The following is a 133,023-nucleotide window of genomic DNA, read 5'->3' as shown; positions in this document are numbered from 1 at the left end:
TAACTCTTCTAAAATGTTCGCTATCACCTATTAAAAATTTTAAATATATATATACATCCCATGATAAACCAAAAAAATTAGCTGATGCTGTGATGAAGATGTTAGCTAACCCTATAATCATTTTGCAGTATAAAGTCAAATCAACGTGCTGTACACCTTAAACTTATACAATGTTTTATGTCGATTATATATTGATAAAGCTGGGGGGGAAGCTCTGGAGATGTATGGTGGGGATGGTTACACAACTATACTGAATGCTATTGAACTGTACACTTAAAAATGGTTCAAACGGCCAATTTTATGTTACGGCTATTTCACCACAATAAAAACAATAAAAACAAAGCAAAACTAGTTGATGGAAGTTAGAATACATAGTCTCGAAGTTTCTCCTTAAGGATTCTTTATTAATTACAAAAGAATAAAGGCTTCCCTAGTGGTGCAGTGTTTGGGAATCTGCCTGCCAATGCAGGGGACACGGGTTCGAGCCCTGGTCCGGGAAGATCCCACATGCCGCGAAGCAACTAAGTCCGTGCGCCACAACTACTGAGCTTTCACTCTAGAGCCCGCGAGCCACAACTACTGAACCCGCGTGCCACAACTACTGAAGCTGCACGCCTACAGCCCGTGCTCCACAACAAGAAGCCTGCGCACCGCAACGAGGAGTAGCCCCCACTCGCCGCAACTAGAGAAAGCCCACACGCTGCAACGAAGACCCAACGCAGCCAAAAATAAAGAAAGAAAGAAAATAAATTTTTAAAAAAATTACAGGGCTTCCCTGGTGGCGCAGTGGTTGAGAGTCCGCCTGCCGATGCAGGGGACACGGGTTTGTGCCCTGATCCGGGAGGATCCCACACGCCGCGGAGCGGCTGGTCCTGTGAGCCATGGCCGCTGAGCCTGCGCGTCCGGAGCCTGTGCTCCGCAACGGGAGAGGCCACAACAGTGAGAGGCCCGCGTACCGCAAAAAAAAAAAAAAAAAAATTACAAAGGAATAAGTGGCTACTTTACAGTGGATAAATCTGGCAAATAGCACTTTAGCCACATTGTCAAACTATTAGTTGAATAAACATTATTATTTATTTGGTGGGATAAAAGGACATCACATGCCTCCTGATGTGAGGAGATGATACCCAGGGTTTAGAAAAAAGTTATGTATGTGTAAATATGTGTGTGTGTAACACACATGTATGTGTATACATATGTGTGTATATGTGTATGGGTATATATGTACATACACACAAATTACTTGTGTATACATATTACATACAGAGACAGAAAAAGCATATGTAGCAAAATGTTCATATTTGCTATATCTGGGTAAAGGGTAAAGAGGATTTCAAAATAAAAGGTTAAAAATAAACCCTTTCTAGGTCAGATTCAAGTGAGAGGACAAAGGGATTCGTTCTCAGAAGAAGGCTGTTAACCAGTTTCCAAAAGCAGTGGCTGAAACAAAGTATGAGGTTATAGGTAGGAAACAAAAAGATGTGTAAGATCTTTGAGAAATAATTTATGAAACTTTACTGAAGGTCATCAGAGAATACCTAAACAGAGAGAGATTCCATATTCATGGATGGGAAATGCAACCTCAAAGATATCAATTCTCCCAAAATTAATTTATAAGTTCTATCAAAATCTCAAGAGGTTGTGTGTGTGTGTGGAACTTGACAAAATGATCCTAAAATTTATATGGAAGGGCTAAGGGCCAAGGAAACCAAGACTTTTGAAGAAAAAGAACAATGTGAGAGACACACCCTAACAGATACTAAGACATATTATAGAGCCATGGTAGTGAAAGCAGGGTGCTGGTAGGACAAGAAAAAAATACAGTGGAATAGACGAGAGAGCCCCAAAACAGCCACTTGCATAAGTGGAAATATGATACATGACAGAAGGAACAGATGGACAACTCAGTAAGAGAAGCTGTGACAAGTATTATCCATATGGGAAAAAAACCTGGATTTCTACTTCATACATAAAAATGAATTCTAGAGAGATTAAAGAGCTGAATGTGAAAGAACAAAACTTTAAAACTTTTAGAAGGAAATACAACCTCCCAGGGCAGAGTGAGGTGAAGGGTATTTGCTAAATATGACCCCCATGCCCTCCCCCAACAAAAAAACACAAATCGTAAAAGAAAGGTGACTTTTTAGGGCACTTTCATAAATAATGATAAAATAGTTATAATAATAATAATTACCATTCATCATTTACTCACAATACACAGGGACTAGGTTGAGTACCCTAATCCTGATACCCACCTAGGGAAGTGTCACTGACCGCATTTTACAGATGTGCAAACTAGGACTCAAGAGAAGTTGTACCCAAGGTCACGATGTACCAGTGAACACCCAAGCCAAGTTCAATCCCAGATCTATCAGACTCTAGCTCCTGGTCTTTTGTCTCTAACCCTTACTGTCTCTCTGACACTTTATAGTAAAGTTAATTATACCAGTTGGGTGTGTTGGCGGCGAGGTCTACCCATCTCAATAACTCTAATACAATCAAGTGTTAAGATTTACGTGCCTCTCCCCCAGCTATTCATATCAGATATGCAATAGGTGCTTTAAAAATAGGACTTTCTTCCTATCACCCTGGGAAGACAAAATAGCTGGTGTGTGATTAAGAATAAGAAACCAAAATTGTGGGACAGATGGAATTTGCCAGACGCACCCACAAACAGGCCACTGACACTACAGCTATGGCATTAATTCTGTAGCCAGACTTTAGCTGGAGGGACCATGATGGGGCGAGATTTGGCACGTTTTTTGCGCAGTGAAAGAGATGAAAAGAGATTTAGGGGTATAAAAGGAAAGCAGCTCTGGGAAACTTTTCACTATTTCATTATTAAACGTCAAATGGCATACAAAATTTACAGCCCTCTTGACTTAGTACGTGACTTTGATTACAGCTAAGGAAAATGAATATTTTGTACAATGTTTCTGGCTTTTACTTACAGAGTGTTAAAAATTACCTTAAAAAATCAATTGTTGGGAATTCCCTGGCAGTCCAGTGGTTAGAACTCCACGCTGTCACTGCCAGGGCCCAGCCTCGATCCCTGGTCGGGGAACTAAGACCCCACAAGCTGCGTGGCACAGCCAAAAAAAAAAAAAAAAAGTGTCTAAAGGGATAATGAAATCCACTCCCTCCCACCCCCACCTATTGTTAACAGTTTGTGGTGAATCCCTTCCAGACAATTTTTATATGCATATAAAATCACTTAAAAATACACTTACTAAATGCAATGTGGTATCCTGGATTGGATCCTGGAACAGAAAAAGAGACATTAGTGGGAAAACTGGTAGTATCCAGATAAAGTCTGGAGTTTGGTTAATGTTAAGGTATCAACGTTAATTTCTCAGTTTTGACAAATGTATTGCGGTTGTATAAGATTCTTGTTAATATTAGGAGAGGGGCTTCCCCGGTGGCGCAGTGGTTGAGAGTCCGCCTGCCGATGCAGGGGACGCGGGTTCGTGCCCCGGTCCGGGAAGATCCCCCATGCCGCGGAGCGGCTGGGCCCGTGAGCCATGGCCGCTGAGCCTGCGCGTCTGGAGCCTGTGCTCCACAACGGGAGAAGCCACAACAGTGAGAGGCCCGTGTACCGCAAAAAACATATATATATATATTAGGGGAAAACTAGGTGAAGAATTTATAGGAACTCTGTGTACTATTGGGGCAATTTTTCTGTAAACCTAAAATTATTCCAAAAGAAAAAGGTTATTTTAAAAATGCACTTAAAATGGGGGTCATATTCTACATTGTTCTGCAACCTGCTTTTTCTCGTAAGAAGCAGAGGACATCTTTAATGCTGAAAATCACTTCATTCTTTCTGGTGGCTGAATAGAACCATATATGGAGGTACCACAGTTTATCCAACTAAAGTCCTCATGCTGAACATGTAGATGATTGCAATTTTTTTTTTTCACTGCTACAAACTAGAACTTCCTTGTCCATCTATCTTTCCATTCCTGCTTCGATATTTCTGTAGGATCAATTCTTAGAAGTGGATTTGTGGATCAAAAAGTATCTGTGTTGGGAATTCCCTGGCAGTCCAGTCGTTAAGACTCCTTGTTTCCAATGCAGGGGGTGCAGGTTCGATCCCTCGTCAGGGAACTAAGATCCCATATGCCACGCGGTGTGGCCAAAAAAAAAAAAAAAAAAGGTATGTGTGTTGACACTTTTCATAGCTACCGCTATCGAACCCAGCAAACTTCTGTGGATATGCCTGTCTCCTCCACACCTGGCCTTTAGACTTTTTACCCCTGATGTCCACACTAAACCAGCAAGGAGCGGGGGGACTATAATCCACGTTCTATTCCTTATCCAGCAGGTCCTGTGTGGGGCACATTCTCTACCAGCTCTGGGTATGGCTGCGTGGCCGACACTGAGATCTTAGGTCGAAGGCTTTATACTGTCTTCCTTTCTCAGTGGTCATGTTACCCAGACTATGTTCCTTGAACCAGAGGAAAAAGACTGAACACTTTCCAAGAGGCTGTGTGTGCTTGACTGACTGGTGTTTAGACCACCTACTCACCTTCTGCAATCAGGGGGGTGGTACTGGAGTTACAGGACCATCAGACTTTTCAAACAGGATCATGAGGGTGGAGAGTGATGGGAGGACTTCTGATTTGGAGAGGGTGAGCAGGAAAGGACATTCCCAAGGGAGGTACCTTTGAGCAGAGGCTTGAATGAGGTGAGGGAGTGAGTCGTGCAGATATCTGGGGGGAGACAGCTCCAGGCCAAGGGCAAGTGCAAAGGCCCTGAGGCAAGAGCAGGTTTGGTATGTTCCAGGAATGGCAAGGAGACTGGAGGGGCTGAAGCCTAGTGAATGAAGAAGGAAGTGGTAGGAGGTGAGCTCAGAAAGACCAATTCATGAAGGACCTTGTGAGATTTTAGATCATATTCTAATGGGAAGTCATTCAAGCAGGAGAACACTGGATGTGATTTACTGTCAAAAGGATACCTAGTCACTATGTGGATAATACATTTAGAGGGGCAAGCATGGAAGCAGTTAGGCTACTGCAGTGGTCCAGGCAAGATATGATGGTGGCATGTATCAGAGCAGAGTTACCCAACCCCAGAATTATTGACATTTTAGGCCAAATAATTCTTCGTTGTGGAGGCCTGTCCTCTGCCTTATAGGATGTTTAGCAGCATCTACACAGTTGAGACAACCAAAAACATGTCTAGAAGTTGCCACATGCCCCCTAGGGGGCGAAATCATTCTGGTTGAGACTTGTATTCGTATTGTATTAGAGTGACTTGGAGAAGGTAAGAACAGGTTGAGCTCCAGATATATTTTGAAGGTAGGGCTGGAAAGATTTGCTGATGGAATGGATGCTGATGGTACGATGCAAGAAAAAGAAGAATCAAGGATGACTTCAATGAATAAATAAAATGTGGCCCATCCATACAATGGAATGATTCAGCTTTAAAAGGATGGAAATTCTGGACTTCCCTGGTGGTCCAGTGGCTAAGAATCCGTGCTTCCACTGCAGGGGACACGGGTTCGATCCCTGGTCAGGGAACTAAGATCCCGCATGCCTCATGGTGCGGCCAAAAAAAAAAAAAAGCATGAAAAAGGAAGGCAGTTCTGGCACAAGCTACAACATGCGTGAACCTTGAGGACATTATGCTGAGTGAAATAATCCAGTCACAAAAAGACAAATACTGTATGATTCCACTTATACGAGGTACCTAGAGTAGTCACATTCACAGGCCCTCAAAAAGTAAAATGGTGGGTACCAGGGGCTGGGGGAGGGGGAATGGGGAGTTATAATTTAATGGGGACAGAGTGTTACTTTGGGGAGATAAAAAGTTCTGGAGATCTGTTTCACAATAATGTTAATATAATTAACACTGCTGAACAGTAGACTTAAGAACTAGTTAAGATGGTCAATTTTCCGTTAAATGTATTTTGCCACTTAAAAATAAAATAAGATAACTCTTAAAAATATTTATTTATGTATTTGGCTGTGCCAGGTCTTAGTTGTGGCATGTGGGATCTCTAGTTGTGGCATGTGGGATCTCTAGTTGTGGCATGTGGGATCTAGTTCCCTGACCAGGGATCAAAACCGGGCCCCCTGAATTGGGAACACGCTACTGGACCACCAGGGAAGTCACAATAAAATAATTTTAAATATTGCATTAAAAAAAGAATGCAGTTTTTGTCCAAGAGGGTCTGCTTGATTCTCAGAATGTGGCAGCTGCTGCCAGAAGTTTCCTCTGGGCCATTGGTTTCCCAATACAAGGCACATCCCTTGGGAGGCTTCTGCCTTGGTGGCCCTTAGGCCCTAGGCTGCTTCTGAAAGAAAGTGCTGGACACACATAATGGTCCCCAGTTCTGGTCACACCAAACTCTCCCTCAACACCGGTGCTTCCCCAAACATGCTCCCTGCCGTTGTCTACAAGAAGATCAAAGAATGAAGTTTCAGTGACTCTAGGGGGAAATATTGGGCACTTCTCTTCTATGCTCTAATTTCACTTTTGCATGTTCTGTGGGAACCGCATTTTGTCGTAGCACAAATGTATCTCACAATGAGACTTTCATTTCCCAACAATGGGTTGCAATGGATTCCCACTTCAGCTGTCTTGCCTAGATAAACACACCAAAAGCAACCTAAATGTCCATCAGCAGAGGAATGGATAAAGAAGATATGGTACATATATAATGGAATATTACTCAGCCATAAAAAGAATGAAATAATGCCATTTGCGGCAACATGGATGGACCTAGAGATTGGCATACTGAGTGAAGTAAACCAGACTGAGAGAGACAAATATCATATGATATTACTTATATGTGGAATCTAAACAAAGGGTACAAATGAACCTATTTACAAAACAGAAGTAGAGTCACAGATGTAGAAAACAAATTTACGGTTACCAGGGGGTAAGAGGGGGAAGGGATAAACTGGGAGATTGGCATTGGGAGAGTGGGATATATACATTACCATATATAAAATAGATAACTAATAAGGGCCTACTGTATAGTACAGGGAACTGTACTCAATACTCTGTAATGGCCTATATGGGAAAATTCTGTAATGGCCTATATGTATAACTGATTCACTTTGTTGTACACCTGAAATGAATACAACATTGTAAAACCAACTATACTCCAAAAAAAACTTTTAAAAAAGAAAAGAAAGAAGAAAGGAAAAAACCCCAAAACGAAACACACACACCAAGAAAGAATAGTGATGTGGGCACTAGCCAGATTTAGTGTAACAGATTTCCTGTGAATAGGAGGGACTGTTAGAAATGCATTAGGGGAATTCCCTGACAGTCCAGTGGTTAAGACTCTGCTTTCACTGCAGAGGGCCTGGGTTCAATCTCTGGTCAAGAAACTAAGATCCGATCCCACAAGCTGCACAGCACAGCCAAAAAAAAAAAAAAAAGTGCATTAGGATATCTTTTCATAACTAACCTAAACGGAGTCATCAAAACTTTTGGGTGTCACCATCCTCCTAGGGGACTGAAGAGCAGAAAAGGTACTCCACTCGGGAAAGACATTCCAGAATGTGGGGACCCAGTGGGATTACACTCACACACCCCACACCAGATTTTCCTACTATCCAGACAAGCCCGGCTGCTTCCAAAGGATCCTTGAGAAGATAAAACAGTGAATCAACCCCTGGGCACCTGCAGTTTCTCACACCAGGGAAAACCACTTGTCAGAATCCATTTTCATACCCCAAGCTGATGACTTCAAGAAATACTAAAAATTTTTTGCTTTTATTTTGCAATATTAGTCTGTTTTGCTTTTGTAAGTCAGCTAAGACTTTTTTTAAAATGTTTTATTTTGAAATACTAATTATAGATTCACAGGAAGTTGCAAAGAAATGTATAAGGAGGTCCCGTGTACCCTTAGCTCAGTTTCCCCTGATGATTACATCTTACATAACTGTAGTACAATATCAAAGCTATGAATGTGACATTTATATGATGTGTGTGTATAGTTCTGTCATGTTATCATATGTGTAGACGTCTGTTACCATCATGGCCATCAAGACACAGAACAATTCTGTCATCACAAAGATCTCTCTTGAGCTATTCCTTCACACCCACTCCTCTCCCCTACACAATCCCTAAACTCTGGGCATCACTAGTCTGTTTTCCACCTCTATAACTTTGTCATTTCAAGGATATTATATAAATGGAATCATAGCATGTGTGACCTTTGGAGATCAGCTTTTTTTTCACACAGTAAAATGCCCTTGAAATTCACTGAAGTTCTTGCACGTATCAATAGTTTGTTCCTTTTTATTGCTGAGAAGTTTCCATGGAGTGACTGGACTATGGTTTGTTTAGCCCTTTACCTAATGTAGGACATTCTGATTGTCTCCAATTTCAGGCTATTACAAATAAGGCTGCTGTGAACATTCTTGTGTAGGTTTTTGTGCAGACATAGGTTTTCATTTCTCTGGAATAAATGCCCAGGAATATAATTCCTGGGTTGTATGGTAAGTGTATGTTTAGGGGTTCTTTGTGTGTTAGTTTGTTGTCTTTTTTTTTTTTTTTGCCGCACCACACGGCTTGCAGGATCTTAGCTCCGAGAGCAGGGATTGAACCCGCGCCCTCAGCGGTGGAAGTGTGGAGTCCTAACCCCTGAACCTCCAGGGAATTCCCTGTTTAGTTTTGTTTGTTTGTCTGTTTGTTTGGGCTGCATTGGGTCTTCACTGCTGCACGTGGGCTTTCTCTAGTTGCGACCAGTGGGGGCTACTCTTCGTTGTGGTCTGCGGGCTCTAGGCGTGTGGGCTTCAGTAGTTGGGGCGCGAGGGCTCAGTAGTCGTGGCGCACGGGCTTAGTGGTTTCATGGCATGTAGCATCTTCCTGGACCAGGGCTCAAACCCGTGTCCCCTGCCTTGGTAGGCGGATTCTTAACCATTGTGCCACCAGGGAAGTCCACCTGTTTAGGTTTTTTTGGGTTTTTTTGTTTTTTTGTTTTTTTGTGGTACGCGGGCCTCTCACTGTTGTGGCCTCTCCCGTTGCAGAGCACAGGCTCTGGATGCGCAGGCTCAGCGGCCATGGTTCACGGGCCCAGCCGCTCCGCGGCATGTGGGATCATCCTGGACCAGGGCACGAACCCGTGTCCCCTGCATCGACAGGCGGACTCTCAACCACTGCGCCACCAGGGAAGCCCCCCACCTGTTTAGTTTTTAAAGAAACTGTTAAACTATTTTCCAGAGTGGCTGGATCCTCTTATATTCCCACCAGCAATGTATGAGGGATCCAGTTTCTCCACATCCTTGTTAGCATTTGGTACTGTCGCTATTTTTATTTTAGCCATTCTGATAGTTGTGTGGCGACAGCTTGCCCTGGGCTTAATTTTCATCTTTCTAATGGCTAGTGATGTTGAACATTTTTTCACGTGCTCATTGCCATCCGTATATCCTCTCTGGTGAAATGTCTCTTCGTGGCTTGCCCATTGTCCAGTTGGAGTGTTTGGTTTTTTTAATGTTGAGTTTTGAGAGTTCTTTATATATTCTAGATAGGAATATATCAATATCTATTCATATAGGTGATACATCCACACAGTGGAATATTACTGAGCTATAAAAAGGAATAAAGTACAGATACATGCCACAATATGGATGAACTCTGAAAACTATTCCAAGTGAAAGGAGCAAAAGGCCACATATTGTAGGATTCCACTTATAGGAAATGTCCAGAATGGGAAAATCTATAGAGACAGAAAGTAGATTAGTGGTTGCCAAGGGCTGGAGGGAGGGGGAAAAGGAATTGACTGCTAATGGGTACAGGTTTCGTTGGGGATAGTGAATATGTTCTGGAATTACGTAATGGTGATGGATGTATAACTCTGTGAATATACTCAAAACCAACAAATTGTATACCCAGAGCTTATTCAAAGTCTCCTAGAGAGGTAGAATGGATGGAGAAAAAGGCTAGGACTGAGCCTAGGGCTCCGGTCCACTTGCCAGTCATACTTTGCAATGGGCAAGTCACTGGATCTGGCCACTGAGACTTGAGTGGATTTCTCTTCTGGTAAAGACTTCTTAGCTTTTAAAATAGGACACAAGGTGGGGGTGTTTCCTCTTTTCTGGCTCTGAACATTGTCATATGCATGAGCTACTCAGAATTGAGGCCACCACGTTGAGTCATGAGGGAAACCAGCCAAAAGAAGGAGCCAACTTGCTGAAGATAGCAGAGTAGACCTGGGTCCCTGATGATGTCACTCCACTGAATTAACCAATCCTGAAATGGCCTTACCTCTGGACTTCATTTTTTTTTTTTTAATATTTATCTATTTGGTTGCACTGGGTCTCAGTTGTGGCACGCAGGATCTTCATTGCGGTGTGCAGGATCTTTTAGTTGTGGCATGCGAACCCTTAGTTGCGACATGTGGGATATAGTTCCCTGACCAGGGATCGAACCCGGGCCTGCTGCATTGGGAAAGCGGAGTCCTAGCCACTGGACCACCAGGGAAGTCCCTGGACTCCTTATTAAGTGAGATAAAAACTCCTCTTTATGAGTGACTGAGATTTGCATTTTCCATTACTTGCAGCCAAAAACACTGTAACTGATAGAGTATCAAACACTTTTGAGGGAACTCTACTCAATATTTTGTAATAACCTATATGGGAAAAGAATCTGAAATTATATATATATATATATATATATATATATTCATATATATATCTGAATCACTTTTCTGTACACCTGAAACTAACACAACATTGTAAATCAACTATACTTCAATTTAAAAAAACCCCAACATTTCCTTCTTTTTATTTATTTTTTATTTTTGGCTGCGTTGGGTCTTCGTTGCTGCGCGCGGGATTTCTCTAGTTGCGGCGAGTGGGGGCTACTCTTTGTTGTGGTGCGCAGGCTTCTCATTGCGGTGGCTTCTCTTGTTGCAGAGCACGGGCTCCAGGCGCACAGGCTTCAGTAGTTGCGACATGTGCGCCCAGTAGCTGTGGCACGTGGGCTCAGTAGTTGTGGTTCACGGGCTCTAGAGTGCAGGCTCAGTAGTTGTGGCACCTGGGCTTAGTTGCTCCGCGGCATGTGGGATCTTCCCGGACCAGGGCTCGAACCCGTGTCCCCTGCATTGGCAGGCGGATATTAACCACTGCGCCACCAGGGAAGTCCAACCCAACATATCTGAGATATCAAGTAACACAAGGACTATGGCAGAAACTGTCATTGTTGCCTGGTACTTTCTGTCCCTTCTTACATAGTAATAGAATTCTTAGCTGGGCTATGGCTGTGAGAAGATGTTCCAGCCATAAGAGAGCAGAAGGGATGTGGTTGTGCCCCTTAAGGGAAGGAACATGCCTTCCGTGTGTCTTTTCTTTCTCTTTTCATTGGCTGTTATGGACTGAATGTGTCCCTCCAAAATTCATGTTAGAGCCCTAACCCCCAATGTGAATATATATGAATATATGGCCTTTAGGAGTTAAGATTAAATGAGGTCATAAGAGTGGGGCCCTGATCTGACAGGATTAGTGTCCTTATAAGAAGAGATACCAGAGAGCTCTCTGAGATCCATGTGAGGACACAGTGATAAGGCAGCTCTCTGCAAGCCAGAAAGAGGACTCTCACTAGGAACTAAACCTTGCCAGAACCTTGATCTTGGACTTTCCAGCCTCCAGAACTGTGAGAAAATAAATTTCTATTGTTTGAGCCACACAGTCTGTGGTATTTTGTTACGGCAACCAAGCTGACTGATACATTGGCTGAAATAAAATCATGATGGCGGAGGTTGGAGAAGCCATCTTGGACCATGAGAAGGAAGCCCTGTTGAGGGCGGCAGAGGAAGAAGAAAGAAGGAATCTGGATCCTTCACAATCGTGAGCTCTAGATCTCCTGCCAGCACTTATTGGTGAGAGATAAAAATAAATTTGGATATTGTTTAAGCCTCTGTTATTTTCTGGTAGGTTATACTACTGTTCAGCATATGTTTACTCTCTCCTCCTCCCCACTTTTGGGAGAGGCATACTTCCCCTGCCTCATTGATAGATAACAGGCTTGGCCATATGACTTGCTGTAGACAATGTAACACGCATGAGCAGATGGGATGTGTGTCGTGACCCAGCACAAGCTTTAAATGTGCTTGCTTGGTCTTTGGGGTTTCTGCCTTCATCTCCAGGAGGAGCATGCCCCAGGTAACCACTGCTCCTTTAGCTTGGGTCCTGAAATGAGGCACACACAGTGCCGACCTGAACCCAACCCACGGCCTGAAATAGAGCCTTCAGAGCCAACGTGCAGAACCATGGGAGAAAAGTAAATGTTTGTTGTAAGCCATTGCAATTAGGGGGGTTGTTTGTTATGCACTCTATCCCAGCAAAAACTGATGAATACAGTTTCAGAGCTCATATTATAACTAAAACAAGGAATGAAAAAATTGTCCCTTGAAACTCATGATGTGCAGGTCACCACTGACCTGAGGAAGGGTTGCCTCAGTGACGTGCTAAGGACCAAAAGCAGATTGGAGCCATTTGAGTAGTGAGTGAGAGGAAAGGAAATAAAGGTGGGTGAGCAGACAGCTCTTTGGGGAAGTTTGGCTGTGATAGGGAGGAGAGGGGTAGGGCAGCAGCCAGAGTGCGGCATGGAGGCCAGTGGCAGCCATGCAGATGGTCTGCTCAGATCTCCCTCCGAGAAAGGAGCTGATGAGTCGTGAGGAATGTAGTCAGCTGACAGCCTCCATTTGTAGCAGCTTTGGGATCTACTGCAGCCTTTGAGCCAAGGGCACACTATTCCCGGGCATCCCCAGCCAGTGACAAAGCATGGTAGGGAGGGACTTCCCTGATGTCCCAGCGGGTGTGGGTTCGATCCCTGGTCAGGAAACTAAGATCCCACATGCCGTGCAGCGCGGCCAAAAAAAAAAAAAGCATGGTAGGAATACTAGGGCTGGGCCATTTCTACCCTGAAGACCCAACCGACATAGGTTGAAAGGGTTTTCTGTTGTTTGCTTTAAATGACAGAAACCAGTTTGCTTAGAAGCCCCATGGGAAGAATCCAGGTGGGAAAGAGCAACTGAACACGGGAGAGAGAAGACCCACAGATGGAGAGAGGGAGGTCCCCGAGAAGGCAGAAGGAGATGGGGTCCGGACTGCAGGGGAGCAGTTCCTCAGGCCCGGGGAGGAGAGGAGGGCTGAGTGCGGACACGTGAGGGGGTGTAGGTTTGGGAGCTAGGTGATGGCGGACCTCGTATCAGAGAATTTTCTTTTTCTGAGTAGGACGCAAGATCAGGCTGCAGAGTCAGGGAACTAAGTCCTTCGAGGTTGTACAGGCTGTGTCTCCATTTTCCTCTCTTGGCCTCAGTTTTCCCATCTGCACGATAAGCAGCTTGGGTTAGACCCCTGATCCCCAAACTTGTTTGAGCCTCAGTAGATTTTCAAAAATACACTTTTGGGGGGAATCCCATCCCTCAACTGCTGGAGCGGAATCTCTGGGGCGAAAGTGGTAGGGGCAGGAATCTGTTTATATTTTTAAGTGCACCCAGGGATCATGTGAATTTGGGAACCACCCTGTGGAGGCTCTTAGGACCCCTTCAGCTCTGAGAGTTTGTGGTTCCAGCCAGAAGGTGCAGAATTCCAGCACAGCATTTGACTGAAGCTATAAACTACAGAGTAAACCACACGCCGCTACCTGTCACCTATAACTACAAAAGCGCCTAAGTCCCAAAGGTACCGGAACTTAAAAGGAACCACAATAAGGCAAAAAAATCAGCAGCAAAATCAGAGGTCCTGCCTACATGGGAAGCCTACCTCATGTACTCTGGCTCCTGTAACCAGGTTTCCAAACCCCCAGGTGGGATGGGTTTGGACATGGTCAAGGGGGAGTCCCAGGCAACGGAACTAAGGGTTGAATCAGGGCTGTCGCAGGAGAGACAGGGATGCTTTTGGCTGCCCTGCCAAGGGGTGGAGGCCTATCCAGGCCTTTCTGAAACCTGAACCCTGGGGTGGGGGAAGGGGGAGGAGGGGCTGCCTGGCCCTGAGAGTCCACGCCTGCCCCCCAACCCCAGAGCTTCTCCTCTGCCCGGTGCCCCTTCTGGGGGCTGCTCCAGACACTGCAGGCCACCTTCACTCTCCCTTTGCCTCCCTCTGCCCCTAAGGTCGGGTGGGGACAGGCTGGGACCACCAGCCAGCTCCATGGACGGGGGACTTTTCCTCTGCTCACCTCTCAGCTTTGGAAAGAAAAGAAGAAAGGTCTGTGTTGATCTGCATCTGGGGGATCCTTCCCAGTCCTAAACTTCTGGAGGCAGAAAAAGTGATTTGACCTCGGACTGACTATAGAAGAAGGAACAGAAAGAGCCTAGAACCTTCCCCCAGGTATGAATTCTTCCCTTTTGCTGGCGTGTGTGAGTGTGAGTGTGTGTGACTAGTTTTCCACGGGACAGATGTGGAGTTGTCCTTAATGATCTCCGGGGCCCCTCCTGACTGCTTCAGTGCTGTGATTCTGCAGCCTTAACCTTCATTCAGTCTCCTTAGTACCCACCCTGTGCCAGGTGCTACCGTTGGGTAAGCCCTGGTCCCCGCTCTCGAGGGTCCCCAGTCTAAACGGGGAAACAGTAATCATAATAACAGCTACCACACTTATGGTGGGCCAGGCTCTGGGCTAAACTTTTTATTAGCTCATGTATCCTAGCAAGAACTGTAAGAGGTAAGTGCATTACTAGCCCCATTTTACAGATGAGGACAGCGAGGCGCGGCAAGATGAGCTCACACAGCTAGTAAGTAGATGGTGGAGCGGATTCTTGTAACCACTGTGTATGCTGCCTGCCCTGAACAGTGAAGAAACAGTTCAGGGCAACAGGTGCACTGCTACAGGGTAGGGAGGGAGCCACAATCCATGAGGGCAGGGAATGGTTAAGCCTCATTTTGACCAAGGTTCCCAGGGTGTAAGGCGGGAGCAGTTTTGGGGACCAAGCTAGGAGCTAGAGATAAGGCAGGTTCCACAAGGCCCACTGAGAGCTCTAGGGTCAGCCAGGACTTGAGATCAGTGGCGGTCAGGATCGGGGGTCCTCCTCCCTCACGCCTGGGCCACGGTGGCAGGGGATAGAGAGGGGGTACTTCAGAATTCCCAGCCAGGTTCCCTGGGAGCTGTGTGTCCCCATACTCACAGAGCAGGGGCTTTCCTGACCTGGGGGGCCAGTGTTCCAACAGCCTGAGAGATGGGTGGCCCCAAGGCCTGGGAGGCAGGGGAAGGCCCAGATCACAGTGGATTCCCCTCAGCAAAGATGGGACCATGGTTCCCCCCTCCTCACAGCTCTCGACTCCCATCTCCCAGCTGTCCCCAAGAACACAAAAGCTGATTATTCCACTGGGGGCTGTACTGGGCCCCATGAATGGAGTATTGAAAACCCTGTGTCCACATCCAGATAGGTTTTCATCCTCTTCCCAAGCAGACTGTTTGTATGCCAGGATGGAAGCAAAGCCAGGGAAAGATGGGGGGCGGGGGGGGTGCGTTCCGGCTGAGAGGGGCACCCATGTCCCCCGGGAGCCTGGCTCTCAGTATGTCCCAAACAGAACCATCTTCTAAACCAGCCGCCAACCATCCAATCATAGTCCGCACACTGGGATGCTGGTTACATGGTGTGAATGTTTACTGAGCTCTGCACTTACGATTTATGCACTTTCTGGTTTGTAAGCCTCAATCCAAAATTTAAAAAAAATCCCAAATGGCATTTACTCTCCCAGCCCTGTACCATTTTTGCATATTTGTGACTCGTGGGAACTATATTTCCTTGATGTTTCTTCTTTTTTTAATTTTTATTTATTTTAGCTGTGTGGGGTCTTAGTTGCGGTACGCGGGATCTTCGTTGTGGCACGCGTGCGGGATCTAGTTCCCTGACCAGGGATCAGACCCGGGTCCCCTGCATTGGGAGCGCAGGGTCTTACCCACTGGACCACCAGGAAAGTCCCTGATGTTTTTTCTTTAAATTAACTTTTTTTTTTCTGATTTCAATTAACTTTAGGGAATTCCCTGGTGGTCCAGTGGTTAGGACTCAGCCCTTTCACTGCCATGGGCCTGGGTTCAATCCGTGGTCGGGGAACTAAGATCCCGTAAGCTGCAGTGCAGCCAAAAAAATAAAATTAAATAAATTAAATTAACTTTAAAGGGAAACTTTATGTTGTTCCAGATAAATGAAAAGCCAGAATCCTTTGCCATAAATAGAAGGCAGTGTAAAAGAAAAAATAAATGAAAATGAAACAGTAAATGTCATCTATCTCCCCCCAAAATGATGTGGGTTGCCCCCAGTGGCACAAACACCCTGCTTTGGGATGTGCTGCCCTGGAGGAAAAACTCTGAGCCTTTGGCACAGCCAGGCAGACCTGTCTCGGTTTGGGATCAGACAACCCTCCCACCCCTTGCTTTCATACACCCTCTGCTCCAGCCAGACCTAACTCCTCACGAGGAGTTTCCATCTGTGTTTCTGTCCTCATCCTCCAGCTGCCGCCTCCACTCAGAATACGAAACCCAAGTGGAAATGTCACGCCCCCACCCCTCACCGAAGCTCTACCTGGGCCCTTCCAGCTGGAAGAAGTGAAGGGGAACCTTTAATTCCAGAAGTTCCAGCTGTGACTTCTCCACCACCCCTTAATGGGACCCTTGGAAAGGCCATCCACTGGCTGGACGCGTAAGGACACGGAGATGCAAGTTGGTCCCCAGCCTGATGAGAAGAGCAGGGGATGGAGGCTGGGAGACAGGAACGCTGCTCCTTCCCCCCTCACCCCTGTCCTGTCCTTCCTCCTCCTCTTGCCACTGGGTGAGTGCCCCCCTCCCCTCATTTCCCCTTTCTGGCTCTGAATTTTCCCAGTTGTAAAATTACGGTGGGAGGTGGCCTGTAATTGAGGTGGTTTTCAACATTCCCTCCAGCTCTGACATTTGCCCAGGTTTGATGAAAGCTAAGGTCTGAGCTGGGGGAGTGGAAGGCTCAGTGCTAAAGGTGAGGGCTCAATGTACACAGAGTATGGGCAGTTAGGATATTGGAAACAAGCAAGGAGGGAAAGGGCATGGGCTCATCAATGGCTGTTGGAAAGCCAACTGGTGGAACAGATGCAATCAAACAGCCTAGGGACTATCCTAACTTAGGAAAGAAGAAACTGACTCTTAGTTGCTTCATCTGTAAAATGGGTACACTAGTACATGCCTCAGAGGTTGTAAGGATTCTTTCTCTGAGCTAAGGTATGTGGCTGTGTCTGAGAATTCTGTGCACAAATGAGGGGCTATTATGGGTATTCAATTTCCCATGCTAGGCCAGTTTCCCTCTCAGTCCACGTGCTCAGAATTGTATGGTGAAGGAGAGTGTGGCTGTCCGGGTTAGAATTCCAGCTCTACCTTTTATTTGCGGAATGGCCTTGAGCAAGTTACCTAATTTCACTAAACCTGAAGTTTCCCCTTCTGCAAAATCCAAGCTGCCTCATAAGTTGTCCTAATGAGTATGTGAGTCAGGCCACATAAAGCAATGAGCACAGTACCCAACATACACATATGTGAAAGCCGAACCAGAAGGACTTATACAGGTAAACCTTTGGGGGGAAGTCAGAATGAATCCCAAAGGTAATTTACACACTTAAGGCAGAGCTACTGAGCACCTGGGGAGTAACAGGCTCTGGGCAGGGGGCTCTGGGGGAGACCGAGATGAGACAGACGTGGCCACATCACCGGGCAGAAGGCCTGGAAAAGGGTATGTATACGGTGCCCAGGTATTCAGAGGAAAAGGAGAGCACTTCTAGCTGAGAGCTCCAGGAAGGCTTCCCATAGGAGGTGGCTCGATCTGCAGGGCTGTAATGAGCTGGGCTAGCAGAGGAGACTGCAGGGTTAAAGACCTGGAGACAAGACTGATGGGAGATTAAGAAGTAAGGAGAAGCGGATCAGAAGATCCTAGAAGACTTTGTAGAGAAAACTTAGGTTCTGGGACTCCTGCAGGAAAAGGGGAGTCTTTGAGGAATTCAGCAGTGGAGTGGGATAAGCTGAGCTGATATGTGTCTCAGGCAGATCTCTCTGGCGTGGCCCATGGACCGATGGGCGAGGGATGAAGCAAGGAAAACAACTGGGGCAGTCAGGGGCTTTGGAAAAGCAGGGGTAGTGAAGAGGAGGGGGATGATGGTGGGGACCATGGGCGGAGGAGAGGGGGCTCTGTTCCCAGGGCCAGGCAGCCAAGGGAGGGGGCTGAGGGGGCCAATGCTCTTCCTCACTCTGTTCCAGCCAGCGCCCTACAGCCCACCTCACTGCCCTTTCCAGGTAGGTGCCCCTGCCCCACCCCCCCGCCCTCTCCCCTGCTCCCGAGGTACTCAGATGCTCAGACAGAAGACCCAGGGAATAATGACTAACCAGCCCTCCATTATTCTAGAGGCCCCCAAAGGGATTGCTCTAGTCTCCCCATTTTACAGAAAGGGAGAAATAAGTCCCAGGAGGGCCTGATCCCAAGGACCCCACAGCTTCAGGGCAAGGCGGAGGCACCCTCTAGTTTGGGCCCACTGATTCCCCCCGTGCCAGCTTAACCCACTCCACAGAGCTGAGGCTGGTGGGGGGCCCGAGCCGCTGCCGGGGACGCCTGGAGGTCCTGCATGGCGGCTCCTGGGGCAGCGTCTGCGACGACGACTGGGACGTGGTGGACGCCAATGTGGTGTGTCGTCAGCTGGGCTGCGGCCTGGCTCTGCCCGTGCCGCGGCCCCTCGCCTTCGGCCAGGGCCGTGGCCCCATCCTGCTGGACAACGTGGAGTGCCGTGGGCAGGAAGCCGCGCTGAGCGAGTGTGGCAGCCGAGGCTGGGGCGTCCACAACTGCTTTCACTACGAGGACGTGGCTGTCCTGTGTGACGGTGAGCAGGACAGTCTGTGACCCGGAAGGGCAGACAGGCTGGCAGGCAGCAGGGCTTCCCAGCGGTAAGAATGTTCCAAAGAAGAAGACCGAGCCAGCAGCTGCAGTGTACGGCGTTGGGGAAGCGCCCCAGCCTGGCTGTCAGAGCCTGGGCCCCAGCAGTGCTCTGGCTCATTGTGTGACCTCTGCTGAAAACCAGCATTACTGCTTCCATGGAGGGCCTTGATTATCCCAGCAGAGCCCTCTTCCCATTTTTAAAACCAGACAATTGGGGTCAACACCGGCGGTGAGGCCCGCTTGGTGTAGAGCTGCAACAAATCTCTGAGAGGCTTTGACCTTGAGAGCAGTAGTTCAGGTTTTCAAGAAAATCAGCTGGAGGGCTCATTAAAACACAGATGGTGGCCCCATGCCAGAGTTTCTGATCCTGCGTCTGGGGTGGAGCCTGAGAATTTGCATTTCTAACAAGTTCTCAAGTGATGTGATGCTGCTTTAAGAACTAAAAGAACTGAGAACCAAACGAAATCCTCTAAAGCTACTGCTTTCAGGACTCAGGTGGCCCTTTCTCCTCTCACACCCCAGATTTCCTAGTTTTGACCCTTTGTGTGGCCAGAGGCCCTGAGGGCAGGTACCTTAGGGGTCCATGCCCTGCCCCTCACATACCTGTGTTTGTGAGGATGGAGAACAGAAAACTCCATATTCTCCTCCCTTCCACCCTGCTTCTTTCCCAGAATTCTTGCCCACGCAGCCCCCAACAAGGAAAGTGTTAACCAGTAGGGCACCCCCTACAACTCCCCAGAATGGAAAAGGTAAGTAAAGGCAATGTGGGGGACCACCTGGGTCTTAGGAGAGGGATCCAGGGAGGAATATCCCAAACCCTACCCTAGGCAGTGGGAAGTGAGGGATTACTGATGGGTGAGTTTGGTCATTCCTTCATCCCGCCCTGCCCCTGCACCCCCTCAGGCCACTCACCATCTGGACAGGGAAAGAAGATTCATTCTAGTGGGATGATAAAAATAGTCAGCACAAGGTTGGAGAAAATAAGAGAGGTGGGGGCTGAAGCTTAATCTAATGGGAGAGTCCGATATTCACAGAAATGCTGATAATGATGTAGAACAACAAAATGAAAAGTGCCCTTAAAGAAAGACAGATAAAAAGGCAAGAAAATCCGGAGGAGGAAGAAGATCCCATTCATCAGAAATCAGGGAGGGTTTCCTGGAGGAAGAGTTGTTGTTGCTGTACCTGGAAAGATGAGAAGGCTTTCATTGCAGTTGTGTTATAAATGAGGAATCAGCACATCCTAGATGGTTAGCAGAGCATGGATGGACAAGGGCAGGGAGGGTTGCTTTTAGGCAGGAAATGACAGAGTCATAGGGTTCTGTCCTCAGATCCCACAAAGCACCCCCAATCTAGACTCTGAGGAAGCAGTGCCTTGGGGGTAAGTGGGTCAGCAGCTCCTCCTAGGTTTTAAGTCCTGGGACACCATGCACTGTGGGTATGCGGAGGGCCTGGGGCAATAAGGAAGAACTTTGGGTTGGGATGGGCAGCAAAGCCATGTGGGAGATGCTCCTTGTCCCCCCACCCCCATTACCAGGTGAGGGCAGCGTGCGCCTGGTGGGGGGCGCGGGCCCGTGTCAGGGCCGAGTGGAGATCCTGCACGGTGGCCTGTGGGGCACCGTGTGTGACGATGACTGGGGGCTGCCGGACGCCACCGTGGTCTGCCGCCAGCTAGGCTGCGGGGCGGCCCTGGCAGCCACCACCAACGCCTTCTTCGGCTACGGCACGGGGCACATCCTGCTGGACAACGTGCACTGTGAAGGAGGCGAGCCCCGTCTGGCAGCCTGCCTGAGCCTAGGCTGGGGGGTGCACAACTGCGGCCACCACGAGGACGCCGGCGCGCTCTGCGCAGGTGCGGATTTCGGGGGCGGGGCCGGTGGGCGGGGCGGGGCGGGGCCGAGTCCTGAAGCAGGAGGAGGTGGAGTGGGGCCTGGGAGGGGACCGGGATGTTGACTGTCTTGGTGTTAACCTGAGCTCTTTCAAGAAGACCCCCGAATTAGTTTTAATTTCTCAGTACTGCTCTAGAAGTGCCTCCGAACGTCCTAGTAGACTCCACAGGTATGTAATACTGCAGTATTACCTCACCAATACTCCAGAATTGTCTAACAGTACTCCAAAAATGCCTTCGGAATTTTCCACCACTTTCTAAGTACTCTTTATGGAATACTTCAGAGTAAAGTAATAGTCCTCTAGGATCGCTCCAGAGATACTCCAGAATTCTCTCATTGACACCCAGGTATGTCCCCAGAATTCCCTAGCCATCTGTAATCCTGATTCTCTTATAATAGTAGTTCTTCTCACCTGGTCCCTCTCCCATACTGAGAGGTTTTCTGAAGTAGGAATAATAGGGCTGTTAATGGCATTTCACAAATGGACTCCATTCTACCAGATATAAAGTGCTTGCCCATGCCTCACAGCTAACCAGGGGGCATCATCCCCAATTTACAGATGGGAAAGCTGAGGCCCAATGAGGCAGAGTGAGCCCTGGCAAAGCCTCAGCTAACCTTGCTGCATGATCTTGGGTATGCCCCTTGCCCTTTCTAGTCTTATTATTTTATCTGTAAATGGGGATAGTGAGTTTTGTTCTGCAAGCCCCTCAGGACTGTGCATGGCCCTCCCTGTTGGGCAATGCCTTCTTTATCTCCCCATCTTGGACACACATTGGGCTTCTGGGAGCACTGGAGAGAAATGAAAGCACATCTGTGAATGCCTGTATAAACCGTGAAGTGTACACCTAGGCAGCACAAATAAATTACAAGAACTGGCAAAGTGGGGCAGACTTCCTTGGACCCCAGTTGGGACTAAGCCCCCAGCTCTGAAAGTAAAATATGTTGTCTTCTCCAGGGAGACCCTCCCATCCTCTCCGAGAGCCCAAGGCTGACCAGGAACCAGAACCTTGGCCTCTGACCCTACTCCCTTCTCTGACTCCTACTCTAGTCCTGGGGCACCTGGCTCTCACAGCACTGCCACCGTCGGGCACAAGAGCGGACTGGGCCTGGCACACAGAGCCAGAGGGTAAGGAGCCCAGCCCACCAGGCTGGAATGGTAGGGGCAATGGTAGGTGGGCAGGGCTGGGAATTGGGAAGACTGTTCTGGACTCAGGGGGAGGGGGCCCGGGCTAGCAGGCCAGGGCTTTTGGCCAGACGGTAAAGAGGTGGGTGAGAGAACAGATGAGCAGGTGGAGCAAGGGTGAAATCCAGAGCTCTGAACAGTTCAGCAGGGTGGGAGGAGGCACTTCCTCAAAGCTCTGAAATAAAACTTGGGTTGGGGCTGAGGTTGGAAATTGAGAGGCCTTGTGAGAAGTGAGATATAACTTGAAGGAAGGGTCGAAGTACATTTGCAGTTAGGGCTGGACCTATCATTGGGATCGAAATTAGGATAATGCATGGAAGTAGGATTTGGCTTATTCCCTTCAAGCTTCCTGAGGACCCCACCACAGCATACAACATGGTGACGCTAGGATTGAGGCTGAGTGGGGTGCAGGTGTGGTAAGAGTTGGGGCATCTCAGTAGACGCGCCCTGTGCCCTGCTGCAGGCCAGAAGCCCTCTTTGTCCCCTTCAAATGCTCTAGATACCCTGTCTCTGCAGCTACAGGAGTTGGTGCCCTGCCTTCCAGGGAGCCGGCACTGTTCACCACAGCGGCCTGGGCGGCGGGGAAGAAAAGTAAGTGGCAGGGCCGGGGTTCCGTTGTGGGTGGAAGAGGGTGGGGCCGGGGCTCTGCCCGGGAGCCGATGGCCCCAGCCCAGCCCCTCTGGCCGCGGGCCTGTGCGCCCCGCAGGCGGGCGGCTGCGGCTGGTGGGCGGCCCGAGCCCGTGCCGCGGCCGCGTGGAGGTGCTATACGCCGGGGGCTGGGGCACCGTGTGCGACGATGACTGGGACTTCGCGGACGCGCGCGTGGCCTGCCGCGAGGCGGGCTGCGGGCCGGCGCTGGGTGCCACGGGCCTCGGCCACTTCGGCTACGGCCGCGGCCCCGTGCTGCTGGACAACGTGGGTTGCGCCGGCACGGAGGCCCGCCTGAGCGACTGCTTCCACCTGGGCTGGGGCCAGCATAACTGCGGCCACCACGAGGATGCGGGCGCGCTCTGCTCAGGTAAGGCCGCTGCAGGACCACGTATGCACAGCGGCACGGGCGGAGCCGAGCGCCATCTGAGGAATGGGGGGCCGGGGGGGGGGGGGGCGGCGGGGTGCCAAGCGCAGGCGCTTACTGCGACACGGGCGGGGCCTGCTGTGAGATGGGCGGGGCCGGCGCAGGCGCGTACAGAGGCGCGGGCGGGATGAGGAGGGCTCTGGGGAACGGGCGGGGCCACGCGCAGGCACGCTCTGCGGCGCGGGAGGGGCGGGGTCTGTTGGGAAATGGGCGGGGCCGAGCGTCAGAGCTCGCCGAGGCACTACGGCGTGAGCGCCGCGGGAGAGGATTCACGCTCCGCAGACAGAGGCGGAGCCCACCATCGGCGCGCTCTGCGGCTGCGCGGCATGAGCGGGGCCGTGAAGGGAGCGCCCTCTGCTGCAGTGAGGGGCGGGGCCCGAGGTGAGAGGCCGAAGTCCAGTGGTAAAGTGTGGCAGAACCTGTGACAGACAGGCGTGGCCGGGGAGGTTTTGTTCTGCTGCGTCAAGGACCCGAAAAACTGTAGTTAGCAGGGAGAGTTGATCAGCTTTCGGGGAGCAAGCGTATGACCCTTGGTGGGAGTCAATGGAAAAGGGATGTTTGCAGAGTCTGACACATTTAAAAATGCGTCTCTTTATTGATTGCTTTGGGAATCGGTATTTTCGCCCTTGTTTGGTGTCCTGGTAGCCTTGGCCACAAAGGGTTCTGCTTTGGGCCCCAGGGTGAAAGAAGCACAACCCACGTTTCTGTACCAAGGAGCGGGGACCTACGAAGTCCTTTCTGACCCTAAATCAGTCCTCCCTTGGAGGGTAAGAGGTGACCTGGCCTCAAGGGACTTGTTCCCCAATGTGACAGCCACCTGTTTCTTTATCCTTGCGGAGCCAGGCCCAGACGAGCTAGTCCAGCAGGACGGTGCTGAGACCACCCAGGTGCCCACTCCTCGGCCCAGGGACGGTAGGTGTCCACCGTCCCTAAGAGTGAAGTGGAGGCATCAGGATACGAAGGACCAGATTTGGAAGGAGGTCACAGCCTGGGGTTACACAGCAGATTTGCACCAGGTCCTGGAGCCTTTGTCCTTCTGCGAGAGTCTCAGGCCTCATTAATAGAGGCGTGATGTCCAGAAAGAGGGAGGTGGGTTTTAAGCTAGAGTCATCTAGAGATTTCTAGAGTTGGGACCAAAATAAAGGGATGGGCTCCTGTCCTCAGGAGAGCAATGAAAGAATTCAGACTTTAGTCTGGGGAGTCCAGGGAGGAGGGGAGACGATGATGATAGAGAGGAGCCCTGGGTCTGAGGTATTGGGATTGTGAACAGAGAACTAAGGAGAGAGCAGACATGAAGCTCCCAGCATGCAAAGAGCGCCCCACAAAGGCTTGTGCACATTCTTCTATCTTGAGATGCAGTCTGGACCGATGCCTATCTTATTTCAATCTCATTTGTCTGCCTTCGTCCAGTGGTTCCCAGGGCACTGCTGTGTCCCAAACCACCACCCTTTGCCTCCTCTAACTACCCCTCACCTGGCCTAGCTTGGGAGTGGCCTGGCCTGGGCCAGCCCCTTTCAGCCCCAGACCTTGTCTCCCCACAGGGCACTTACGTCTGGCCAACGGAGCCCACCGATGCGAGGGCCGTGTAGAGCTCTTCCTAGGGCAGCAGTGGGGCACTGTGTGCGATGATGCTTGGGACATGCGGGCAGCCGGCGTCCTGTGTCACCAGCTGGGCTGTGGCCAGGCCCTGGCAGCCCCTGGTGAGGCCCACTTTGGCCCAGGCCGAGGCCCTATCCTCCTGGACAATGTCAAGTGTCGTGGGGACGAGAGTGCCCTGCTGCTCTGCTCTCACATCCGCTGGGATGCCCACAACTGTGACCACAGTGAGGATGCCAGTGTCCTGTGCCAGCCATCGTGACCCAGCCCACTCTGCAGACCACTTCTGGGAGCCTACTGTGGCCTGCCCCTCTTCCTTCAGGAAGTCCTCCTCCTGTGACAACTGCAGTTCACTCTGCCCTTCCCTCCCCTTGCCTGGGAGAGAGCCTGCCCAGATGGTGTAGTCCTGCCTGAGGGAGCCTGGCTCTATCCCATCAACTTAGTGTGTGACCTCACCTGTCATCACCTGCTGTGGGCCCATTTCAATGAAAACTCCTACTTTCTGCTCAGCTAAAACAGAAACTGGTGGGAAGGGAAGAACTCCTAACTTTCCTCTTTGGTGGGACTCCTGTTACAATACCCTTAACCCAGCCTTCCTTAACCCTGGTCCAGGAGGTTCAGGTGCTCTCTGTAAATGGGGTATCTCCTTTCCCCCCACCCATCTGGGGATCCTCAAGAAGAGGGGAAGGCAAGAGAGGCCTACAGCTCTTACCTTAGACTGGCCTGGGGCTGCAGAAGGACCTGGGTCGTTGCCCTGGCCTGCTCTGTGAGGGCCTGGACTCAGATGGTGCTTGGCTGGACAAGGGGACTGGAGGGGCCAAAGCAGGGACAGTGGCCCCTCCCTGCAGCTGGAACCAGCAACTTGATTTATGCTGCTCCCACCACAGAGCCTCCACTTTGCAGAAGCAAAGAACCCTGGGGGCCTGTAGCCACCCATTCATAGGTGCCAAGTCAATAAAGCATTGTCCCCCCTGTCTTTTAACCGAGGTCAGTGTTTGGGCATAAGTGCGTTGTTTGTGGCAGCAGGGAAGACTCTGGTTAGGACTCTCTGGAGGAAACCTGCCTGGGGTGGAGGGCAGTTCAAGAGCATCATCAGAGAGCTTTCGGCGGGCCCATTACATCCTGGAAATGCTGACTCACAGTGTCAGGCCAGGAAGGCCCCTAAAGGGTCCCCTAGCCCATCCCCATTTTCCTTTTACATACACAGAATCCTAAAGGAAGGGGTCTGCTCAAAGGCACATAGCAAGTGTCATTAGAAGAGAAAAAAATTGAGACGAGGCAGAAAGGATGATGGAGGAGAGTAAAGCAGCATTGGGGCTTCCCCAGGGGCTGCTCTTGAGGTACCTCACCTGGCGCCCCAGGGCCAGAGGGAAGTGAGGCATCCTGCCAGAGCCTCTCTCAGCCCCCCGGTGGCTGACTTGCCAGTAGCAACTGTCTGACGTCAAACCCCCGCCCTCCACATCAGCCTGCAGGCTCTGTATGAGTTTCCTATCCCTGCCGTAACAAATTACTATAAATTTAGTGGCTTAAAACAACAAATTTATTATCTTACGGTTCACAAGGTCACGAGTCTGAAATGGGTTTCCCTGGGCTCAATTCGAGGTGTTGGCAGGGCAATATTCTTTCTAGAGGATCCAGTGGGGAATCCTTTTCCTTACCTTGTCCAGCTTCTCCAGGCTGCCTGCGTTCCCTGCCTGCTCACAACCTCCTTCCAGCCAGCATTGCATCACTCTGACCCCAGCGTCCATCATCTCATCTCTTTTTCTGATTCTTCTGCCTCCCTCTTCCATCCTCGAAGGCCCTTTGTTATTATATTAGGCCCACCTGGATAATCCAGGATCATCTTCCCATCTCAAGGTCCTTAATTTAACGGTGTCTGCAAAATCTTTTTAGCTGCGTAAAGGAGCATTTTCACCAGCTCCAGGGATTAGGACTTGACCTCTTGTGGGGGGGGGGGGCGGCGGCGGCGGGAATTATTCTGCCTCCCACAGGCTCCAAACCCAAGTCCTGGCTGCCAGCCAGAGAGTGAGGCAGACACTTAAGCTCCAAACTCCATCAGCTCTTGGCAGTATTGGTTTTGTCTCCATTTGTCAGGGAGCTCTGTGACCCACTGTGTCATTGGAGGGATGAGGGCTGGAGGAGTGAAAGGAATGAAAATGCTTAAGAATTCAGGGAGTCGGGGCAGAGGGACAGGGATGCTGTAGCTGCCCTCAGCCCCTAGACCTCAGTGCAGCACACTCAGATTCTGCTTAGCCTGTGGTCATTGCCACTCCAGCCACATCCACACTCGAGTGTGCCTCTCTATTGTCTTGAGATGTGTCACGGCTTCCCACCCCTGGACTCCCCTTCCTCATCTAAACAAAGTGCTTTCATCAATGCTCAACTAAAGGGAAGTATTAGCATCCCTTTTTACAGACAGGGACCACTGAGGCTCAGAGCGGGGAAATGACTTGTACAAGTTCACAGAGGAGACCCAGGACCAGAAGTTAAGATTCTTGATGCCCATTACTGGGCACCAACATGTCCAGTTCTTCCCCTTCCTGGCATATGGTAGATTTGTACTTCCCTGTCCTCTTGAAGCGAGGCATGGCATGTTGACACGCTTTGGCTGATGAAATGTGAGTGGAAGTATCCCCCTCAGGCAGAAGCCTTCAAGGACCCAAGCACTGTCTGCCAAGTTCGTTTCCTTCAAGGTGACCAGTGACATTCCAGGTGGTGGAGGCTCCATCAGTCTGGGTCCCCCCCTGGAGAAAAGCTTCCATTGACTCAAGATGGGCAGGTAGAGTGAGTGAGAAATCTGCGTTTGGGGATGGTTTATCATAGCAGCGTAACCTAGCCCATCCTGAGTGAGACACTGAGGCTCCTAAGTTTTTCTCTGTCCTGTGGGGCCGACCTGAAACCTGTTTTCCAGACAGTTATCAAAGCTGTTCTGCTGTCTGTTTTCTGTGGCTCTGTGTACACTTTGGTGTTCTGTGGGCCAGAGCGTACTGGGTTTGGGAACACGCAGATAAATAAGGGTTTTTGCCCTTGAGAAACTCACAGAATAATCCAAATGCTGACTTGAGCGCCCTGTGCTCTCCTGAAACTCAGCCTGTGAGACTTAGAACTTCATCACCCACACCTAAACCTGGGTTTCCCTGTTTAGGAAGTAACACTACCAAGCACTAGCTTAAGCTGGAAATCTGGGTGTTATCCCCAACAGTCCCCACCCTTGAAAAACGAATTAGTCATTAAAGTCTACTGATTCTACCTCCCAAACACTGCTGGAATATGTTCGTTTCTCTTACCATTTCTTCTCTTACATTTCTTTCATGGCCTCTTCACTGCCTCACTGTCTCCAATCCATTCCCCATACCGCAAGAGCAGTGAATTGTCTAATGTTGACAAATCTGATTGTGCCACTCCGCTGCTTAAACCCCTTCCATGGCTCCCCAGTGTTTTCCTCAGCAACCTAGCTCAGTCTACAAGGTCCTGCAACAGCCTGGTTCTACTTGTGTTCGACATCATCCCTTACCACTTGCTGCCAGGCTCTTGCCAGGCTGAACTACTTTCAGTTCCTCTAGTGTCTGGGCTTTCTTCCCACCGGGCCTCTGCACATGCTGTTCTCTCTGCCTGGAATACACGTCACCCTCTCCCCTCCTTCCCTTTGGTCAACTCTTATTTAGCCTCATGTCTCAGCTTTCATTTTCTCCAGAGGCCTTCACGGATACCCCCTCCCCCACCCACGGTCTGGACTAGGAGCCCCCATCACACCCTGTACCTCCCCAGTGACAGCACTCACCCCTACATCACAGCAGACTGCTGACTTAGCTGTGTCTTCCACCAGCCCAGGGGAGCTGGGAGGGCTGGGGCTGGGTCTGTTGTGCTTGACTTTCCACGTAGGACCTTATACATGGCAGGTGCTCAAATAATATTTGTCCAGTGAACGGAGGACATGAACAAGTATTTCTGGAGCACCTGTGTGCTAGTCTGAGCACCGTGCTGGACTCTGGGGCTGCAGAACAGGAAGAGATCTAGACCAGTTACTGTTTGCATGGCCCAGAGATTACCTTTAAAAGAAGACCCATGATAAGCCATTGAACAAGTCAATAGCCCAGAGAGTTTGAGCTAGTGATTAGTGCTACAAAGAACATGAAGCAGGGTGTTATGGGGAGGGTCAGGTGGTCAGGGAAGGCCGCTGAGGTGGTGAGCCTTGAGCTGGGCCCGAGGAGTGAGGGGGAACCAGCCATGAGCCTTTTGCTGATCATGAAAATGTTTGGGATGGACCATTCCAGGTCCTTCACTGGGGATTTAGCCTGGCCTGCAGAAGGACCAGCAAGAAGGGCATTGTGATTGGAGCAAAGAGAAACATGATAATAGATGAGTCAGGAAAGCTGGTAGGCGCCAGACCACTCAGGATTTTCTAGGCCACCGGGAGGAGTTTTATTCGAAGAGCAATGAGAATCCATTGGAAAATGAAGAATGCAGGCGGCCCAGATGTCAGCCTCTTGAGCATTTCCCACCCCTTTTAACTTGCTGAGTGCACCTTGCCTCTTAAGATCTAATCAAAAGGACCCATTAAAGCAGGATACCAGGATCCCTACCAAAAGCCTCAGGAATTCTTAGGGAGCTTAGATTCTGCTAAGTACCCCTGACTTTTGCTGATTTCTAAATCTTCCATCTGCTTTTGCCTCCTTTGTGACTCTCCTTTTACCTGTTCACTGACCAAGCCCTTCACTCCCAAAGTGCCACCGATTCCAGGCTGTGCGCGGTGCACACTTGGCTGACGATCTGGAGCAAGCATTCAACAAACAGCCGGAAATGAGATACTCTGTTTTTAAAAATCCCTTGTATATTCACATACATACACACTGCCACCATTACCACCACCGCACACACAGGCACATTCCCACGTAATTGTTACTGATAGTCTCTACTCTAGCCCTAATGGCCTACCCCAAATACTGAGACCCTCCGTCTCCTACCACCTCCTTCCGCATTTGCAAGCCCTCTTGACTCCCACATTTTTGCTCATTGCTTTTTCTTAAATAACAGCTTTATTGTGATATAATTCACATACCATCAAATTCTCCCTGTACACTCAAGTGTACAATTCAGTGGTTGTTAGCTATTTGCAGGGTTGTGCAACCATCACCACTATCTAATTCCAGAACATTCCAGAACAGTTCATCACCCCACCAAAAAAACCTCATACCCATTAGCAGTTACTCTCCATTTTCCCCACCCCGGGGCCCCTGGCAACCGCTAATTTACTTTCTGTCTGTATGGGTTCTAGACATTTCCTAGACATAGAATCAGGCAACATGTAGCCATTTGTGACTGGCTTCTCTCACTTGGCATAGTGTTTTCAAGGTTCATTTGCATTGTAGCATGTATCAGTACCTCATCCTTTTTTTTTTTAATTTATTTATTTTATTTTATTTATTTACTGTTTCTGGATGCATTGGGTCTTCGTTGCTGCGCCCGGTCTTTTCTCTGGTTGCGGTGAGTGGGGGCTGCTCTTCGTTGCGGTGCGCGGGCTTCTCATCGTGGTGGCTTCTCTTGTTGCGGAGCACAGGCTCTAGGCGCGCAGGCTTCAGCAGTTGTGGCACGTGGGCTCAGTAGTTGTGGCTTGTGGCTCTAGAGCGCAGGCTCAGTAGTTGTGGCACACATGCCCAGTTGCTCCATGGCACGCAGGATCTTCCCGGACCAGGGATCGAACCCATGTCTCCTGCACTGGCAGGTGGATTCTCAACCGTTGCACCACCAGGGAAGCCCTCATCCTTTTTTAAGGTGAAATAATATCCCTTTGAATGGACTTATCAGATTGTGTTTATCCATTCATCTGTTGATGGACACGGGCTATTTTTACCTTTTGGCTTTTGTGAATAATGCTGCTATGAACAGTCCTGTACAAGTATCTGTTTGGGAACCTGTTTCCAGTTCTCTTGGGTATATACACAGGAGTGGAATTGCTAGGCCATATGGTAATTCTATGTTTAACATTTTGAGGGACCACCAAACGGTTTTCCACAGTGGTTGGGCCATTTTACATTCCCACTTTGCACTGCACAGGGGTTCCAATTCTCCACATCTTTGCTAACTCCTGTTCCCTCCTTAAAAAAAATTCTAGCCATCCTACTGGCTGTGAAGTGTTATCTCCTGGTTTTGTTTTTTATCTACTTAATGACTAATTATGTCAAGTGTCTTTTGTTGTTGTTCTCATTGGCTATATGTATATCTTCTTTGGAGAAATGTCTATCAAGTCCTTTGCCTATTTTTCACATGTGTTCTTGCTCATTTCTTATGCAGAATTATCTTGTCTACTGCCTAGCCTCCAGGACTAGCTTTCCAAAATTGCCCTTTTTGTTTTGCTAATCAAAGCTGGTTCTCCTAATTGGAATTCTGCAGCCACCTATTAAGTGGTTTTGTTCCCTCCCCCCGTCCCCGCATTTGTATACGTTGTCTCATTTCACAGTCGCAACCTGAGAGATGGAGGTAAAATCCTTCTCTGATTTGCCATTTGAGGATTTAGGGATTGGCCGGGATCTTACAGCTAGCTTATTAGGGGATGGGATTCGCACCCTGAGCTGTCAAACTCCAAAAAGCCCCATGCTCTTCCTACTAACTAGTACTATCTTGTCTCAGGACTACCCCTGGACATGTTTATCTTTATCTCTACTGTACAGAAGGGAAACTCAGGGCCGGAGAAGGATGAGGAGTTTTCCTGGGTCACGAAAAAAGATCAGAGACCAGGTCTAGGGACGCCCACCTCCGCCCCAAAATCCTCCTCCCATCCCCACCAGCTCAGTGGCGTGGACCTGGAAAGGGTGGCTCGGCTCAGCCCTTTCGGCCCAGTCCAGTCGCGCTTTCCTGCTGAGTCACTGCCGAGGGACAGGGCAGGGCGGTCGCAGCGAGCACGCGCGAGGAGAACGAGTAGGAGCCCGCCCCGCGTGGGAACCGAAGCCCCACCTCTGACTCCGCGGTAGCCTCCTGATTGGAGAGCATTGGACTGATACAGCCAATCACAGCAAGCTGCGGCGTGCGGGTGGGGCGGAGCCGAAGACAAGGGAGACACCTCCCGCCTGTCTCCTAGAATCCGCCCCTTCCGGGCGCACCCTTCTGGGCTTTGGGGAGCGTCCTGGGCTCGGACGCTGAAGGGACGGGAGTAGCCGGACCTTGCGGGATGCCGGGTGGTACCTACGCGGGGTCGGAAAGAAACGGTCCGGAAGAGTCCCCAAGAACCTGGGGTGAAGGCGACCTTTTCTAGTCTGTGCGGCCATTCTCAGTTTACAAAGAGAATTTGACACCCCACCCGCCGCCAGTCGGGCCGGGCTGGGATCTTTATTCGTGTTTGTGGGGAAGATTAACCTACAGAGGCCTGTTAAAATTATAAGGCTAGATTTCGTTAAAACTGGCATTGGAAAGGGGCGGGCCCAGGCACTTGCAGACGTGCGCACTAGGCTGGGAGTTTGCCGGCAGCTTGGAGGCGCCCCAGCAAAGGCCTGTGTGTGCAGGGTGACCCTGAGGATGTGGCCCGCGTGGTCTCCAGAGTTGGCCCTGAGGGCCTTTGAGATGTAGCCAAGGCAGGGAGGGTGGTCTCTGGAGCTCAGCAGTTTGCTGTTCAAACTCGTAGTCTAGGCCTAACTCCCTGTCTCCCCTGCCGGCCATGCACCCCTCCACCCACCTCCCTGGTATCTGCCCTTGAGGTGTCTCGATGGGCTTGAGTTTATCTTACTCTCAAAGACTGCTAGCCGTCTTCCTCTCCACCTCGCTCAACTACCCAGCAAATATTTGAGCCCTTCCTTGTGTCAGGCTAAGGCAAACAGTGCATCACAGAGCCAACCAGGTCTCTGCTCCTGTAGAGTTTACAGTCTAGGCAGGAGATAGACCAGTGGTTACACAGTGGTTACATTGTGAGAGTTGGATGGGGGAAGAACAGAGTGCCAAGTCAGGGGCAGTTTGCAGGGGGCCCTAACTTAGTATAGGGGGAAGGAGCAGGGAAAGCTTTAGGAAGAAAATAACTTTTTTTTTTTAATTTAAAAAAGAATTTTTTTTCTTTATTTTGGCTCCTACGTGGCAGATGCAGAAACTGATGCTCAGAGAAGAGACTGCTCTGCCCAAGGTCACCACCCTGAGCTAGAGGCAGACTTGGAACCTGGATATGCGGGCTCCCACTGGCTTCACTTTCCACTGCCCACATTTGGGTTGTTTTAGGTCTTCTTTGCTGCGCACGGGCTTTCTCTAGTTGTGGCCAGTGGGGGCTACTCGTCGTTGCAGTGCACAGGCTTCTCATTGCAGTGGCTTCTCTTGTTGCGGAGCACGGGCTCTAGGCATGCAGGCTTCAGTAGTTGCGGTGCGTGGGCTCTGGAGCGCAGGCTCAGTAGTTGTGGCGCACGGGCCTAGTTGCTCCGCAGCATGTGGGATCTTCCTGGACCAGGGCTTGAACCCGTGTCCCCTGCATTGGCAGGCGGATTCTTAACCACTGTGCCACCAGGGAAGTCCAGCAGGAGGATTCTTAACCACTGCGCCACCAGGGAAGCCCGAAAATAGCTTTTAACCAGAGGAAAGGGAGCCTGGCCCACTTGGAAGAATGGAAGGAGAAGCAGATGGCTGGAAGAGAGGTTTAAGAGAGAAGGTGGATTGAGATGGGAGGAGAGCCTTGTGGGCTCATTAAAGATTAGGGAGATTATCCTAAGGGTACTAGGAAGCTAACTAGAGGGTTTTAAGCAGAGGAGAGACATAATAAGATTTGAATTTTAAAAAGATCATTCTGGGCATCTTGAGGAGGGGTAGACAGTAGGGGAATAAGATGGAAGCAGGGAAACCAGCTGCATTAATGCAGGGGAGACATGATGATGATGGTGGTTCAGACTCTGGTGGAAGTGGTACAGACCATGAGCAGAGGATGAATTGTTGACCTGTAAGGGGGCCTGTAATGCTTCGGAAGACTTAGAGTGGCACTCCCTCTGAGGGGCCCCCTTTATTTATCCGTTCATTTATTCAACAAATATTTGAGCACCACTCTGGCCAGAAATTATGCCCAGTTTCCCAGGGAGCGAGGCTGCTGTCTGACCCAGTCGGGGTGGAAGGGAAGGGGTGATGTCTGCAGAGGGGTTGGTGCAGACCTCACTGAGACCCCACAGCTGTACAGTATTTGGACACTGGTGTGGGGTTCCTATGCATTTCAGCTCCCACCAGAACCTCCCTCTGCTGACAGCCAGCCAGAGATTTCAGTTCCTACTTGGCATATGGAGAAACTGATGCTCAGAGAAGGGACTGACCTGTCCAAGGTTACCACCCTGAGCTAGAGGCAGACTTGAAACCTGGGTATGCGGGCTCCCACTGGCTTCTCTTCCCACTGCAGTCTGGCTGCCCACATTTGGGCTGTTTCAGGCTCAGAGCGCCTCTCGCCACTGTCAGGCAGGAGAAGCTGCAGACAGAGGGGCGCCTGCTCCTTGTCTCTCTGCGTCCAGCTCCAGCCCTAAGATTGCTATATTATTAGCAACAACCCACGGCTGCGCAGAGCTGTACAGCCTCCTGCTTGCCAAGGGACTTACATGCAATATCTCATTTGATCCATCTGGCCTCGCCAGGAAGTGAAAATTATTATCCCCACTTAACAAGTGAAGAGACTAAGTCTTAAAGACACCAACTATTAGTGCATCTGATGAACTCCACTGAGGTTCAATAACATACAACTAATATGTATCCATTGCATTCTGATCCCCTGCAACTGTGCTGGGTTCCATAGAATGCAAAGATGAACAGGATCTGGGCTCTGCCCCCAAAGAGGAGATAATCTATAGGGATATCGTGCATATGCATTCCTGGCCTCTGTGTAAGACCCTGGTGTGTGGGGCTTTGGAGAAGTGGTGCGGGCTCAGAAGCAGAAGTCACTCCTAGCAGAAGTTCTGGGAAGCCTCTGGAAGAGGAAGCATTTAAGCTGGAGTTGGAGGCCATGGGTTTGGATAGGTGGTCCTAGGGTCTCCTCTATGTCCTCTCTCAGCATCCTGGGCTCACCGTCTCATCACAAGTCATTACTTGTCTCCCCTGCCAGGTACTATGCACCTAATAAGTACTCAACATTTGAATCAATGGAGGAGCAAGTAAACGGTGGAGAGGCAGAACGAGGCCAGTGTGCAGGTGACCTTGATGATCAGCAGGGTCTCTTCCAGTCGCGGAGGGCTGCCATCTGGGGCAGAGCTCTTTGGCGGGTGGGATAGAGCGATGAAACATGTCCTTTCTTCCCTGTTTTTGGTGGGACTTGACACCCAGCATAAGTGCTGGGGTTTGGGGGTGAGGGGAGGTGGGTAGGAGCCTTTAATTGGTGGGATCTTTATCAATGGTGCAGCCCTGGGAACTGGGGTCACAACCTACTCTCCTGACTCCCCACCTTTGGCCCAAACTGCTTGGCCAGATTTTTGGAACTCTCCCCAAAGGGTGCCAGGAACAGAAGGTATCTGTTGCCTCCAAGATCTTGTTGGACCTGAAGGACACCCTTGACACCCCAGGTTACTCAGGTCCTCTGTGGGGTAGGTGAAGATATGTCACAATCACTGAGGATTGGGTGGTTGTTTCCAGTTTACAGATGGCGATGAAGGCTGCAGAGAGCTCAGTGGCTGCCAGACCTCACAGCTAGTGAGAGGCAGAACGGGGTCCCTGCCTCCAAAGCAGCCCCCTTCTCTGACCTCCTGCTGCCCCTGAGGAAGCCCTCAGCAGGGGCACTCCTCAGTCTGCAACACAGGGTCACCTGGCTGGGCTTTCTGCAGCGGGTGGTGCAGATGGAAGGGATGATCCAGCTGCCTGGCCCGGTGGCCTCTGCCTTCCCAGAGCAGCCATCCATCTTGCACTGACTGGGTCCAGCCCAGCAGCTTCCGGGATGAGCTGTGGGCACCTGGCCAGCGAGCTCAGCACCTTCCCTCTGTCGGATCCTTTCTGTCTTTCTGTCTCTGTTTATTTCTCTTTTCTCTGCTTTTATTTTATTTATTTATTTATTTTGCCAGCCTCAGGGCCTCCTCCCTGGCCTTTCCCTGCCCCAGGAGTAACCCCAGGACATCCAGGGCCTCAGAAATCACAGCTGCCCCTACTCTGCCTGCGCCTCTCCTCAGCCACCTGCATGACCCAGTGGATAAAAAAGAACAAAGCAAGGGAATGCGGTAGTCACGCTCCGCTTTGTTCAAGCCCTTGGCTGCTTCTTCCCTGGTTGTGAAGCTCAGGAGGCCTGAATCGGCCTCATCTTTCTGAGGTAGAAGTGCTGGCCCGGAGATCAGAGTTATAGGAGCGAGGGTGGCAGGGCCCTGTGCCAGGCAGAAGGGAAAGGTGTGGAGGTTCAAGCCGCCAGCTGCCCTGTCTGCCGCACTGCTTCTTCCAAAGCCAAACCCTTTGAGCAGACCCCCTTCCCTGGGGCTCAGAGCTCGCAGCTCTGTGAACCATCCCTGCGCCCTCACAGCCTGGTCCTGGGTGGCCTTCCTGAGGCCTTTGGCCCCTGGTTGTCGTTTTCCTCCTTCCCCAGGCCCTGCCTCATCCTGGGGACTTCCAGCATCCACAGGACACAGCGTCTGCCATCAGAGCCTCTCAAGGGAACCAACTCAAAACTGAGCCTCAGCCCTAGCCCCTGTCCACTCCCCAGAATTTTCTGCTGCTCTTGGGCTGCCCACTCTCCTGATGCTCTGGCACCCCACTTCACCACTCCCCTCTACTTGTTCTTCCATGTCCCTGAGCCCTCCGGCTTCTGACCCCCTCCCGCCTTTATTTTTCCCACCTTGCCCGGTCCTCGGCCAGTCCTGGCATTCACTCCTTTGATATATTGAGCCCCCTGGCCCCCAGGCCCTCAGCCACAGCTGACCACTGCCTGCCCTGGGTGGTCTGACCTCGACCTTCTCAGCTCCTGGCCCACACTGCTGAGAGCTGCTGGAGAAAACCACAGGGCTGGGCAGATGGGGGCCCTGTGCAGGAGGCCTCCAGGCCCAGCTGATCCTTTTCCCAGCTCACTCCCCCGCCCTCCCCAGAGGCTCCCTCAAACCTTCAGCCTGTTCACCAGCCTCCTCCCCTCCTCCCATGACTCAGCAGATGACTTCAGCTTCTCCTTCTCTCCCGGGAATCTCCCAGCCCTCCGCTCAGAAGTGTAGCCCACCTGCCTTCCATCCCGGCTGACCCCTCTTCCAGGGCTCCTGACCTCCCCCACGTCAACATATCCACCTGTTCCTTCCACACCACCCCCATCCTTCCAGCCTCTCTCTCTCCGGCCTCTTTCCCTTGAGCATTTAAACAATCCCAGCCTCTTGCAAACAAAGGAAACCCTCCCTCTGCCTTGAGCCACCAGTAATACCGGTGTCTCTCTCCTTCATCTGACCATTAAATTACTGATGAAAATAGTCATTTGCCTAACACAACATTGTAAATCAACTATACTCTAATATAAAATATAAAATAAATTAAAAAAAAGAAAATACTCATTTCCAAATCCTAATTCACAACTTCTCTACCCCCTGCCATCCTGAACCACTGTAGTTCGGCTCCACTAAAATTGCACTTGCCGAGGTTGACAGAGATGCCCTGACTCATGGAAAGGCCTGCTTTTCTGTCCTTACGGTTTTCTGGAGGCACCTGGCACCTTGGAGCACCATGAGGAATGCATGGTCACATCCTGTGGATCCTTCCAGGTCTCCTTCTGAGCCCATCTTTTCTGGCCCAGCCCATTGCTCATTTATACTCCTTAAAGGCCCACGGGTCCACCTCCCACTGCAAACTCAAATTTCTGTGTCCAGACCCAACCTGGGCATCTCACCTCCCAAACTGAACCCATCAGCTTTCCCTTAACCCTGCTCTCTCTAGGAGGATGGGACTGTCCCCATCCACCCACTTTTCTAGGAGTCCTGCGGGGTATCTCCCTCCTCCCACAGCCATCACTGCTCCCTAACCCCTCCCCCCACACCTCTCACAGGGGCTATTATAGGAACCACCCCCCAAAGGGTCTCCCCACCTCTGGTCTCCCCATCCAATCCACTCCCTACTCTAGCTGCCAGAATGACCATTCTAATTTGCAAGTCTGGGAATTCCCTGGCAGTCCAGTGGTTAGGACTCCATGCTCTCACTGCCGAGGGCCCAGGTTCCATCCCTGGTTGGGAAACCAAAATCCCACAAGCCTTGTGGGTGGACCAAAAAAAAAAAAAAGACCTTAATAAATGCAAATCTGACTCCATCTCTCCCTTGCTTGGTATCTTCACTGGCTGAAGAATCCCAAGGGCAGAATCTGGTCCATTCTGAGATTCCCAGCCTCAGGGCTTTTCAGGACTGGTTTCATTTATCCTCCCCTCCCCCACTCCCAGAACCCAGGAAATCCCCAAGGTTTCATTGAGCGCTCCTGATTTGTACAGGATAACTGGAGTTCAGATCTTTTCAGCGAAGGCCGGAAAATGTGAAGATTTTAGTATTAACCTAAGTGGCTTGTTCTGAGCAAAGGAGAGTCAGAGATCCAGAGAAGAGAAGTGATTTGTTTAAGGTTATTCAGCACATCGTTGGTGCAGCCAGATCTCCAGTGTTCTGTTTGCTGCCCCAGCCCCCGAGGGCAGCCCCAGCCTTGGGGAGTACACCTGGAAACGGCTGTCCCTCCAACTTCTCCAGGAGGACCTTGACTTTGACTCATCCTCCTGGAGGACACACTCCTTCTCGCTCCCATGAATGAGCAGGTCATTCACTTCTGCTCTCAGGCCCCTCCTGCTACCCAGCTTTGTCTGCATCCTCCCACTGGAGAGGTGAGAAGTAAACCCAGGGCTTCCCTGGTGGCGCAGTGGTTAAGAAGCCGCCTGCCAATGCGGGGCACACGGGTTCGAGCCCTGGTCTGGGAAGATCCCACATGCCACGGAGCAAGTAAGCCCGTGCGCCACAACTACTGAGCCCGTGTGCCACAACTACTGAAGCCTTCGTGCCTAGAGCCTGTGCTCCACAACAGGAGAAGCCACCACAATGAGAAGCACGTGCACCCAACGAAGAGTAGCCCCGCTCTCTGCAACTAGGGGAAAGCTGGCATGCAGCAACGAAGACCCAATGCAGACAAAAATAAAATAAATTAATGAAAAAATAAAACATTCACTAAAAAAAAAAAAAAAAGAATCTGCCTGCCAACGCAGGGGACACGGGTTCAAGCCCTGGTCCTGGAACATCCCACATGCCGCAGAGCAACTAAGCCTGTGCACCACAACTACCGAGCCTGCGCTCTAGAGCCCGTGAGCCACAACTACTGAAGCCCACGTGCCTAGAGCCCGTGCTCCGCAACAAGAGAAGCCACCGCAATGAGAAACCTGCGCACCACAATGAAGGAGTAGCCCCTGCTCACTGCAACTAGAGAAAGCCCGCACGCAGCAATGAAGACCCAACGCAGCCAAAAATAAATAAATAAATAAATAAAAGAAGTAAATTCAGCTGTGTGTAGGGAGTCAGGCCTGCCTTCACTGGCTCTGAAAAGAGGCCAACAAAGAAGAGTTCCCTCCAATGAGGAAGAGGAGACACATGAACCTCCTTCATGACCCAGCCCCTCCATTTACTACCTATGTGACCTAGACAGGTTACTTAACCCCTCTGTGCCTTGGACTCCTCATCTGTAGTGTGCTTTCTCTCCTGTCTATGGGGGAATGGGGGCAAACGCATATGCTCTCCTGTTTTTTCTCATTTATTGGCCTTTCCTTGCCCCCTGAGTATTATTAAAGAAACAAGGTGAGGACTTAGGGGGAGGATCACAGAGCACTGATTATAGACCTCGAGGCAGCCTCTTATGGAGGCACCTGGCTCAGCCTAGGTTGGGGTGGCTGCCCTAGGGTTGGAAGGCCAACGTCCACTTGTCATGAAGTGCTCTTAGGCCTTGTATAACCCTCTGGGCACACGTCTCTCAAGTTGGGGGGTCAGGAGCTCAGTACCACATGTCCTGGTCATCCATCTCTTTGGCCATCTCTCCATTCCCATCATGCACCAGCCATCATAGATGGAGAAGAAAAAAGACCGTGCTAAAATGTACTCTTTGTTCCTGGGGAAGCTTGTACAATATGGAGACAAAAGGGCTTCACATGTCCTGGCCTCAAACGTAAAAGGCCTTTGGGGAGAAGAGTTCTCCTTTTTCTTGTAACACCATAAAGTAGAATGAGGAACAATGGGAAAAAGATCTGGGAACCTAAGTGCTGTCCCACAAAGGAAGGGGGACTTCAGGAAATAGTAAACTGCCTATGGCCAGAGGTGTGCTCGCAAGGGCTGACACCCAGGAGATGGGGTGCTGTATGTGGGATTTCTCTATTGGATGAACAAGGGTCCTTCTGCTGTCCATTCCGGTTTACCAACTCCAACTCCAGGAAGACAGGGAGGAAATCTGGCTGGCTCTGAAGCCTAGAAGACAGTGTAGGCCCCATGCTCCTGAGTCATCTCAATTTGCTCAAGGGTTGATGTGGAGGGAGTGCTTTTTGCCCCTGTCTGTCCCCAGGCTCAGAGCAAGGAGTTGGTGCTGGCTGTGCCTACCTCCTGTCCCCTGGTGCAGCCTGGGCTCCTGTCTGCCTGCTGTGTCAACACCAGCGTTCCTGTTACATGATCAAGTGGGATTTGCACTCTGGAAGCATTAGTGCTGGGCTGACTTGGCAGAATGGCCAACACAAGAAAATGCCAGTTCCCTACCTCTTCCAGCTCTCAGAAGGCCTCATGGCCACTCTACTTCCTCTTTGAGCAACCCAGCCTGGCCTTCTTCAGGGTTTCCAGGGTCTTTTGAGGTCACTCTGGCAGACCACTAATGGTGGAAGAATCCCCCAGAGAGCTTTAAAAACGTACGGGTTCCCAGAACCTACTGTTGGAGATTCTGATCCAGTCTGTTGGACCTAGGACTCTGGATTCTAGATAAGCTCCCCTCAGGTATTTGGGGGACCGCAATGCACAGCCCGGTTGAGAACCACTGGTCAGCATCACCTCTGAGTGGCCGGTCCTCTGGCCCTGCTTATCTGCTGGTCCCTCACCTCTGATTCCTGTCCCACCCTATCCAGACTCAGCCCATGCCATCACTGGACAGCTCTAGCTGATGGAGAAATTGCCTCCTAGAAATGAACTGAAACTGATGGGCTCTCTGCAGCTTGGAGTCTTCTAAAAACAGAAAGCACCTGCCTCATTCTCTGTGGTAGGCAGGCTGCCACCATCCCCACCACCGTGGCTCTCCCATGAGTCATTTGCCCTTTGTTGGAGTCAAGCATCAAAATTCTCACTCAGACCCTTCTACCAAGTCAAGAACGCATTCATTTCATAGTCCAATTCAGAGGTCATTGTGGACAGTTCTCTTTAAGATTCAGTGGGGAAGCTGAGGTCCAGATTGGTGAAGCACTTGGCCCAAGTTCACACAGCTGAGTTTCAGGAGAAGATTCTATCCTGGGCTCCTCTGCCCTGGAGTGTCCAACTCTTGAGAATGGGGACAGTTTACCTCTTTGTTTGGGACAATGGCCTATTTTTTATGGTGATGGACATTCCCTTGGTGTGGTAAAGTTTGAAGTGGGCTCTTTTCAGGGGAATGCAAAACTTAAAATATAAAGAAGTTTTAGACTTTTCAATCTCTCCCTCCTTCCAGGCCAGTCAGTTTTAGGGGATCTGAGAGGCCCCAGATTTAGGGAAGCTGGCTTGTTGAGGAGCGGTCAGACACTCAGAACGGAAAATTTCTGCAGGTTGTCAGACCCAGGTCAACAGGCTTCCTTTGAAATCTTCTGTCTGGCTCTTCTTCAAGACCATTCTTTCTGGCTGTGGCCCTGTTTGCTCCTGGGATTGTCTACAGTTCTGCCTTCCTGAGTTTTGGCTGCAATTTGACCATGGCCGTTTGTTTTGGGGCAAAATCTTTCAAGTCCTCCTCAAGAGGTAAGACCATCACCAGGCGATTCATTCTTGAAGCAGAGTCTTTTTCATTGAACAAAACTTCCCTGAGCACCTGCTCCATGCCGGGCTCGGAGCTCAGAGGTGACTCCGATGGACCTCTGTCTTTGAGAAATCCATTTGTAAGACCACAGGGGAAGACAAAGTCACACACATACAAGTGCAGTGATGAGGTCTAGAACCTGTGCTGGGAGCTGGTAGGAGCACCGAGGGGGAGCGGTCAGTTCAACACGCTGTGTCTGAGTCTAAAAGACGAAGAGGTAGGATTGAATGGGGGGTAGGAGTAGAAGGAGTTCCCAGCAAAAGGAACAGCTTTTGAAAAGGCCCAGAGTGGGAAGAGGGCACTGCATGGTCAGGAAATGCCAGTCTAGTGTCCTATGTGAGATGCGGGTAGAGAGGTAGGCCGGAGCCTCGGGAAAAGCCCTTGAGTTCCAGGCTAAGAAGCATGGACTTTGGCCCATATGCAATGAGAGTGGCATGCATGGCAGAGCCAAGGTGAGGGAAGGAGAAGATGGGACGCACATATAGAAAGATCTTTCAGATCTTGTACTGTAGAGGCTAGGAAGACACTATGGTAAGGCAGTTGGCAGGCTATTGCTACAGGCTGAAAGACCTTAAGAAGCATCCGTGCAATTCTGTTATATTACAGATGTACAGTCTGAGGCCCAGAGAGGTACAGCAACTTGTTCAAGGTCACCCAGCAAGATCAATAGCAAAGTCAAAGCTTCAACCTGTGGGTCCTGCCTCCCAGCACAGCCTTCCTCCACTGCTCCAGTATCCTCAGGAGGAGAGGCAACCCACTGAGATCTCCATGTTGTCCTTTGCCTCTGAATCTGTCATGTGCTCTGCCCCTACTGCAGACCAGCCTGTTAGGGCAGTGACTGGGAAGTGTTCCTAGAGGACAGGGTGGGGAGCATTACCGGTCTGTTTTGGAAGATGCTGCTGCTGCTGCCGCCTCCACACCAATCAGGGAGCTTTCTAGCTGCAGGAGGAAGCCAGGAGCCAGGGGATGGGGCTGCAGTGATTTATGACTGCACAGAAACAGCAGGACAGTAATGTCTCTGGCTGGCCTGTGTGTCCGCCAACTCAGCCCAGAGAGGATGCATCTAAAGGTCATATCCTCCAGCACTGGAGATGGGGCAAAGGGTTAGCCATACAGTGTGCCTGCCCAGAGCCTGTGTGTCAGGCCAGTCATCAAAGGGCAAGGCCCCTCCTTCCCTGAGCAGATACCAAGGGGTAGATTCTCATAGCCTGGGCAGGAGAGGGTGCCCTTGTTACTGGGAGTCCAGAAGATCTGCCTGGATTTGAATTCAGGTTCTGTTGGTCCTTGCTGTTTGAGCCTTGACTGGTTACACAGCCGAGATCTCTGTGTCTCAGCCTCCAAGTCTAAAAAACAGAGATGACTGAGCCTCTCAGCTCTGGGACTGAACCATCTCCCAGGTCTGCAGGTACAGATTCCCTGTTTCCACAGCTAAAGAATGTCAATAGCCTTCCATTTCAGAAGAGGAACAGGCTGAATCTAAACTATGACTTGTCACACCTGGGCGGAGCACTTAGCGCTCATTGAATTTAATTTCTCACTTCAAAGGTGGGGAAATTAAGACCCAGAGAGGACACAGGCCTTGCATATAGACCAGGGGGCCAGGCAGAAGCCAGAATGCTAGTTCTCCACCTCCCTGCTCCAGGTTTCTCTTAGCAGTACCACGGCATGGAGGAGGAAGCCAGAATGTTAAGCCATTTGCTCTATGTCATGTTGCCATGCCTCTGAAGCAGCCCTCTAAACAGCCAGGGGCCGCTGGGCAGCTGCAGCTTTAAGCCTAGAGTCTTAAAAAGAATCAAAAGGGAAAGGAGGGCAGGGCCAGCTCTCCCCTGCACCATCGGAGAGAGGCCTGGATGTGGAGACTACAGATGTTATTCCTGTTTGATTTTAGAACATCCTTTTCTTTGCATCTGCTTTGCTTTTTCCTCAAACAGGTTTGGCCTGGAATTCTTTTACCTTATTTTATTCTTTAATTCACATTGGACTGGTGCGGGAGGGAGAGGTCAGAGAGGCAGCCTGAAATGTGCCAGGAAGTTCCTGGGATTTAGCTTCTGGGGCCTGAATCATTGGCACATTTAATCCACATGTGGACAACCAGGGTTGGCTGTAAGGGTTCCCTTCCCATGCACCTGGGATGCCCAGGCCAGAATGGTTGAGGCCTGGCCTGCAGGGAGGAAGAGAAAGGAAGAGGAAGGACTTGGCGAACTCTCATGTAAGAGACAGAAGGAAGTGGGAGGGTTTATTCACCAGCAGGATTGCATTTTGCTGGGTGGTGTAGTAAGAGAAGAGGGACCAGATCCCATGTTGGAGGAGGGGAGAACAGAGCTATTTCTAGAGTCCTCTCCTCACTCAGGCCACCTCCTTCACTCCTGCCACAGCACTCTCCCTAAGCGCATGCATGCGTTCATTCATTTCTTCATTTCACATGCTCTGCATACGTATGGTGTGCCAGGCACTGTGCTCGGCACTGAGGAAGCAACGATGATGAAGAGCAAATGCAAATCTCATCCTTTTCTGCCCTGGTTAAAATCTCTCACAGGCTTTCTATTTATTTTGGAAGAAAGACTTCACTCCCTTGCCTGCCATTCAGGGTTCCTCATGTTCTGGCTCCTGACTCCATCCCCAGCCCCACTACCTGTCACTTCAGGCAACAAACATACTGAATTCTTTGCCTATCAATAAATATGTCAGGGAGGAACCTGCTTCTGAGACCCCTGCCTGTGCCCTCTTCTGCTCTCAAATCCTACCCATCTTATGTTTTCTTCTTTTTTTGTTTTGTTTTTCTTTCTTTCTTAAAAAATTTTTTGTTTTTCATTTTATTTTATTTATTATTATTATTAGTTTTTAATCAAATCCTACACATCTTTAAGGGCCGGGTTGGAAATGTTACCAGCTTTTCCGAACTGGTGGTTCAGTGGTTAGGACTCCCGCCTTCTCATTGCGGAGGGCCCAGGTTCAACTCCTGGTTGGGAAGTTGCCGACACCGCCCCCCCCCCCCAAAAAAAAAAGAAACTCTTCCTATCTAGCCTGAATTCCTTGAGGGCAGGGTTCCATGTCCTCTTCCTCCAGTGCCTCGCATAGAGCCTGGAATATTCCTTCACAGAAACTCCCTCATTCTCTATTCTCATAAACAACGCTTCATGTCCACTATCTTTTTTTTTTTTTTTACTAGTTATAATTTTCTAACGTACTCTACACGTTTTTTATTTTGCCCATTTTCTTGGGCGGGGGTTTTGTTTTGTTTTGTTCACTGCTGTACCCCATTACTTAGAACAGTGCTTAGAACATAGTAGGTGCTCAGTAGATAAGGGCCGAATAAATGAAATAAATAAAATGTGCAGTCAAAACTATGGGGTGTGTGAGCTACATGGAATGTCAAAAAGGGAAGCATATGAGCAAGAATTAGTCAGCCTGACCTCAGCGTGTATATCCTAGGCGGGGAGAGAAGGTTTGGTTAACCCCGAGACACAACCCAGTGGTAAGCATCCATTGGCTCTGGTAACTGAATTGAATCTTTAACGCTCCACCCCGGAGAGGAAGAAGGGGCTCCCCAGGGATCAGTCTGCAAACAGCTGCATCCTTTCTGTATATTAACCAGAGTGCCCGGCTGGTATTTGTCTTTCCATATTTCCACCTGTCAGGTCCAAGAACCTCAAGGTGGGGATGGGGGAGCTGGAACCTTGTAGGGGGTGGGGGAGGTTGACAGTCCCCCAAGGTTTGGCTCTTTAATTCAGCCATCCCTGAGGTGGGTACCACCCTGACAGTTTGGATCAACAGTGGACGCGCCCCATCTCCCCAATCCCCCCATGGCGTGCTATTTTATCTCGGAAATACGGTCCAGGGCTGAGGCCCTGGCCCCCTCCCCCAGTAATTTCCCGAAGAATATGGGGCGGGGCCGTGAATCAGCACTCGCTCGGACACAGGCAGCCTTCGTCCCCGCCAGGGGTCCCCAGCGGCCGCGGAATTAGACCCCCCCCACCCCGAATCCTCCTCCATCTGCGCGCTATGACCACTGGGAGATGTAGTCTTGACCGCTCCTTTGTCCTTGATCTCCCCAACGTAGCACCTCAGCAGAGGATGAACTACAACTCCCAGGGGCCCACGCGCCGGGGGTCTGGCAGGGCGGGGGTCTGCATGGCGAGGGGTGGGGGTCGTCTGGAAAAGCTAGGGCGCAGCAACCGGGGTGAAGGGAAAAACGGGGCTTGTTGAGGGGCAGCGGGGAAGAAGGGGACACCCAGAACGCGGCGGCGAGCTGAGTTGGGGAGGGGCAACCCGAGAAGCGGAGGGGCCGGGGCGGGGCCGGGGCGGGGTGCGCCGGGTGGTGGGCGGGGCCGTCTGCGTCACGCGGCGTGGGCGGGGCCGCAGAGGGTTGTCCGCCCGCGGCACGCACAGCAGCCGCAGCCACCTCGCGCCCGGTCCCGCGGTCGCAGCTCGAGCCGCAGCCTTCGCGCCGTCGCCTCAGCCCCTCGCTTCGTGGGTCGGTCCTTCCGGCACACGGGCTCCAGCCGCGCCCGCAGCCGCCCTCCGAGCCCTTCAGGCCGCCCTGGTCTCCTCGCCCGGCCCGACCCAGCCCGTGAAGATGGTGGACCGCGAGCAACTGGTGCAGAAAGCCCGGCTGGCGGAGCAGGCGGAGCGCTACGACGACATGGCCGCGGCCATGAAGAACGTGAGTTTCTCCTCCCCCCCCCGCCGCCTCGCCCCAGCCCCTTCGCAGACGCGGGCTTTCGCGGGGTCGACTTGGGGACTAGTCGCCCGTCGCTCCTGCAGGTTGGCCGCCCCAGAGGGGGCTGGGGAGGGTCCTGAGAGCGCTGAGGACCGGGTGTGACGCGGCCTCTCCCCGAGCATTCCCCAGGGCCGGCGGCGCTGCCGCCTCGGCCCTCCCCACGCGCCCGCCCTGGGGCGGGGTCTTGGAGGGCTGGTCTCGGGAGCAGGGTCTCTGGCCGCTGCGCCTCCGGGTCTGCTGGGGACCTGAGCAGGGGCCGTGCGCATCCTTTGTGCCCCACTTCCCCTCCTCCCAGCCTGGCCGTGTGGGGGCGGGGGACCGCATGGATGCGGTTCCTCTTTTCTCCCTGATGTCTGGGCGGCGCCTTTCCCATTCACTCAGCAGGTCTCCCGGTTTTCTGATACTCCCCCCCTCCCCAAATCTTCCCACTGCCTCTCCAGACAGATCCTTTAGGACCTCCCCGGGAAAAATGTAGGCTGTCCTGAAAACCTGGGCTCCAAGACGCAAAATCGAAACCTCCTTGCTCACGTTTTTCTTAACAAAAGGCTCCTCTTTCTGCATGCCCCAAAGCAAGTCCTCTTGCTTTTAGGAAGGGGGCACGTTTGTCTCGCTAGCGTTTTCATTGATTGTTCTCAATATGTCATCTCCTTGTTTTCCTACGGCTTTCGTATTGAAAAGTGTTGGTATTGTCTTTAAAACAAAGGTTGTGAATTTAGCTGACTAGTTCAGTTTGTGATATATGCTGTTTCTTTTTTAAATATAGGCACACATTTGTCGAAATTCCTATAAGTTGAAAAAATATTCTCTGATCTGATATTGCAAACAAAGCGCTGGTGGGAGGCAGTATCAAGTCATTCCAGAAGATTCTGCATTTGTCGTATTGCAGAGAGCCTAGACTGGGTGGAGGCTGGGAGGAGTTATTTTAAAGGGGAAAAAGTCTTCTTTTTTTTTTTTTAATTTGTTTTGTTAGATGCATCTGAAGCTTAAAAAAAAAAACTAGCGCATCCTCAATGCTGATGAAAAGAGAATACTGATCTCCAGTTGTCGCATTTTGCAGATTCCTGCTTGTATTGCACCATTTTGTCAGTAACACTATATTCACCTAATGGGTGGTCAACCAGTTTGATATTAGAGGATTGGGGAAGTATTGAGCATTATTAAATGAAACGTAAAATTATCTAATGATTTCGGTCTCCCACTATTTTCATATCTAACTTCCTGCCTTATGTAACAAAGGTTTTAAAACGCATCTCCAGTGTGCAGCGGATGGAGGAGTGTACCTTGCCTGTTAAACCTCTTTAATGAAGCAGTATAGGTATTGCAGATTAATTCTTGAATAACTTTACTGGTTCACAGAAGACGACAATGCTGATGCCTGTGTATTTAAGCCAGATACATTAACAAAGAAGATTTTTATCTCATTAAGGAAGAGAATTGATTCTGACATTTGGAGTACTGCTGTATTAATATTATTGCCACAGTTGCTGTCCTTAAAGCTCAAATGATGTAAGTTGCACTTCAGCAGATATCAGTATCTTTAGTTCACATTACTTAGACTCTTCTAATTTTTCCATATTTCTAGTTTCACAGGAAAGCGAGTGACCTCGCTCCTATATCCATAGCAACCCAGTGATGTCACACACAATGACACAGAGGCTGCAATGCACCTAATGGGTTGGTAGGGAGTATGCAGATGGCATTTGTCCAAGGTAATGCAGAAATTAGCAGATAAGCCAGGTGGAATTGAGCATTTTGTCTTCCACCGGATGAGAATTGGTCCTCCAAATAAGAATTTCATTTATCCTTAGACGTGCAAATCAGGGATGTCTGGCTATGCCTGTTCACCTGCGTATTTGTAGTTTTCTCAGAAGTTTATAAGATACAGTCGTGGTTTTAAACATTTGTTAAAATTGGGCAATGAAGGAATAAAGATAGAAGTTTTAAACAAGAATATGTTTTATGCTCATAGTGCAGGGATGAGCTGTATACATGGGTTTATTGCAAATTATTAACTCGGCAGGTTTTAATAAAAACCTTAAAAAAATTATGACTTCCTGCTGGGGCATTTTCAGTAAACGTTAGGGAATGAGAATCCCTTACAGAACAATTTACCTTGGGATTTGGAAAAGTTCTCTTTTGCTGTGTTTATGTTTCTGCTCCTTAACTGAGTGTGCAGGAAAAAACAGTTTATAAAATATAGCAGACCTTTTCCAAATCTGTTTACCATGATTTTGAGGAATTAGGCTTACCTCTGATCTGCATTTTCCTCATCTGTAAAATGGGTCAACACCTGCTTGACAAAGTTGTTAGGATTAAATAAAAAATATAGTAGGTGCTTAAGAAAAGGTAACTATTTATAAAACTTTGTTTCTTCCTTTGTTTATAAAGATCATCTCATCAGAGAATTTGGAAAATACAGGAAGATACAAAGAAAATACTCAGTTCTACCACTTGAGTTCTCTTCTAAGGCTGAAGTCATCCAGATGCTAGCGTGATTAAAGTTATTTGCATCGGATGAAGTTACCCTAGTAGTAAAGAGTTAGGACCTGTGATAGTTGTAGGTGGGTGACCAGGATAGAGGTAAAATGGTGTATTCTGGAAAGGAGGAAAGAAGGAAGTTTAGTCTTTTAAGACACATGTGTAGGCTTATATCTAAAAAGAGCAAACACCTAGATGTTTCCTACTTGTTAGACAATACTGACTTGTCCTTTGGATTTTAATAGCCTCTTGAGAAGTTAATATTCTAAGTAGGCTACTGGTACTTTCCTGGGGGGGAGGGCGGGCAGAAAAGGTTCTGGGCTAGTAACTTTGTTGAAGTTACTGGGTTAAGCAATTTAACTCGGGTGTGTTGGGGGGCATTAGTGGCAAAAGGCTATCTTAATTATATAAAAAAGTCTTCGTGGTGGAATCGATATACTTAAAAAGGTTTTACAATGTTAAATATTCTGTTTTTCCTACTAGCTCTTCCAGGAGGCTAGATCAATAGCCATTATCACTAATGGAGTAATGACACCTCTTTAGACTCTTCAGAGGTGGAGTTCTGCCAGCCATTATTATAATCAAAGTCATGTGGTTTCAGTTGTTCTCTTTGGGGTGGAAAGCATACAGATGACAGTTTGCTTTTTATGTTAACCTTCACAGTAACTGAAATGACTCTTAAGTGCCTTTTCTAATTATTTAAACAATTTCATGTGTATCTTTTGGATTATATTAAGATAAAAGATGTTGCTGAATGTGCATCCTCATTACGGTTCTTTGGATTAACTGCAGACCCTAGGGAGGATTTCACCCCCTAGTACTTGGAGGAAGCCTTATTTATTTATTAAACCAAACTCTAAATTATTAAAAAGTGGAGGAAATGATTTTGTTTTTATTGAGGTAAAAGTCACAACATAAACTGACCACTTTCAAGTGTACAATTCAGTAGCATTCAGTACATTCACAATGATGTGCAGCCATCACCTCTAGAAAAAATAGGAAAATTATATTTTTAAAAAGTGATGATGGTCTGGCTATAGCTGGCTGGATTTCAGCACATTACTGATTCAGGAATGTGTCAATAGTGCAGGGCTCACAGCCAGTGGTAATCAGTATCCCTTTCTCTTTGTTTTCTAACATCCGAACCGTTCAGCATAAATTGAAAAGGGGACTTATTTTGGCTAGATTTGTATTTCCATTTAAAAAGTTACAGAGCTTAAAAACTATACGTTGCTCACACAAATGAATAAGAACAATTTACCTGAAATCGGAGCAAACTATTAACTATTTGGAGATTATAGGAATTTTGCTGGTGTTCTTATCATCACTCATTTTCCACCCCAAGACTGACTTTGTTAGACACACTTGCCCTGCTGTGTGGCCCGGGTTCCTGCAGTGCTGAGAGTGGTGAGCTATTCAAGCATGGGCTTCTCGTAAATAAGATGTTAAATACATTGTTTTGGTGTTTCTGAGTCTGCCAGGAACAACTTCTTGTCTCCAGTATCACCAGCCCTAACAGTTTTATCTGGCAGGGCATCTGATTCTTTCGTGTTCCTACCAGATTCCATGAGATGTGGAAAAAAAGAAGCAAAGACCACTTTATATGTTTAACAGTCAAAGGGAAAAAAATCACATATAAACCATTGTCTTTTGTCTTATTTTCTAAGCTCTGTTTGTTAGAGCTTGACCAGATATTCGAGACTGTAATTATAGGGAACCTGTATTTGTTGCCTTTCTAGGCTATAAAGGCTATCAACATGAGCTGCCTTATGGCCTTTCCTGTCATGATCATTTTTCTGCTGTCTTCCCCACATTCCATTTTAGGTATTACCTATCATTTTGGTTTAGTACCAGACCATATTATCTTGCTTTAGACTGGCACTTGAAATTTTGATTTTACTAATTTATGAATTTGAGTCATAAAAAAAGTTACATGAAAAGTGATCAACAAAAATTCCCAAAAGAAAGCTTTAATTTTAAGATAAATGGTTAAATTTATTTGGTTCCATGATTTTGCAGAAACAATAAAAATTTGTAAATCTTGTAAGACTTTGCATCAGTCTTTTTTTTTCTTCCTTTTAAAAACTCGTGAAGTCTAAACCAAATGTTCATCAGCATATCACTTGTAAGAGTGTCCCACGGAGGTAGATTTTTCTTTACCTAAGTTGAATAATGTGGTGCATAGCATTAGTTGCGTTGTGAATAAGTAGATAGAAATGAGAGTGTTCTTACATATGTAGATTTTTAATATGACATTTTTTAAAAATTCCAAATAAACTCATTGGTCTTATCCTTTTAATCTTTGAAACGATACCTCATTTTTGGAGAGATGTAAAGCCAAACTTGGTGAGTAGGACCCAGGTGTAGTGTCAGCTTTTCCCTCTTAATAATTCTGTTGCTAGAACAGGGGTGTCAGAGCTGGGGATATGACAGTGACGACAGTGGGCAGCTGAACGTGTAATGACAGTAGTGCGAGAGGAATCCCTCATCCACCCTCCCCCACCGCCGAGTATGAAGAGCAGCTGTGGTGGTGTGAGAAGTGAGAGAAGGCTAAGAGGTAACAAGAGGAAGGCTTTGAAAAAGAAGGTTTGTTTTGAAGAGAGATCATTTAAAACTTCTTTAGCTTTCTGAAAGGAGTTATTAATATGGCACTTAAGCTACCGTATTCAAATAACCAAGATCTAGGAAACAAAGTTGCCTGTGGTGCCAGTACTTTAAGGATGTGGAAATAAGCTTAAAATATTTTTGACTGAATTGTTTCAATTCAGTGCTATTCAGTTCAACACAGTGCTCCTTTTGTATGGGTCTAACATGAAATAGTGAATGAGTATGTCTTTGCAGCAGAAGCCCAGGATGGATAGTCGCCATGCAAACAATCCCATATTCCTGCCAGGACATTCTTAAATGAGGGCCTGCCTGGCATGGCTAGACCCGGTGGATAGATGTTATTTTCAAATCATACTCCACTCTTCACATATGACTCACCTCTGGTCTTTCTAACTACATCTGTGTAGTAAAAATAGAGACTTAAAGTTGAGACTATATATATTTTTTTTTTTTTTTTTTTTTAACGGTACGCGGGCCTCTCACTGTTGTGGCCTCTCCCGTTGCGGAGCACAGGCTCAGCGGCCATGGCTCACGGGCCCAGCCGCTCCGTGGCATGTGGGATCTTCCCGGACTGGGGCACGAATCCGTGTCCCCTGCATCGGCAGGCAGACTCCCAACCACTGCGCCACCAGGGAAGCCCAGACACTATATTTTTTTCCTAGTAGTTTGAAAATGACCCAGTGCGTGAGGATAAGGAGAAATAACAAGATAGGGTAAGAACAGCAGAACAGCATTCCGCAGACAAGGAAAGCTGGTGGGGACAAGTGAGTAGGGAAGAAAAATTTTAGAATATCTTGATTTGGGGGTGCTCTGATCTTCTAAGGGACTCTGGTTTTTGGAAGGCTGTTATCAGTGGGACAGACCACTGATGACAAAAATGTCTGGCTTTTAGGACGCTGGAAAAATGACAAGTATCACCATAATAGTTCCCTATGCAGGGATATTTCCATCATGTCTTTCTACAGGGTTTTGCACCTTGCTTTTTCCCCTTGATATTTCAAGGATATTTTCTTCTGTTATCAGTATTTTCAGTGGCTGAACAGTCCTGTGGGTGTGTCATAATTTAATTTTTATTTAGCATTTAGGCCGTTTCCAAATTTATAAATAATATTGCCATGAATATCTTTGTGGCTAAAGCTTTCAACACAGATTGTATATTAGGACAGAGACCCCAAAGTGGAATTTTTGAAAGAATTGCTAAGAATTTTTAAGGAACTTGAAACCATCACTAGCACTGGTATGTATCTCAAAAGTTTTGGAAGATGTACTTGTTTGGATAGATAGTACATACACATGGTTCAAAGTTCAAGGATACCCTATTGCCCTTTCTGCTCCAGAAAGAGAAAATGAGGTTGAAACAGGGGAAAGTTTAACTGCAAGCTTATTTGTGGCAACCCTCTCTTCTGCTTTCTTGTGGTTGGAATGAGTACCTTTTTTAAAAATTAAAAAAAAAAAAAAACTAATATGGTAACTTTCGAGTATATGCAAAATAAAGATAATAGCATGATATAACTCCATATAACCAGTTTCACCGTTTGTCAGCATATTGGCCAATCTTCTGTCTATATACTTTACTAATGTTCTGGTCCCCTTGGTATTTACCATCTTGCAAGATGGTTTCTTTTTTTTTTTTTTTTTTTTTTGCGGTATGCGGGCCTTTCACTGTTGTGGCCTCTCCAGTTGCAGAGCACAGTCATCCAGACGCGCAGGCGCAGCGGCCATGCCTTACGGGCCCAGCCGCTCCGCGGCATGTGGGATCTTCCCGGACCAGGGCACGAACCCGCGTCCCCTGTGTCGGCAGGCGGACTCCCAACCACTGCGCCACCAGGGAAGCCCGCAAGATGGTTTTTTATTGACCTAAAATTACGCCTTTTTTCCCACAAATGTTCCAATTACCAGCAAGATCTCTTTATATTCAGATTTGGCAACCTCAAAGTGTAGTTTCTTGCTTAAGGCATATAATCCAGGTGGCAGATAATTTTTTCCTTGATTTTAAAAGGAGTGTTTCTCTCAGTTGACATCCAAGTGCTGCTTCCCATCAGCCTTTGCTCATGAGGAGGAGGAAAGGCTGGATGGGTCACGACTGGGGAGAGGAAAGGTGGTGCTGTGTCAGGTAGGTTTAGAGAAGGGCTTTATCATTACTGGACTGTTTTTTACTGCCTTTTTTGGGAAAGGGACAACAAAGGCTGATATCTTTTGTCAGTTCTGGCTTTTATCACCAATCTGATAGAAGTGCTAAAACCCAATTGATTTGTTGAGGGCGATGTGGATAAACAAGTTTTGCTTTTGTTTGGTTTTGTTCCTTGCCAAGCATTTTTAAAAAATCATTTTTGCCTTAAAGTTATCATGGTACTGGTTGTAGGTATGAGTAGGTAGGTAGGTAGGTAGATAGATACGTACATACACTAGCTGTCTGGGCCCGGACACCTTGGGCTTGAATTCCATGCTCAGAAGTATGGAGTTGACTAGTTTATTGATATCAGTAATACAGGTGAGTATACTGCCGTTTTATTTTTTTACCATTCGAAGGTCCTGCAGAAAAAGGCTAGATTTTTGGAACCATTTATTGAGGAAGAGAAAACAACATGGTAAACTTCAAACAGCTTTAGTAATGAATTGAACTTTAAAATTGCATAAAATATATTTCTATTAACATTACTTATTTAGAACTCTGTCTAGCATATAGATTCTCAAAAACACTGAATTATAGCTAGTTCTTATTTTGGATTTATGGTACTCTTGCATTTTGATCATGTTTTTCTCTTCATAATCTGGCTGGCTGTATAAATACATATATTTTTTAATGAAGGATGATTAAGACTAGCTTTTTAGCAAGTGTTTACATCTGTTGTGAAAATCACGTCAGTACTATAATCTACTAAGCTGTTACGGCATAGCATTACCCTGAAATGTTGATGAGTTCCACTACACAGTGGAAAACCTAGTGTACTTTTGGGTATGACTTTTTTCACATCTGTTCTATAGACTTCTGCACTGACTGTAATATTTTGGGGAAGACAAGATTTTTGGGGGGGGGGTTACGCGGGGCTCTCACTGTTGTGGCCCCTCCCGCCGCGGAGCGCAGGCTCAGCGGCCATGGCTCACAGGCCCAGCTGCTCCACGGCATGTGGGATCCTCCTGGACCGGGGCACGAACCCGTGTCCCCTGCATCGGCAGGCGGACTCTCAACCACTGCGCCACAAGGGAAGCCCGGAAGACAAAATTTTAAGTTACACACTCTCAGATTAAAATATTGCAATATAGTTGGACATTTACTGTCACTTGGGAAGCATCTTCCTATAGTTTTCCCATTTAATTTCACAACAGTTTTATAAAGTGATGGTCCCATTTTACAGGCAGAAATGTTTAAGTAATTTGCTTATTAAGGCTTGAGTTAAAAGTATTTTTCCTAAATCTCGGCCTCTTTTAAAAGGTTTTTTAGTTTTCAAAAAGGAGTCAAAGGTGAAGTGTATACATGGATACTGGTAATCTTTTAGCTATTGTCTCAGTGATCTGTTTTCATTAATTTTAGTCAATGTTCCATTGTTTGCAGAAGCTTTGAAATTGCTTCAAACTGCTATATATTTAATATTTTCCCATTTGGTTGTGCTTGAGAGGGTTGTTATGTAATCCAGGTTTTTAATACAGAGCAAACTTCTTTAGGACAGCCCTAAGATGAAATACTCAATATGAGTGTAATCTTTCTTCTAGAAAATATTTGGTCCCATGACTGTGGTGTGTTTTAAATACCATTTAACAAAGGAGAACTTGCAGTTTTTTAGCATAAGGAGGTAAGTACCATGCTTTTGCCATTGGAGTCTTACAGGTATGGCCAAGAAGTGAAAGGATGCTACTCAAACTGAATGGAAGAGTATACCTCACTTGAAAGAAATGGGAGGAAGCTGTGACTTTTTTGTACATCAAAGATAATATGGGCTTGTGTGGAATTCACAAACTGGAATGTGGAAACATGTTTTGAGGGGATTTAAGTGAAGATCAAAGGAAGAAAAGAATGTTAACTTGAATATTTTGTAGATGTTCTAGGCAGTGGAAGAAGTGAATGGTACTGATCCAGAATTCACACAGGGAAGGTAGAGTTGTGAGGGGATTATTGAACGTCTGTGGGAACTTCCACACACAGAAAGTGAAGGTCAGCCCAGTGCTGTGGTATCAGGACACTGAAGTCACCCTGAGCATCAGGGGAGATTTCCTAGAGAAATGATAGCAGAGCAGTGAGGGGTGGATGTTGAGGGGAGGGGAAAGGCTGGAGGAAGGAGTGTCCAGGCAGAGGGAATAGCATTGTTTAGTTGCAGAATGTACAGGGAGCAGAATCTGTTGCATGATTGATCCAGTCACTACTGGTTGCGTTGAGAGAATGTTAGGAAATGAGTCCAGAGAGGTAAATAGGGGCAGGAGCCAGTTCATGAAGGGCCTTGTGGAGTTTGGGTTTTTTTCTTAGGCTTTGGAGAGTCATTGAAGGGTTTCAGGCAAAAGAGGATCATTGTCCGGTTTTTGGTTTGGAGAGAACCTTGGCAGCAGTGTGGAAGTTGAAGAGGAGGACAGTGCGGCAGAGGGACAAGACTGATTAGTATTGCAGGGTCTGCTCTGAAGGTATGAGGAACAGGACATGGACAGTGACGGCAGATTTGAGAGAGAGAATTTGATGGCTGGAGATGGGAGGAGGAGGAAGGAGAAATGATGGGGAAGATCAAGTCAGTTGCTGACATGCTGTGTTTGAGGAAACATTTAAGTGGCGGTAAATGGAAGCATCATGGCTACAAGTTAATTCATGAAAAGCTCTTAAAACAGGGCCTGGCACAGGTTAAGCACTCAGTGTTACTTATTATTCATTAAGTAAATAAATATTTATTTAGGAACCACTAACGGCCAGGTTCTAGTCTCAGACCTGGAGGATATAATATCCCCTGCCCTCACAGAACTAGCATTCTAGTGGGAGTCTCCTACCAGGCATAATAAGGTCACCTAGGCAAAATTGAGAGCTGAAGTCAAAGTGAACCCTGGGGAATCCCACTTCAGCAGTGACTGGAACGAGGAAGAAAAGACTAAGTAGATGGTGATAGAAAACCAAGAAAGAAAGCTAACAAAGTGGACAAGAGTGTCAAGAAAGGGGGATTAGTCCGCAGTGTTATAGATCCCTTACGAATTAAGATTAAGACATAAGAGAACATGGGATATGTGAGGTAGGAAGACAGTTGATGACAGTGGTAATGGGGTGAGGAGTGAATGAAAGGTGAAGAAATGGTAACAAGTATAGGCTAGTTTTCAGAAACTTGATTTTGAAGGAAACGTGATTAAAAGGCATCATTTATTTTATTTTTTTTTCCTCTGTGGTACGCGGGCCTCCCACTGCTGTGGCCTCCCCCGGTGGCTCCGGACGCGCAGGCTTAGCGGCCATGGCTCACGGGCCCAGCCACTCCGCGGCATGTGGGATCTTCCTGGACCGGGGCACGAACCCACGTCCCCTGCATCGGCAGGCAGACTCCCAACCACTGAGCCACCAGGGAAGCCTCGGCATTGTTTATTTTAAACCTCAACTTGGACTACATGTTAATGGGAAAGTACAGGAAAGAGAGTGACTGATGGGAATATCTTGAGAGGGAAGAAGCATCTTGTTTGCATACAGGGCGGAGGCGGCAGTGGTAGGGGCAGTTGTTTGTCAAGTAAAGGCCTTTGGTCACTTTCCTTTGAAGAGGCTGTAGTAGAGCAAGGGTTGCCAGGCAGTGAGTGCTAAGGGCCCTGCTGAGGTTAAAAAGCCTTAATTTGTAGTGATTACAATCTCGTTTTTTTTGGTCTCTCCCTCTCCCCTACCCCGCACCATATTTTGGGTATAAGAGTTGAAAGCAGGCCGGGTGGCTCTATTGATGGAGAATTTGGGTGTTTAGAGATGGTGTAGCAGAAGGACAAGGCATAGGAATGTTGATATTAATGCAAAAATAATTGAATTTGATGGATCTTGATGAAGCTTACAAGGAGGAAATAAAACCTAAAGGAAAGGGGCTGAGGAAAAAGGAGAGGGCTCAAGAGCGAGTCTAGTAGGTGGAAGTGAGGACTGGTAACATTGAAGGGTAGGTAGGAGTTTGGTTTTATTATTTTTTACTTGTTTTGGCCGTGCCGCACAGCTTGCAGGACCTCAGTTCCCCAACCAGGGATTGAACCCAGGCCACGGCAGTGAAAGCTCCAAGTCCTAACCACTAGACCACAAGCGAACTCCCCTTTTTAAAAAATTTTTTATTTTTTAATTTTGTTTATGTCTTTTTGCTTTATTTATTTAAAATATTTATTTATTTATTTATCTTGGCCACACCTCTTAGTTCCCTGACCAGTGAAATCACCGTGTCCTAACCAGTGGACTGCCCAGGAACTCGCAGGAGTTTGATTTTTAAAGTGAATGGTTGGGGGTGGGGCGGGGGGATAAATTAGGAGTTTGGGATTAACGTATGCACATTACATAAAATAATCAACAAGGACCTACTCAATATCCTGTAATAACCTGTATGGGAAGAGACTGCAGAGAATGGATACATGTATATGTCTAACTGAGTCACTTTGCTGTACGCCTGGAACTAACACAGCATTGTAAATCAACTATACTCCAATATAAAATAAAAATTAAAAAAATGAATGGTTGTGAGTGAGGTTAAAGGTGTGGTTTAGTGATAAGTTGTCAGAATCGAGATAACTGAACTGTTGTTCAGAATTAATTTGAGGGAGTAGCCTTGGATAAGGAGGTAGGGCCAGAGGTCTGGATACAGGTAAACAATCGCAAAGAAAGTGAACATGACATTGATTCTAGGAGAAATTTTAGAAGCACAGAAAAGGCATGAAAGAGAAGATTGTGAGGGAGTCAGTATGGGCTTGTATAAGAACCTGCATAACTAATTTTGATTTAACTAATTTTTATTTTTTAAAAATATTTATTTATTTGGTTGCACCGGGTCTTAGTTGTGCCAGGCGGGCTCCTTAGTTGAGGCTCCAGTTAACTAATTTTTAGAATAGGGTTATTTGACTGCTAGCCAAGGGAGTGCTAGAGCATAGTATATCTATTTCCTGATTTGTGAGGTTAAATGGTGAGCTGCAGAGCTTTGGCATTTGTCCCGGTTGTTGAAAAGTGAGATCAGACTGGAGCAATGGGTGGAATCTCGGCTAATGAAGTGGCCTTGTTTTTGCTTCAGGTCCTGTACCTTGACCCTAAAATTCAACTGTTCGTTACATTTGATGCAGGTGGCACTTAACAATAGCCATCTTAATATTCGTTAAGTTTTTGTTTGTATCAAGCTACCTAAAGCAGATATTTCTTGTTTATCACAGTTCTTTATACTGACCAGGTAGTTTGGGTCTAGACTTGCTCCTGTGGGGCCGGAATAACTATGAAGAGGTAAAGGCCTCTCATCTCCAGGTTAACCCAGGCTTCTTTGCCTGGGGAAGGTTCCCAGCAGCGAGTCCTGGTTCACAAGCACTTTTCAGGCCTTTGCTTACCTCATACTTGCTAATGTTCTACTAGCCAAAGCAAGTCTCATGATCAAGTTCAGATTATAGAGTTGCGGAAATATAGTTCTTGATGGAAGTTCTTGATGGAAGGAGCTGCGAAATCATTTAAAAGGAAGGAGATACACACAGGGTTGGAGGGAGTTATTAGGACCATTTATGCAAACAGTCTGGGCTGGATACAGCCTATGTAGATTCATGTCACTTAAACATTTGGAAGTGACAGTTTAGGTACTGTGGTTGATTCACTGCTGAGTGAAGTGTGCTACCTGCCCTTAAGGACTTTAGTCCTTTTAGGAGAAAGAAAGGTATACAGTTAAACTACAAGGCATTAGATATAAGCAGTATAATAACTGCAAGGTGAAAGTTACACACAGAGTAAGCAGTAGTTAGTTCTGCCTGAGGAATTTTCAGGCTTCAGGAAGTAAGTGTAGTATTTGAATTAGGGCTTAAAAGATGACATATAGAGAATTTTTCTTCATAGTTCTGGAAGTGCGTTTTAGGTGGTTGGAAAAGCATGATAGCAGAGGAGTGTGTAATATGAGGAAGACTGCGAGACCTGGGTCTGGGTATTGATGACTTGAAGCAGGGCTCTATTGATATTTGGGCCAAATTATTCTTTGCTCTTGTATGTGGCTGACCTGTGCATTGTAGGATGTTCACCAGCATGCCTGGCCTCTGCCTGGTAGATAATATCTAAATAGAGCTGCTTTTAAAATGCACTGTACCATAGGTTATACAGCATTTTCAAATACACCAGCTTATTTACCTTCTTCCCCCTGCCCCCCTCCCCCCCCCAAAAAAGCAGATCTATGGTAAAACTAGTGTTATAAATGTTAGTTCATTTGTGCTGAATTCAGAAAATAGTCCGGCTAAAGTGTGAAGTGGTGTATTCTAAATAGCAGACTGACGAGTACTGACAAGAGTACTGGCAAATTTGGGGGGAAAGAGTCAGGATGATGAGGGGAGTTGTATCTAGATCATAGAAACAGTTAAGTAGAGAAGACCTAGGGGTATGAGGACTATCTGTTTGAAGAAGTGATTCTGGCTCCAAGAAATAAAATTCTTAAGGCTAGCGACTGGCAGTTTTAGGGGAGATAAACTTAGCTTTATCATCAAGTCAGGTACTTCTGATGTTACTCTCTAAAGGTGGATTTAGGCAGAATTCTCCCAGGTGTCCAAGTAGAGGGTTGGAAGAGCACCCAGCAGGGTCTGCAAGAGGGAGGGGAGCACAGCTTTGGGTTTGTGTGTGGATTGTCTGTAATTTGAGAAGTTGTTATTTTAGTATATTTCTCTCCTGCCTTTTCCCCCCATAGTGGCAGAATTGAATTGCTTCATAATGAAGAATACCCATGGTAGGGAATGTAAAATTCTTATCCCTTTTCAGGTTTGCTTAACTATATCTGAGCAATAGAGATAACGCTCTCGTTCACATTTTTGGCGAGGCTATTGAGAAATATTAACCTATGTCAAACTACGTAGTTTATTTGAAAGCGCAAGAGGAGGATTAAATAAGAGGTAGAGGTTCATGCTGTATTATAGTGGGTTTTCTTTGTAACAGCCCACATGTTATGAAGTATTTGGAATTCTGAACTTGTCAAATAAGCTAATTAATTATTGACATGTGTGAAAGTGCTGTAGACACTATGGCATAGTGCAGCAGTTTTATCTTTATTGAGATATAGTTCACATACCATACAATTCACCCATTTGAAGTGTACAGTTCACTGGTTTTTAGTGTGTTCAGAGTTTTGTAACCAACACTAGTATCTAAATACAGAACATTGTCACCTCCCCAGAAGAAACCCTGTACCATTAGCAAGCTGTCACTGCCCTCTGCCCTGCCTCCCCCCCCCCCCCCAACAAAAAGAGCTCTAAGCAACCACTAATCTATTTTCTGTTTTTATAGATTTGCCTGCTTGGGACATTTCATGTAACTGGAATCATAATATGTGGTCATTGGTGATAGGCTTCTTTCACTAGCCTAATATTTTTATTGTCATCCATGTGGTACCATGTATCAGAACTTCATTCCTTTTTATGCCTGAATAATATTCCATTGTATGGATAATGCTACATTTAACTTATCTTTTCATCTGTTGACATTTGGATTGTTTCCACTTTTTGGCTGTTTTAACTAATGCTGCTGGGAACATTTGTGTGCAAGTTTTTGTGTGGGTCTCATGTTTTCATTTCTTTTGTATATACCTAGGAGTGGAATTGCTGAGTCACGTGGTAACTCAACATTTTGAGGAACATTGTCCTGCAGTTCTTAACCTGGAGAAATAGACGTGTGTGGATCCCATGCAATACTGAATCTTTGAAGGTTAGGGCGCTAGGGAGAGTGTTTTACAAAAAGCTCCTCCTTGGTTAAGAACCAGTCATGTAGTGGAAAGCATATGGGATTTTGAGCCGTGAGATTTGCATTCCATTCTTTGGCTCTGAGCCTTAATTTTCTAAACTCTAAAATGGAAATAACAGTACTAAATCATAAAGGGTTATCTGGAGGACCAAGGAGGTATTATAATTTTAGTGAAGATCTCATTTTTGATACTACAAAAGTTATTTAGAAAAATACGGAATAGATGAATACTTCTTAACATGATAGAAGTATCTTTTAAACAAAGAGTTGGTATTTAAGAATGAAACACTGGACGTATTCCATTAAATTCAAAATGAAACAAAGATGCACATTATAAGCATTATTAATATTGTCCTTGTCCTTGCAGTAGATGTGATACAGTATAAGAAATCTAAGCACGGGAAAGGACAAGTGATATTTGGAAACCGTAAAATTAGGTAGGGAGTAAACTGGAAAAATGTTAGAATTAGTAATTCAATGAAACAGGGCTGAAATCTATAGTATGTATTTCATATATCAGCCCTAATCTGTATAAAGATATAATGAAAGATTTTTATGCAACTAAGTTTTGGGTTTTTTTGCTTTTTAAGGTATTCTTGGTAGAAGCGAGGTGGTGAGCACAAAGCAGCAGGTGTGGGTTTGAGTTATTTACATCAGTAAACTTGTTTACATAGAACTGCTGGCTTTGAGCTTTTTTTGAAAACTTGGTTTTCAAAATTGACTTTAAACTTTAATCGTGGGTGTGATTAACTCGGTAAGTTATGGAGAGGGTTTGTTTGAATAGGTACTACTGGTAACAGGTCAAAATTCAACCTCCTCAACCTTGACTGCCTCCCAGCCGCTCTGTTTTCAGACCCTTCTAGAAATACAGTGAGAGCATATAAATTCCTTTTTAATGTCTACCTAGAACTCTGTTGTGTGGATGTTTCATAATCTAGCCAGACTTCCATCGAGGACCATTTAGGTGGTTCCAGACTTTAGCTGCTACAGATGATGGCAGTGAATCAGTTTCTAGAAGTGGAATGGCAGAGTCAGAAGTTTCCTTAGTATTTGTAATTCTGATAGCTGTTCCCAATTGCCCTCCATAAAGTTTGTACTAATTTACGGTTTCCAACAATGGATGAGAGTGCCTGTTTATCCACAGTATCAGCCTTCACAGCGAGTCATCAAAGTTTAAGTTTTGCCAGTCTGATTGGAGAAAAATTAGCATTTATAAAATGAATGAATTTGAGTACTCTACTTATATTTTCCTTTTTCTTTTTCAATTGTCCATTCCTTTTGCTCACTTTTCTATTACTGATTGGTCTTAAATTCCTTTTAGGAAGGTGTTTTTGTTTTTGTTCTTGTTTGGCTGTGCCGCTGTGAGGCTTGTGGGATCTTAGTTCCCCAACCAGGGATTAAACCTGGACGCTTGGCAGTGAAAGCACGGAGTTCTGACCATTGGACCACCAGGGAATTCCCTGCAATAGCATGTCTTAAAGTACATATTTTTTTATTGGAGTTTAGTTAATTTACAATGTTGTGTTAGTTTCAAGTGTACAGCAAAGTGATTCAATTATACATATATATATTTTTCAGGTTATTATAAGATATTGAGTATAGTTCCCTGTGCCATACAGTACGTCCTTGTTGTAGAAAAGTACATATCTTAATTAAAAAGTACTTCATTGCTAAAAATTGCTAGCCATCAGTCTGACAACACAGGGTTGCCACAAGCCTTCAGTTTGTAAAAAACTGCAGTATCTGTGAAGCGCAGTAAAACAAGGTACAGGCTCTATTAGAGAAACTAGTCCTTTCTCTGTGACATGTTGCAAGGTTTACATCTTCAGAGACTCAAGGTGGGAGAAAGAGCACAGGATTTGAAACCAGAGGACCCGAGTTTGTGTCCCTGCCCTGCTGTGTGTTAGCAGTGTGATTTTTGGGAAAAAGTCCGTTGATTTCTCCGCATCACACCTGTAACGTATAATGTCCACCTTGTTAGGGTAGTTGTGAAAAGAACATAGGATTTGGTGGCTGTCAGAAAAGCCCAGGTTCTCAGGAAGCTCTCCTCTCATCCATGAGACCTTGAGCTTGGCCCTGAATATGCCATGGAAGTTTCATTTTTCTTCTAGGATGTTCCTCTTCCTGGAATGTTTCCCTTCAGCACAGTTTTTATCCAGGGTCATTGCTACTGGCTTTTATTTATTTATTTTAAATTGGTAAATTTTTGTGTAGGCTTTTTTTTTTTTTAATTTATTTATTTTTGGCTGCATTGGGTCTTTGTTGCTGCACGCGGGCTTTCTCTAGTTGTGGCGAGCGGGGGCTATCCTTCGTTGTAGTGCGCGGGCTTCTCATTGCCGTGGCTTCTCTTGTTGCAGAGCACGGGCTCTAGGCGCACAGGCTTCAGTAGTTGTGGCACGAGGGCTCAGTAGTTGTGGCTCGCGGGCTCTAGAGCACAGGCTCAGTAGTTGTGGCACACAGGCTTAGTTGCTCTGTGGCATGTGGGATCTTCCCGGACCAGGGCTTGAACCCGTGTCCCCTGCATTGGCAGGCGGATTCTTAACCACTGCGCCACCAGGGAAGTCCCTCTGCTGGCTTCTAAAAGGCCATCTGATGAGCTTTCCAGGCAGAGTTTGAATATGTGTTGAGGGTCCCCAAGACTTACCCCCATGTTCAGTGATCTGCCAGGACTCAGCATATAGCTGTGCTCTTGGCTATGATTTATTACAGTGAAAGGATGCAAAGCTAAATCAACAGAGGGAAAAGGTGCTTGGGGCGAAGATCAGAGTGACCAGGTGCAAATTTTCCAGAGTCTTCTCTCAGGGGACTCACACAGATTGCGTGTGTGAAATGTCTGCTGGGAATCTCATTAGAGACTCAGTACCCAAGGGTTTTTTCGTTTCGTTTTGTTTTTTTGATGTTTAAAATGTTTATTGGTATTTTTTTAATAGATCTTTATTGGAGTATAATTGCTTCACACTACTGTGTTAGTTTCTGTTGTACAACGGAGTGAGTCAGCCATATGCATACATGTATCCCCATATCCCCTCCCTCTTGAGCCTCCCTCCCACCCTCCCTGCCCCTCATCCATTGAGGGATGCTCACAAAGGCACTTTCTGCCTAGCACAAACCAAATTCAAGACTCCTAGAAGGAAAACAGGTGTTTAGCATAAACCACATTGTTTGGACAAACATTTTAGGGACAGTGAGCCATTCTTAGTCGTGGATGGTGGGAACCCTTCCAAAATCTTAGTTCTCAGATGCTAGCCAAGGGTCAACTTTGCAAGCAGACCTTTCTAAAGATAGTAGTCTCAAGGCTGTTGTGTTAACTCTTTTTTGTACAGACTGTACTTCAAGTTTGAGGCATTTTGCCCACATGTGCAAGACATGACTTCAGATTATTTTCAGAAATTTTAATTTGAGATTTAGCAGGTCGTCTCTAGAATACATGACTAATTTAGTGCAAGCAGAACAGTGTCACATTTACTTGCAGTGGGTTACTCTGCTGCCTGCACAGTATATAGATAACTGTCCATTACATGGACACTGAGACTGATTTTGCACCTTGTCACGTTTTTCTTTTTGGTGTAGGGTGTTCATATATAGCAGTCACTGCATTTACCCTTTTTATGGCCTCTTGGCTCTTTCAGGTGATATCACTCCTAGGACCAAAAATGCTTCATGGGGCCAAATGTTATACCTGGTGTCTGCTAACTCATTTTTTTAATAGACTATTTTTTAGAGCAGTTTTAGGTTCACGGAGGAAAGCACAGAGGTCCTGTATGCCCCCCTGCCCCTCCCCACTGTCAGCATCCCAGCGTAGTATGCTGGTTACCATCAATGGACCTACACTGACTCACCATTAGTATTCAAGTCCATCATTTACATTGGGGTCTTGGTATTGTACATACTGTGCATTTTTACAAGTGGGTAATGACATGTATCCACCATTAGAGTATTGTACAGAATAGTTTCACTGCCCTAAGAATCCTTTTTTCTGCCTGTTCATCCCTCCTATCTTATTTGGATGTGAACAGAATGTAAGTTCTTTGTGGAGATTTTCAGCTTTCCTTAAGTCAAGGCGTCTTACTCACCATCATAAGTTATTGTACAAGATTCGGCTTGATAGAAATACATTTTAAGTAAAGTAAGCTTAATTCAAGTTTCATTTAAGGAGTTTAAACATTTGAAGTTGCACTCATTACAATTTAAGGTTCTCCATAGGTAAGTTGAAGAATTGTGAATGACTTGGTGCTCCAAGAGCACAGGGTCAGAAAGTTATCTAAATAGCTTTCCAAGAATCTCATGGGTTGTTCATCTTAGGTAGAGAAGATTTCTCTCCTCATCAACTCTTAGGGGACAACAGTTGATAACTAATTAATATCTGATGCCTTAGCAGCTGGGATTTGGGGAGTTTTATTTGGTGAGAGTAACAGATTTTTCTAACCTTTTTGCTAACAGCTCTCTCGAACTCACTGAAAGAAATTTGAACTTGAGCTAGTATCATAGGAGTTGAGAAGAGAAACCTTAATTTTATTTATTTATTTTTATTTATTTATTTATTTTTTGCGGTACGCAGGCCTCTCACTGTTGTGGCCTCTCCCGTTGCGGAGCACAGGCTCCGGACGCGCAGGCTCAGCGGCCATGGCTCACAGGCCCAGCCGCTCCACGGCATGTGGAATCTTCCCGGACCGGGGCACGAACCCGTGTCCCCTGCATCGGCAGGCGGACTCTCAACCACTGCGCCACCAGGGAAGCCCCTTAATTTTATTTTTAACCAGAACATAAAACTGGAGAATGTACAAACTGTCCACAGTTTCCAGTAGCCATGACAGTAAATTTTGGGGACCATATATACAAGTACTGCGTTCTTAGAAACAGTTCAGTGACTGTTTTGAAAGACATTGCCTTGCTTCCCAAATGATACATATCTCACATCTTCCTACACTGAATAGGCATTCGATCTTGGTTAAACCTTTTGTGAACACTATGTGGATACTTTTTTTGACCTTTTAAAAAAAGTTATCTTGACTTTTGAAACTAGGATGGTTGGGATCTCTATTTTATTTTAATGTAAAAATCACAGATTATCTCTCATACAATCATTTTGATATTAAGGATTTTAAAACAAATTCTGATTTAAGGTTTTTAGAGAAATCTTAGTTCCTTTGAGCAGACGTTTTTATTAGAATTAAAGGTTTTCCCCTCTAACATAGTTTTTCAGTGGCAGAGAACATCTGGGTATGTCCCAAATGTGGTTGAGTTACTGTATCTAAAGGTGACGTTGGCATTTCATAATCTCCATGTTGCAGCTTGTCTGAGGCAACTGGACAAATTTTACATAAGCGCAAATGGCTACCTTTGGGCTCTTTAGCCCAACTTTTGCAGCAGGAGACCTAACGGTATAGAGTACTGGTGAGGTAATTTGAGCTTTAAATAGTTGCTGGCTCTTGAAATAAGGATAGCATGATTTAGGGGAAAGGCCAGAACCCGATCTCAGTGGCCTTAGGCATCACAGCTTCTTGCATTGGAGACAGTTATCAGGTTACTCTAGAGGTGGCTAGTCTTCAATATCTGCACATTCATTCAGTGAATATGGGCTGGTGTCCTATGGTATGCGGGCCTCGGGCCTACAGAGGCCTCTCAGCCTGTTTGAAAGCCAGTCTGGGGAGTTATTCCAGGCTATATGATATTAAAGTTTATGGAAAGGAAGTGATGTAAGGGAGCTAAGGACTAGAGAATAGCATGAAATGGAGAAGAGATACTTGATATCTCTTATACATTAGTAGCATTGAGCAGAAGATAAACGAGATGATGTGAGGAATACAGAGGCCTCCTATGGCGAGACTTAAAGTGAAGGGACGTTATTCAAGGTGTTCTCAAAAGTAATTGCTCAAGGGAATTTCCTGGCAGTCCAGTGGTTAGGACTCCGGGCTTTCACTGCCGAGGGCGCAGGTTCAGTCTACCTGGTCAGGGAACTAAGATCCCGCAGGCGCATGACTTGGCCGAATAAAAGAAGTAAATGCTCACATCTCTATAGCACTTTACTGTGTTGGGAGCACTTTATCGTTCATCTGATACACCCTTATAATCTTATGAAAGAGGTAGAAATCTGTATGCAAACTGAGGCCCAGATAGATGAAATGGCTTGTCCCCAAGGTCACTTAGTAAATGGTGGGACTGGAAAGCCCCAGTCTTCTGGGTTATTTGCATATATGTCAGAAATTGGCAGGAGTGACAGTGGCTGAGTGCTGGGAATAGTTTCTTCAAAGTCCAGAAATATATGGGAAATTGGATGTGAGATGATAAGCCTCCTATTCAGGGGAAGCAGTGTTTCCACGGTGGGGGGGTGGAGGGGCGCTCAGAGAGTAAAAAGCACCTCTGTGCTGGTTTCCTTCTGCTCTGAAGTCCAGTAGAACCAGAGCCCTGTTCCCCCACTCTGCATCTGCTTCCCCTAGGCCACCTCTGGCAGAGCTACTGTTGCTGTCTAGTGTAGAGTGGAGAATCAGTAATGCATAGTAAAAGGTTAGCATCAGAAAAACCACTCAAAAAGTTCGGAATTTGAGAGTGTGTTATTTGCTGGATGTTGTGAGAATTAGCAAGCAAAGCATATGAACTAATAAGTATGGTTTACATTCTGATTTGATTGTATCTGAGAGGAACTATTTTACAACCAGTTTCCTTAAGTATAATCCTCTCCCACCCCTACCTCTTCCATGATAAAAGAGGAATACATACCAAATGTAAACGGTCCATACACAGGTAAGTCTCTTGGAATCCCAGCCCTTCCCCCCCCCAGATACTTTAGCTTATCTTTTTGGATTACATCCCAGTACCTTTCACATCTCTGAGTAATACAGTGTTACATGGGTGCTGTGGTTGATCTACACAGGGAACAGGGAGTAGCCAGTTTAACTGGGGGTGGGAGGAGTAGAGCTGGGCAAGATTGCATAGAAGCCATGAGTATAACTTGGTTCTTGACAGTTGTCTAAGTATTTTCCAGGCAGGAGCACTGGTAGTTGTTCTAGGCAGAGGCAGAAGAACAAAGGGCAGAAGTATGAAAGGTTTTTGCAATTAACATGTTACCACTGGAGCGCAGGTACATGAGAGAATGAGGCGAGGAAAGCATCTAGTCTGTTCTAAGTCATAGGAAAGAGCTCATGATCTGGGGTTTCTGATAATGCCGTTGACTTAGTATGTACCAGTCTAGATATGATAGTTAACCAGGCAAATAAAAATGTGACCTCAGAATAGGAAAAAAAGTAAGAGCTCAGTCACTCCTCCTTGTAAAATTTTCTGTTTCATATGGTTGTTAGACACTTAGAGGTGTATGGCTCTGACATCACAGAAATCAGGTAATATAAATTAAATAGTTTTAGTCACTTGATTTAATTTCTTTATTATATGCAGTTGTTTGGTAGTCATAAAAATACACAACATCGGTGTGCCGTTGCTTTAGTGTCCTCAAGGCTCTTAGTGTTTGGGACGACGAAGACCTTCTAGCACAAGTGAAAGAAGCATTAATTCCTGTTGGCCACCTCAGCTCGGAAGTGCTTTGCTCACCTCTCCATTTTATTGCTGTTGTATTCAGACACTACAAACACATGTTCCCCAAGTTGCTAATATGTCAGTGATCAGAGTCAATCCCGTGCCCCCAATTTTGACTTCCTTTCTGGCGTTCGTAATTTATATTATTTTAACATAAGAAAAGTTTCTTTGTTTCTCAAAAGTCAACTTGACGTTGACTGACTATGTTCTCACCCGGTAGGCAAGATACTCTCACCCAAAATGGATGGGACTGACGTTTGGTAGACAGGGCAAGGTTAGGAAGCAGCTGTCATTCTTTTTTCTTAAAAAAACTGATGAGATATATAAGCCATCTAGACTTAAAATCCTTAGGATCAGTACGTACGTAATGTTGCATGAGAGACTTGTTGACCTTTTGTAATTTAGATCAAATTTCGATTTTACATCTAAGAGTTAGACTTGATAGTTCTTTCCTGGAACAGCTGTGTGATAATAAGCCTATGTGTCCTTCTCTAGGGAGAAAGCAGGGGTTCAGGCACCATTGAGCCAGTCGCAGGTTTTTCCCTTCTTTGTTGCTCCTTCCCGCTCTATCCCTCTTCCATATAACCACACAGCCCAACTTCTGTTTGCTGATTACTTTAATCAGCTGGTAGACCTCTTTGTGTTTTAGTGGCATAAAGATACGATTAACCCAACTGACATCATCTGTACCATAACAGCTCTTTATTCTTTCCTCCTTAATAGGTGACAGAGCTGAATGAGCCACTGTCCAATGAAGAAAGAAACCTTCTCTCTGTGGCCTACAAGAATGTAGTTGGGGCACGCCGTTCTTCCTGGAGGGTCATCAGTAGCATTGAGCAGAAGACATCTGCAGATGGTAATGAGAAGAAGATAGAGATGGTCCGTGCTTACCGTGAAAAAATAGAGAAGGAATTGGAGGCCGTATGTCAGGATGTGCTGAGCCTGCTGGATAACTACCTGATCAAAAATTGCAGTGAGACCCAGTATGAGAGCAAAGTGTTTTATCTGAAGATGAAAGGGGACTATTACCGCTACCTGGCTGAAGTCGCCACTGGAGAGAAGAGGGCGACCGTCGTGGAGTCATCTGAGAAGGCCTACAGCGAAGCCCATGAGATTAGCAAGGAGCACATGCAGCCCACTCACCCCATTAGATTAGGCCTGGCCCTTAACTACTCCGTTTTCTACTATGAGATCCAGAACGCCCCAGAGCAAGCCTGCCACTTGGCCAAGACCGCTTTTGATGACGCCATTGCTGAGCTCGACACTCTCAACGAGGACTCCTACAAGGACTCCACGCTCATCATGCAGCTCCTCCGAGACAACCTCACGCTCTGGACAAGCGATCAGCAAGACGACGACGGTGGAGAAGGCAACAATTAAGGCCCCCAGGTGGACTGGCAGCACACGCTGATGCTACTACTGCAGTCTTTATTTTTTTCCCATGAGTTGGGGGTCGGGTGGGGGAGGGAAAGGGAGCGATGACCTTCCTAGGGAGAAACCCACGACCTGTCCTGTCTTTGATCGCCTCTTTGACATTTTTGCCAAAATACCACTAGTGGAAAGTCAGGCTAGCTGTGCTGGTATTGGAATAGCAGCCTCACACTGGCATATGGACTGTTCTGTAGATTAATGCAAGTGGAGCTGTCCTTAATTTAACTTATTGCTAGAAAATAGGGTTTTAAGATGAAAAGAAAACTTAAACGGAATAGCCCTCATTCAATAAGTTCTGTGGTTCCAGTAAGGATTTTTATGTACATATGCTCTTGTCTTTTAAGTTCTGGGTACTTTCTAGCTCATCTGTTTTAGCTGTGCATTTTGTTTTTCAGGGTGTACTCTACCAGACATGGAATAGTTAAAATCCCAAGCTGATAGACTTAGAACATAAGGTATATTTATCCTTGTGGTTTAGGCCTTGCCAGTTTTCAGAAGTTTCTGATTAGTTGACAGTATTAACACTAAATTGCAGTTTACAGTATTTCTACATTACAGCCATATGTGACATCAAGCCATTGTGATTGTGTGTTTTTCTTATTTTGGCTTTTACATCCTTATTCAGCCTCATCCAGGTTGGTTTTGCTGTTATCTGTCTCCTAGGCCAAAAGGCTTGCCTGAGGAGAATCAAAGCTACTTTAGGTTTTGTTGAATAGGTGCTTGGCAGATGGCTGTGGGATTTTTGTCCTTCTTTCTTCTTAACTTAAATCCACCACAAAAATGATTAATCACTTTAATAGAAACGTTAAACACCACAAAAATAGAGAAAATTCAGGTCTGTATGTCATTTACTGTGCTGATGTTTCCAGAGAAATCCTGATTTTTTTCAGCCGCCATAGCTTCTTCCTCAGGGACTGCACTGCTGTCTCACTCCTCACTTGGGTCTTCCGTACTGTACCTTGTGCCCAGGGCATGCACTCGGGTGGGTTGAAAAGCTGTTGGGTTGTAGAAGTTGGCGGTCGTTTTGAGAAAGTTTGTGGTGCAGTGTGTGAAAATTCAGGTGCTAGGAGCTTACTGGTAGAAAAATCCTAAAGGAAGAGCTCTATTCGTAAACATTCTGTCCAGTTTCAGGAGCCTCGTGTGTCAGTTTTTCCTCCCTGAAAACACTCCTTCCCCAAATAATCATTGTAGGAAAATAAACTAAAATCATTATCAGATAATAAATATTTAACTCCTATTTGACCAAAACTTTTTCTATGTATTTTTTTGCTTTTTAATGAAAGCATAGAATTTGGAAATTCATTTGTGCCATCTGTACACGTTTTAGAATTGAAGGAAACCACGATGCTATTTCCACAAGTTTGTTTCAGTTAGCCTTAGGTCCTTGGTTCTCATTTTGGATAAGTCTTAACACACGACCTGTTGCATGTGCATTCAGCCTTTTTTTATAAAGTCAGTAACTGTGAACTGCTGAGATAGGTAATGACACCAGACTTGTTTGTTTGTTTTATTTAGGCAGGGAGAGGAATGAGTAGTAATTGAGGAAAACCTGACAGTTGCTTTTGCTAAAACGAAAATGGAGCTTCCAGTTGTGAAATGCACGTGTTGACCAGGATCCAGGTGACAGTGAAGATAGAAGAGTGTGACGATGCTCTGTAATGTGGCACAGTTACCCAGCATGACTTTCCTTAGAAGGCCCCCTCCATATGCTAGAGCGGAAGTCCCAACTAACCAAACCTACCAGAAGAACTAACAGAAGAGAGCTTTATAGCTTCTGTGCCCTAACAGGGGCCTAAGGTCAATGCCACGGATGGGAACAGATTTGCGGGGGTGGGGTGGGGGGTTGGTGGGGTTTTCCTTAATTTATCTTCATGTCCAGTGAGCAGTGCTGTGTCCTTCCTTGTAGCATTTGGAAATGATTTACTGGAATTACAAAACCTATTTTTCTTTTAAATTTTAGCTTTGGCTCTGGCTGCTTTTTAGAATAATGCAAGATAAAACCGTGTCTGAGGGCTAAAAATGAAGGAGGGAATGGGAGACTTGATATTTAAGCAGCTTGAATGGTTTATTTTCTTTTCTTTATTTTTAAAGAAATGCACTTGCCTATGATGCTGTCTCTCCAGTGAAATGATTACTCCTCCATTACTCTATTGATACAATATTGTGCATGCTAGTGTTGTATTTCTATACAGTAGCTTGAAATTTATTAACTTATACTGTAGGTGTTATGTATTCCTATGACAAAAAAGAATTAAGTCTTCAAATTTTTTAAAGTTTTTTTAATTTAATTTTTCCTTTTGGGGGTAAAGTTTGCTCTACCAAATAGTGATCGTAACAAATTGATCTGTTTTGGATGTTGCTCTAGTGACATGCAGTTATATATTTTGTTTTTAAGGGTGGGGGGGGGGAGCAAAAGAAACACCAGTGTTAGCTTAATCTTAATGTCTGGTGTTTGTCATGGTGAAATTATAACTATTACAGTGTAGGAGAACAACGAATATGTTCTCTGAATGAGCCTTTGTGCTTTTTGTCATGTTATGCAGTGAACTATTTTTAAGGTCTAATCAGTGATTATTTTTCCAACTCCGTGTTTCTCTAAGGAATTATTTCACACACGGACCATTCTTAGCAGTTTTCCTCAGTGATGGAATATCATGAATGTGAGTCATTATGTAGCTGTCGTACATTGAGCAAATAAACTTACAGATCTGATGTCAGTGCTAGTTTTATTTAATGAGTTGAAATTTTCCTTTGCTTTTGAAGGTTTGATTGGACATGGGTGTTCTGCCCCACTCAAAGAATGAGGTTGGACTGCGGGGGAAAGGGGCAAAATGGTGTATATTGGAAAGTGCCTACCTCTGGGAATCAGACCTGGGTTTACTGACCTTAAAAAATGATCGCACCTTTTGGGTCTCCATTGTTTCTATTATGAAACGAACCTTAAGTTTGAATCATGACTCCTTTTGATTCTCGGTCAAGTGACTAAACTTCTGAGCCCTGGGGGTGGGGGATATAGGTCTAAATGAAAACCAGGTCACGTGCCTGGTTTGGTATTTCTCAGGTGCCCATTGGAGATCTCATTGTGTTTTAAATGAGGTGGGTTTTTGCATTTTAAGATGTTCATTCATAAATATATTGTCTTGGGTTTTTAAGTCTTCTGAGGTGGTCAGCAGCCTTAGTTGACGTGGGCTGCACTCAGCAGCGTGCTGTTTCTGATGGCAGCTGTCAGGATGTGCCCACGGCTCGGATCACATCCCTGGACGTGTGGGGTGATCTGCCCTGACCAGCTGTGACGAGGGGTTTGTCTACAGGAAGGAACACCAGGGCAAAGGTGTTCTCCTCCACCGGCTTGGGTGTGCTCCAGCAAGGCAGGGAGGGGCTGGCTGCACTGGTTCATGCAGAGGAAGAGGACGGCTTTTGAGTTTTTTGAGAAATTTTAATTCACATTTTAGGAATAACACTGGGGGACTAGGCTTTTGCCATGTTAATGAATTCACGTGTTTTGGCTCTTTGTCCCTCAGAACCACCCTGAGAGCGCCGCTTCTGTGGACACAGAAGTGACCTGTGTGCCTAAGGTCCCACAGCTCACTGATGACCCATGTTGCAGCCGCATCTTCAACCCTCCTGAGCTTCGCCTCCTAACACCAGGCTGCTTCTGCTCCTCTAGGAGAGAACACTGAGCAGCAGCCAGCGCGCTCACTGAGCAAGAGCTCAGTGTGCCAGTTACTGGATAGGGGCAAGTTGTACACGTCTTGCCAGCCAGGGGGGTTGAGAGATGGGCAAGATCAGCACAGGCTCGCCAAGGCTCTTCAGAAAGAAGGGCAGCTCCTGGAAGGTGGTACCATTACACCCTTGTTCCTGTGGTGTAACGTCCCATTGTGAGTGCCTGGAATTTGACATAAGACTGGAATTTGCCCAGAGGATTTTCCACAGACAGACTTCTGGAGATAAAAATGCTGTCTGTTGCTGCATTTCCACCCAGTTTTAACAGTTCGTTGATGCAGTGTTTCTTAAACTTTTTCATCTCAGGACCTCTTTACATAACTCTTATGTAGACTGTATCAAAAACTAGAAACTGAAAGTATTTGTTTAAAAATAATGGAAACCTGTTACATGTTGCAATACCTAACAATTTCATGAAAAGTAACTGTTCTCCAAAACAAAAAATAGAGTAGCGTTATTTTACAGTTTCGCAGATCTCTTAGTAGAAGTCATCTGGACTCTCCTAGCTCCTTCTGTATTCAATCTCCTGTGACATACTTCCAGTGTGAAGTATGGGGGTGGGGGGCTTGCATTAACAGTGATAAGCAGTTGGAAAAGAATGGCCCTGAAAAGTTGAGGTTAAGAAAGCTCTCCTAATTCAGGAATTGAATGATACCCCGGGTTAGGCACTAACGATAGAGGTCCTCTTCCTCAACGCACTCTAGAACTTAAAAAATAACTGATAGTGGGAGGGAATTAAATAAAGGTGATGGGCAGGAGGGTAATTGTAAAGGAGTGAATGATCTACTTGGCTTCGGGCATCCACAGAGCGGGGTTCTGCATTCCTAGAACTTTGCAGGTGGAGTGGAGGGGATATCAAATGGGACTTAGTGGCAGGGAACCTTTCAGTGGAGCAAATAAGTTGCCTGGTGAAGCGAGTGCAGTTTCCCTCCACTCTATTTATGTGTAATGACCGCATGCACTGGCCTCTGTGCTGGTGAGCGGAACCTGCCTGTTGACTCACACTGGTTGATCTGAGTGGCTGAGAATGGCAGCTACCTCTTCCTGTGCAGTTTCCAAAGCAAACTTGGAGAATCAAGCTGGTAACACCGTTCTCCATTTCTTGGAGCTGACATTAAGTGGTCTCCAGCCTCATCAACATTAAAATGTGGTGTACCAGCTTACTAATTTAATTGGGCTGCTAGTTTGAACTTTCCAGTTCTGGTATGGGTAAATGTGGTTGGATCTGAATGGCCACAAACCCTACCTCTGATTAACCAGATACCTGTGGTCAGTGAAGAGTTGGGGCTAGAGTGGCTCGATCACACTGACGGGAGTCCTCAGTACCAGCTCATAGGATTTTTGGTATTTCATCTTCATAACTTAATCCTTACCTGGCTTTATATTTTTAAAGTGCTGTAAAGGGGAAAAAAAGTGCAGAGGCAGTATGTTGCCCTTGAAACTTAAAATATTTACTGTCTGGACAGTAGTATGGTGACATCGGGTAACAGTAAGTCTCCCATGGTTTTCCCAGCCACCCATTTCCCTTCCTAGAGGTAACGAGTGACTGTCCTCTGTGTTTCATAACCTGCCTCAGTTTGAGATGGAAGGACTTTTGCTGCTTTTGAGCATTAAGTGACCCGTGGGTCATATAAGGTTTTGCCTTGTGGTTTTTTGTGGGTTTTTTTGGCTGCACTGCGCAGCTTGCAGGATTTTGGTTCCCCCTCCAAGGATTGAACCCAGGACTTCGGCAGTGAAAGCGTGGAGTCCTAACCACTGGACTGTGGGAGAATTCCCTGGCTTATGGTTTTTAAATGTGGATATTTGAAACCGGTGGTCCCAGTAATTGCCTCTTGCTTTAGATTTAACCCTGTTTAAAGGATAGCTAGGTGGTATCGGGGGACTTGACCCCCCCAACCTTTTTATAGTTTGAAAAATTTCAAACACAGAAGTTGAAAAGATGGTACAGGGATAAACCAAATATCCATTGCTTTGTGACATTTTATATTTGTCTTGTGGAACCTTGAAAGTAATGACATTGCACTCCCTATGTTGATATTTCTAAAAACAAGGACATTGTCTTATGAAGGCCACACTGTCATCACACCTAAGGAATTCACAATAATTCTCTAATACCAGCCCATATTCAGATCTCCCCAAATTTTGCCCAGAATGCCTTTGATAGCACTTTCTAACCCCCTCTCCTCTGATCCAATGAAATCGATTAATTGGATTTCATAATAGTTTTCTTTAGCCTCTACTCCTTCCACCTCTTTTTTATAACATTGACTTTTCCAGAGACCAGGCTACTTGGTGGTCTTAACACATTCTGGGTTTTGTATATTTGTTTCCTCCTACGTCATTTGATTTGTGTCTTATTCCTGTTGGGGTGCTCTTTTTGGTCTTGCATAAAGATTTTTCTTTGTCCCTCCATCCAGCCTTTTCATTGGTTCAGGTGGAACCGAATTTGAATTGAGTGGTGGCCGGCCCAGGGCTCTTCCACCAGAATCAGGTGGCCTTAAGCAGCGGTCAGCACCAGGGCCTGTGACCTGAGCCCAGGAGGACAAAGCTGCCTGCCTGTCACCCAGAGGAACCATCTTGTTTTCTGAGTAGTCTTTTAGGTTAGGGTGTTTTGCCTCCTCAAAATCCTCTCCTGTTTCCCTTGGATGGGAAAAGAACTAGGTAGGTGTCCACTCAGCACATGCTTTGACTCAGCAAGCCATCTCATACATGTGCTCACTTGACCTGGTGAGTCCTGGTGGCCTGCCGCTGTTTGCCCCTATGCCTGGCAGAGGCGGGAAAATAGTGCAGCCCACCACTCCGAGTTTTCAGGAAGCTGCAGTCATGTCTGAGAGGCTGCCTTCATATTGGATCTACCTTGGGAGAATGAATCTAGACTTTCAACACAGTCTTGGTGTTAACTGGTTATTCCCACCACGATGGACAAGTTACCCTACTACATACTGGCTCTCAGATAAGGGGCCAACACGAGACATCAAACCTTCCATCTCTTCATTCTCTTAGCCTCCTTAAGCCAGATTTTTAGAGCCGGGGTTTTGATGGTTGGTCAGTTCTTTAAAGCCTGACTGAAAGCTCATTTTGGATTCCCTTTGGTTTGTTATGAAAGCATTTTGCATTCCAAAAGTCCTTGCTTCCCAAAATATGGAGGTGTTACGTTATTACGGTTTATAAGTGGTTTTGCCTGCTCAGTTTGGAAACTGCTGAGTTTTCAAACAGACATTCCTTTTGGGGAGTGTGGTTCCTCAATAATGAGTACTAGGTTGGAGAGGGTAGTGGATGGACTAAGTGAAAAATATTCTCTTGACCAAAATTAGGCCTTACATTCAAATACACGTGATAGATTTGGGAAGTAATGGCTGGGTAACCCGTATAAAGGAGGAGCAGCTTGTGGCTGACTGCAAGCATTTTGGGTGAGTTCCTTTCAATGTAATTTCGCTAAATGCTGTCCAGATCCCCAAGATCAAACACTTCATTACACTGCTGGGCAAAAGCAAAAGGAGCAATACTCCCCTAATATCCTAAATGTTAAGGGTTTAAAATTTATTTAGCCCAGTGGTGATAGGGCCAAAACGAACCTAGATAACAAAACAGCCTTCATCCATTCCTCAGGGCTTCAGTACCCAAGAATGCACCAGCGACTGGTCTGGCCGCCTCTGCCCCATTTATTTGGGTTTGCCAAATGATTTGCAGGGCCCCGGAATTGGGAGGATTCAGCAGCCTTCCGGGCCCCGGCCCCCCGCGCCCCCCCCCGCAAGGGCCGGCTCCAGTGGCGCCGTCCTCTGCTGCCCCCCGCTGGGCGCCGCCCGGCTCTGCAGCAGGCCCGGGCCCCCGGGTGTCGGCTGGGTTCGGCTTCCTGCAAGCCTTCGCGTTACCCGGGTTGGGCCCAGACCCTGGGACGGCAGTAGGGCCCCCGAGCTCGGCCCGCGCACAGCTCCAACCCATTCGGGAACTCCATCCTCGGCCTTCTCTCCGGTCACCTATCCGCAAACACCTGGGCCCCAGGTGCAGGATTTCGCTGTCTGCGTGTGCCCGGGACCTCAGTTCTGCGCGGGGATGCCTGCGCGTACCCGCACCTGCGATTCCGCGTGGGTGAGCCTCACCGCTCTGCGCGCCCGCCTGACATGTCTTCGGCGCTGCCCTGTAGGCCAAGGAAATCTGACAACCCGGGATCGCTAAGGTTCCAGACCAGACCAGACTCCCGGATGTGAGCTTGGCGGGGATGCGGCCGCCTTCCAATCGCGGGCAGCGGCGAGAACCAATCACAGCTAGCCTTTCCCGCTCCTCCAATGGTCGGCCTGTTGCTAGGGCTTTGCGCCGTAATCTGCCCGGCGGTGCCCCAGCCCTCCTCCCACCGCGGGCTTTCGTAATTCCCTTCTCTCCCCCCCCCCGACCCTGTTCTCCATGTTCCACTCTTTCCTTGGTTTCCGCCCTCCGTGGGGGCCTTTGTCACCCGGAGTAACCTGGCCTGCGTTCTGTAGGGCGTTACAACGCCTTATAGGGTGTTAGCGACATCTGTGGGCCTTGTCCGTTGCCGCGGTCGGTGGAAGGAGCTGGTGTGGGAGGGCGGAGCTCAGGCTCCTGCGGGGCCCTTGACGGCGTACCTGCTCCTCAGATTCCCCGTCTGAACAACGACGCAGCCTCTAAAGTCCACTGCGGGTTCGTCATGCTTTCTTCCCTACGTATCGCTTTTTCTGGAGCCAGCCCCTGTGGGTAGGTCTACGTTATTCCCACATTGCAGAGGAAGCCGGGTCTGTCTACAGCTTGCCCGGCCCACAGACCAGTTGGAGGGGCTCAAAGGGAGATGGCGAGTGGGGTCTGTCAGGTTCCATCACCTCACACGCGGGCCCCAAGCCAGAGGGACTCTGAGGCCAGCTCCTGCCCGTCTTTGGCACTCAAGGCCCTCCACGGCCAGGCCCCAGCCCCTCTCCAGCCTCGCCTGCCGCCTGCCCCCGGTATCAGCCCGGCTCCCGTCCCTGCTGAACACCCTTCTTTCCCCCACACTCGCCGGATAGACGCTCCTAACTGGGAATTGTGTGGTGGCCGGCCGGAGCTCTCCCCCAGAATCAGATTTCAGAAATGATAGGGAGCGCAGACACCCCAATCTCTGCCCTTCTCATCTCCCAACATAGAGCTGTGTAACCTGAGGCCGAGAGGGGAGATTGGTTGCCCAAGGCACACAGTCAAACCTGGATTTAGGAATTGAAGACCAACTTCAGTGTGGTTGCTGTTTAGAAAAGTGAGATTTCCGTCACTCAGCAACGTGTGTCATTTTCCAAATGAAGGGCTCAAAGTGGTAGAAAACTTAAGAGTTTAGGATTTGAATTCTCAACCCATCCTGTCCTAGTTGTGAGGCGTAACTTCTCAAGTTCCTTCGTCCTTCAGAGGTCAGTTTGCATATCTGTAAAATGAGAATATTACAGACCACCTCATAAAGATGCCTAGAATTGACTGGACGCTTCCTGGGTGCCCCAGACACTGCTCCAAGGCTTCACTTATGGGAGCTCCTTTTTATCCTAGATGCGAGGCTGCCCAATTCATGAATAATTGACCAAAGCCAGCTAGAGCTTCAAATTTACTCAGCTGAATTTTTTTTTTTTTTTTTTTTTTTTTTTTGCGGTACGCGGGCCTCTCACTGTTGTGGCCTCTCTCGTGGAGCACAGGCTCCGGACGCGCAGGCTCAGCGGCCATGGCTCACGGGCCCAGCCGCTCCGCGGCATGTGGGATCCTCCCGGACCGGGACACGACCCCGTGTCCCCTGCATTGGCAGGCGGACTCTCAACCACTGCGCCACCAGGGAAGCCCTGAATTTTGTTTTTTAACACTCCTTTTCTTCTCATTAATACTGAATGGTCACATCTACTCTAACTCCGTTTTCTTTTCTTTCTTTTTTAAAAATTTTTAAGTCTTTTTTTTTTCTGGCTGTGCTGTGTGGCATTCAGGCTCTTAGTTCCCCAACTAGGGATTGAGCCCGTGCCTCTTGCAGTGGGAGCGCAGAGTCCTAACCACTGGACCGCCAGGGAATTCCCTAACAGTCTGTTCTTTTCTGTCTTTCTCAGAACTTTATATTCCTGATTATAAATTAAATCTCCATTATCAACTTCTCCATTGCTTCTCTCCATCCATTCTCACATCATTTAAACTCATTGTCTTTAGTCTTGAAAGGAAATCTTCTCTACACTTATTTTCTGAAGCTCAAGCCCCATTTCCTTCCCTTTTGTAACAAAACTGAAAGAATGATTACCATTTCCTCATATTTCCCTCAACCTTTTTTTCTGGCCATGCCCCACAGCATGTGGGATCTTAGTTCCCCAACCCTTGCCCTCTACAGTGGAAGCGTGCAGTCCTAACCCACTGGAGCTCTAGGGAGGCCTCAACTTTGGGAAGGTCACCAGTGATTTCACTCTCTAATAGTAAGTGCCCCAGTGGGGATTTGAACCCAGGCAGTTTGACCAGTGCCCACAAGCACAACTGTAATCCTCTGCTGCCTCTCAGTGGCATGAGGTTGCTGTGAGGATTTAATAAGCGAAGGAGTGGTTGGCGGCTAGCAGGTGCCCCGTACACGCCAGTGTGATTAGGAACAGAACACCTACGCAGCAAAGGCGCAGAGGGTGAGGCAGGTCTCCCTGGGCTCCAGGCCTTGGCGCCCAGACCCTGCAAAGGCAGACTGAGAAAGTGAGCTGGGTCCTTCACGAGGGAACTTCCAGGAGGCTTGAGGGCATTCAGCGACTGAGGCCCAGAGCAGAGAATATGACCAAAGGTATGGTAGGTGCACGGCTAGGGGGCGTCAGTGTTTTCCAAGACTCGGATTTTCTGCCCCCATTTCTGCTCTGGGCCTGGCAGGACCCAGAACCTGGGCAGAGATTCCCGAAGTTTCTGGGCTGGGTGGTGTCAGGTATCTGGGTGTCTCTGGGAGAGCACCAGGGGGCACTCACTCATTGTCCTATCTGGGCCTTGGGGTGGTGGGGGGGAGAGGAGAGGGAATGGGGAGGCCCAGCAACAGGGTGTCCTACAGGGGGTGCCTCGGGCCTTACTGTGGCCCCGCTCCATCCTCCTTACAGGTGGGGTAAGACTTCCTTTCTGGAGTCGGTACAGTCTGAGGCCTGAGTTAGCATGGCCTGCTGCCTGCTTGGTGGGGATTGGTTACTCCTCCAGAACCATTCTTCCTCCCACCCAGAGCCTTGGGGCTCCATGACCCCTGCTGAGGGATTGGCCCGTGGGACCACTCCTAGGGTTCAAGGCTTTCAGGCTGGTAAGGCCTGGAGAAGGGGGTTTTCGGGATCATCAACAGGGCCACCAAGGGCATTGTGCAAGGACAGCTCAGCCACCAGGGCCCAGAGAGAGGTAGGGGAGGGGCTCCCAAAAGGGAGGGGGGCTTGGTGAAGTGAGAAGATGCAGTGATGGATTGGGGGGTTCAGAGAAGGCGGGAGAACTCCCAGAAAGGAGGGGGTTTCAGTGTGGGAGAAGGGGCTTGGTGTTGGGAGGGATGCAGTGATGTGGGGGGTGGGACGAAGTAAGGGAGATGCAAGATCAGAGAGGGACAGGGAGACCCAGCAAGGAGGATGGAAGCTCAGAAGGGGCTGCGGCGGGGGGAGGGCTCAGGGACCACTCTGGTCATCCATTCACCTAAATTCTCAATCCCCCTGTCCTGCCACTGTCCCATTGTCTCCCCAGCCTGAAAACAGCTATCCCTAAAGGTCTTTTTTTTTGGCTGCACTTTGGGACTTGTGGGATCTTAGTTCCCCGACCAGGGATCGAACCTGGGCCCCCAGCAGTGGCAGTTTGGAGTCCTAACCACCAGACCCCCCGGTCTCCCTGCTGTTTTTGTTTGTTTGTTTTGTTTTGTTTTGTTTTTGGTAAGGGACTTTCAAAAGGACTTTCATGAACCCATCTTGATGAGGGGGGAATGACGTGGGAAGAAAAAGTTCGTCCAGACCTGCCCTGGGGTCAGAGCCAAGACTGAAGGCCTTCCTCATGTCAGGCCCTTGTTGGTCCTGCAGAAAGTTGTCTTATACCCTTGGGCATCTCTGGGACTTTGGCCTTCCTATTATTTATTTATTTATTTATTTATTTGCGGTAGGCGGGCCTCTCACTGTTGTGGCCTCTCCTGCTGTGGAGCACAGGCTCCGGACGCGCAGTCTCAGCGGCCATGGCTCACGGGCCCTGCCGCTCCGCGGCATGTGGGATCTTCCCGAACAGGGGCACGAACCCGTGTCCCCTACATCGGCAGGCGGACTCTCAACCACTGCGCCACCAGGGAAGCCCCTTCCTATTATTTTTAGGGAACCCTGGGTAGCTGCCAGTCTTGGCGATTCCCCCTTGATTTCCGGTCTGCACACAGCTGACAACACTGACAATCAAGGCAGGAGGGGCCTCAGGGGCCCCCCAGACCCCTCAGAATGGAAACTGAACCCAGAGCGGGGCTGGACCCCAGGCCATGCCTCCAAAAGGGACAGAGCTGGCACAAACCTAGAGCTGGCCTTAGCCCAGTGCTTTTTCCTGAACACAGAGCTGCTCCTGCATCCCTATCTATTCTTTTTTTATATATGTATAAATTTATTTATTTATGGCTGCGTTGGGTCTTCATTGCTGCGTGCGGGCTTTTTCTAGTTGTGGCGAGCGGGGGCTACTCTTCCTCGCGGTGCACAGGCTTCTCATTGCAGTGGCTTCTCTTTGTTGCGGAGCACGGGCTCTAGGCACATGGGCTTCAGTAGTTGTGGCTCGTGGGCTTAGTTGCTCCGCAGCATGTGGGATCTTCCTGGACCAGGGCTCGAACCCGTGTCCCCTGCATTGGCAGGCGGGTTCTTAAGCACTGCGCCACCAGGGAAGTCCCAACCCCTATTTATTCTTTAAATCTTCCTGGCAGGCTCCACCCTGTTCAGCCCGAAGTGGGGGTGAGGGTAGACTTCCTTCCGCTGAGACAGCCCCTGGACCACGAGTGCTGCATCTTGACCCAACCATTGCCACTTAGGCTGGGCAGGAAGGTGTTCCAAGCTGGTAGGCATGCAAGGCTGGAAGGAAGGGTAGGAGGGGGTTATTAAACTGCAGGGACCTCTCCTAGGGCAGGTCAGTTTTCCCCAGGGTCCCCGCATATTACCTTCTCCCCCTGGGCTGCAAGCTGGGAGCCCTGTCTGGGCACTTGACTTTCCCTTGCCCTCAGTCTGCCCTTCAGAAGAGATGGAAGTGGCCAACTGGCCAGTGAGGCTCTTCCGCCCTCCACGCTCGTACCCGAGACCATCCAGAGATTTTGCTGTTGATCTGGAGCCGTCTCTTCTTAGCCAGGCCTGGGATTCCTGGTATTTTTCATGCTTCCAGCTTTCCCTGCACAACTAGCTGTTGGCAGAGCTGTCTCATAAGAGGCCCATGAGAATATGGTTCATCCTTAGGAGGCAGAATTAGATGCATATGATGAAGTCAAAGTCACCTGGGCAGGTGGAGGAGGGAGGGGAGGATCCAGAGCCCTTGACTAAGAGGATCTTTGCCAGGGATGGAGTCATTCCCGCCTCCAGGCTCCTGTGCTCTTCAGGGCTGTTCCAGCCCTGGGCCATGGTGGATGGACAGACAGTACACACCTTGGGGTGGGGGGGGCACACATTCCCAGGGTCCACTTCCCTAGGAGAACAGCATGAGGGCAGGGCTTAGCCCCCATTTCATCAGGGTCTGAGCTGCAGGGCCCAGTGGCAGACTCTGGCTAAGACCAGCCCAGGCTCGCCCAGCTGCCTTCACCCATGCTGCATCCTCCTTCCCTGCTTTGGTCCTGAGCTGCAGCTCAGTCGCTGCTGTGCACGTCTGGACGCGGCGCTGAGTCCTGGCTGCAGGGCTGTCCCAAACCCCCAGGTCCCACTGTGTGCATGTGGGGATTGGGTGTAGTGTAGAGTTGCAGGGGGTCCGGGGTAAGGCCAGCAGATAGAACCCCCTCCAGGCTGATCTCTGCCCTGCCCTGGGCTCTGCCAGGGCACGTAGGGCTTGTGTGGCTGCCAGCCGGCCAGGGGTCTGGGGTCTCTAATGGTCAACCTCCTGGTCAACCCTGGACGGGGGCTCCAGTCCAACCCTACCCTCCTCTTCTCCCTTCGCTTGGTTGCCCCTCCCCCATCACAAAGGTGCTCTGGCCGTACCCTTTGGATCCAGCACTGGGGTCCTCCGCAGCCATTCTCTGGGCGGCTTTTATTCCCCACCCCACCCTCTCCACAGAGCAGTCTCTCTGGCAAACCCTAGGTTGATTCAGTAGCAGGGAAGATGAGGGCAGCTGGAAACAATTCACTGCCCCAGCAGCCAAGGTCTGGTGGCTGCTTGACCTTACATAGACTGAAGTCAGCAAGCCCCAGGCAGAGAGCCCAGGACTTTAGAGGTCCCCTCCTTCCCCCACCCCCAGCACCCCGACATCCGGTGTGTCACCCCACACTGCAGAGCCTGCTGCTGCCACATCTGGCGTGCGAACCCCCTTTCCCCCCTCCCTGGCAGGACCCATGGCCACTACATGTCAGCAGCACACTGCCCCTGCCTCACGGCTGCCCCTCCCATCCACTCTCCTCTAAGGTCTGGAACCCTGTTTCTAAAGCAGGGATGCTTAAACCCTTCGCTTAGCCTGCACTTAGCGTGGCCTTCGATGCCCTCCAAGATGGGGCCCCCGCACCTCCTTCACTTGCCCTCCCTGCTTGCAGCCCCTCCTCCAGCCTGACCACACCAGCCTTCCAGCCCTCGCCCATGCAACTCCCCCTTGCCCGTCACACAAGGGTCACTTCTGGAAATCCCTCCTTCCCACTCCACTAAGACTCCGCAGGCTGTCCTGGGCCCTCTCTGATGGTAGAATGCTGCTCGTCACTGGGCTGTGTCCTCCGCTTGCCCCCTTGAGCTCAAGTAGGGACTTGGACCTACGGGCTGGGTGCTGGGCCCAGAGAAGGTGCCAACAGGGAGGGCAGATTCCATAACTGGGAGGGAGAGAGAAAAGGAGAGACCCAGGGATCAGCCTGGAACTGAGAGCGGCTTGTGCACTCCACGGATCCCTAGGGGAGCTGGAGCTGGTGAGAGGTGAGCAGCTGCCACAGGGATTTGAAGTCCCTGAGGGCGCCTTTGTCACTGGCCTGCAGCAGGGGGCATTGCCCCTCAGGCACCCTTCGGCTGAGCGGAGGGACCCAGATGCTAGCATTCACTGAACCAAGGCCAGTGTCTGAGTCTGCAGACCTGAATGTCATCAGAGGCGTTTAGAGAGGGACCCACTGAAAATCAGGGAAACGCTTGGCGAGGCCGGGGACAGCAGTAGGGCAGGGACTCACCAGGCATCTCAATGCCCAGAACTGGCCTCTCCCCGTGGAGACCCCGGGACCTGAGCCAGCCTGCCCCACCCACCACTCCGCCCAGAGGTGCTGCCCAGATCCCACGTCTTCGGAGATGAGCTCTGGGCGTAGGGCCAGCCCAGCCCCAGGCTCCCCTCCTGCCTCTGCCCCGCCCCCCACTTCCTCACCTCCTACTTTGGTTTCCCACGGAGACTGCGGCCTGTTTCCTTTGCAGGGATTGAATTCTTCACTTCCTACCTCCCTCGTGCCCCAGCTGTGACCCCAGTGTTGGCCTGAGCCCCCGGATCTATATTCCATTCCAATAGCACCGACAGCACCCAGGCGCTGACCCCTGCCTACCCCAGGCCATGGCCCTGGACTTTGGGCCTGAGACCTGGCAGCTCTCTCTGGGCCACTTTGCAGCCTCGCCCCTCGAGTGGCCCTGGCCCCCAGGCTCAGCTGCATCCCTGTCCTTCTCCTCCTGAGGCCCCACGGAGCCTGATGCGGCAGCACTTCCAGCTGTGGAGCCCCCACCCCCACCCCGCCAGCCTTGTGTCTGAGTTAATCTGACCTCCCGTGTCTGGGGCGATGCAGATGGCCCTCTGCTCCCTCCAGGATGAGCTGTGTGAACCTGGGCAAGTCTCTTCACTTCTTTGAGGCTCACTGCCCAGTTGTCAAGCAGCAGTAACCGCACCTCTTCTCGGGGCTGATGTGAGGATTACCTGGTCAAAAGCTCAGAAGTAGCTCTCCCACACGCCCAGGGCACCAGTGGAGGAGCTGGCAGCCCGGCAGGCTTGCAGTCACTCTCTCCGACCAGATTTGGGCACCCGGCCACCCCCGTGGAGGTCAGGGCCATCCTGTTGCCAACCACAAGGGCACTGGCCAGCAGAGCGAGGGTGAGAACTGGACAGGCTGACTGGGTCGTGGCCACGGGAGCGTGGAGGCATCCAGGAGACATCTGAGACGTGGGGGGGTGTGCGTCTCGGGGAGAGGGTGGAAGATTTAGGCAATCAGAGCTCAGGAAACCAGGTGGGAGGGCGGGTGGACTGGGCGGCATCCTGGCTGACAGGCCCACACCTGTGCTGCCAGCTGGCCCAGCACCGTCCTTGTGCCAGGTGTTTTCTTCCCTGTTGGCCTCCTTCCAGGTTCGGCGGGGCCCTCAAGGGCCGGGACCTCCTTTGGCTTTACGCCTGCTCCAGATGTGCTGTCCCAACAGGGAGCCCGCACCAGGGAGGAGAAACTGAGAAGTTGGACGGCGTGAGCAGTGGTGTGTGGACGCCCCAGGCCCCGCCCTGCGGGTTCTGCTCCTCTCAGGGACCCTGACACAGTAGGGCTGTGCACCCGCAAGCGTCTGGCCATAGCCCCCGGCTCTGGGACCTTGCTGGTGGGGAGAATGTGGGGTCTCAAAAGCCCCCATCTACCTTCTCCCTCCCCTAGGTCGCCCCGAACCCTCCTCGGGCAGGGGAGAGGGTCAGGGCAGGACAAGGACAAAGGCCGAGGTAGGTGTGGGTGTTCCTGCCGGCGACAGTCAAGGCAGGCCCTCCTGTAGCCACTGCTTCCCCTGGCAGGTCTTTGCCTCTCTTCCACCAAAACCTAGGCCACACCTGCCCTCGCTCTCTGCAGGGCACCCTCAGGCCTGAGGGCCCAGGCCCCCTGCTACCTGCACGGCCTGGCCTGGCGGGAAAGGTCCTTTGACGAGGCCGATCTCCCCTCAGAATGCCACCTGGGGTGGCCACCCCCCCCCATACCATCTACCTGGTCCTGCCCCTTTTCCCCAGGATTAATGAAGTTATGAGGAGGGCAGGAAGGAACTCTGAGCTCCCAGGAAGCTCCCCTCCCCAGACCCTGCCCTGTCCCCCCTCACCTGCCCCCTGCCCAGGTGTTCCTGAATGCCTAAGCCTGGGCCAGGTGCATCTCCTGGTTTCCCCTGATCCCACACCTGGCCCTGGGTTGGTTTGTTTTTTTCATAAATTTATTTATTTTTGGCTGCATCGGGCCTTTGATGTGCGGGCTTTTCTCTAGTTGCGGCGAGCGGGTTCTACAGCGTAGGCTCAGTAGTTGTGGTGCACGAGCTTAGTTGCTCCGCAGCATGTGGGATCTTCCCAGACCAGAGCTCGAACTCATGTCTCCTGCATTGGCAGGTGGATTCTTAACCACTGCGCCACCAGGGAAGCCCAGCCCTGCGGGTTTTATTGCCGTAAACAATGACTGTTTCTCTCTTACTAAACAAGGGACTGGAGGGCAGGGCTGTGCCCTGTGATGGATACCACTGTACCCACAGGGCCCAGCGTGGGTCTTGGCACACGCAGGCCCTCAGCAAAGGTGATGAACGTGTGAACCACCAACAACCCCTATGTCTCCACAAACACACCAGGGTCCGAGGCAGGGGCAGGCAGTTGTTTCAAACTTTATTTGAGAAAAACAGAAGGTAAAGATATCAAAAGAGTTCAGAGGTTTGGTGGGTGGGGACGGTCAGTGATGGCTACTGTGGGGTGGGCAACTAGGCTAGGGCCTTTACTTGTTTCCAGGCTGTTCAGACTTCCCAGCTTCTGGGCCCCCAAGCTGGGCACGCGCCTCGAAGGTGACAGGGATGGTGATCTCTGCCGACTGGGTGGCTGGCTTGGGCAACGGGGCCTCCACTGTGAGCGTGCCCTCGGGGGACAGGGAGGAGGAGACCTGGGTGGGGTCCACACCGGGGGGCAGCCTGGACACGCAGAAAGGGAGGAGAAGCATTACACACCTGTGTGTCCCTGCGCCCTCCTCCCGTCCCCCCAGCTCTGGAGCCAGGACTCACGTGTATTTTCGAGTGAAGCACCGGGAAATGTAGCCGTGCTCGTCCTGTCGCTCTTCGTGCTTGCCTGAGGAAGAGGGGAGTGGGGGGGGGGGCGGGTAGGAGGTCAGAGGAGGCAGGGAGGGGCGGCTTCTCCAGCTGGCGCACATCCAAACGCGTCCCACCTGGCGGCCAGGACTCAGGGCAGGCAAGACTGACTAAGGGATTTGTGTGCCCCAGGCCGTCCCGGAATCTCAGAAGCTTCTGGAAAGTTCGGTTCAGGGGCTTTGGGAGCGGTGAGGGGGGCCGCAGCGCCGGGCACGCGCACACACCCCTCCGCGGACACGGGCTAGGGGCGGAGACGGCGTGGGGCGGGCGGCGACGCCCTCTTCATACCAACCGCCGGCCGAGGTGGGTAGGCGCGCGCGGGTGGGGGCGGGGCGACCTGGTCCCTTGGGGGTGGGGCTGGGGCCGTGGGGGGGTCTCCGCTGGAAGGGGGCGTTTCTTCCCTTAGCGTAGACTTTTTAGGGCTAAAAGATCCATTAGGAGCTATCAGCACCCCCCAACTCCAGAGGAGTGTATAGAGGCCAGGGGCAGGGCAAGGAGGCCCGCCCCGCGCCCCGGGCTCTGCCCCCGGGTCCTCGGCTAAGCTTTCACTTTCCAGCCCCCGCCCCGCCGCCCCCCGCCCCGCATTTCAACCCAGGTCCCTGACCAGGGCTCCTCCCCAGGACCGGCGAGAGGCCGGAGGCCGGCGCCCCAGTCCCGGGGGGGGCTCACCAGTGATCTCCACCACGCCGTCCTTGGTCTTGACCGTCAGCTCCTCGGGGGCGAAGTGGTTGACGTCCAAGGACACGCGCCAGCGGTCGGCAGTCTGCTGGATCTCCGAGAAGCCGCTGCTGAGCTGCCGGCTGAGCGCGCGGCTGTAGGCGGGACCCTCGATCGCGGCGGCGGACAGAGGGCGCACGTAGCCCGGCCATCCGCTGTGGCTCAGCCACTGCGACCACTCCTCGGGCAGCCGGGGCATCCCGAAGGCCTGGTCGAAGAGGCGGCTGTGGGCCGGGTACCAATCGCGGAAAGGGTCCCAGCTGGGGCCCCGCAGGAGCGAGAAGGGCACTCGGCGCTCGGTCATGCTGGCTGGTCTGGGCGCGTCTGGCTGAGGTTCGGAGTAGTGCGAGAAGTGTCGGGCGCCAGCCCCAGCAGCGCTTTTATGGGCCTCCAGCTGGGTATTTTTAGCAGGCGTGTTTCAGGTCGCTATTAATGGCAGTGACGGGCCGGAGCAGCCCCTCCCCCTGCATTCCCCCCACTGCATACCGGGGCGCGGGGCGGGGCGAGGAAGGCCCTACCCACATCTGGAACCTTCTCTTGCTTGAGTAAACAAATGACTGGAGCCCCGATGCTGGTGCAGTACTCACTGCCGGCGCAGGCCTGGGTGCTAAAGCGCTAGGCCGCGATCTGTGGACAGTCTAGGAGGATAAAGCCGAGAGAGAGGTCAGGCTGCTTGTCCCAGGCCACACAGCTAGGAATTGGCAGAGCCGGGATTTGGACCCCAGGGTGTCTGAAATAATGTCTTAAGAAGCAGCATGGTTAGGAGTGTGGGCTCGGGAGCCAGACCACCTGAGTTCACATCCAGGTCCTGCCACTCACTGGATGAACTTGTGCAAATGAGAGTCTTTGTGACTCAGTTTACCCATCGGGAGAATGGGGATGATGATGATGATGATGAAAATGCTTCCATCACTGGGTTGGTGTGAGGATTCAGCCACTTAATGCAAGTAAACATTTTAGTCCAGGACCTGGTACATGATAATGAATTATTGTTATTATTAGCTCCTTGGAGTTGAAAGAGGGGGGAGGAGAGAGAGCGTGTATGTCTCCCTGTCGCAGAGGCTGTGGCGTGTGTAGGTTTGGTCGTTTTCCCCTTGACTTCCCAGTGGGGCAGACCCAGATCACGAACCCTGAGGCCCCGTGCTGAGGGGGGTCAGGAGAAAGGTTACTGTCAAAACTCCCCATTATATCTGTTTTTCTCGAGGAGCTCTGGACAGGGAACTTGAAATGCAGCAACCTTGAATCTCATAGGGGTTTTGCCACTGATTTTTTGTGTGCTTTGGGCCAAGGCCCCTCCTTTTCCTCTTTGCAGATTATGATCTCAAAGCTCCTTTTGTTTAATATTCCCACAGCACAAAGGGAGAGGGGGCTCCAGGTAGTACAGCTCCTTCAAACTTGCTTGAAGCCTGAAGCCTGCCCCACCTCCTATCTGACCACCTATGGGATCCACGCCCTCACTCCCACCTCTGGGAGAGGATGCTGCCCCTACGGTCCTGCCTTAATCCTAACGTTCCCTCTCTCTCCTGCCTTCATTGGCAGGACCCCAGTCCAGCCTTCCTTCTCCTGACTTCTGTCTTTTTATCCCTCCTTTTTAGATGGGGAAACTGAGGTTCAGAGAGAATAGGTGACTGGCCTACGGCCTCCTTTAAGACACTAGCAGAGTAAGGCTCTTGCCTCTCTAGTGCTCAGGGCTCTTACCCTCATGGGGCTCCCACCTTGGAGTCCCTTACTTCCTCTGCTTCCGAGACCCACTCTGTTTGCTGCCCCTCTCCTGGGGCTGGGCTGAGGCTGTACTCCTGCCAGTTCCACGCAGGACTTGCCCTGCCCCGCCCAGGACACCTGAGGGGCTGAAAGCCAGACTCCAGTCCACTCACCTCATTGAGCTGCGGTAGGGCTTCCCTGGTGGCGCAGTGGTTAAGAATCCACCTGCCGATGCAGGGGACATGGGTTTGATCCCTGGTCCTGGAAGATCCCACGTGCCGTGGAACAACTAAGCCCACGCGCTGCAACTACTGAGCCTGCGCTCTAGAGCCCGTGAGCCACAGCCACTGAGCCCACGTGCTGCAACTACTGCAGACCGCGTGCCTAGAGCCCGTGTTCCGCAGCAAGAGAAGCCGCCGCAGTGAGAAGCCCGCGCACTGCAAGGAAGAGTAGCCTCCGCTCGCCTCAACTAGAGAAAGCCTGCGCACAGCAACAAAGGCCTAACGCAGCCAAAAATAAATAAATTAATTAATTTAGAAAAATGAGCTGGGGTAGCAACAAGTCTCATGCCCTCTCTGAGCCTCAATTTCCTCTTCAAGAGAGCACTCCTAGATGTCTTTCTTTCTTACCCACCTGCTCCCCATCGGGAAAGAGCTGGGGTTGGGCCACAGCCAGAGGTCGCCTCTGGAAAGGCCTCTAAGCACCTGGGGCTCTCATGGGCCAAGGAGAGGAGGCAGACAGGGTGCCTGCCCTCTGCCCCGCCCCTCTTGCTGGATCACGTCAGGAGCCCAGTCTCCATGGGGAGCTACTCGCTGCCCCCAAAGGGTCTCAGCTTCAGGAAGCCCCAGGCCTTCACGCCCTGGCACTCCCAACCCCACCTATCCCCAGCTCTTAAAGTCAGGGTGAGGTCAGGAGCCGGGGAGGGCCCTCATCCGTCCCTGCCTGCCCACCTTGGCCCAGACTGGAGCCCAGGTGCCCCACCCTAGCGGGAGCTGTCAAATATAATCATGGGTGCCTTCAAGTGTGGCCCAGCCATGCTCTGGGTGGGGGCTGCCTGCCTGGCCGCCAGCACCTTGTAGACAGAAGCTGCCTTCAGAGCTCCCTTCATTTTGCCTGAAACCAAGGTGGGGAGGATCCATCCCTGTTGCCCCGGCTTGGGGAAGTTGTGCAACCCAGGGCTCCACCCCCAGCACCCAGCCCATGGAGGTGGAGGCAGCAGAACTGAGAATTCACATCCATCTTTTTTTTTTTTTTTTTTATCACGCCTTGGGGGGCTCGTGGGATCTTAGTTCCCCAACCAGGGATTGAACCCTGGGCCTTCTGCAGTGAAAGTACTGCCAAATCTGGCTCCCTCGGCACCGATGCTGGATAAAAATATGGAGACAGAGAATTGGAAGATAAGAAATAGAGAGGCTTTTTATTTTCTTTGCCAGGCAAAGGGAAGACACAGTAGGCTAACGCCTCAAGAACTGTCCCTCCTTCTTGGGGAATCGGAGAAGATTTTATACGTGGGGCTCGCAGTCCGGGGTATATGGTAAGGATCAAAAGTAGTGGAGGTCTTGCATTTCTTTTCTTCTGCAAATTCATGGCCAAAGTTGGCATCAGGTAGCTCAGCAACTGGGTCTGATGTCCCTGAAGTTATGGGCCCATGACCTTCTTTCTGAAATGAAGAGTGCTACAGGGGAGTGTAGGGGGAGAAGAAATGCCAGGTGCAAAGGGTCATTTGTACGGAGTCAGAGAGTAATCAACTTTGTGAAGGACAAGTCTAGCTACAAGTGTTTGTTAGTAGTAACAGCTAAAGAATAACCAAGATTGCTTAACTCTTTCAGGCCTGTTTATGTTGTTTCCCCAGCCTGTTCATTGTTTCCTTATTTTCCAGTTTATCAGAAAAGTCTAATTTCTATTTTTGCTACAACAAAAGTGTGGAGTTCTAACCACTGGACTGCCAGGGAATTCCCCACATCCAGCTTCAATGGGTCACTTCTCAAGGGACTCTCAGATCAGAGCTGCCAATCATAAGGGAGGGGAACTGGGTAGCTCTGGGTGGTAGTAAGCGCGGGTAGGGGTGGAGGAGAAACTGGGTTTTGGAGTCAGACAAGGCTGGGCTTGAACCTGCTGCTGGCCTGGTGACCTCTCTGAGCTGGCACGTCCCCATCTGCAAGACGTAGCTAATAACACACCCATCTTTTTTTTTTTAACACACCCATCTTGCAGGGCTGCGGTGAATCTGTAACACGGTAACTCCTGCGAAGCGCCTGGTGCTCAGAAGTGTTCATTGTTATTAAGGAAAGAGGGCCTTTAATTTTGGATATTGAGGCTTAGATGAATGAGAATTACCTGGTTGTATGTGCTTTATAGCATGTTCAGGTATCTTATCAGAGTCCCATCCTGGAGATGAGAAAACTGAGAGTCACAACTGCCCCAAGGTCACAAAGCTGGTGAAGGATGGAGGGATTGGAACCCAGGCCTCCTGCCTCTCTATCCGGCAGGGGGGAGACTTCCCAGGCAGTCCAGGGAGGGCCGTGGGCTGCGGCTTGCAGGCCCAGGGTGAGGTGTGCAGCCCAGGGTTACCTGTGGGATGGGGAGGGTTGGGCTAGCCTCTCTGGGTTCACTTCCAGCCCTGACCAAGCACCCTTCCTCTAGGGTACTGAGCTCCCAGGGGTAGTTTTTCTGGGATTAAGAGGACAACTCCACCTGCAGGGATTTCCCAGAAGCCAAGGGGGTGGGGAGCAGGGGGACACTGCAGGGATTCCTTAATCAGAGGGGCCCGTCCCCTATCCCTAGCCCCAGCGTCTGGGTTACTCTGCCGCAGCTCCGAGAACAGCCTCCCAGCTTCCTGGTCTGGCCCTCGCCTGAGCACTTGGCCACACGAGCCACTCCCTTGGCAGGCTTTCGCCAACTCCAGCTGCCGCAGCCCTTCCCTTCCTGGCCCAGCCTCAGAAAGTGCGAGAGCGTTCAGGCAGCTGCCCGAGCTCCCGGGAGAGGCCCGACAGCTGATGAAGCGCCAGCCGCTGGGCCTGCTGGGAACTAAGAATGTGGGCAGCCGTAACGAGGGCGCATGGGGGCGGGGGGGCTCTGGGTCTTTCTGGAAGTGTCTAGACACTGCCCCTCCGGGAGTCCATTTCCCAAAACCCATCTCCTAGGCGTTCGGCTTCTGGCGGGCCTTGGGGTCACCTTGCCTCCATCACTGCTGGAGGGGTGCCAAGGAGGGGCCGGGCGGGAGGGCTGGGGATCCATCCTCCTACCCCTCCCACCCTGCTGTCCAGTAGAAAGAATCTGTCCAGCTTGGGAGTCTGGGGACGCCTACGTCTCTAACTCTGTGACCTTGGCTAACAGCCGGCCTCCATGACTCATTTTCTTCATCTGTACGATGAGACCATCGGACTGGATGTTCTCGAAGGCTCCTTCCAGCGCTGGCGAATCAACAGTTTCTCCTCCACTCTCTACTCTCCCCCATCCCCCACGACCCCCCATCCCACCCAGGGATGTGTATACGGTGAGTGGACGCAGAGGATGAGGGAGGGTGTGGGGATGGGGCAACCCCTGCGGTGGCCGTGGAGGCGGGAGGCCCTGTGGCTGGAGCACCCTCCTGTGCTGGGTGTCCCGAGAGCCTTTCTCAGGTGGAGGGGGGCTTGGCAAAGGAAGGGTAGGCGCCTGGTGATAAGGCCGGTTTGCTGAATATGCCCTCGGCTGAGAGAGGCGGAGGTGGGAGGGTTGGGGGAGTAGGCCAGGGGGCTTGAAGAGCACCTCAGAGGGGCAGGGGAGGGGGGTAGTCAGCTGGGACGCCCAAATTGGGCATGTGCATTTGTGACTTGCTACCCTGGGTCTGGGGCTGTAGGAAACAGATTAAGAAAAGGGGGCGAATTTGCCAGGACCCAGGCAAGCCTTGTCCAGCCTCCTGGCTGCTGTGTGTGCAGGGAGGGGAAGGATGGAGGGGCCCCCGAGGCCCCAAGTGCAGAGAGAGAGGTGAGGAGAGGACGTCCTACACCCCAAATGCCACATCTTGCTAAGGTTCCCCCACCCCTGCCCCCGTCTCCCCCTCTTGTTACCCGACATAGAATTGGAATTTCCTGTTTTCCTGCCTGCCTTCCAGTGTTTTTCCCTTTTCCCAAGGTAAGAGCAGAAGAGTTCAGTCTGAACCCTCCGTCTGCGGGAGGGACAGGGGCCTGGTACCCTCCCTGTCCTTCTCAGCGGAACGGGCACCAAGTAGCCAGGGAGGTGCTGAAGACAAGAGCTTTCGGGCTTCCAGGCTGCCACGGATCCTCCCCCGGGGAGCTCTCCTCTCTGTCCAGGCCTGTTTTGTATCCCTTCTGGCGCGCCGCCAGCCAGCAGTTTTTTTTCCTCTCTCTCTGTCGCCCTCTAGGGTCTTCCTGCTGCCACCATGCCTTTGGTCTCCACCCTCCCCCACGGTTGCTGGAACCCCTCACGCCATAGTTGCCTCGTTCACTCCTTCACTCATTCAACAAACATCTCAAGGGTGCCTGTTCGGGGAATGCAGAGATAAGAAGGCATGGCCCGGGCTCCAGAAGCTCACAGATTTAGGGAGAGAGAGACCCGCCAACAAATAACTGGATCAAGAGCTCGATACCCTAAAGGCAGGAACAGACCTAGGGCTGGAGAAATCCAGAGGCGGGAGTGGCCACCGCAGCTGGGGATCGGGAAGGCGCCTAGAAGTAGGGGGCAGCTGAGCTGGGCCTGGAACCACGAGCTCTCAGGAACCTGTGGAGGTGGAGAGGGCATGCCTTGGGGGCGAGGGGGGCCCAGGGAGGAGGGTCCGCTGGAGTCAAGGACAGTGATGGGAGCGGAGGTTGGAGGGTGGCGGCGGGAGAGGATGGCAATTCCAGGTGGAGCCGTTCGCCGTTCGGAAGGCCTTCCAAGTGCTACGAGCTGGTGGACATGGTCACGGGATCCTTATGGTGGGGAGTTCTGTTTCCTTAATTCAATACTGTGTCCTCAGAGCCAGGAACTGGGCATGGCATATAGTAGGTGTTGAGTAAGCATGTATGGAAAGAGGGAGGGAATGGTCAGATTTGAATTGTGGATATGGTGGGATGGACTGGAGCGGGCCAGACCCAGGCAGGCCAGCTGGTGAGGAGGTGGGCCTAGGAGGGGTCGTGGTTAGAGGCCAGGAGCGGGGGTGGGGCAGAAAAGGAAGTGGCACTGCCTGGTCACCTGGTTGCAGCCTGGCTGTGGGGTGCAGATGAGGAAGGCGGTCCAGCTGGGCAGTGAGGGACTGGAAGGGGGGAAGGGGAAGGGGCAGCTTTGGGCTTGTGTGAGACAGGCTGGACTTCCATGCCCACCTTGGGGTGTGTTTCATGCCCCCATCCCCTCCAAAAGGCGGCGTCTCCAGAGCAGGGCCAAGCCTGCTTTCCCTGGAGCCCCAACCCCTACCCAGCTGGTTTTTTTTTTTTTTTGGCCGTGCCACATGGCATGCAGGATCTTAGTTCCCCAACCAGGGATCGAACCCGTGCCACCTGCATCGGAAGCGTGAAGTCTTAACCACTGGACCGCCAGGGAACTCCCAGCCTGAGGCCTAGTTTTGCTGAACCTGTGTAAAGCATTAAAGAGATCACTGACACTTCTTTGACCAGCTTCCTCAGATCAGAAACAGAGCCACTGGCCAAAGGCCTCCTCAGGTGCCCCTTCCGGTCTGAGGGAATAGAAAGTAGAGAGAGGTCATGTGCTGACACAGCCCTAGCCTTCAGAGCACGGCACCCCCGCTCTGCAGCCCAGAACAGACCAAGGACATCTCCTGTGTCGTGGCACGCACAGCCCAGAGCCGTGGCCACGTCCACTGCCCTCTCAGTAGAGGTGGGTCAGGGTTCTTGACCTGTGGAGCCCTAAAGGATTGCAGAGTGCCTGTGAGGTCTGAAGTTGCCTGCAGATGGTGGGCGTGTGCACATTATTTCGAGGAAAGGGTTCCCAACTTCCATCAGATTCCCAAAGAGCAGCTGATTCAAAGCAAGGTTAACATCTACCACTAAAAGAAAAGGAGAAGGAAGATGAGGAGAGGAGGAAGAGGAGAGTGTGTGCATTTGTTTAGGTCTCTATAAAAGAAAGAAATCCAGGGCTTCCCTGATGGCGCAGTGGTTGAGAGTCCGCCTGTCCATGCAGGGGACATGGGTTCGTGCCCCGGTCCGGGAAGATCCCACGTGCCGCGGAGCGGCTGGGCCCGTGAGCCATGGCTGCTGAGCCTGCGCGTCCGGAGTCTGTGCTCCGCAACGGGAGAGGCCACAACAGTGAGAGGCCCGCATACCGCAAAAAAAAAAAAAAGAAAGGAAGAAATACAGTGTGAATAGCTATTAAAAAGTAAAAACCACGCCAAGCTCTCCCTTTCCAATCCCCATCCCAGCACCCATCCGGGGCTGGACACATGGTGTTTTGTTTTAAGTGGCCACTTATGACTCGCTCTATGGCAGGCCCTGTGCCGGGCACTCTTAGGACAGCATCCCCTTTCAGCTTCCTCACAGTCCCGCGTGGAGCCTGGATTCACAGCCGGCGTTGCTCTGCGCTGTGTTCCAGCGGTTCTGAACACTCCACCGCGATGGAGGGTCCTGCACGTGGGCCCGTCCTATCCCCTGTTCACTGCTGAAGCAAGGCCGGGTGTCTGGGCGTCGGGTGGAATGGGGGTATTCAAAGCCCACAGGGCCTCCCGGCTAGGGAGAAGGCCTTTCTGGGTCCCTGTTTTTCTCCCCACCAAGCTGCAGGCTCCACAGACTCACGCGTGGAGACACGAGGTGGACGTGCTGGGTCCTGGTCCCTTGGAGTCTGAGTCCCTCTCATTTCTCAGAGGCAAGGACCCCAGGACACTCTGCCTTCCCCACACTCCCCAGGTACCCAAATCCACAGAGGCCTGGTCTCACCACCTGCCATCCGGGCACCAAGTGTTTTATTAGAGTCCAATTTTTATCCGCACCGCGGAGAAGGACGGGGAAACAGAGAGGGGGAACCCGGACCAGACCCCAGACCCCTCCCCCCACCGGAGCCCAGGGCATCTGCCCTGTTGGGCCAAGGAAGACTTCGTGAGATCCCTGAGGGCCCCAGGAGGAGGGGGCTGGGAGCAGCAGTAGAGGGCTGGGGGCCGCTGCTTCCCCGTCCATGCCCCAGGCCAAGGCCCTCCGTCTAGATTCTACCCTTTCTTCGAAGGGGTGTAGCGCCCCTCTCTGGAAGAGGAGGAGGAAGTGCTCCCTTTGGCTCCCTGCTCCCTTGGGCAGCCCCAAAGGGCACGTCACCCTAGGCCTGCTGCCATCCGGCCCAGGTCCCAGCCACTGGGCACACCGGGGCTCCCCGAGGCCGCTCAGTCAGCCGACTGCATTGCTCTTCCCCTCACAGGCTCCTCCTCCGTCTACCGCTTCTCCCTTCCACCTCCTGACCCGAACCCCTTTTGATCTCAGGGTCAGATGCAGCTGTGGTCTGTATATCCCACCTCTCGTCATGCAGAAGGCCTGGCTGGTGTGGCCTCGGCCCAGGGCACGGGGCGAGGGCTGGAGGGGAGAGCCTGGGCTGGAGAGGTGCGACCAAGGGTGAGCTCCCTGGACCCTCAGGCTGGGGCTTAGGGGCTCACCCAGTCTGGGCACTCCTGGGCCAGGGGAGGCATCTGGGGAGGCTCTGGGGCCAGCCTCCAGCCCTCAGCCAGGGTCCTCCTGCAGCCGGCTCGAAGGAAGTGGTTCCTCAGCCTGGATGGTGGTGCACCAAGGTCAGGCCATTCTTCTTCTTGTCTAACTTAGCTCCGCTTGCTGTCCCCTCTCCGTGTCCGCCCAGGGGTAGAGAGGAGCTGAGGGTCCTATGGAGTGGCAGGGGAGGCTCCCAGGTCTGGCACCGTCAAAGGTGTCCCTGGGTCCACTGAGCTGAGGTCCCCAGCCTGGCGAGCTGGCCTCAAGCAGGAAGCGGGGCAGGGTGGTCCCTGTGTTCGAAACGGCTCTTGTTCCCTGGCCGTGGTGGGCGAGCGGGAGGTGAGGGCAGGGGCCCCCTAGAAGCAGCAGAATCCAGATCCTGTTTGTCTTCAGGGCCCCCGCCCTCAAGGTCTTCCCTGGACCCGGGACCTCCTTGTAGCAGTGGGGTGCAGGCCCCCTGCAGCTCCTGGGTCCTGACCCCTCGCCTCTCCCTGTGCCAGGGGGCACGAAACTGGGTCTGCTGGGCTCAGAAGCCCCCGCTCTCTGAGCTGCTCCGGCTGTGGTAGCTGGGACTGGGGGTCCTGGAAGGGCTGCGAGTGCGGCTGCGGGTCCGACTGCGGCTGCTGTAGCTTCCATGGCTGTGGCCAGGGCTGGGGCTCCGGCTTGAGTAGTCGCTGCTCAGGCAGCTGGAGGAGGACGAGGGGCTGGGCCGGTAGTAGGGGATGGGACGCTTTCGGGCACTGCCGGGAGGGAAGAGCTGATTACAGGCCAGCCAAGGCCCTGATCTGTGCCAGTCCTGGGCCCTCACTCAGGCCCTGAGCCCCTCCCCAGCAGTGGCCAGGGCTTCCCTGCCTCAGTTTCCCCTGAGCCTTGACCTTGGAATTCTCCCCACCTCCACCCCTGCCCCAGCAAGACTGGACATGCAGTGGTCCAATTTCATGTTGATCACTTTGTTTTTCCTCACTTGTCTGCAGGGAAAGGGGACCAAGTCTCTGCTTGACCGGAGTAGGTGCTCAATAAAAATCTGTTGAATAAATGCAACTTTTAAGCCAAGCTAAGCAGTGGCTTCTGTGCACGGGAGGGTTTGTGAATATGGCCCATTCCTGCTTCTTTGTTCCCCACAGGACAGAGGATATTGGTTCTCAGGTCACTCAGAGGGCACCAAAGGAGCCCCCTGGCCACTGCTGCCCATGCCCAAGGCCCTGGCCCAGGCCTGCCGGCCCCCACTCCTTACTCAGCTACCTCCCGCTGGCCCAGAGTTAGTTTGAAGCCAGGAGACTGTGACCCAGAGAAAAGAAAACAGAGTTAAGGGGGCGACAGTGCCCCATTGCGTGGGGTTAATTCTGAGGAAGAAAACAGGTGTCTGTTAGTGGGAGGAGGAGGCAGCCTGGGAGGGGCTGAAGGGGGTGCCAGGTGGAAGGTGTGGAGGCTGTCTTAGGACCCCCTGCTTATGGGGGTATCTGGCGGGGGGGGTGTCCCAAGCCTGGCAGCCTGGCCTCTAGCTCTGATGTGAGAACTGAGGCCCGGAGAGGCACGCTGATCTCCCATGGCTGCCCAGCAAGGCCAGGGCAGAGCTGGGCTCAGAATTTTGCCTGTGGCCCTCTACCCCATGTCGGGGATCTAGGGCTGCAGGGTGATTTCCACAAATGCAGACCATCATCTCACCTGGAGACCCAGGCCCAGACCCTCCAGTCCCGGCAGACTGTGTGGGCAAAGTGGGAGGGACCGGTTCCCCTCACAGCTGCCCCAGAGACCAGACTGCCGGTGCCCCCTCCTCCAAATTCCCCAGGGGACTGGGAAGTGAGCAGAGAGCTTAGTGAGAAAAGGAGAGGCAGACAGACAGCCGAACAGAGCCAGTCAGCTCACATGGGCATCTCCCCTGCAGCCTGTGGAGAGGGGGTCCACCCGGCCCCCAGGCTGGCCACAGGCCACTCAGCAGGCTGGACCTTGAGATGAAGGAGAAAAGGACACATCATTGCCAGATGAATGTGGGGAGGGAAGGAGGAGGGAGGGGCTCCAAGAGGGATGGCTGGAATCTTCCAGAGCTGAACTGCTTGCCTGCTGCTGTACCCAGACCCCAGAACCGAGCCCCTCCCCTCCATGGCCCTCAGGACGCTTCCTTTCTGGAGGCCTCCCTCCCTGCAAGTGAGCCTGCACCTCTGCCTCTCGGGTCCCAACCCCTCCCCAGCACCTCAGTCCTAGCCTGAGCGCCCTCTTCCCTCTCCCAACCCTCACCTTCTCTCTTTCGGCGCCCTCCCCTCCCCGCACCAGGTGCGGTTGGTCGAGGACCCCCAAGGTCCCCGTGGCCCGGCCCCGGCCCCTCCGTACCTGGTGATGCGCCGCGGCTCCATGAAGCTGGGTGAGTCCCGGCGCCGCTTGCGGATGGGCGAGTAGCTGCGGGAGCGGCGCCGGGCGCGGGCGGCCTCGGCCTCGGCGTGCCTCGCGCGGCCCTCGCCGTCCTTGTCCCTGCGGGGCCCGGCCCGAGATGAGCGACGCGGCCCAGCAGCCCCGGCCGGTCCCGCCGCCACCCCTGGGCCCGCACTTACCGGCCCACGGTTTTCTTGGGCGACGGCGAGCGGCTGGGGCTGCGGGTCCTCTTCTCCGCGGAGCGCGAGCGGGATTTGGAGGGCGAGCGGCTGGAGCTCCACGAGCGAGGGTGCGGGCCCGGGCTGCGCGACGAGCTCTTCCCCTCCGGGCCGCCGTGCCTGCCGTGCGCACCCGGGGACGGGGAGGTGCTGGCGGGCCGGGCGCGCGGGGGCCGCTCCTTGGCCCTGGAGGAGGGGCACGGCGACAGGGGGGGCTCAGCTGGGAGACAGTGGGCCCCGGGCAGGGGAGGAGCGGGCGGAGGGGGGCCCGGTGACAGGGAAGGGGGCTCACTTAGGGAGAGAGTGAGTGGAAGCCCTGGGGGGGAAAGGACTCAGGAGAGGAAGGGGTTCTATGGGGTTAGTGCGGACGAAGCGGTGTTGTGTTGGCGGTCGGGGAGAGGTTCCCGGAGGAGAGAAGGGGGCTCTGGTGGGGGGAGAGGAATCAGTGAGGAAGAAGCTGTTCCGTGCTGTCGAGAAAGAGTGATCATGGGGGTGGGGGGCGAGTACGGGAGGAGGGTGCTCTGTTGTGCGAGGAGGATCTGGATCTTAGCGCGGGGGCGGCTGGACAGGTCCGCTGCGGGGAGAGGGGTCAGTGGTGGGGCGCTCAGTGCGCGGGGAGGGGGTATGACCGGGGAGGGGAGAGGGCTCGGTGGGGCGAGGGGGCGGGGAGGGGAGCCCGGTGCGGGTCCCAGGGGCCGAGCCCGCTCACCGTTTCCCGTGCCCGCCGTGACCTCGCTCGGAGCCGGGCTCGGGCCCGGGGCCGGGGGCGTCGCCGCCCGAGTCGCTGCTGGAGCGGGCCCTGCTGAGCGAGCGCGACGAGCCCCGGGGCGGCGCGGGCCGGGAGCGCCGGCGGCCCCTGCGGCGGGGCGCGGACGCCGAGGACCGGGAGCGCCGCCGCCTCCGCCTCCGCCGCCGCCTCCGCCGCCGCCGCCGCCTGGCCGCCCCGCCGGCCGCGCGGCCTCCTCTGCCCTGCGACGACGGCGCCGAGCGCGGGCTCGGGCTCTCCTTCCCCCGCGCGGGCGGCGTGGCTACGCCGGCCTCCGCCTGGTCGCGGGCCCTGGGCGAGGGCGAGCTGGGCTTCTGACGGGGAGAGAGGCAGAGAGGGCACGTAGGGGGTGGAGAGGGGACGGAGAGGGCGACAGAAGCGGGCAGAGACGGAGAGAGAGAGGAGACGGAGAATCCAGAGGGGGAGAGGCAGAGGCAGAGCCGAGAGGAAAGAGACGGGGAGAGGTTAGAGAAGCAGAGAGACAGAGCGGAGACAGGAAAGGAGGAGAGACAGAGAGAGAGGACAGATCCAGAGAAGGAGCAAGAGGCCGAGGGGGAGAGAGCGGGCGGGCGGGGTGGGGGGAGAGAAGGAGAGGGGGCTTTCACCGGGCCCAGGCCGGGGGCTGCCAGTCCCGGAGCATCGCACACACGGTTCCCCGCGCCTGCCCTGCCTCTGCCTCTCCTGAGTGTCCACCTTCTGGCCTCAACAGTGCAGCTCATGCAAGGTTCTCGGCATGCAAAACACAAGAGGGACGGAGCGGTGGGGGTGGGGGTGGGCTGTCAGGGAGGGGGAATCCAGGACGGGCACGGGGGCTGGCCTTGCCCCCCCCTCGACGGGACGGAGGATCCCGGCAGAGAGAAGAGAGAGGGCGGGCACCGGGAGGCCGGGCCAGGGCCAGCCCACCAGGCCAGGCCGCCCAGCGCTTGGGGGGTGGGTGAGGGGATGGAGGGGGCACACGGCACACAGATGGGGGTGGGGGCGAGGCGGGACAACTGAACTCAAAACTGAACCGAAGAAAGGGAGGAAAAACGAAATAAAAAACAAAATCCACAAATGTCATTAGATACCGAAATCAAAAACAATGTCTGAACTCCTGGGGAACTGACATTTTTCTGTTAACATTTTTTCTTTCTTTGTTTTCCGGCCCTGCAGAGATCTGTGGAGCTGTCAGTAGCACCCGACTGTCTTTCTGTTTCTCTCTTTTCTTTTTCTTTCTTTTTCTTTTTTTTTTTCTTTTAAGTTCTGATTGTTTAAGTCCCTCTTGGTTAACGTCCACTTACCAATAAAGGGGCACTTCCTCCTTTAGTAGGTAAGGTGTGTAAGAGAAGGGAAAAGCGTGGTAGCGTAAGTTCATCATTAGATTCACAAAAATGCAAGAGACATAGAGAGAGAGAGAGAAAAACGCAACCACCCCATTCTAGGCCAAGAGGAGGCCGTGCCGCCTCTGGAGGAAGGGTTAGCAGCGCCCAGCTCCTCGGGCCTGAGCAGGTACCTCTTGGGTGACCACTGGATAGAGATGTCGAATGTTTTTCCAAAAGTGGAGTCAGGACACAAGCATCGGGCTACAGAAAACCAGAAAGGGCACCTGGTACCATCAAAAGGGCCCTGGCTGGGAAGCAGGGGTCTGAGAGCCTGCCACAATCTCACTGAGTGACCCTGGCCAAGTCACTTCCCTAGTCTGGGCCTTAGTTTCCCCATCCACAAAATGAGACGGTCAGGCTTTGCTTCGGGATGTCCCTTCCAGAGCAAATATTCCAGGATTCCCTGACCACCCTCTCCATCCCCCACCCTCCACAGAACTGACCCTTCCTCCTGTCCTTAGGCTTCCATCCAGTAACAGTTGATTGCACTTGTCTGTCTGTAAGTCTGTGTCCCATCCCTCCCCAGCCCCCAATCACCAGCACCAACTTGACTTGGAGCACCTCCAGGGCCAATGTGGTGTTGGGTTCAGCTTTTTAACCTCAGTTTTTATCACAGAACTTGGCATCTAGTAGGGCCTCAGTGCGGTCTGCTGAGGAAGAAATGCCCTCGCAAGGGACAGGGCCAAACCAGGGAGTCTTAGGAAAGGGGCAGGGTCTGGGTCAAGCTCTTTTGGAGGAGAGAGCAAAACCAGCTGCCACGCCTCAGGGCACCTTGCTGCCAGGGACAGGAAGGGGCGTGGCTTCCTTGGCATGGCCCTGGGTGCTTCCTGGAGGGGGTGGGGGTGTGGCGTTAAGACCTCTCTGTGCTAAGCCTGAATCCCTAGAGGAAGAAGTCAGCTCCTTCTGGGGCAGGGCACAGCTAGCTCATGATTGGTGGCCGCAGCAGCCAATGAACACCAGCCATAGCAGGGAGAGCAGCTGTCCAGAGCCAAATGGGCCATGAAGACCTGGGAGAGCCCTCTGTTTAGGGCAGGGGCAGACATAGGCAGGCAGAATGGATATCACTGGGTACCAAGGTGTCCCTTGAGCACTCTGACCTTCCTGATCACCAGCTCACCTCTGCTAGGAGAGACGGACGCTGGGCTGTTCCGCCACGGCCCCTCTGAAATGGCAGTCCATTCTCAGTAGACCAGGAGACACCTGTCTTCCCTAACACATAACCCCCTCCACCCCAGCAGGTGGCCAGTGCCTCACAGCGCCCAAGCCCCCAGAACTAGGTTCTGTCATCCAACATCCTTTTCCCTCCAGAGGAGGCAAATGAGAAAGAAACCTCCAGGATCCTAGGCACTGAGACCCAAGCCCCCGGGCCAGACGCCCTGTGCTGAGCCGGATGCTTCCTGCCTAGCATGTCTTGAAGTCCAAGCTCTTCCCTACTTCCCTCTCATCTCCTTCAAGCCAAATGGCTGTTAGAGCCCCAGATGATAGTAATTGGCAAAGTGGAACACCCTGGGATTAGCTCTGATATGAGTTTGCTGTGAAACCTTAAGGAAGTGACCAACTCTGGGAACCTCAGTTTCCCCATTGGTAAAGTGGGGGATAGCTGGGTCTCTGCTAGGTGGGCCTGTATAGGGGCTGAGAGGTTCTTTTCAGAGGACAACTCTTACTCATGGTCCCCTTACAGATGAACAGGGTCAGAGCAGGGCAGGAAGGCCTGGGGCCCCATGGGTATCTCCCAAGTGCCAGGATGGAGGAGGGTGGGAGGAAGGCTATGTTGGGTAGGGTGGCAGATAGCACCTCCCTGGGGAGACTTCTAGAGCCCATCTCACCCTTATCCACCCATGCCTCCAGAAGCCCTGGAGAAAGAGTCGCCGTGATCCTGCCAGAGGGTGAGCCTCTTCCCCAGCTTGGGTCTCATTCTTCCCAGGAATTGAGGGAGATCCGAGTCCAGACACCACGGAACTTCATGGACGGACAGGACTGTGGCGGCCAGGGACCTCCAAACATCCCCAGAAGCCTGCTCTCTGTGACTCTTGTCCCTCTTGCCTCTTTCCCCTGGCTAATGCCTATCGCCCCCCAACCCTAGCAAGAGGTCACCACCTCCAGGAAGCCTCTCCTGATCCTCACCCTGAGTCGGGTGCTCTCCGCTATGATCCCACAGACCCTTGTTCCTTCCCTTAGTATGGATTCTGCCAGGCTGTGCCAGGGCTGGGGCTACCATGGCCAGCGGGAGCTCCCCATCCACGGTTCAGCTCTTCCCTCTCATCGTTCTGAGTGATCTTCATCAGTCCTCCAGCCTGACAGGTGGGGGCTGTGAACCCAGGCCTGCCTGCTTCTCCCCTGGCATGGACACCAAGATGGGGCCTGGTGCGGAGGAGTGCCAGCATGTGCTGGCCTAGTGTGTGCATGTATGAATGAATGAGTGAGTGCGTGAATGAAGGACCTCGCCTGCCCCTGAGCCCTGCTCCCAGGAGCCCCTCTGCTCCTTGGTACCACCTGCTACCTGACATCTTTTGCTTCTGTAAGACATTTTCGAGGGGAAAGGTAAGAGTAGCAAGGGACAGGGTGCTTGCCCAGTCCTGGTGTCCTTAAGGACAAGAACAAGTGAGCATCTGGAACGGCTACCCCCTCTAACTCAGCATCTGAAAATCCTATTTCGGGGGCCCTGGTCACATCAGGTACTCCTCGAAGACAAGGCCTCCACTCCCGCATCAGGCTGGGACGGAGTCTCCTCCGTCAGACCAGCGGCACTTTCTCCCTCCCTGAACGATGTCCTTGTCTGCCCTCCAGCACCACCCAGGGATGAGGGATGCTCTGGTGGGTGAGCTCCCTGGGACCTGCCCCTGGGGCCAGCATGGGGGGAGGAGAGGATGAATAGCCAGCCTTTTTCTTTTCAAAGCTGAGGATGGAGGCCCACCGAGGCCTCACGAGGGTTGGGGTGTCAAACTTCTGCAGCGGCTCCCAGGTGGGACAGGGAACAGTTTAAAGGGCAAGGACGGGGAGATGGGGCCCCTGAGGACCTACTCCTCATGTATACCCTCAGTGTGGCTGGATGAGCACCGGGCTGGGGGTCACAAGTCTCAGGATCCAGGCCTGGTTCTCCATCAACATCCTGAGGGCCCCTGGCCCCTACTGACTGTCCCTTCCGGATCATCTGCACTGAGGGACCGCATTTAGCCCACATTTGGAAGATGGAAGGATGCTGGGGGACTGAGGGAGCCCCTGACTGGGTTGGGTTGTGGTCCAGGCAGGGGGGTGGGAGAGCTGAGCATCCCCTCCATCTCTCAAGTTGCCCCCACAGAGACTTTGCTAAGTAGGCCATCTACATCCGGTGCCTGTTCCTGGCCAGCTCACATCACCCCTGAAGTTCAACTACCCTTACGCCCAAAAGATGGAGCGGTGAGGTTCAGTCCTGGTGCCAGCTGCTGCGCCTGCCACCAGGGCAGGACCGTGGGAGCCCAGCAGGCCCTGGAGCGGGGGACAGAGCTCTTTCCTCAGGCCTGACCTCAGCCAGAACTTCTTCCAAGATCTGGAGGCCAAGAGGCCCAGCACAGGCCCTTTCACCATCACTTATTGCCCAAGGTGGCCCAGGGGACTGGCAGGCGTGAGGGTGAGGGGCTTAGCGGCTACTCCAGACAATAGAAATCAAACTGGCTTCACCGCAGCATACAGCTCAGGAAGGGAACACAAACTCGGAATGCTAAACCACACAGAAATGCATTCGGACAACAAAATGAGAAAGAGAGGGCGTGAGGGAGGCTTGGGGGATGGGGGCGGGGATGGAGAGGAAGAAGAGGGAGAAGGGGAAGGTGGGAAAGGGGGGAAAGAATGAACCAGAAAAGTTGTCAGGAAAAGTCAAGAAAACTAAACGACAAACCAGGAAACACAGCTTTGTAGCTCATTTGGAGAAAATGCAAGTTACAAATGAGTAGTCATTAAAATAAAGAAAGAAAAAGGGAGGGGGAGAAAACCAACCAGAGCGAGATTGAGAGATTGAGAGAGAAAGAAAATCACATTCAAACCAAGCAGAGTGGCGGGGCTTATCTGGAGATGGGAGCGGCGCACAGCGGAGCCGGGATACCTACCTTCTCAGTGGTCAGGGACGGGAATGCAATAATAAAAAAGAAAAGAAGGTCTCCGCATTGGGAATGCAGAATCGGGGTAAGACAGTGTCTCTAAGCTGCGCTCCCCCTCTGAATCAGCACGGGGCAGCCATACGGCTTTCGGTCTAGTCCCCGGAATGGGAGGGGGCTCCTGCCCAGCCATTTCTGTTTGCTTCTTTTTTTTTTTTTTTTTTAAACCCACAGGCTCCAAGAGCCAACCTTTCCTTAACCTTCAAACAACAGAAAACCTCCAGAGGGCATGCAGGAAGCAGCTGATGGAAACAGAACCACAGCATGGGTGAAGGAGGGGCTGGCAGCAGGGGGCGAGAGGCCCAAGTCAGGGGAGAGAGATGGCCAGGAAGAGACAGAGAGACATGGGGAGAGAGACAGACAGACAGCAGAGAAACAAAGAAACAGAGGCAGAAGGAAACAAAGAGAGAGGCAGGAAGACAGAGGGGAAGGTGGACCCAGACAGAAGAGAGAAAAGCTGTTTAAACAAGGGCTATCAGACTGGACAGATGGGGTGAAAGGGAATCACGCATTTAAAAGGGAAGGCAACCGCAGATCGAATTTGGAGGATTGGCTCAGCCTCAAGTCAACTCCCCGCCCCACCCCCCACCCCGGCTTCAGCATCATTTTAGCAAAATGTATCCTTCCTGTCTTCTGGCTTCATCCTGGAAGAAATGCCAAGATGCCCCTTCCTATCCTGACTGCCCCACCGCAGCCGTGGTCACTGCTCTTTCCTGGGGGTCGGGAGCAGGGAGGCTGGGATGAAGCAGGTCAGGGAGAGTCACGGGCACCTCTTCTTGGGGTCATTCTAGGCTCCCCATTAAGTGATGAGATTTGAGCCCAAGGCAGCCACCAGAGACAGCCCGGGGGCCTTGCTCGGGAACCTCCTCCGCCATCCTCACCAAACAACGAGGATTCCTTCAACACTTCAGATGCCAGGGGCAGGCGCAGCCAGGCAGGTGCAAACCCTGCACAGCCTTTCTGGCCTATGTGCTGGGAGGGCCAAGCTAGCACCAGTCTGTGTTCTTGGGGGTGGGGGGAGGCAGGTGAGACCGGATGGAAGGACTTGTCCCGTGAGGTCATCTTACTCTTCCGTCCCACGTTGTGTGACTTTGAGCCACTCCCTTTCCTCTCTGTGCCTCACTATTTATTTCCCTACGTAGTGTGTGAACTGTGAGGGCGCAGGGCTCCCTGGGTCTCTGAGGCAGCAATTGCGTAGAACCAGGAGAGTTGGGAGCGTGCCCTTGACATCTGGCGGGGTCCTCAGGGGGAACCTAGGAGCTGAGACAACCAGCAGCCACCTCCCGCGTCCTCCTCCCCTTGCTCAGGGCTCCTGGAGTGTGTTTTCTATTGACAACTCTCCCACATCTTGGGATCTACCTCTAAAAAGCTGTGTGACCTTGAGCTTGTCACTTGACCTCTCTGAGCCACAGACAGCAGTAAGCAGCAGAACCCAGAAATCCCTTTGGGGCTCAGCCCTGGCCTGGGATGGGACATCTAAGAGATGTGTTGGGAGCTAGCACCCTGCTGGCCTCAGTCTCAAGCCCAGGATGGACTTTTTCTCTTGCCCGGGAATATCTGGCTTTGAAGCCCTCACCTGAGTTAAACTCTATCAGGTGCCTTCAGCTCCCTCCTCTGGGGCCTCCCAAGGATCTGAGGCCTGGCAGGAAGGGCCTGAGCAGCCATCTTATTCTAGATGGAACTGAGGAAGCTCAGGGCTCTGGGAAGCAACCTGGGTGACCTGGGACAAGTCTCTCCCCTTCCCTGGGTCTCCCAGCTTCTCTCCAAGGTTCCTTATAGACTGAGACACAGAAGCACCATCTGCACCACTTTTGTTAGTTTAAAAGCTGAAGCAGTCCCAGCTCATGCCCCGGCGTTGAGGAGAGGGCTGGCTGCTGCCGAAGATTTGGCAGGAGCTCTTGGTGTGGGAGCCGTGTTTTTAAAGTTATCTTCCCTTTTAAATTCTGATTACAAAGGAAAAAAAAATACAGGGAGACATGTATATGACTAATGTTCACTTGAGATTCAAAAACCATCTCTGCATTAGGAGGAGAAGTTCCCACAGTAACACGCACAAAAGCAAAATTCTAGAACAACATAGAAAATAGAAAAAACAAAAAACAGAGATACTTTGCATTTCTGTACGTTACAAAAGGGAAAAAAGAAAGAAAAGAAAAGAAAGAAAAAAAAGGGAAATACAAACAGAAACAAAATAACAGGAAAAGTTACATAAACTTCCCCACCCTCTTCCCTTCCGGCTAAACAAGAAATGGAATCACAATATTACCACGTTTCAAATGGGAGGCTAAAAAAAAACAAACAAAAACATAGACGGGGTTAAAAAACGGTGAGCTTTTTCTTTTCCCATTTGTTTCTCTCTCTCTTTTTCTTTTTTTAATGGTAGCGTCCAAGAATACCACCCCACCCTCCAGTACTTTTTCCCAAAGACATTTTTGGTTAATGGCCAAGTCTGTGACCCCAGCCCCTATCTCACCTCCCTGGAATGAGAACAAGTCTCATGTTCCTTCTCAGAAAGGATCTGCAGGCCAAGAGGGGATCAGGTGAGGGTGAGAGGCCTGGGATGTTCTGAAGTCCCAGATCTCGCAGGGCCCAAAGGGTAGGGAGAGGATTTGGGGAGCATGTTTTGTGAGAAGAGTAACAAAGTGCTGTCTTCTAGAAAACTCCCAGGGCGATGCCCAATTTGGTCCCATTTTTGGGGAGGGAGACAAGATGGCTGCCGAGGCTTCCTCCCTGAGGCCGGAAGCTAGGCCGCCTTCCCTGGCTGCTCTCTCCTGCGGGACGGCCCTGATCGAGAGAACCTGCATTTCTGTGCCTCTCAGAGGATGTGAAGTTCCCACGAGAAGGTGTTTGGGGTACTGTGCTCTTCCAGCTCTGTGCCCATGGGGTTGGGGTCGGGGGCGATGTCTTCTAGGTTTGCCCAGATTGGGCATCATCTCTGTGGCGTGTGGCACCAGTCCCTGTCCGGGCCGCCCTCAGCTACCTCTGTGAGCCCTCTCCCACTCCTAAGACAGGTCCAGGGATATGGGAGGGATCCTCCCCATGTGGCCCAACGAGGTCCCTTGGAGCTCAGGTGCCTGGCACCCTGTCCAGGTGGGGCAGTCTCAAGACAGGTAATGTCGTTAAACAAAAATTGATCTTGAGACTCAGAGCTTTTTGTCAGCTGCCCTTGACTTTCCTCCCTGAGGCCTTGAGAGTAAGGGTGTTTGAGAAAAGAAAGGGAGTGAAAGGAAACAGCCAGAAATCAAAATGAAACTGACCAACACGTACATGTTTGCTGCTGAGACCTGAGGTCTGGGGAGGGGCAGACTCCCCCCTTCCTGCTGAGGCTCCTGGGGCAGCCTGGAGATCTGGGGGGGGAACCTGCAGGCCTGCTCACCCCCATTCCCCTGTGCCCACTTGCCCATCCAGTGCCCCTGCCAGCACTGCAGTCCCCTCTCCCTGAGGGGACTCTACCCTAGACTCTAAGACTGACAAAAGGGGATGTGGGCCTCCCCCGCCCCCACCTCCAGGACCTGGGAGAGCCTCCCACCCTGGCCCAGCTCATCTACCTGGGAAAGGCTCCGCCAGCTCCTAAGGTCACCACACCTGCCTGTGGGTCTCCAGGAGTTTATTCGCCTCCTGGGGGGTGGGGGTGTGTGGGGACAGTATCTCTGAGGGAGCAGTGAGTATGCTGGGAGATGCCTTAGGAAGGATGGGCCATGGGAAGTGGAGCCCACAGGTTTGAGACACCTGTCTAAGTGTGGGCAGTGCCCGGGAAGGGACAGACTTTAGAAATGCAGCTCTGTGGCAGCAAGGGGACTGAGATGGGGGAGGGATCTGGGAGAGGGGTTATGAGGGTTTTGAGGGAGGGCGGGCTTTCCATGGGGGTAAAGGACTTTGTGGGAAGAGGGAGGCTCAGGGCCCAAGTGATGCCCCAGGGAGGTCCTGACTCTTGAATCCTGTTCCCGATTGCGACTCCTACCAATGTCCATGCTCCCTCCCACCCCAATATGCCTGGCGGAAGGGAGGCAGGAGGCCTTGTTTCCTTTCCAGCTCTTTACCCAACAGGCTGAGCGCCCCTGTGGTCAACCTTCTCTGGCCTTCAGTTTGCCAAGGTCAAGGGTGCAGGAGCCCCTCACCCTGACACCAGCATTCCTGGCCGCTCGGGTGCGGGGAGGGGCGCCTGGGAGGGGGGAGCGGCCGGCCCCGCCCCCGTGACGCACTCACTGGCCCCTGCCCCGCGGCGACCCGGCCCGACCCAGCTCCGCCCCGACCCAGCTCGGCGCAGCCCGCGCGGCGCGGGAACCCTCTGCAAAGCCAAGCGTACGTACATCGAGCGAGCTGTGCGCCGAGCCGGGGCGGCCCCCGTGAGCTCCGCTCCGCTGCCTGCTGCCGCCGTTCTGCTGGGGTGACCCCCATCCGCTGCCGCCGGACGGGGAAGGAGACCGGCTCCCGCTGGACCGCTGGCTGCCCGTCTTCCGCCCGTCGTCTCGGTGCTTGGGACTCAGCCTACACGGGGGGAGCCGGCTTGGGACGCCCCGTGTGCAAGCGGCCGGTGCCAGGCTCGAAAGGTAGCCCTACCCCCACCCCCGTCCCCCCACTGCGCCGGGAAACCCTGGCATGGAGAGAGCAAGGCCCCAGCCCTCACACTGCCTCGGTTTCCATTCAGGGTCTGGGGCGCCCTTGGGCATGGGCAGCAGCTCAGCCCTGGTAAATTTCTACCCACTGCTGAGCTGTTGTCTGTCAGCCCCGCTCCCCAGCCCTGGGGATGGGGGAGTGTTTAAACTGCAGGTCCCCTCCCTCCAGCGGAAAGGGAGCTCAACCACACCTGAGCGTGCCCAGTGGCCAGGGGCCTACCTGCTAGGTGATCTGGAATCACTGTAATGGGAGGACAGTGAGGGACTGTGGGAGCTGCCGCTGCTGTGGCGATGCGACCTCCGGCCTGGGGACTCTGCATGTGGCCTGGGAGAGAAATCAGGCTGTACTCAAGTTCTGCCCCACCTCCCCAGGGGGGATCCCTGTGAAGCCCTGATGGAAGCCTCTGCTGACCTCCCTGCCCGCCGCTGCTGCCCCCATAGTCTCCCCCCCAGCCCCCCAAAATAGTCTCTTACGAAAATAGCCTCATACAAAAATAACACAAACCCTGTCCATGCTGGGCACAGAGTTAGTCCATGTGGTCATTTGTCAGAATTAGGAAAAAGGCATCCTTTTCTGTAGACAGTCCCAGCCCCCCAAGACCCCGCTCGCCCCTCAGTTGGTGTTCTTGTGACTGGGATGCAGGGGAGTCACAAGGACTGAACTTGAAAGGACCCTGGCCTGGGAGGCCACAGGTCTGGGTTCCAGCTCTGCCACCGACTCATGGGGGCTCTTGGCTTCCTCTCTGGGTCTGAATTTTTCCTTCTGGGCAGCGGGGACATGAGGTATCTTCGAGGGCCTGATTCTGTGACTCTAGAAGGCCAGGTTTTCTGGTTGCGGGGGTGGGGGGGTGGGGGAGAAGGGGAGTGGGCTGAGGGGCTGGAGACGGGTGGAGGGTACTCACCTCTTCCTTTCTTTGTTCTTTTCTTTTCTTTTGCTCTTGGGGCTTCGAGATCTACAGAAAGCAGAGGCTACTGTGACAGCACAGCCTGAGCCCTGAGCTGGCCGGGGGAGGGCGGGGCCTTCGAGCTCCGGAGCTGGCTGTGTCCAGGTGTGGATCTGAGATGTGTTCCTCTCTTGTACCTGAGACTCCCTGGCTGGCGTGGGCTTGCCCACCCCACCCCACTGCTTTTGCCCCTTTTACTCTGCCAGGCCTTATTCCCTCCTTCTCCTCTAAGTCCTGGCCTGGATCGCCTCCTGCCTGGGCCCCAACTGCTGTTCCCTCTGGCAGTGCCATAGGCGATGTGGCTCTGGCCCCAGAAGGAGGGGTGACCTGCCCTTTCCTCTGGCATTGGTCTTGGGACAGGCCCCTCTGATGAGTTGCCATGGTGGGGGTGGCCCCTCCACACCTCATTTGCGTCCCCTGTGCCCCAGGTTCCCTCGGATGGGGCTCTCTAGGGTAGGGTCCAGGCCTCCTGCCTCTCTGTCCCCTCAGACTGTGGCCCAGCCTTGGGCCAGCTCACCAGGGGTTCAGGAAAGAAATGCTTTCCCTTGGACATGATGACCTTCCTGCTTTGGGGTTACTCAAACCCCATCTCACCTCATCCAGCTCTCTGGGGCGAGCCCCACAGCCCAGCTCCTTCTGCCTTTGGCAAATGGACTGAGAAGTTTCTGATCAGGCTTCTAGGGTCTCACCCCTGTAGGTCTCTCAGCCTCACCCTCCCTGATGCCACCAGATTCCTGCTCAATCCCTCTAGTGCTGAACAGATGCCTCCTTCTGACCAAAAAATGAGGTGATGCTAAGAAACACCAGAATGTGTTTCACACAAGAGCAGAGTTGGGTCGGGGGCAGGCCCAGGAGTCCAGAGGTTTGGGTTCTAGAACTCATGCTGCCTGCTTTGGGCCTCAGTCTCTCCCTCTGGAGCTGGTCTGGCCCTAGCTCACCTCTAGGTCTTTCCCAGGACTGATGGGAGCGGGACAGAGGATCTGTGCAAGCGGTTGGTGACCACTGGGGGGCAGTAGGGGCCCACACTGACCCTGAAGGACCGGAGAGGGCTACAAGGGGGAGAGACGGGAAATTGGAGGGACAGGAGGAGGTGTTTGTTTAGGCTCCTCCCCCACCTCGCAAGTGGCCGTGGGCAAATTCTCACTGCCGGAATGGGACCAGGGACTCTGCCCCTCCCCAGGGCTGCTGGGAGGGGGTCTGGCTCCAACGTCAACAGTGGGGATGTGACTGCCCCACATCGTCCTTTCCTCCATGGCGAGTTTTCTACTACTTTCCACACCCCTACCTCTGCCTGGGTTCCGGCCTTACACCTCCTCTCCCCTCTGCAGTCCATCCTGAACAAGTCACTGTCCTGCTCAGAGCCCCCTGCTGGCTCCCAGCCCCACCTGCGTGGAGGCTTCATAGCCTGGCAGTCAGGCTTGTTGGGGGCTGATACCTGTCCCCCAGAAACTCCACCTGTAGGCATAGCCCGCTCACTCTGTCTCCTATCCACTGAGCCTTCCTAGCTCAAGAACGTCCTTCTGCCTGTCATGCCCTTTCCCTGCAAACCTGGGGTCCTGATGCTTCTGCCTTCCCAACTGGCACCTCCACGGCTGCACCCCTTGCACACTGGACCAGTATACTGTGTTGTCTGGAAGTTCTTGAGGCCCCCAAGGTGAGGCTGACTCATGGGCCAAGCAAGGGTTGCAGTTGGCCTTCCTCCTCCGCCCCCCACCCTCCAGTCCCCTGTCTGGCTCTGGGGAGGAGTCCCTGGAGTGGGAAGATGGAGCAGGACAGGACCCTGGCAACACCCCTCCCATCATGGCTTCCTCGGTCCCTGCAGGGGGGCACTGGCCTCTGTCCACATCCTCCTGTCCCGCCTCCAAAGGGCGCCACTCACCTGTGCCGTCTCTTCCTCCGGGACCCAGAATCAGACCTGTAGGGCCATAAAAGGGTTCTCCTGAGCATGCCTGGGGTGGCCTGAGGACGGGGTCTGCACAGCATTGGTCATGGCGGGGGTGGGGCAGTGGAAGTGAGGGGAGGCCCCAGGGGAGGCCGAGGGTACCTGTCTCGGCGGTGTTTCTTCACATTCTTCTTCCTCTTGCGCAGGGGTGAGGAGCTCCCACAGCTGCGGACACAGTGGTGGTGGGGGGTCTAGTGAACTGGGGCCCTGGGATGAGGGGCGGTGGAAATGGCTGGGGAACCCCGGGCGCCTGGGGCCTCCAAGCTGGAAAGGGGATTCCAGGGCTTGAAGCAGGCTGCCACTGTACAGAATGAACCGAGGCCCTGAGGGTCCACAAGGTCCCTGAGGGTAGTTGATGGAGCTGCCTGTGTTGTCCCCTCGTCACTTTCCAGCCTCCCGGGCATTGTGAGTGAGGACTGTTTCAAACCCAAAGGTTAGAGGCTCCAATGATGGAATTTCTGGCCTCTGTGGGGAAAAGCTGGCATGTTGGCCCTGTCCAGGGTCCAGGCCCTGAGGTGGCAGGTCTCCAGCCTCTGGGGGATGGCCTTGGACTCTCTCCCACCCACAGACATCCTCTCCAGGCCCAGCCCGTCCATCGCTGACCCGCCTTCATTACTGACCTGCACTCGGAGTCTAGTCTCCTCTTTTTGCTGAGGGCCGGGGGAGAAAGAAGGGGAGACAGACAATTGGGCGGGGTTAGCTGGGGCCCCAGACATTGGCCAGGGTCTCACTTAGCACCGGGGAGAGGCACATAGAGACGGGGAACCACAGCTGACACCAGCCAAACCCCTCCTCCCCTGGCCACTCAAGCTGGTGGTGGAGGCAGGACCCCTGGGGAGGGTGCTGGGGGATGAAGAGCAGGTGGACCGAGGTGGTGGTGGGGGGCTGCCCAGTTCTGGGGCAGGTGAGTGCCACTGGTGGGGGTGGGTACTCAGTGGGGCGAGGGGCCTGGTGAAGGGGAGGGGCTCTTGGGGGGGGCAGCTCAGTGAGGGGGAGGGATTCAGTAAGGGCAGAGGGGTTCAGCGAGGGGCGGGGCCCACAATGAGGCGTTGGCGCCTTGCCAGCCGAGGGATGGGCACCTGGGGGCCCCACCGTTCTCCTCCCATCCCACGCTGGCCGGTGGCAGCTCTTACCGGCTTCTCCGGTGGCCGCCTTTCTTTTTCTTCTTCTTCTTGGGAGGGGGCGACGCCGAGCTGCTGGACCAGTGCTTGGTCCTGGGTGAGAAGGGGCGGGGGGTGGGGTGGGGCAGAGGTGAGGGGGGAGGGGTGGCCCCATCTGCCCCCACCCCCCGCCGCGGCGGGCGCTGACCTGTACCCCCGGTGCCCTCGGTAGCAGGCGGCCGGGCAGTCGCAGTCCACCGGGCCGTCGTCCTCGTCGAACGGCGCGTACTCCAGGTCCGGCTCGGTGCCCTCGATCAGCCGCGGGGTCTCCGCCACGCTGCCGGCGACAGGGACGCTGAGCAGCCGCCTCCGCGGCCCGGCCTTCCGGCGGCCCCTTTCTCCGCGCGGCGCACCGGGGCCTGGCCGGGCGGCAAGGTCCGAATGCGCCGGCACCGACCTTTAGAGGGTCAGGCGGGGATCTGGGGAACCCGACCGGGAGCCTCCCTTACAGGGCCCCAGCCTCAACGATGCCATATTTTGCAAAAGAGAAAAGAGTACGGAGCCCTCCCCCCTCACTTAGCCGTCCTCCTTCTAAGTTCTCACCCTCTGGGAGACCCCTCCTCCTTAGTGAGGCCCCTCCCCTCGCCGAGGCCCCTCCCGACACTGATTCTTTGTCCCTCAGTCTCATTCAATGCGCCCCAGTCCCCCCCACTGAGCCCCCTCTTCCCTCGTTGAGCCCCTTTCACTGATCCCTGCAGCCTTAACCCCAGCGTCCTATTCCAGAGGCCCCATCCCCTCCCCCGCTCCCCTTTTCCCACACTGAGCCCCGCTTTCTCAGAGAGCCCCTTCCCCCTTTCTTAGCTGCCCCCTTTCTGATAACTGTCCGTCCTTAATCCCACGGTCCCTGAGCCCCCTCCCCTGCCGGAGTGCCTCCTTCCAGCCCCTGCTGCATCTCTGAAATATTCATATCCTCTCCTCGCCCTCCTCTCTGCAGCCTCTGGAGGCCTGGCGGCTCTGCTCCCGCTGCCAGGCTGTCATCAATCACTGCCCAGTGGCGGTCGGCACAGGCCTCTGCACTCTGCCGCCCCGATGCTCCCCATCCGTCTTGCCGAGCTCTCCGCTTCACTCAGCGGGGACCGCGTCCTCTTGTCCCAGCTACGGGCTTAGGAGCCCCCAGCCATCTTCTGCCACAGGTGTTTGCTCCCTGCGGGCACTTGGAAGAGTGGAGATTTTCCCTAAAGGCCGCTGGGCTTAAGGCAAGAGCAGGAACTTTGAAGCTGCAGATGTGCCCTCATTATGTACTGTCCCTGAGTCGCTGTGTGACCCAGTGCCTGTCATGCCCCCTCTCTGAGCCTCTTCTCCAAGATGAGAACGCTAATTACGTTACAGCGGTGTTGGGACAGTTCACGGAGGTCCCAGATGCTGTGTAACTTTGTTTTTTATTGAACACGCCCGGAAATGACCCTCCAAAGGCCCAGCTCCAGGGTGATGTGCCCCCTCCATCTTCCATTTTTCATTCTGTGCTGGCTTAGACGGTGCCCCTCCCAGATGGAGGCTCAGCCCTGGTCTCACCGGGCTCATCTTTTTCCTGCCCAGAGCGAGGGAGGCCAGGGCTTGGATGGCAGAGCGTTAAGGACGTGACATAAGCTTTGGATTCACACAGACAGGTCTGAATTCAGGCGTGACCACGCTCACCGAGCCTCCAACTCCTTATCTATACGACGAGGAAGAGAATATCCCAGCTTTGAGGAGAGGATTAAGTCAGATTCTGTGAAGCTCCTGACATGAGGCCTGGTCATGCACACACGGTCACCATTGCTAGGTGGACGGACCTCTGTCACACACTCACACACCAACACTTCCTCTTCCAGGGAGAAAAGTGGTTTTGACACATGAAAGAGAAACAGAGCAAGGAAGGCAGATCACAGCTACAAGGTGAAAGGATTTTCAGGGACAGATCTGCAGCAGAGCACCCGCTAAGCAGCTCTTGGAAGACTGAGTTTTGGATTTGAAAAAAAAAGGATGTAACCCATACCTGACAGGGTTGGCTGGCCTTGAGGCTCGTGTCAAGAATGCCATTTGGATGCCAAACGCTATCCTGGCCCTGGCAGCCTAGAAGTCACACCGGTGTGATGGGAGGTGCTTCTGGGGTGCTGGAGGCTCATGTCGTTCCCCTGACCCTGCACCGCCCGCACATCCCTTCATTCAAACCTCTCTGCTCTTCCCCGTGCTCCTCTTCCTGAAGCCAGTGGCCTCCTACTTCCCGTCCCTGAAATCTCCAACTCCTGGGCCTGTCCCAGGGCCCATTGCCCCCACACAGCCCTCAGCCCTACAAACGCCTGACACATAAAACACAGTCTTTAGCAAAACTGAAGGGCGCCACAAACATCGTGTGGGTGAGCCAGTGGGAGGAAGGAGCTTCCGTTTATCCTAACACAAAAATGACGAAGGTTATTTACAAATGAAAACAGCTCAGTTTGGGCCCTGCCTTCTGCAGGACTCCTTCCTCGCCTCCTAATACCCAAGGTGGGTTAGCCACTGAATACAGGCCCTCGCTGAGCCCTCCTCGTTCTGCTGGCTGCACCCCTAGAGACATCTTTCCTTTCTACCTCTGTCCCAGGGACAGAGCTCCCTGCCGTCTGCCCTATCCTCCCTCCCTGGGACCTTATCATTTGACTTCTCTCACTTTCCAGTCCTTTCTGGGAGGTTGACCTTGTCTGCTGGGAGCACCGGAAGACAGGCGTGGGGAGATCCAGGCTCAGGGAGATGCACAAGGTTTCAGAACCTTCTGGTAAGACTTTTCCTGGCAGTTCCAGGGGTATAAATGGGCCTATGCTGAGGCCTCTCTTGCTGGTTTTGTGCAGCTGGTACCCTTATGTCCACTTTGCAGGCTCTCCCAGGGCTAGAACACTGGGTTCTCCTGTCCTGACCGTCCTGGCTGATAATATCACTAATAAGAATGTTCTCTAATGATTAGATGGCTCTCCACAGTTCAAATCCCACTCAGAACCAGTTCCTGATTTAGAGACATTTGCACGCCCCCACTTCAGAGATGAGAAAACTGAGGTCCAGAGAGGGAGAGGAACATGTCCTATTTTGTGGGACCTTTGATTAAGAATGTAAGTTCACCTGTGCAATTGGCTTTGAGAATTCATGTGCAAACAGGACGGCCCTCGCCTCTGCTGGCTGGGCTTCCCTGCTGTGGATGTTAGCTCAGCTGTCCCCTCCCTGCTCTGGAGGCACAGTTGTGGGTGTGTGCACTGAATTCTAGATTTGTTTAGCATTTCCTGCTCTTAAGTTCACGTTTGTTAGTTAGTTTACTCCTCACCACGACGGTGGAATAGGCAGGGGAGGTGTTCCTCCCCTGTGACAGAAGGAACGGAACCCCACAGAGCTGACCAAAGTAAGCCCAGCTGGAGTCCACTGCAGAGGGACCAAGGGCAAATCGAGGTTGAACCCAGCACCGCAGGGAGCACCTGTTGGACGGGCTTCCCAGGAAGGGCTCCGACCTGGGAAGAGACTGCGTGTCACACGCTCTTCCCTCTGAAAAGAGTTTCACTAATTAACTGGTCCTGTTTCCCATTTGCCAGGAGCCTGATGGCCAATTGACCATTCAATTGATGAATGAATCCAGACAGAAGAGGAGGAGGGTTCCAGGCAAAGGGGCTGCCCTCTCCATTCACTCACTCAGCCTGTGTGCCAGGCCTGCCCGGGGCCGGGAGGCAGGGGCAGGGGTGGCAGGAACAAGGGCCTCTCCTGTAGCTCCTCATGGCACAGGGCAAAAATATGACAGGTGCATATGATACTAATCTAAGGCAGGTGCCGCGTGCTGTTCTGAACACTTTACATATATTTATCTCATTCAGTCATTTAATACTCAACAAGCCTCTGATGTGGGTATCATCACTGATATCCTCATAGCAAAAATAGGAGGCATGGAGAGGTCACACTATAAAATTAGACACATGGAAAAAAAAAACACCGGCATTTGCTCATTGTTTTAGGAAGTAGCATATGAATATTGTTTTCCAGAAACCCTCTCTCCCAAACATTTTGTTATATTACATAACTATGAAAACAATTATTCTTTTTTTTAAAGTATCCGGAGTAAACTTGAATGGTTCTGTGCTCTTGCAAACCAAGATGCAATATAATCTTATGTCCCTATATGGGAGGTGCATTATATAGTGATGAAAACAATTCTTCTTAAAGGTTGTCTATTAAAGTGAAACAAAGAACTGATAACAGACATAGAAGTAAAGAAAACATTGTATATATCCCAAAGAGGAGAAGATTTTACTTTTATCCCAGGAATAAAGTGGTTTTTAGAGGCAGCCTTGAATGATGGGGTATATTCGAACCCGTGCACAAGGGTGTTTCCGGCTGAGGGCCCAGGATGAGCAAAGGCGTGGAAGTGAGAACGTGCAGGACGTGGCTGCGAGCTGCCAGCAGGTCGGGCTGGCTACTGCGTGATACCGGGAGTGGGAAGCCAGGGTGGGTCTAGAGTGTGGAGAGCCTTGAGCGCCAGGCCAGGGAGTCCAAATATGATTGCCTGGAGGGTGGGCACCCACAGAAGTTTTCTGGGGCAAACTAGGACTCCCCACATGAATCGGTTTCCAGACAAAAACATGTCCTCTCTCAGTGTCTCTGGGACCACACTCTCCATCACTTCCCTGCCGGATTAGAGTGCCAGCTGCCCCACTGTTCTCCCTGTGGTTTTACCCATCTGATCCATCTGCCAAAGGAGAAAGTCCCTAAACACCTGTCTGACCACATCCCACCTCTCAAGAGCCTTCCACTGGCTCCTACCATCTATGGGATCACACCCAGAACACCGCAGTACGACGTTCTGGTGTCCAGTGTGGAGAGTAGACTGGAGGGGACTACTCCGTGATCGCAGACTTCCAGCCTCCAGAACAGTGAAAAATAAGTTTCTGTTGTAGATCGAAGCACCCAGTTTACGGTACTGTGCTATAGCGGCCCGAGGTGCCTAAGACAGTGGTGGCGCTCATCCAGGGGTGATGTGCGTCTGCTGTGTGCCAGCCGCTGACCCTCACGCTGACAGTCACCGTTTCAATTAATTTCCTCCACAATCCTTTGAGGATGGTACTCATATCTGCATTTTATAAATAAAGAACTGAAGGCCCACGGAAATCAAGGACCTACCCAAGTCACACAGCTGGGGTGTGGTGGAGCTGGGATACAGAGCTCAGGGGGTTAATATTGAACTTAGAGGTTAAGACAGGTGGGGCGTCTGATGCCAGAGCACACACTCTCCCTCCACTAGCCTGTACTCTGAACTGAGAACTGAAGACCTGGTCGGATGCCAGGTCCACAGGAAGGCATATGACCAATCTGTTGCAGCCCTCTGTCACCTCTCTGCCTCTGGCCTTGGGTTCAGCACCAGAAACAACTCTTCCCAGCCCGGGAGTAATCCAGGCCACCATCACTGCTGCAGTCACTGTTTGCAATGCTATTTTCACACCATTCTGGCTGCGTGAGCTAGAAGAAGCCTTCTGGTCTCAACCCTTCCCTGTGTAAAGGAGGAAACTGAGGCTTTGGGGGAGATTGGGCAAACCGCACTGTTTTAGGCACCAGGGATACAGCAGTAAACAAAACTGGTAACGAACTTGTCCTCAATGTCTTCTAATATTCTAGTAGGATCCCAGGACCCTGCCAAGTCTATATTCTCCTCTGCTTCCAGAGCAGGGGTCCTCCTTGACTGTCAAATCTTCCTGACACTGCCTCTTCCGAGGAACCCTTCCTGACCGACCACCCTAGCCTGTCTCTCTTCCCCCACCAGACACGCACAGAGCTTGAGACTAAGTTGTTCAAGTGGCCACATTGTCTCTTCTTGTCCACGGCTGCCAGTAATTCCTGGTTTCAGGTTGGAGGTTTGTGTTTCCACCCAGGGAGCAGGGGCAGTCTTTCCCTCCCCCCACCCCGCCCCCCTCATAGCACCCCCTCAGCGCAGGGTTCGGCGTCCAGCACAGACCTTCAAGGACTTTCCTTCTGATGATGGACACCGCAACCTCTCCATGACATCCTTCCTAATGTGTCCCAGTTCTTAAATGCATCATTCATTCATTCATTCATTCATTCCAGGAAAGAGAAGATCGGGACTTCTGGAAAAGACTTGGGAGTCATCCACTACCAGGGCAGCGTTCCAGCTGGGGGATGGATGAGATTCCCCAGGAAGAAGAGGGAAGGGAGACCTGGGGGAGAGACCTGAGGACATGACAGATCCTTGGGGGGAGCCAACATCTGAGAAGTGGGCAGAAGTGAGGGAGGAGCAGAAGCCATCAGAGAGGTAGGAGGAAACTCACAAAGAACTGAATCTTGGAAGCCAGGGGGAAAAGCAGGTTTCCACTGGGGAAGTACAGTGGTGGCATGCGCCAGAGAGAGGCCAGGCCTGCAGAGGAGCCCGGGCCATGCTAAGGAGGGCTCAGGCAGCCACGGCCCAAGCAGGTCACCGGAGTCATGGGGGCAAGAAGCCAGACCTCCATGGCTTAAGGAAGTGGAGAAAACGTGTACCACGTGCTCTGCAGAAGTGTGGTGGAAAAAGGAGAGACACATGTGGGCTGGAAGCGGGGGGGAGATAGCAGAATTGAGGAAGGACAGGGAGTAGATTAAGAAGGAGCCCAGGAGAGGGCAGGCAGGATGGCAGGTTTGGGCTGGAGGGGCGGTTATCGCTGGAAGGGCCCAGAGAAGGTGGCAAAGATAGATTCCGGATGAGGCCTCCCGCCCTCACACTGGATGGAAGAGGAAAGGGTGGCTGATTTTCCAGAGGCGCCCTGAGGGGATCTGGGGGGACACAGGTCAGAAAGGCAGGACCTGGTGGGTTTGGAGGTGGTGCGGACAGCAGCGGGAGAATCTGGTTGTCGGGAAGTTTGAGAAGGGAAGGGAGGGAGGGGCTCGCCCTGCTGGGTGGTGGTGGGGACCTTCGGGCATCAGTGAGGTGGGCACAGCAGTTGTTGAGGGGTGCTGTGGGTTCTGGGAAGCTGGAGAGAAGGAGGTGGTGGTGGTATGACTTCTTCCCACCTCCGGGGAGGAGAGAGCAGGCCTGCTGAGCCAGGCTCCCCCAGATCACCCACGAGCCCCCTACAAACCCGAGGCTGCCGTGACTCTGCTTCTTCTTTTTTTCTTTTTTCTTTTTGGCCGCGCTGTGCAGCACGTGGGATCTTAGTTCCCTGACCAGGGATCGAACCCGCGCCCCCTGCAGTGGAAGCACGTTGTCCTAACCAGTGGACCACCAGGGAAGTCCCCCTGACTCTGCTTATGTTCCTACTCAAGCCAGAGAGGTGAGGTTGAGTGGGGTTAGGAGGGGACACCCCAACCCGGGATCCCCCAGCAGTCCAGAATTTCTGCAGAAAGGGCTTCCCCGCTGCCCGTCGAGGTCCATCTACTCCTGGCATGCCGTCTGCCCTCAAGACAACGGCAACAGGAAAATCGCTCAGAAGGTGCTGCTGTCATTTTATTTTTGTGCCAGTAAAGGTGCACAGGGACTTAGGGACCCAGCAAGATGCCATCATCCAGCCGTGCCTGGACACTTGCAGTCCCCGCCCTCCTATGGCAGCTGCTCCCTTTCATATGGTTTTGAGTGGCTGACGGTTCTCCTGTAATCTGAGACAAAGTCTGCCTCCCTGTAACTTCCCTGTTTGATCCAAAGCCCCCCCGGGGGGCCACGGCACCTCAGTGCTCCTCCTGTCCTGTGACAGCTGCAGAGATGTGACCGCCGCAGAGCCCATGCTCTCTGTACCCGATTAGCCTTTGGCTAAGCCAGCAATGGCATTGGTGCGTTAGTTCTTATTTTCCAGAGTCTGTGCTTGCTCCGGAGGCCACTTCATAGGTGGTAGTCGTTGGGGCAGAGGGACTAGCCTACCCGCCACGGACAACACGAGGGTGAGAACATTTCTCAAGTTCCTGATTCGCACGCAGCCTTCCCTGAGCTGAGATCTGGGGTGCCTCCCCTACCGCTGGGCGATAGATAGAACCCAGGGCCCAGGGAGAGGGCCTCGGGGATGCCCAGGTGCCCAACGGCTCCTGCTCGTGCCCCGGGCCAGGCCAGAGCTTCCAGTGGGCAAGACCCATGCCCTGTCCTCCTTCTCCTCTTTCTCCCCTCTCCAGCCCCGACCAACTTAGGGATCCCTGGGAAAGGCCCCTCTGGCCCCCAGCTGCTGCCTGAGCCTGCACTCTCTCTGTGCCCTGCCCACCCAGGCAGCACTCACATGTGGCCCCCAGGCCGGTCCTCCCTGGTGAGCATTCCCTCCTTCTCCATTAGCATCTGCCGGAAAGTCCTGACCTTCTGCCGGGTCTCCTCCTCTGAGTACCTGTGGGACACAGGGAAGATGAGAACTGCTGTCTTGGGTTTGGTTTCCTCCCCAGCTGCCTGCCCCCCAGCCCATCCCCCCAGCCCTCAGTCACGTGGGCACTTTCCAGCTTGCAACGACCTGTCCAAGGTCACACCACCACCAAGATTCTCAGTGCTGGGGAGGCTCAAGGCCTACCCGTTTTGCACCAACTCAGCCAACCAATCAACTAAACAAACAAACTACCAGCCAAACAAACACATAAACTACAGGAAGTGTTGCTCCCAGAAGTGGGGAGACCCACCAGGGGAGACGGGGCCCTTCCTCCTGGCCCTCCCCCACCCCAGGGCAGGCCTCCCTCCCACGTCCCGGCTGCAGTCACTCTCTGGAGACATTTTAGGGGACAAAGTGAGACCTGTGGCCTGGACACATACATGGCCTTTTCTGCTTTCCTGCTTCAGGGACCTCTGATCCTCACAGTAGCCTGGGGAGATCCTCAGCGCATCCCCGCCTCGGTAAGGTCTAGGCTGCCAGGTGGCTGGCCCAGGATCCCAGGAGTAGATCCATTGCTTCCCAGCTTGGGATGGGGGGTGGATGGAGTCTGGGCCTTGGATGGAAGCTCCCGACTTCTCTACTCCGCTCTCCCTCCCTCCCTGAGGCTAGGGACCAAAGCCCAGAATTATCTACCCCTCATCCTTGTTCCCACACCCTGGGCTTGGCTGTAATCTCTCTCACACCACCACTGTGACAGATGTCCACGCTGCTCCCGGGGTGGGGGGGTTCTGTGCTCACCCAGCCCCCGGCCCTGGGCCCAGCACATGCAGCTGGATCCAGTGGACGCTGCTGGTTGAGTCTTGGGGTCCCAGGCTCCCACCCTCTCCCCTTCCTGGGCTGCAGGTCATCGTCCTGGACAGAAAATATGGTGACCAAATAGGAACCGAGGTCCCGTCTTCTTTGTCATCTGACCATCCACCCTCTGTGCACAGCCCGGCCCACTCAGCCTGTCCATGAAAATGCCACACTGTTCCCTCTCAGGGACCCCATCTCTTTTCTCCTTCCTTCCTCTCCTTCAGCAAGCATTTGGGATTGCCCCTACCTTTTTGGAGAGCAATTTGGCAATTCTTTTCAAGAGGCTTAAAGGAAAATGAATACAGCTTTTGACTCATAAATTAACTTCCAGGTTTGCTCTGGGGAGTAACCGTGGCTAAGCACAGAGATGTGACTCATGCATGTTTACAGCAGGATGGATCCCCACCCCCCCCACCAGGCTAGGTGTCAACGTTTGTGTTTGTGTTTCCATAGCAAACCGAGCTTCCCGGTTCCTGGCAGGTGGTTCGTGTGCTAGTCGTCGTGCGTTGACTCCTCTGCAGCCTGCACTGGCCTGGGAGTTCCCTGGGCGCAGGGACCTTGTCTGTCTGAATTGCTGTTGTGTCCTCGCACCTGGCACCTTGCCTGCCACACGTGGCATCCAAAAGTGTTTGATAAATGAGTAGATGGTGATGGAGGGGACTGAAGAGTTCGAAGGTGGAATTTTCATTTTGGAGAGATGGCTCTGGTGGCCGTGTGGCTGGAGGAGAGGGAGGCCGGCCCTGGGCTACGGCAGGGGTTCAGGGGGGAGGTGCTGAGGTCAGAGCTAGAGAGTGGGCGTGAGGTTGGAGGGGGAGAAGTGGACGCAATACCAGCTGGTAGGGAGAACGGCTGGGACTCGGAACCGGGTGAATATGGCGGTAGGGGGGTTAGGAGAGGAACACTACCTACTTCTTAACCATGTGTCCCCTGACCCCCAGCTGGGGTGTCACCCTCTATAGGTTTGGGCACCTCTGTGGCCCACTATAGGGAGGATTATTTTCACCATTTTAACCTTTTTTTTCTTTTCTTTTTTTTAATTGACCTATTGTTGATTTACAATGTTGTGTTTCAGGTGTACAGCAAAGTGATTCAGTTATATATACACGTATATATATTCTTTTTCAGCTTCTTTTCCCTTATAGGTTATTACAAAATACTGAGTAGAGCTCCCTGTGCTATGCAGCAGGTCCTTCTTGGTTATCTATTTTATATATAGTAGTGTGTATATGTTAATCCCAATCTCCTAATTTATCCCCCCCCATAGGGAGGATGGAGTCCAGCCTGGCAGGGGGAGGAGCCCGTCTCTTCCGACCCCCTCCATTTCTGCAGGAGTGTGTGTGTCTCAAGTCCTGCTGTGCGGACACCACTGGCCCAGCTTCACCAGCCCTGGGCCTTGGCTTGTACGTGTCCGCCTTGGTCCCTGTTTAGCATTCAGCTGGAGGTCCCTAGGCCTTGCCTGCTGGGCAGGACAGAGCCCTCGGTCACCGGGCTCTGAAGGAGGGAATCCCTCCTGCTGTAAACATCCCCTGAGTCACATCCTTGGTCCTTTTCTGAGCAGTGGAGGCTCAGAGGAACTGCTTCCATCTCACCTTCTCCTCAGGAGACCAGCTTGTCATTGTCACCAGCACAGAGAAAAACAGTACTGGCCCTTCAGCACTGCCGAGCCCCAAACTCAGAGACCCCTGGGAGGGAGACACCAGCTGGCTGGGCCATCGGCAGGGGGCCTGGGACCTGGCAGGGTCAGGAAGGAGGTGGACCGAGAGCCAGGCTGGGCCAGACCCCCAGCTGTATGGGAGGGGCTTCAGGCCAGGGTCCAAGCCGCACGCCCGGGGATCTACAGAGCACGTGAAGGCTGGGAGGTGGGAGCGAAGCCCAGGATTTCATGAAGACCCGGAGCAGGACGTGTGCAGGGACTTAGGGCTCATCCCAGAGCCGGCAGGTGTAAGGCGAGGTGACTAACGCCAGCACCTGCTGTTGGGGGGCCGCTGTTGCTGGACTGAGCTGACTCAGTAGGACCCCTCTATGTGCCGGGGTCTCTTGCTGGGAGAAGCTGGGACCCAGGGAGGACATCTGGTTATTGGGCGAAGTGGTCTCAAGTGTGACCACCACCTGGATTCTCCTCTCCCCTCGCACCTCTCAGCTGAGGCCACAGGCGTTACGAGGAGAGGCAGAAGAGCCAGGCCGTCCTGTGTTCGAATCCCAGCGCCCCCACTTTCTAGCTCTGTGACGTTGGACAAGTCCGCATACTTCTCTTAGCCTGAGCCTCTCCATCTGTGAAACGGGACAGTAACCTGCCTTTCAAGGTCGTCACAGGATTAAGGGAGATAGTGCGTATAAAGCACTTTGCGCAGTGCCTGGCACGTAGTAGGTGCCCATAAATGGAGCTGATTGAGGATTATTTGTCCCAGAGCTGTGGGGACAGAGGGTCTAGTCGTCCCAGGCACCCTGCCTTTTTCTACCCTAGACCCCTCCCAGGTCAGCGTGGTCCCGGGTCAGGGATCACCTGGGCCTCTCCCCTCTGCTCTCCCAGGAGGCAAAGGCTGAGGAGAGGGAGGCCGGCACCCAAATCACCCACTCCCTGAGGATGTGGCAGCACCTGCCAACTTAAGGCCACGCAGAGGCCTGGCTGGCTAAAAGTCAAGGGCTTGGACAGGGGAAGCGGGTAGGCAGGGCAAGGCTGCCTGTCTCAGCGCCGCAGCCTACTGGCTCCACTGCTTCCCAAGCCGATCTGGCTCCCTCGTTGCCGCTTCACTCTTCGGAAAGGATGTGCCAAATTCATTGTTGCTTGGGGACTTCCTGGGTTGCCCTCTGGGGCTGGGGTGGGGGGAGGGGACAATGCATTTCTTTTTTTTTTTTTTAATTTGGCTGCGTCGGGTCTTCACTGCTGCACGAGGGCTTTCTCCAGTTGCGGCGAGCTGGGGCTACTCTAAGTTGCAGTGCGTGGCTTCTCATTGCGGTGGCTTCTCTTGTTGCAGAGCACGGGCTCTAGGCGTGCGGGCTTCAGTAGTTGTGGCACGTGGACTCAGTAGTTGTGGCTCGCAGGCTGTAGAGCGCAGGCTCAGTAGTTGTGGCGCACAGGCTTAGTTGCTCCGCGGCATGTGGGATCTTCCCGGCCCAGGGCTCGAACCTGTGTCCCCTGCATTGGCAGGTGGACACTTAACCACTACGCCACCAGGGAAGTCCCGACAATGCATTTTTTTTTTTTTTTTTTTTTGCGGTACGCGGGCCTCTCACTGTTGTGGCCTCTCCCGTTGCGGAGTACAGGCTCCGGACGCGCAGGCTCAGCGGCCATGGCTCACGGGCCCAGCCACTCCGCAGCATGTGGGATCTTCCCGGACCAGGGCGCGAACCCGTGTCCCCTGCATCGGCAGGCGGACTCTCAACCACTGCGCCACCAGGGAAGCCCCCGACAATGCATTTTAAAAGAGGGTCCCAGCGTTGAAAATGTTTCATTCTGCCTGTCTTTGCCCAGATCCGGCATTTCCTAGATAATTACTTCCTCAGTCATTAATTTGATCTTCACCACAGCTCTGAGGGGGGTGGGTGGCCTTACTATTCCCATTTTACAGATGAGGAAACAGAACAGGGAAAAGGGAGGATTCAAAGCTCCAAACCCAGCTAGGGGCAGAGCCGTGCTCTGTCCACCTCGAGTGTCCTCATAGGAAGGGGCATGGGTAGGATGTGGGGGGATGTCTGGGGCCGGAGCTGGAGCATCACGTCCCAAAGGCTGGGGGCGCTATCCCCACCCCCAAGGTGGTTGCCGGCTGCACGTGGAGGCTGCCCAGGAAGATGACTCCGAAGGCAGCGTCAATCACCAGTGAATTAGCCGCCATCCATCAATATTAAGGAAGGGATTTCTTTTTAACAGGGCCAAAGAATGTGTGTTCCTGTGACTAGTGGGAATATTTGTCAAATGTTTGAGAAGCTGGTAAATAAATGCGAATGACCCAGCGTTTCTAGGAATGGATATTAATGGCTGGATTTTATAACAGAGCAAAGGTCTCTAGTGTTTGTGGAGCACTTTCTGGGGATTGGCTCCGCATGCGGGAGCCCTGCATGTTCCTTAGTCCACAGGACACTCAGAACAACTCTCCCCCACCTTTAAAAAAATTTATTTTTTTTATTTTTTAATTTTTTTTCGGTACGCAGGCCTCTCACTGTTGTGGCTTCTCCCGTTGCGGGGCACAGGCTCCGGACGCGCAGGCTCAGCGGCCATGGCTCACGGGCCCAGCCGCTCCGCGGCATGTGGGATCTTCCCGGACCGGGGCACGAACCCGTGTCCCCTGCATCGGCAGGCGGACTCTCAACCACTGCGCCACCAGGGAAGCCCTTTTTAAACTTTTTATTCTTATTTTTATTTATTTATTTATACCCCCACCCCCACCCCCCGCCCCGGCTTGCGGGATCTTAGTTCCCTAAACAGAGATGGAAACCTGGGTCCTCAGCAGTGAAAGCGTGGAGTCCTAACCATTGGACGGCCAAGGAATTCCCAGAACAACTCCCTATTTAACAGGCCAGTAGCTGTGACTTGCCCAAGGTCACAGGCCAGGGCTGGAAGCCCGGACTGCTGGGCTCCAGAGTGGCTGTGCCCTCTACCGACCGCGCAGCCGCTAAGAGATGGGGAGGGGAGATGGATGGTAACTTGAGAGCTAGCTTTGTGGGAGACTCCAGTCTAAGGACCACTTGGAGTGAGAGCTTGGGTGGGGGAAGGGCCCCTGACGGAACATTTGGAGGCCTGATGGGTGCTTCCTAGAGAGGCGTAAGTCCTTGATGCCAGGGGACGGACACCAAGGACACGGCCAAATGCCGTCCCCCTCCACCGAGGCTGCCCTCGTCGGATAATAAGCCTCCCAGTGCAGGGGGAGATTCAACCGGCGGGGTGGGGCGGTTGGGGAGGGAAGGCCCCTGAAAGGTTGGGGCTCTGTGAGGGGGAGGCCTTTCCGAAGGGGAAGGTTCAGTGAAGAGGAAGGGGCTTAGGAAGGGGGCGGGGCCCTGTGACGGAGAAGGGGCGGGGCTCTGGGAGGGGAAAGGGGTGTTTTCCTAGAATGAAGCAGGGAAGGCTGGTTCTCTGCTGTCCCAGTAATCCTGTTTCCCAGCCACTCCCACACTCCCTCCACTTCTCGAGTCTCCCAATTCAGCAGGAATTGCAGGTTTAATTAAGGTCTGGGACTTTCTCTGCAGAAGGATACTCCATTCCTCACCCGCTACTCCACCCTGCCCCTTGGGATCTCATTTCTTTGGCCACATCCACAGCTCATCAAACCTGTTTTCATTGCCAGCTGGAAGCCTCCTTTCTGTCTGTCTTCAGCAGCCTTCCACCCATCCATCCCTCTCTGCAGGGACCCTCCGCACCCCCACCTGGTCCCCACCTGGCGGTGAACACCAAGTCCCCGTGCCCCTTTCTTTTCCTACAAGCGGCCCTGCCTGGCCCTGCCTTCCTGAGGGCCTTGGGTGGTGGTGACTATCTCTGTCTGAGCCTCAGTGTCTTCTGGGCTCCAAAGGGACAGTGAGCCTTGTCTTGGCTGCCTCTTAGGGAGCCCAGGAGGCCTGGATGAACAGACAAAGATGTGGTTTGGAAGGACTGCTGTCCACAGGCTGTCTGTCGCCATGTGGCTCCAGGCCCTAGTGCACTGGGCATTTCTGATTTCTCAGCTCACTGACAGTGCAAGCCTGATGGGCGGGCCCTGCTCCCCACTCTGACTCCCTCAACAGCCGGCCCAGTAGTTTCAAAGTACTCAGGGCAGATGCAAAAGGGAGGCTTGGGAATACCAGCTTTCCTTGGAGCTGCACAGATGGGAATGGCTTTGTTCTCTGTTTCTTTGCCTCCAGCTCCACGTGTGAGGGCTGTCCTGTCTCCACTGGATTTTCAGGGGGAGGTCCCTAAATCCTTACTGATGAATGCGCAGCCCCTCCTTCTCAGCCTGACGAACTCCTACACGTGCTTCAAGGCCCATTCAAATGTCTTCTCTCATAATCTCCCCTCTGAGCTCCTGAAGCACTTGACCCTCTCCTGTCCTGTCCTATAACCATGATTCTAATCTGTCTTATGGTGGAGTTGGTTGTTAACATGTTTTTTTCCCTTCTGAGATGGGGAAGGAATAGGGGTTGGAAGGGTGGTCTTTGAGGAAGTGACTCTGATTCGGCTCTGGGGTCCACCGTTGCCCAGAACAGTGCCTGGCACACTTGTGTGCCCCTGTGGCTGGTTCTGAACTAGATAGGGTGAAACCTAAGCTTCCAGGGTGGGATTTCTTTGCTGAAACCACAGGCAGCCCTCACACACAGTAGGGGCCCACTGTACTTTCTTGCCTGGCTGCAGCATCTGCTTGGCAGAGAGCAGGCAGCTCGATCCACCCATTTTATAGAAGGGGAAACTGAGGCTTTGATTTATCACTGATGTTTACAGGCCTCTCTCCTGCCCTGGGCTGGATATTTCTGGAAGGCATGGACTGTGTCTCCTTGGCTTCTGCGAATCTGAGCCCAGGTCAGAGCTTGACATAGAGCAGGAGTTCAAGATGGCTTATTGGTAGAATAAACTAATAAATGAATGAAAGTTCGGCTGGGCTTGCAGTGGTTCAGATTCTGACCTTACGGGCTCCCGGGTCCCAACGCTGGCTCCGCCCCGGCGCCGCCCTTGGTTCCCTCCACGCCCCCAGTGCCCCGCCCCGGTCCCGCCCCGGTCCCGCCCCCTCCCGACTCACCCCTGCTCCTCCATCATCTCCTGCAGCTCCATGCACTTGAGTTCCACGCGCCGCTTGCGCTCGTGGTCCAGGATCTCGCGGTGCGCGCGCTTCACTAGGCCGGGCTCCGCGGCGCGCAGCTCCTCCTCCGCCCGCGGCCAGGCCCCCGACGAAGCGCCCGGCTGCGGAAAGCCGTTCGCCGCGTCGGTCGGGGACGGCATGCTGGCGGCCCCGTTGTTCACTGTGGAGGACATGGTGGCTGCTCCCGGAGCTGCTGGCCTCGGCCCTGCGGGGTAGAAACAGACACCCGGCGGGATGGTCACTTCTCGGCCACCTGCTAAGCTCCTCTCGGCGCGGGTTAATCCTGGAGATTTAAAGGACCACTCACGGCTCTAATCCGCTTCGCCTCATGCTGCAGAGCCGGGCTGGTGGCAGGTTTGCACCTTTGGGTCACACCCCAGGGCATGAGGGGGAATCGGACGGACACTGGGCTTTCCCCATCTGTAAGGTGGGTGGATTCAGGCCGGACTAGATGGGCTCTAAGTAACCTTCTCATCTCCAGGGACCTAGTACCACTCAGGACAACCCTCTCTGCCTTGTACCAATGCCTGGCCCCTGCCTGCCTGGCTCCTGCCTGCACGCCTGCTGGCAGCTTCCCAGGCAACCAAGTCGGTCTCTGGGGAAATTTGTTGGTTTTATTCTTGTTTTTCCTTCAGGCTCAGTTTAACACCCTCCTCTCACTCCCCAGTGCCCATTCTCCTGGCTCTGGCCCCTGGAGTCACAGACCACATGTGCTCCCCACTCCCAGGCTGCTCTGGGAGAGCTCTGCCGAGACGGGAAGATGGAACCTTCTCCAGGCTCAACTCCATTCCCACCTCAGATGCAGTTTTCAGTTCCCACTTGGATTTGGCTAACTTTTCCAAAGTCCATTCCAGGTAGGGGCCTGATTGAAGCCCACAGGACTGTCCCCTCCTTTGTTCTGGGAACACTGCTTCTGAGGATGTGACCAAAAGTGGCACTGACATTAACTCTCCAGGCAGCCGCATCCTCCTGCCGGCTTGGGATGGGGTAGGAGGCAGCATGGCTTGGGAGGTGAGAAGCTGTGGCTTCGTGCTAGACCCAAAGTAGAGCATGTGCCTACCTGCCCCCTGCGCATGTATAAACGCGTGTGTGCGTGCGCGCGCGCACACACACACTCCGAGGACTTAGCAGAGGGGAGGCACCTCCTGAGCTATTTCCATTTCCTTTCTCCAAGGCTCTGCTAGTTGCTAGGCAACAGGGAGGCCTCCTTCCCAGGGAGTGGGATGGGAGGGAGGGAAGGGGTGGAGGGAGGTGAGAAGAGAAGGAACTGGGCATGTCTGGACATCCCAGATGGGGCCCTCCTTCGGTACAACCCCCCCGCCCAAACACATACTCCCCTCACTGGCCTCAAAGTGCTGGGGGGTGAGGGGTGTTCAGAGCCATGGAGTCTGAAAGGCAGAGAAGAGAAGGGGACTGTGAGAGGGAAAAGGCTCTGAAGGGGACAGTGACAGGAGGTGACAGCGGTCATGAGAACACAAGCTCCTTTCATACGTCCATCCCCGCACATGTCTGAGTTCTAGGTCAGGCTTCTCTACTCCCTGTTTTGTGACCCTGACGATGTCACTGCTCCTCTCTGAGCCTTTGTTCCCGACCTGTGCCCGGGAGCGTCATCCAGATTCTTCAGAAGAGGAGGGTTCTCGGGG

The 133,023-nt window shown here is 51.7% G+C and overlaps 4 protein-coding genes and 1 long non-coding RNA gene across 6 annotated transcripts; 3 read left to right on the top strand and 2 right to left on the bottom strand.

Annotated features, from left to right (window-relative positions):
* Positions 1 to 16,563: 16,563 nt before the first annotated feature.
* SSC4D (scavenger receptor cysteine rich family member with 4 domains) lies at positions 16,564 to 25,547 on the top strand (the record flags this gene model as incomplete). Of its 2 annotated transcripts, XM_079944884.1 has the most annotated exons (11): positions 16,564 to 16,729; positions 18,172 to 18,207; positions 18,480 to 18,785; positions 19,513 to 19,590; positions 20,376 to 20,690; positions 21,776 to 21,853; positions 22,427 to 22,501; positions 22,617 to 22,928; positions 23,829 to 23,897; positions 24,527 to 24,839; positions 24,908 to 25,547. In XM_079944884.1, the coding sequence occupies 11 exons, from the start codon at positions 16,564 to 16,566 to the stop codon at positions 24,993 to 24,995; spliced, it is 1,836 nt and encodes a 611-aa protein (XP_079801010.1). In that variant the 3' UTR covers positions 24,996 to 25,547. The 2 variants fall into 2 exon arrangements, with proteins under 2 accessions (XP_079801010.1, XP_079801011.1); XM_079944885.1 differs by having other exon boundaries at positions 24,527 to 25,023.
* A 20,318-nt stretch (positions 25,548 to 45,865) lies between these two features.
* On the top strand, positions 45,866 to 71,940 carry YWHAG (tyrosine 3-monooxygenase/tryptophan 5-monooxygenase activation protein gamma). Its single transcript, XM_079944238.1, has 2 exons — positions 45,866 to 46,150; positions 69,411 to 71,940. The coding sequence occupies exons 1-2, from the start codon at positions 46,064 to 46,066 to the stop codon at positions 70,065 to 70,067; spliced, it is 744 nt and encodes a 247-aa protein (XP_079800364.1). The 5' UTR covers positions 45,866 to 46,063; the 3' UTR covers positions 70,068 to 71,940.
* A 15,560-nt stretch (positions 71,941 to 87,500) lies between these two features.
* HSPB1 (heat shock protein family B (small) member 1) lies at positions 87,501 to 90,088 on the bottom strand. Its single transcript, XM_079946213.1, has 3 exons — positions 88,659 to 90,088; positions 87,906 to 87,969; positions 87,501 to 87,815 (listed from the first exon to the last, which is right to left on the bottom strand). Exons 1-3 carry the CDS (start codon positions 89,008 to 89,010, stop codon positions 87,626 to 87,628), a joined length of 606 nt encoding a protein of 201 aa, XP_079802339.1. The 5' UTR covers positions 89,011 to 90,088; the 3' UTR covers positions 87,501 to 87,625.
* Positions 90,089 to 93,643: 3,555 nt separating this feature from the next.
* Positions 93,644 to 98,409, top strand: LOC307197825. Its single transcript, XR_013831514.1, has 3 exons — positions 93,644 to 93,903; positions 94,466 to 94,520; positions 94,771 to 98,409. It is a non-coding gene; the product is annotated as an uncharacterized lncRNA (long non-coding RNA).
* Positions 98,410 to 98,427: 18 nt separating this feature from the next.
* SRRM3 (serine/arginine repetitive matrix 3) lies at positions 98,428 to 131,702 on the bottom strand. Its single transcript, XM_079944237.1, has 14 exons — positions 131,321 to 131,702; positions 123,693 to 123,794; positions 115,673 to 115,801; positions 115,498 to 115,578; positions 114,985 to 115,014; positions 114,467 to 114,529; positions 114,302 to 114,337; positions 112,381 to 112,431; positions 111,699 to 111,803; positions 111,173 to 111,350; positions 101,315 to 101,685; positions 100,567 to 100,791; positions 100,349 to 100,486; positions 98,428 to 98,760 (listed from the first exon to the last, which is right to left on the bottom strand). Exons 1-14 carry the CDS (start codon positions 131,551 to 131,553, stop codon positions 98,547 to 98,549), a joined length of 1,956 nt encoding a protein of 651 aa, XP_079800363.1. The 5' UTR covers positions 131,554 to 131,702; the 3' UTR covers positions 98,428 to 98,546.
* Between the last annotated feature and the right edge of the window lie 1,321 nt (positions 131,703 to 133,023).

The sequence above is a fragment of the Stenella coeruleoalba genome (assembly GCF_951394435.1).
Source record: "Stenella coeruleoalba genome assembly, chromosome: 15".
Lineage (NCBI taxonomy): Eukaryota > Metazoa > Chordata > Mammalia > Artiodactyla > Delphinidae > Stenella > Stenella coeruleoalba.
Note: the sequence above shows the minus strand (reverse complement) of the source record. Positions and strands in the feature narration are given on the sequence as shown.

What these genes read in the sequence shown, in the direction of transcription:
- YWHAG (XM_079944238.1), top strand. Translation starts at nt 46,064, where the DNA reads ATGGTGGACCGCGAGCAACTGGTGCAGAAAGCCCGGCTGGCGGAGCAG. An exon ending in TGGCCGCGGCCATGAAGAAC is followed by an intron (nt 46,151 to 69,410) that starts GTGAGTTTCTCC and finishes CCTCCTTAATAG; the next exon opens with GTGACAGAGCTGAATGAGCC.
- HSPB1 (XM_079946213.1), bottom strand. Translation starts at nt 89,010, where the DNA reads ATGACCGAGCGCCGAGTGCCCTTCTCGCTCCTGCGGGGCCCCAGCTGG. An exon ending in CGGCGTGGTGGAGATCACTG is followed by an intron (nt 87,970 to 88,658) that starts GTGAGCCCCCCC and finishes CCTCTTCCTCAG; the next exon opens with GCAAGCACGAAGAGCGACAG. An exon ending in TGCTTCACTCGAAAATACAC is followed by an intron (nt 87,816 to 87,905) that starts GTGAGTCCTGGC and finishes CTGCGTGTCCAG; the next exon opens with GCTGCCCCCCGGTGTGGACC.
- SRRM3 (XM_079944237.1), bottom strand. Translation starts at nt 131,553, where the DNA reads ATGTCCTCCACAGTGAACAACGGGGCCGCCAGCATGCCGTCCCCGACC. An exon ending in AGACTAGACTCCGAGTGCAG is followed by an intron (nt 114,530 to 114,984) that starts GTCAGTAATGAA and finishes CTGTGTCCGCAG; the next exon opens with CTGTGGGAGCTCCTCACCCC. An exon ending in CACGGCGGGCACGGGAAACG is followed by an intron (nt 100,792 to 101,314) that starts GTGAGCGGGCTC and finishes CCCCTCCTCCAG; the next exon opens with GGCCAAGGAGCGGCCCCCGC.